At 43.3% G+C, this 121,896-nt stretch overlaps 4 protein-coding genes across 4 annotated transcripts; 2 read left to right on the top strand and 2 right to left on the bottom strand.

Moving 5' to 3' along the window:
* The first annotated feature begins 11,943 nt into the window (after nucleotides 1-11,943).
* On the top strand, nucleotides 11,944-56,892 carry mapkapk2a (MAPK activated protein kinase 2a). Its single transcript, XM_036531226.1, has 10 exons — nucleotides 11,944-12,657; nucleotides 45,468-45,607; nucleotides 53,157-53,221; nucleotides 53,385-53,464; nucleotides 53,674-53,800; nucleotides 53,908-53,983; nucleotides 54,422-54,546; nucleotides 55,436-55,521; nucleotides 56,053-56,133; nucleotides 56,667-56,892. Exons 1-10 carry the CDS (start codon nucleotides 12,424-12,426, stop codon nucleotides 56,814-56,816), a joined length of 1,164 nt encoding a protein of 387 aa, XP_036387119.1. The 5' UTR covers nucleotides 11,944-12,423; the 3' UTR covers nucleotides 56,817-56,892.
* Nucleotides 56,893-73,333: 16,441 nt separating this feature from the next.
* il10 (interleukin 10) lies at nucleotides 73,334-76,429 on the bottom strand. Its single transcript, XM_036531417.1, has 5 exons — nucleotides 76,203-76,429; nucleotides 75,974-76,033; nucleotides 75,477-75,635; nucleotides 74,081-74,143; nucleotides 73,334-73,959 (listed from the first exon to the last, which is right to left on the bottom strand). The coding sequence occupies exons 1-5, from the start codon at nucleotides 76,368-76,370 to the stop codon at nucleotides 73,864-73,866; spliced, it is 546 nt and encodes a 181-aa protein (XP_036387310.1). The 5' UTR covers nucleotides 76,371-76,429; the 3' UTR covers nucleotides 73,334-73,863.
* A 25,242-nt stretch (nucleotides 76,430-101,671) lies between these two features.
* On the top strand, nucleotides 101,672-106,713 carry LOC118778969 (interleukin-10-like). The gene is made up of 4 exons (XM_036530771.1): nucleotides 101,672-101,839; nucleotides 102,009-102,068; nucleotides 102,407-102,506; nucleotides 106,652-106,713. The coding sequence occupies exons 1-4, from the start codon at nucleotides 101,672-101,674 to the stop codon at nucleotides 106,711-106,713; spliced, it is 390 nt and encodes a 129-aa protein (XP_036386664.1).
* Nucleotides 106,714-112,733: 6,020 nt separating this feature from the next.
* il19l (interleukin 19 like) lies at nucleotides 112,734-115,290 on the bottom strand. Its single transcript, XM_036530770.1, has 5 exons — nucleotides 115,126-115,290; nucleotides 113,779-113,841; nucleotides 113,310-113,462; nucleotides 112,964-113,029; nucleotides 112,734-112,844 (listed from the first exon to the last, which is right to left on the bottom strand). Exons 1-5 carry the CDS (start codon nucleotides 115,288-115,290, stop codon nucleotides 112,734-112,736), a joined length of 558 nt encoding a protein of 185 aa, XP_036386663.1.
* Between the last annotated feature and the right edge of the window lie 6,606 nt (nucleotides 115,291-121,896).

Genomic DNA, 121,896 nt, shown 5'->3' with positions numbered 1-121,896 from the left:
ATATAAAGATACATATTAGAATCATATTGCATTCATATTAAATAAAGAAAATGAGTCCACTGTATGCAAGTTCATTTTCAGCAGTTTGTTGATGCTGTTTGTTTAAAAAGATGTAACTTGCCCATAAATAGATGACAGTAACCTTGTGTTATGTGTCACTGTACATAAAACTGAGCTGATCATATGTGCCTAAACCTATGTGCCATGTAACCTAGCAACAGACAACGTTTGTACAATAACCGCAAATTTAGATCTGTAAACTGGAAAAAATAAAACAAGAATTGCACCTATTTTTCCAGCTGACAGGCAATCTTTTGCTGACAAACGTAAATAGTATAAAATTAATCTTTTAGGCATCTGAATTTGTTTCTATTGAGACAGCTAACGCTACTTTGCAAAGCAACCAGCACCTTGTTACTGTTGTTCTTGCTATTAATCTATTATTGATGTTACAATGTTGAAAAATGCAAATTGTTTATATTTTGTATGTAGAAAAATTAGGTTTTGTTGTTACAGGTTTTGTTCTTGCTGTGCTCTAGTCTTTCTGTAAGTAACCAGATAATTATTTCATCACTTTGCTTGCCAATAATATTAGTTTACTTAATCTTTGCTTACTTACTTAACCAGAACTAAGCTCTGGTTTACAGCTAGATACCAAAAGCAAGCTGAGTACATAGCGGTATAAATATTTAAGCTAGCTGTTCTTGTCCCATTGATGAATTGACTCAACATCATGGCTCACTTGCTGGATGATGCCAGCTACAGGCCACCAGTGTTTAGCTAAGAAGAAATGCATTCTACATTCTAAAATGGAAAAGCAATGTAACAGAGGAAGCGGTATCATAAGATCCACCCACAGTTATGAACACACATGTGTAGCATGAGAGCACACATTCTGGCATTGGAACAGCTGGTCAGTGGGGTCGGCTCCAGAAATAGCTTCCATCTAACAGCTGGTTGACTAATGTGGCTGGTTGAATATTTATCATGCCTTATTTGCTTTATTGTGCAAAATTACTCCAGAATACCCTGGTCCCTCACATGTATAAACACAGCTTTATCTGCTTTCTTATCCTCTTGACCCTTCTGACAGGTGTACAAGCTGTTACAATAGCACCAAATGCAAATATTCTTATCAGTTCACTGTCTTATGTTCATCAGCGCACTCTTTTCCATGCTAATATCACCTTAACCCTGGTCATTTCCCTTTTGGGTAAGTGAAGTGATTTTTAAATTAGTTTTTAGTAAACTGTACACCTACTGTATCCTGACAGCTACTGTAAATGACCTGATATGTCCAGATAATTAATTCCATTTCAGTATAAATGGATTTCTCTAAGTGTCATTGATAATATTATGCTTTAACAGAAACAGCATGTTATAAATTATGTATTATGTAAATGATTACCAAAACCTTTCGGATACTGGAAACACTGCAACACCATTCGCTATAAAGGGCAGTCTGTGGAAATGTTTCAATCTTTCAGCTTCAGCCTTACAGAAAAGACATTGAGTGCGTGTCATTTGGGAATGTAGAAATACTTTCAGCAGTGAACTCTTCTGACATTGACAACAATAGTGAAACCCTAGGTTAAAACTGGCCGCGTTTGAATGTTTTGGCTTCTTGTTCCAGGTCAGAAAGAAGCTGTTCTTCTACTCTTCTGCTCTTTTCCTCTTCTCCTTATGAGTTGGGGCCCTTGACCCTTTGCTGCCTGTTACTCAGAGACCAGATTATACCTCAATAAAGAGAGTGAAAATATAATTATTAAGATGTTTTCTTCACTATGACGTGACATGCATTCTCTGAGACTGTCCACCCATGCCAAGACGAACTTGCAGGCAGCAGACAGGACGTTCACGTTTCAGGGCCACGCCTCCTGTTTGGGGAGGGGTCCAGGACTGGGGCATTTTCCCCTTGAGCTGCACACGAGTTCTACCATCTGTGCCTTTGAGCTTTCAATGCCTTGTGCATCACTGCGAAGAGGTGCAGCTGCTGCCACGTGTCATACAAGAGAGATAAAGGAAATGAGTCTTTGCTGACTGCTGGAGTCATATGTTTTAAGACTGAGGTTGGTGACAGAAGGCCATAGCCCTTAGGAAACTCCAAAGACATCTGTGGGTGGTATATGAATTTGATTGTAATTGGCCCAGAGAGAGGACTAATTCGGTTAATCCTATTAGACGGTGAAATGTACACTGGAAACGTGAGGCAGGCATCTGTGCTGTTATTATAAGGTGATGCCATGCCGGTGTCATTGGCACTGGTTTATTTATATGTTTCTCTGTGGAAAGACATAAAAGGCTTTATCACTCTGAGATCCATAGACATTGTTTCACAGGGTGTGAAGGTGGGGGACGAGGGACATTCGGCCATGGAGGACGTCGTAATGCAAAGTGCAACGGCAGCCAAGGGATAGTAAAAATCGTGCTGTGCATTAATTGCAATGCAAGTTATTAGCGGAGGTTAGTGTGGGTTCACTGTAAAACACCCCAGCGGATAACTTATATCCCCAGCGGATAACCAGCTGATCATAGCTAGAAGGGCCACTATTTTGATTTTGATCAAAGCAGGCTGATGTCGCGCCTTTCATATTAGGATGATGCATGATCAACCCATAAAAAAAATGCCTTGGGATGGATCGGTTTCTTTCTCTGGTTTCATTACATTAAAGGGCCAGGACAGTAGAAGTCAGGCTCTTGTATTATCTGGGGCAGCAGGCTGCATTACGGCAGGCCGGGGGGGGATAGTGTATGAAGCACTGAAATGCGACCGGGGTCAGCAGGGCAGGGGATTAGCAGGCCAACAGTCTGAGGGAGCATCTCCAGTGTAAAGAATGGCAGAGGGGAAGAAAAGACCAGGCAGCCACCCTCTCGCACCTGGCTTTACTAGCAGGCCCTACCCAGCACCGGATGAGGGTGACTTATGTTTGGCTGGTAATCTCCTGTACAAAGTGGCTCTTTCACCTCGCATGATCAGAATATAGGCTCAAGGGGATTAGGTGGATTTGGCGTCTGTGCCCAGAAGGCTAGGGACCAGGTGGTGGGGACTGGAAACATGGAGGAACACATTTCTGTCCACTTGCCTGGTCTTGCACTTTCTGCGCTTTCTGTCCACTTGCCTGGTCAGGCAGTGGTTGGGAGGGGCGGGGCCAGGGGCTTTGACAGCAGGTGAGTGGGCCACAGGGGTATCTCCATTGTGATATAAGCAAGGTGACAGGCTGGCGAAACTGAAAACAAAGCTCAGAACAGCGTAAGACATTGGGCCCGTGTGTCACTGTGTCCGGGGAATTTCCAACGCTGTCATTGTGTGTTTGGGCCTCTTGTTTGTGGTCATAATCTTCTTATCACAGGTCATTTCATTTTTAGGCTTTCTAGCGGGATCAAAAGCCTGAAAGAGATGCTATTGCTGCACATGCATTCTCTAACCCACATTCAACATTCATCTGTTAGTTTTGACTGGTCACCTTTGCATTTCAAATATCTGCTTGTTTTTTTGCAACACAGTGCTTTAATTACTGTTCCACTTTGAGTTGCAAATGAAGCTCTCTAACTCGTCTCTATTTTATTTGCCTTGTAAAGTTGCTACAGAATGGGATGGCTTTACCACACCAACCACATCATCAACAAACAGCTTTGCAGATTATATACGAATGATAGAGGTGCATCTTAAAATGTCTGATTCTTGATTGATGAGTGCCATCTCTAAGTATCTGCTGATTGGACATAGGTTTGGTCTTGTTTGTTCTATCAGGCAGATGCATCCCTGGGTTTATGGGTAACTTGTCAAAAGTATTGGGTTATGGGGTCTTGAGAGATGCAGGAAAAGAGTGGTCCTTCTGTTCGGCATTGCACCTTACATCATTTGCAAATAAACCATTCAAAGTGTCTCTGTGTTTGACAACTGGAGCATCTTGGCTATACCGGCAAGGGCTCCTGGGGGCCGGGGAAAAACCAGGGCAGTTTTTCCACCTGACTGGGTGACAAGGGGAGCTGGCAGCCCAGAAATTTGCTAGAGAGATGCCTCTGAATCCACCTCTTGTTCTTGGGAAGCCAGGAATCTCTGTGTGAAGCCAAACGTGTAGACTCTGCCTCCATGGCCCAAATAGGACTGTACACTGCTAACCAGCAGCTGACATTCTACTGAGACTTTTTAGGGCAGATTGTTAGGGTGAATGTAGAAGTAGAAGGTGGTGAAAATCGGCCAGGATCCAGAATTTGCTTTTTGGCCAAAATAACATCGACAAAACTCCTTGAGTTTTGTCTTCATAAAACCAAATTCACACACACATCCAATTTCGCGGCACACCCAGTCTCTACGAATTGAGTGTCATCGCACAGGTGGAGTGCAGCCACATACCCAAGGCCCATTCAGCACAGAGACTGACATTTCCATCAAACCTGAATCTGTGCTGATGTCACATGCAAAGTGCTTAAAGTGCGTGCTAGGCCTTTCATTCTTTCTCAAGTTATCATATGTATGATGCATATGATGTATATTGAACAATAAAATTTATTTATTAAGTTTTATGAAAAAGAAACATCTTAAACACATATTTTAAAATTAACCTCAGGATTTCTGCTGGGAGTGAGACGTACTAAGTCGATGGCCTCTCATTTAGCAGAATTCTGAATTCTTGCTTAGTCCAACTGAACGTTTTCACTGCCATGTGTATTTTCACAGAGTCAGCCTAGGTGCCTTGCAATCATCTTAATCAGCAAACAGTCAATGTAAGTCATTGCAGGATGGCATTCCGGATGGCATGTATCAAAGATTGTTGCGTGTCCAAGAGTAAGTGGGTCAGACCATTGTTGCACTCTTCCGTGCCTTTTGGTCTCTGGGTGAGCATAACTCTTCGGACGAGTGACAGGGGAATGGGCCTTGGAAAATATCCCACTCTGATGGCCATGTTGCCCGGAAACGAAGTGCAGGTTCAGGATGAGGCAGGTGTGGGAGTAGAAAGAAGGAAGCTTGTCTTCAGCAACAGATGGACAAACCTAGGTTTGTTGAGTCTTCTTCGTCCAAAGTTCTAAACAACACGACAGCCAAAGCAGTGGAAACTGTAATATCCCATACTAAAAGCAGTTCTTTCTGGATTACTTATAAGACAAGGCTCTGAGATGGCAGTATACTGAAGTGGTAAAAGAACTGGACGGTAAAAGACGGGACTCTGCTGTCGTATCATTAAAAGTAAGGTTCTGAACCGTAATTACTTCAACAACTTAATGTTTAAAACCCAGCTGTAGAAATGGATAAGACGTCCAATAAAAAAAATCCATGACATGCAAAGAAGATAAATAACACTAGGCAAGTCGATGATGTAATCTAACAAAACCCAGATCTTGGAAACATTGCCTTCACCAACTAGAAACAAACAGTTCCTGTCACAGAGCATGATGCAATGCTGCCACATTGACATCGGAGTGTCACAACACTGGGCCCGTTGGCTCTTGTGAAACCTGCGCCTCCGTGAAGCCTGTCTCTAAAGCCTTCAGTCCTAGTGGACTGAGAGATTCATGCGTGCTGGGAAGCTGTGGAGATGGAACGCTTTCCTTGCTCTTCCTGCAATCACAGTTCCCGGGACTCTCGCCAGCGCACCATGTGAAAATATAGTGTCTGTGTACGCATTTCATGGATGTGCAACCATGTCCAGCTGCTCCGTGGAGAAACGGGTGAGTAACGTGAGAGGCGGTTTGGGTCCTTGGTATGCAAAATACTTAGTAATATGCCTATTTATATTGCACATGTACAGACCCGTTTTCCAGGCAAGCGGTCGTGCGCTTTCATGCCCCGAAAACAAAAATAATCTGGCTGTGGGCTTAGAATTTCAACACAAAGTGAGGCTTTTCCTTCTCTGGTTTCCCCACACATACACACCCCCTCCACCGCTCCGTGTTGTGTTGTCTGGCTGGGAGAGGGCCAAGGGGATGATGTCACATGAGGCCTGACGGGACACAGTGGCTCCAGGTCCGTATGGGATGCACTGTTGCTATGTGAAGATGAATCTGAACTCTGACCGTGAACTCCGCCTGCACCCCCCCAACACCACCAACACCGCCACTATGATTTATAAGATGTGAGGGATATATCATCCCAAGTTGGAATGCCAAAAAAAAGACTTGTTTTGCAGGGTGGCCTACGCTGGTTCTGGGAAAGTGGAGCTCAGCCCCTGTCCCTCTCCTCCCCACCTCTCCCTTTGGCTTGTGGCCACTCTGCAGCTACCGCACGCCTGCCTGCTTGTGGCTCTGTTATTTCACACGGCTGCAGCGCTGCCCCTCTTTTCTGTTTGCGAGGACAGGCTCAAAGGGGGAGAATTCCCTACAGCGCTCACATGACGGGGCTAATGGAACCCTCCGGTTTTATGGCTGATGTGCTTCTTGCACGTTGCCCTCTCCTGACGCACACACGTGTGTGTGTGTGTGTTTACAGGAGTGCTACAGGATGTGTGCTGTGTGCCATGTACCATGCGCCGCTCTGAATGCGCGCGTGTGCGGGGGGTGCGCGTGCGCTAATGCACTTGCATTGTCCATGCGCCGGCTTGTAACTGTCTTGCCAAAGTAAGCCTCTTGAGGTTTATGTGCTTTTAAAGGATCAGGCAGATAGACGTGGCTCAAGATAGACTCAAATAAAACCCACCTCAGAATACATGCAGCCCTCTCTAAACTGCATTCTATAAAAAAAAAAAATACATTGAGGAATAAATTAAGAACAGAGGTCTGAAGGTCAGCAAAATGCTCATAATTTCTGAGGTAGTGGGGGTTAATTGTTTCCCTGAAGATGAGTGAAGGTACACAGCATTTGTTAAGTGCTTTATGTAACACATGCCAACATTGATTAACCATCATAATCTCCCTTGAATTTAGCCATATCAGGCATTTTTCTAAAGCACTACTCAACTCTCACCCCTGTTAGCATGGTGGCTAGCAACAAAAGGTACACTAGATTATCAGTTCACTTATCTTTTGCTCAATCAGGTATGATTCCTGTACCAGTTCAACAATATTTCTTTTAACTGGTATAAATTCTCATATTTAGATAGAAAAAGGTAGTAAGGCCATTTGAATGAACTACACTTCTGCACATCATTTATCATTTTTGGATCTTTTTGCATAAACATTTTTAGTCTAATTGTGTGACATTTGTGGTATGTGTAAGACTTGTGCTTAGTGTTGAACACTTGAGGTGTCTGAAAAAATGACCTCAGCACCAAACAACTGAACTGCTCAATCTCACACATGCGTTGTTTCCTCGGGTCAGGAAATCATGAGGACAGCAACATTCAACTTTCAGCTCAATTTTATATTTTAGTGTCCTTTGCAGAAAATCAAGCAGTTTCCACTATGGGGTAGATCACACATATTGCGCTTGCCCCTTGGAATTTGCTTTAACGGCAGGTTAATGGCATTAAGCTTTATGATCCTGCCTCTGAAATGGTCAAACCTGCCTACAAAGCACTGGATTCACTTTCACTGGACGCAAACAGCTTTTTCTGTTTGCTCTCTGAGCTGTTATTATAGAACTTCCTCCCTTCTGCCAAGCAACAAATTCCTGTGTCTCCAGACAAACTGGAACGGGAGAACCCCTCCACTGACCTTGCACAGCTCGGGTCCAGAAGGGCCACAGGCCAGAGTCCCTACATGCCTAATTCGTAACTGATAGATGTGGATGAGCTAACATCTTGTCTCAGCTCTTGAGAAGCAGGAGTTATTGTGAGACTTGAAAAAAAATAGAAGGAGGCAGGAAGCGTGACAAGCCACAAATGAATGGGCTGTCCTAAGTGAAAAAAGGGAGTCCGGCCTCAGGTCTGGGTCACATGTTTTGTGGGCACCAAAGCAAACAGGGTGGGGTGGATGGACGAAGTGGGTAGCTGGGTGCAGCGGGTTCACTCGGGCCACGAGACGGTGCTACGGATGTGCCAGGTCCACTATAGCCCGGGCCCGTTATAGACGCTTCCAGTAGCTGTGGCCGTTTTTAGAATGTGGGAAGTAGAGTGAGAACAGAGCGTGGTGGTACGGAAATAGAAACCGAGAGGACGGGGCAGCTCCTTAGAGGGGCAGGAGAAGCATTCGGCAGCGTGTCTGGAGAAGATCCGCGTGAGATATCCTCCTCCTTGGCCAGCATCTTCCTGCGAACGCGCAAAAAGGACGCTTTGATACGGGAGACGACGCGCGCGCATTCCAGGAAGTGACGGATCAGCGGAGAGGAAGGAGTGGAGTGCGATCCGCAGCAGCCTGTGGCTTGTTAATCGATGTGGGGATTTTTGATAGTGAACTTCGAAATAGCTAAGACGGGGGGTAGCGTAACACAAGCCCAAGTGGGCGGGTTTCCTACAGGCTCCTCACGCACACATAAATCCCGACTATATATATCCGGCAATCTGGCCGCCTTCAAAAATAACCCTTGACAGTTATGATTTGAGCTGAAGAGAAAACTACCTGCTTCCATCAGGAGAGAGGGATCCCTCCTCATTGGCTCTATGTGCGTTTCCGTGGAAACAACTGTATGAGATACACTTTTTTCTGTTAGAAAGAGTATTAAAAACATGGCCTGGAGGTTTTCCCATGGTAGAGCATCCTGGTATGCTTAGGCAATGCAATGCAATGCTACCTTGTGATTAAAATCTGTTGCACAAACTTGCTGATCAAAGTTGCATTGCGGTGGTTATGCAAATGAACTGGAATTGCACCCAGAACGTTGCAGGTTTTGATCTGCTTGGGTGGAACACTGCTGTTGTACCTGTGATCAAGGTACTCAGCCTGAATCGCTCCAGCAAACATCCATCAGATTTCATGGATTATGTATGAAAATGAAGCTATGTGAATCGTCCTGGATGAGGGCATCTGATAAGCAATTAAATCATGCCATATAAGGCATACAACAAAAGTGTGCACTGTTAAGGTAACATATGCTTTCAGCCTTTCCTTTTGCACATTGCTGCCTATGCAACCCCAACATGTTCTTCGGTACTCCCTACAAAGAGCAAGGTAGTAAAAATACGTTATCGTGCTCATCAATAAAACAGAATTTGTGGATGAGCTAAGTGATGCTGCAGAGCCGAGGCTGGAAATGTGCTTTCTCTGGCCTCTCGAACTACGCGTGTACACAAAGCGATGAAAGCAGAAGGAAGAAGGATGGTTCCCCTCAGACCCCCACCTCCTTTCTTATCCTGCTGGAGCTCTCGCTTTGTGAAGAGGCCTTGGACACTCCTCTTCTGTTCTGTACACCGTGTACTCGGTGCTTAGTGGCCACGCCTGTCGAGGAAAAGGGGGCTGAAAAACTGTGAAATTCTGCAGACTCGTCTGAGCGTGCTGCCAGGTCTTCGATTACATCTGCAGGCCTCGTGCACTGAGGTGTGGGTGTGCGTGCATGTGCGTGTGTTTGTGTGTGTGTGCGTGTGTGTGTGTGTGTAGGTGGGGGGATACCCATTGGGGACACTATGTGTGTGTATATGTGTATGTGTCTGAGTGTGCGTGTGGGTGTGTGTAGGTGGGGGGGTGCCCACCAGGGACGCTGTGTGTCTGTGTGTCTGTGTGTGTGTGTAAAGCACTCTTACATAACCGCAGCTCAACACGGGCCAATAGGAGATGGCTGGTGGCTGCAGAGTGGAAAGCCCTTCATCTGTGGTATTTCTCCACATTCAGTGCAAGCCCCAGGTGGTAGCCAATACAGTGTGTGGCCATCGCTTTCCCTACAGTTTGCCTGCTATTATGTTGCTCTGCATAGACAAAAGCCTGCCGACTATTAAATACTATTAAATAAATGAAATCCTCAGATCCGATGTCCTACCACAGGTTGAATTTGAGTACTTTTTTTATCTGACCAAATTTGAGCTTTGCAATGTGGCACACCATTTTCAGTGTGAAGACCAGTAAATACTGAAAACAGTGAGAGCAAGGTACTGGCCCTTTTTATATAACAAGCAAAACAGGTTGGGTAATTCATCAAAACCTTGCCCCTTCTCCATGTGTTTCAGCTTGATTGCTTTCCTGTAATTTTAATTTTCTACCTTTGCCTGCTGGAAGAAAACAATGCCCTGTACCAATAAACAAACAACTGAACTCAGCGAGCTCCCCAAGGAAATGCCAGGAATTGGTGATTAGGAAAAACAAAAAACAATCATCATAAATTAATCCAGCTCATTCAATTATTCTGGGCAGACTCCATGAGCTCGGTTTGACACTTTTTATCACATGTCCATGAGCAAGCAAGTATTTGTTTGAAAATAATATGCTGTTCAAAAAAACTTAATTTGAGTGTTTTGTGGCACAATTATTAGGACACACAGGGCATTGTTTTTCATCAGTGACGGTGAAAATAAAGCAAAGACACCCTCTACTGTCTGTCAGGGGAAACACTGAATTATTTATTGTTAAAAGGAAAATAGCCATAATGTCAGATTGAGTGAATACAAGCACTGAGTTGTCCCAGCACCTCCCAAATCAAATAATTTCTTCCTTCTTTCAAAAGCCAAACTTCCACATTTATTTAAGTTTGTTTAAAATTTCACCAAAAGTACCCTCTTCCAAGACACACACACACAGACACACACACACACACACACACACATAAACTGACAAACTCATAGACAGAAAAATGCAGTCACACACCCTGATAACACCTTGTGGTGCTAGGGGTAATTACATTATTATTATGTATTAGCTATTTACATACTGGTTGTTTTTAAACCTACAGTGGCTCATTAAGGCCATGGTATCCGCATTTTGACTGGTTGCTGCGTGGAGAACGTCAGATACGATCTCAACACCACCAAAATGATTATAAGATCACAAGACTCATAGCTAATTCAGAACTTTGAACAACCCCCCCCCCCCCCCCCCCCCCCCCCCCAAGTGTTTGGTAATATTCAAATCCTGAGTTAGTCGGTGAATTTAGTATAACTGTTCACAGAATTTCACTGTAAATGACTTCAAACAAAACAAACAGTGGTGTAAAGTTAAATCACCGTAGACCTACGACAGAAATTATTTCCAGTTGTTACTACAACAACAATAATACAATAATCATAATAATAAGCACCACCTTCATTCCAAAAACAGCTTTTAATTACTGTTTTTACCCAAATCAAAATACATTATAAAAAATTACCTTATTTTGTCCTATCGCGACTATGCACGGGGTAACAACAGAAAAAACACATTTGCATACAAATACACTGAAGGGACAACAAAATTGACCAACATCCCTTCCAACACTATTTCATCAGTCTTACTTAATTATCTGGTGTCGCTTGCCATCTATTGGACACTTTAGGTACTGTAGATAATTCAAATAAAGAATATTCTGTGACACTTGTTGAACTCAGACCAACAGCCAATTGCATTACAGATGAAATTAAAGGCATTGAGTTCGAATATTAAGAGGGAAAACTCAAAAGGCAATAAGTAAATTATCAGGAAAATCGGGCCTGAATGTCTTTTCCATTTTATCGATAACGAATACAAAAACACACTAAATACATAACATTCAATCTCACTCTCATAACTAATAACCTCGTTATTAATAATAAATAATTGCCTCGTTACCACCATCTGTATTTATGTTTTTAATCCAACACAACTGCCCTTGATGAAAGTAATCATTCAGACTTCTGAGCCATTGATCGCCTTTTGAAATGCTATTGCCACATGACGGGCAAGTAACAATTTTTAGTATCCTTTTTGAACCACTATTAATTTGCTGTTTTAAATGTTCTTCCATTTGACGTAAGTGACATTTGATACACCAAAGAACAACCAGCTACGTTTAAAGTGTGGATCACACAATAACAGTAGAAGAATCATTTTCGGTCGGCCAATATGTTTGCTTATTTCCACATTATCCTAACTGACGTGCAGATGGCTAATTTTCTTCACAGACTTCTCCTTTAAGAGAAAGCCCAGGCATCCCGCAATGCGTGACGTAATGAGAAAAACTGCTCAGGGACTGGCCTGAAAGTAAGCGACGGTGCGTGTGTCCGACTGTGTTCCGAGTTATGTCCGTCTTCTTTCTTTCCTCTTTTCAAAACCGCGGCTTCTCTTTTTAACGCGTACACTAAGTTGTCGAATGACCAAAAGCACCGAGGGTCCATTCATTTAACCGGAACGACAGGAATTGTTTTATTTTTTTTTCCACGGGCGGGAAGAGGTGACTCGACCCTCGGAATGGATATGAGCTGATAGCTAACGTTAGCTAAAGATAGGTAGCTAGCTAGCTAACTTACCTAAGCTAACAGAAAAAAAGAAAGAATCACAGATTCGTTGCTCTGTCCCCAGCATTGTGCTGACGAGCTAGCTAGCGCTAGTTACCTTAAGGATAACAAACTTAATAGCAGGCTAACCGAGCCCTCTGTATAGCTAGTTTACTGAAAGGATTTAACTTTGACGGAAGACGGCGAAAGCTTTCGGACGGGTGGAAGAGGCGTCACAATGCTGTCGAACGCACAGAATCAGCCGGCGTTCCCGAACCAGCAGCAGCAGCAGACTCTCCAGCAGCAGAACCCGGCGCAGTTCGCCCCGTTCCACGGCAAGCCCACGCTGCAGATCAAGAAGAACGCCATAACGGACGATTATAAGGTCACAAGTCAAGTGCTTGGTCTGGGCATTAATGGCAAGGTTTTGGAAATCTTTCAGAAGAGAGACGGGGAGAAGTACGCTTTGAAGGTAAGACTAACCGGACCCAGCTACTGATTCTGCCTTGTGGGGAGGCTTCCCTGTGTTGGAGGCTTGGCAGTTAACGGTTGTTAAGGTGGCTGTATGGTGATACTGTTTCACGTACACGGTTTATTTGTGAGTTAACTTAGTTATATAGATAACTAGCTTGGTTGCCAGCCATCAGCATTTATAGAAAGAAACTTGCCGTTTAATCCACGTACATCCCTCCCCTCCACTGGACGTTCGCTACAAACGATACAATGTGAAGTTACTGACACAGGCGACGTCCTCCAATTTACGGTTAAATCAGTTGCTTTGCATTTTTATTCTGCGTGAGAGCTAACTTAAACTCATCTGCCTAAGGTTATCTTGTTAACTAGGACATTGAAAGACATGTTTATTCCTTGTCCAGTTATTTTAAACGTATACAGTTAACGTGGTGTTTTATTGTTGGCTAACGTTACTGTTTTTTTTTTTGTCTTAAAAACATGATACATTTACTCTTACCTTGTCTAGCTAATTACTTTAATGTGAATGGATGCGATATCCCTCTATCTACAAAAATATACCTGACACAGTGAAATTTGACAACGGACACCTGTTGTGGATCATTCTACGGCTGGCACAAGATCAGGTCGAAGAGTTTTTAATGCACGACCTGGCTTACTAAAATTTTATCAGACATCTTTCTGTGTGTAAAGTTCCCATAATCACAACATAACACACTACCAATGCAGACGAGCAGCAACATCACATGACGTGGACAGCTAGACTGTACATGCAATACTGTATTCTGGACTTTGAATTGCACCTTGCGTTGTAACGGCACAGCTTCCAATGCCTTGGAAGAAGATACTATTGCAAAACCGTGTGATGTCAGAGCACTCTTACACATTTCCCCGTTACTTTCCTAATACCCTGGAATTGTTTTAAACGTCTTTGTAAATCAACAATCGACAGCCCTGCTATGGCCGTGTAATCACATAGTCATGACACACAAGCAGACTAATGTTATTCGATCCTCAATACAACAGTATAGTACGTACTGAGTCGTACTGAGCGAATGGTTCCGCTAGGCATCGTTCATTAGAAAGTGGCATGGTGTGAGCTATGCGTGGTAATTTTAGATAATTTGTTCGTGTAAATGTTGCACTCAAGTATGGGAGAGAACTTCCACAAGTTCCAGCATGTTTCAGTTTAGTTTTTCGTGGAATTCATCTGTGCACCTTCTTATCCGGCTATAATCTAGGTGCATCGCACAACGAAAAAGGTTATTATGAGATTCCACCCTCAGGGCAACTTTAGGGCATATTTATACTGTCAGAAACAGCTAATTACTTTCTACTTATTTGATTTTCAAATGTGGTTGGCAAGCAGTTTGATAGGGTGGAATAAATTACAAATCTCTATTTCAAAAAGGTAGTTTTGAATTAATATTTTAACATTGATATTTGCTTTTAGATTTAGTGTTGTCACTTCCTGACCCAAGTGGCATACCAGTAACAGAAATGGCAGTATTGCTTTGTGCTTATAGTTATGTTGAACTGCTTACAAATCATACTAAAATAATGAGAAACATGTTTATTTTAAATGTTTCCAGCGCAAATAGTCCCTGAAGATAAAGCATGACTTTGTTTTTTAACAATAATCATCATCATAAAGGACTGATTGTAACAACCACAAATTCTTGACTTTAGACCATCACAGCACTATGCACAGTGCTGTCTATCAGAACTCGGATGGCCATTTCTAAACTCACAAGGAGTCATCTAACCAACTGAGAGTACGGGTCCCTAGTGGATTGAACTCCAGATTGTACACTTGCAAGAGTTTTTGCTGTGGGCCCAAAATCTTACATTTGGTTTTTTTTGTGAGTGTATACAGTGGATTTGTAAGAATCGGCCACATGTAGTGATAAGAAACACCTGGAAATAACCCTCCCTATACTAATGCTGTTTAAATTTAATTATCCACTTAAAAATCAGGCAGCCTGCTTGTAAGGGCAGTTTAGGGCTCACCCACATGTAATATACACTACATGGCCAAAAGTATGTGGATACCGCTCCTAATTATTGAGTTCAGGTGTTTCAGCCACACCGATTATTAACGGGTGCATAAAATCAAGCACATAGCCATGCAATCTCCATAGACAAACCTTGGAAGTAGAATGGGTTGTACTGGAGAGCTTGGTGACTTTAAACATGGAACTGTCATAGGATGCCATCTTTGCCACAAGTCAGTTCGCAAAATTTCTGCCCTGCTAGATCTGGCCCCGGTCAACTGTAAGTGCTATTATTGTCAAGTGAAAGTGTCTAGGAGCAACAACAGCTCAGCCACGAAGCGGTAGACCATGTGGGGCTGCCGAGTGCTGAAGCGCATAGCATGTAAAAACTGCCTATCCTCTGTTGAATCACTCACGACGGAGTTCCAAACTGTCTCTGGCTGCAACATCAGCACAACAACTGTGCGTTGGGAGCTTCATGAAATGGGCTTCCATGGCCAAGCAGCTGCACACAAGCCCAACATCACTGTGCACAATACCAAGCGACGGTTGGAGCGGTGCAAAGGATGCCGCCACTGGACTCCGGAGCAGTGGAAATGCGTTCTCTGGAGTGATGAATCATGCTTCACTATCTGGCAGTCTGATGGACGAATCTGGGTTTGGCGGATGCCAGGAGAGTGCTGCCTACCGGAATGCACAGTGCCTACTGTAAAGTTTGGTGGAGGAGGGATAATGGTCTGGGGCTGTTTTTCAGGGTTTGGGCTAGGCCCCTTAGTTCCAGTGATGGGTAACATTAATGCTACAGCATTCAAAGACATTTTAGACAATTGTATGCTTCCAACTTTGTGGCAACAGTTTGGGGAAGGCCCTTTCCTGTTCCAGCATGACTGTGCCCCTGTGAACAAAGCAACGTCAAGAGGACGTGGGTTGATGAGTTTGGTGTGGAGGAACTCCAGTGGCCTGCACAGAGCCCTGACCTCAGCCCCATTGAACACCTTTGGGATGAATTAGAATGCCGATTGCGAGCCAGGCCTTCTCGTCCAACATCAGTGCCTGACCTCACAAATGCTCTTTTGGCTGAATGGGCAGAAATTCCCACAGACACACTCCAAAATCTTGTGGAAAGCCTTCCCTATAGCTGCAGATGGGGGGGAACTCCATATTAATTCCCATGGTTTTGGAATGGGATGTCCAATAAGCTCATATGGGTGTGATGGTCAGATGTCCACATACTTTTGGCCATTTAATATATATTCAGTCAAGTTCAGTGGCTGTAAGTCAGAAAAGCCCCTTAGAAATGCAAATGCAGTCCCATTATAATTCAAGTTCATATTTTGCCATTACTGCAGCACCTGGCATGCTAAATATTTTGAGAAAAAAGTGTGCTGCCAAGTGCCTGGATGTGTTTATCTAAGTGCCCGCTGTGTTTAGCTGAGTACCTGGATGCCAGTCAACATGGAGGAAAAAAGAAGACTCTCTCTACAGATCAACAACACTTCCTTCTTTAGCCCCCTTGAAAGAGATGAGTCTTACCAAAGGGATGCAGCTGTGAAACTGGGCGTTCTGTCGTCTGCACACTCCAACATTCTGAAAGACCATTGACCATTATTACGACCAGCATCTTGAAGAACGAGGGGAGACAGAAAGCAAACCAGAAAGACCCCTTTGTAGCCTGCGCATTGGCAGTTATCATAGAGACACTCAAAAATGAAAGCGTCTATCTCTTAGCTTGGATTTCTTTGAGGTTGCCAGGTTTGAGGTTGAGGTTTTTCTTTAGCTGACGACAATATGTCTGTAGCAATGCTGTAGACCACAAAGAGCTACCCATCCACACGCTGACTTTCACACAACAATAGATGTGAATCACACTGTTGTTTTTATTATATATTAAATGCTTATATGAAAACGCTACTTTCGGATATGTTTTGTTCCATGCGTGAATCTTTTAGCAAAGGATATTTCTCAGTTATAAATGCGAGAAAAGCGTGAACATCAGTTTAATCCATTAATTTAGAGCTGGGGTCTTGAAGAATCAACCGCTGTTAGACTCATGGTGCCCTGTGCAGATGTAATTCTTATCAGTGAGGTGCACTGTAGTAGAAAAACACCTGTCATTGTTCTGCAGCTTTGAAAGTGAAGTCTAAGTATAATTCTGTCATGGGCTGTCACTTTGAGTCGCTAAATGATAGTGTAAGCAGTATACTGACTGCTCTTATGTGTGGTATTTGAGAGCATAATTATTATTCCTGGTGTCCTTGACCTTGACACCTTTATCTTGTTCAAAGGAAAATGCCAGAAAATACTCAGGTCGTTATTAAGAATGGTTGTCAGTCCACTTTCTGTGGGTTAGGGTTAGAGATGAACTCCTAAATGCACATAAATGTGCATCATTTTCCTTTCCCATTACTCCTCTCTGCGCTATTATTGCTCTCATCATTATTTTTCAGGGAAAAAAAAAACATTTGTTCTCTCTCCATCAAAAGCTTTCAGTTATTACCACTAGAATCCTTGCAACCGCTGAATAAGAGTTTGAAAATGAACCGGAGAGAAGGACCGGCAGGATGTACACTGGCATTTAGCAGATCTGTGAATTCGTAGTATGTCCAAACACTCTTTCCCGGGGTTTAAATTTTTTCCACTGAACATCCTTGGGTGTGTTTGAAGAGGCGTAATCTCAACAGTGTTTGAATCACGTGTGAGACATGGTGTTCTGTATGCAGCCATGCTGTTGTACGATGTTGCACACACACACACACACACACACACACACCTGCAACGTTATTTGCATCCCCTCATGAGACCATCCATAGAGTTCATGGATTGCAAATTTGTTTTTTTTGTCTTCAGCCTCATGCACAAGCCTCCAGCCAGTGGCTGCTCTGTTAATTCTTCATTCACAGGCTTTTGCCCAAGAGGGGAGTCTGAAATCCGGCGTGTTTGTTTGAGTTCATTCATAGAGTGCTGGAGCTCCCTGAGGAGGCTGAGCCGGCGCGTGTGCTGGGTTTGAGGAGCGAGCGCTTCCTAATGCTGCCTGCCCCTGGCAGTCCTCCCTGCAGCCGAGGGTGTTATGTTCATGAGACTGCAGCTGGTACCCCGCTTCCTCAAATAGCACCAGCCTCCGCACTGTATCTGACACTGAGCAAGCGAAAGAGGTCACGGTGGTTTGAGTTAGCTTAATGACAGCCAGCACTTTTTTTACTTAGTGTCTTCTAAAGAAAATGTGATACATTTTCAGGGGCGTGGAGGGGGTGTTAATTTACTCAGTGTGTATTTTCAGTTTGATTTCCTCTGGTGTCCTCACATCCTCTCAGCTAATATGAGCCTGGACTTGAATAAAAAAATTCCCACTATCTGTTAACGGTAAACAATTGCATGATTCATTAAACATAAGTTATGCAAAATTGCCTCATATGATACACGCATACTTGGCGTGTCAGGATGGTGGTGACGGAAAACATCAGCAAATTTAAAACTATCGAAATTCAGAATGTCACAGTGAAATACAATGTTCAATTGTAGACTTTTTGTTCTTCCTGGAAAGTCTGTTACATTTCACGCTCATTGTTTAAGGCCTGTCCTTTTGAACACCGGCCTCCCTTCAGGCCACGTGAAAGCCCTCATGGATCAGGAACTATGCAAAAAAGGGTCCTGCGATTAAAGTCTTCATGTAGGCTGAGCATCACGCCTGACTCCAGTAACGATCAATGAAGGAAGGCTTTGTGAGAGCAGCTCAGAATCGCCCAGTGTGTCATTGTTAAGATGGCTTACTCTCCTTGTCACTGTCGTTAAACGACAGCTTTTTCAGTGCCGGCTTCCTCCAGCTGTCCGCTTCCTGTAGTGAAGCAAAAGCTCTCACTCTCATACCAGTGGTCTGCACAAGCTTAAGAAATCAGTGTTATGGATAAGAGTTTGAGGTGTGAAGAAGCATGCTGGCTTTCTGCACTGAGAGAAAGTTTTCAGGTGTGAATCCACACACGGCTTCTTTTTTCTCTCGAATTTCACCAGATATCGCATGGCCTCAGAAACCATGCTCTCTCTCTGAAAACCTCCGCAGTTCAGCTGGCTCTGTGACAGCCGTGCTGTCTGGAGTTTCCCCAGGTCTGTCTCTTCTTGTACTCAAAAGCAAAAATATTTAATAACATAGCTACATTTCTAGTTATACAAAATGACTGACAGATTACCCTGTTATTACCAAGATTAGCATTGCAGTTATTGATCTGTGTTGTTAACACTTGAGAAGTACTGTTTTTAATACGTTTTAAGCCTGTCTGTCTTTTTACTCCTCTAGATCGGTATATGGCTGAAGTCAGGCTTGAACTAACTGTCGGATTGGCTGGGAGAGGTCATAGTTTGCAGCACATGACTGTTTTTTATTCGCTTTGCAGTAGTATGAAAGGTGTCGCCACCCAAACCCCTGTTGATTCATGTTTGGTGGGTTCCGGAGAACCGGTTCGGCCAGATGGCAGCGCACACTCACACCTCCCAAACTCAGGTGAATTTAAAGTCTGAAGCGTGAGGAGAGGGTGCAGCCGGTCTCTTTGTGTCAGGCTTCGGAGCCAGGCACGGGCCGACGACATCGGGAGGCCGGTGTTGCTGTAACCGTGACAGCGGTGATGTCACCGCTCTTCCCGTCTCTCTGTCATCATCGTCAGGCCTGGCACTGCTGTGTCAACCTTCACTCTGTGCCACATTCATCACTGCACCCCGGCTGTTTATAGCAGCAGAGCCATGAGTGAGTGGGGAGAGAGAGGGAGAGAGGGAGGGCTGGATTCAGAGCTGCTGTATTGTAAAGGTTTGTTTTGGAAACTGTATACGAGACTTCAGTTTAATTGGAGTGAAAATGAGTGTATTAGAGAGAGTGAAAGTATGTGTGTGTGCAAGCACAGGTGTGTGTGTTTTTGTGACAGAGAGAGATCTGGGTGGGAGTGAAAGTGAGTGTGGTGGAGAGAATGAAAGAGACAGTAGGTGTGTTTGTAGGAGTTAGTGAGAAAGAAGTAGGTGGGAGTTTGCAAAAAAAAAAAAAAAAAGTATCATCTGTTTGTTTGTTTGAGTGTGACTTTTCATATGAGGGTGTTCTCACTTCTCTTTGGCTGTCCTCGGAGACCTAATGATTTTGTTCCTGGCGCAGATCAGGAAAAGTGCAGGGTATTGATTTTTGTAATGAATTTTTCTTAAGGGACAAAGGCGCCTACTCGCCCTTTTCCCCATTGATTTGTGTCTTGATTGAATTTAGATGCTGAATAGTCAGCCCGAGTCACCCGGTTGAGCTGTGTGCGCTAGTAGAAGTTGAACCAGGGAAACTACTGCATGTTTTAGTGATGAAGTTCGGGGGAATGAACAGCATGTAGAGTCTCCCTCACCTGACCCTCAGACCTTACAGAACTGCCACTCAGGAGTCTCCTGTGGAAATGGCGGCACAGTATACCCAGAGCTCAGCTGTAGTCCCAGATGCCATAATGCAGCGGTGTTTTCAGCTCCCTGTAAAACATCACCAGTCCCAGGCACTGGAGTGGTGGCTAAACTGGGCTGGTGAGAGCAGTGTTTCCCAGCACGGGTCCCAGGATGCACCTGTGCCACCTGTTTTGTGTTCCATGTGAGCCCTGTTAATGAGGTTTGATTATTAGCCTCCCCCCTCCCAAATTATATACATTAACAGTTTGATCAGAGCCAGTTAATTAAGCGCTCAGCTGTCAAGGAGAAGAAGCAGCAGTGGAGACAGACACGTCGGGTGTCCCCATTACAAGCAGAGCTACTTGCAGCTTCTTGTCTGGCTCTGCTGTGATTAGTAGGCTGAGGGGGGAAGAGAAAACAAAGAAGAAAAACCTGATCTGAAGTGGAGCCTCCCCCCCCCGTGGACGCAAGTGGCTTCCTCCCCTGCCGCGCTCTCCTGGGACAGTGCCCGTTATTCAGCCCTGCCGCGGGCGGCTCTGACTCAGCCAGGAAAATTGATCTCATTACCTTGAGAATTGCAGATTGCCCCACAGTATTTCCTGGATGTTTTATTCAGCCTTCAGGCAGATGTCGCCCCTGCCCCCCGCCCCCCCCACCACCACGCTCCTTCTGTGACACCTGTTCTTAGAATCACGCCCCTCTTTGTACTCAGCGCGGCGGAAGGGGAGGTCACATGTGAATGGCGTATTGATCCGGCAGGGACACGTTGCTCTGAGTCAGCACATGTTCAGACACCTACTAAGAGTGACAGCTGTTCCCTTCGCTGCGGGTTACCAAGACGACACAAGGTGCTGCAGTGTCAGGAGGCCTTCAGCTCAGAGAGCATTCACCTCCCACCTGCCTGGGCTGTGTAATTTTCACATGGTATATTCCTTTCGTAGACTGACGTCAGGACAGTGCCCTGCTATTAAAATGCACATCCTTTGACTGTTTGACCCTGCTCTAAATGGTTAACGGATGAGCTTCAACAGCTGGGAGAATTGAACGGAGAGTGTAGTGCAGGGTGCTGTTTTAGAGTGACTGGTTTTCCATGTGTGGCACAGAGAACTGTAAAAGAGCCAGATGTTGATCTTTGGAGTGATACCCAGCCAGCTTGGTTTGGAAGGCTAAAACCGAAGCAGCTGCCTACAGAAGAGAACCCTTGTAAAGCAAATTGTTCCAAACTGTTACCCTGGAGCAAAAAGAGCAGAACAGAGAAAATTAGTGTTGGTTTGGAGAGTTGTGTACCTGAGTGAAAGGCAGGGGTATAATTGTTCTTGATGATAAAACAGGATCCAGACCTTTTGGACAAAGAGCTTGCGCAGTTCTCCTTGACCTTGATGATGTAGATCATGTTAGCAGATGTAAGTGGTGGTATGTGTGTGTTGATGTATTAATTTTTAGGCAAAAAATAATATGCAACGCACAGCACTCTGTGGTGGAACACTATTAGTATGGTCGTTAGTATTGTTGTCAGTATTAGGCTGTTGTAAAAGGCTGATTCATTCATTAAAGCTTGCTATTCATGGCCGTCCTTTTCCGCCCTGCTCCCTGGAGTGTACCTTTTGGGTCTTGCTCTTTATTCGTAACCTGCAGCCAGATGGCCCTAATGACAAGTAATGCCTGTTTTTCCAGGAGATGAGAACCCAGTCTTTTTGATGAGGCTACATAGTTTATTTAGGGATGTTACACATGTATGAAGTACAAAATCATCGGTTGACTCTTGGTGCCCGCAGGGTATGATATTGGGTCTGATGAGGCCTCATGGCCCCTCTGTGCTGCATGTAACGGAAGTGAAATTAAAGCAGGCTTTGTGGTTGACAGCAAATGGGGTTTAGAGTACTGCTGCTCAAGGCTTCCCTTTTCCCCCAGTGTGTAGATTTGGACAGATATCGGTGTTTCCATTCTGCCAAAGTAACGCACAGTGTCAATATGAGTGGTTGATTGCCTGTACCTTTGGTTTGCAGTGGGAGGTGGCCTTTAGAGTAGCTGTTGGAGGAAGATCTCAGCTGGACTCCTGCGCCTTCCTGTCACCGAGAGCCATACTGTTTGGTAGTTGCAGATCGTAATATGAAAACTGAGGGGGGTGGGGGAGAGAAATGAATTGCGGAGTAATCTCCAGCATTACATAAAATCATTGGTTCTTGTGATAAATTATGTCATCATGAGCTGACCTTAGTTTGACGAACCAAACCATTGAACGTGGGGGTATTTTAGGGAGTGTTGGCAAATGATGTCTGCCTAATTGGCTGATTACTCACCGAAAAAAACTCCCTTCAGTGCATGGCAAACAGTCCTCTTACGAAGGGACGTGTGCCGGAAGAGTTGCCTGATATAACTGTCAGATTCGAGCCAGAATTAGCAGAGAGCCACAGTGCGAATGCCAAACGCACATTCTTTTGCGTAGATATTTTTTTGTTTAGTATCCGGCGGTATGTGTGGGTTTTTTTTGGACTTCTTGAAGGATTGTTCTGATTGGTGATCTTTGTTGCTATCCTCTCAGATCAAAGTCTGGATGCTGTAGCCTCCCAGACAGAAACAAAAGTCTGTTTTCGGGGGGGAGGGCGGCAGGAAGCCCCCGCTGAGGGGCGCACCTATGTCCCCGCCCTCCAACATAACCGCTGGGACACGTTCAGGCCGAGCGCCGAACTCTCGCACGTGGGACACGCACACCCATCCTCTAAAATCAGCGCGGGGGCTAGCAGAGGCGTGCTCTTCAGTTCATCTCCTTCCATGCCTTATGTCCTGGGAAGGATGAAGCGGAAACCACACCATTTTACATTCTACTCGGCAGCCATTACTGTCCCCCGGACGCGGCTTTAAATTTGTCGCCTTTCGGTAAGGACATCACGAAGAGGCCTGATGTCCACTCGGGAGGAATTATTGACCTTCAGCCTGTGGCCAGAAGAAGGGCCGGCCGCTAATGTGCAGTAACACACCGTAGCTTTCTGTTCATCAGTCATTCTCATCACACTTTGATTCACTCTCCCTGGAGCACAGGGATCAAGAGTGGCCGATTTTCTTCAGTCAGAGGCTGGGCTGCATCATGCGTGATCGTCTCAGGGTTGAGGTCCTTTGCACATAAACAAGGAGAGAGATTCCGCCCCCTCCCTGTTCGGGATCAGTGTCATCCTTAAGCTTGTTTTTGCTCTTTAGGTCAGGGGTGAGCGGGTTAGGCAGCAGTGAAACAACAGAGCGATTTACAGCGCAGGTGCTTAGAGACCACGCGTGCATCTGTACATGTGTGCACACGGATGTGTGTGCGTGTACGTGAGTATGTGTACGCGTGTTCCTGTTTTGGGAATGGTAAAATGGAGAGGCAGCCCGCTGGTGGGTCATCCGCAGTGAGCGTGCTTGGGGGGGGATCTCCTTTGACCTGCTTATGCTGTGCATAAGTGTCTCAGTGCCTGTTCTGTTACTGCCTTTTGATTCAGTAAATTGGCACCATTCGCTCCCCTCCCACAGGTTCCAGTACCAGGGTAGTAAGAGCCGTGCCCTTGAGAAAGAGGCAGCTGGTGCCATGCTGGTGGTCAGACCCCACCGGCCTGGGCTGTGTTTAGCACTGTTAGCGCAGTGAAGGAGAGACACGCTCCTGTCTAAAAGTAGCCTGCGTGAAAGGCAAGAAGCGAGCAGGTGATGACGGCCAGCTTTAAAGTGCTGCTCGGCCACGTGGCGATATTTTGAGGTTTTACTGAGTGCGGCGGATGTCACATGAGACCTAACCTTGCGTCCCACAAAACAAGCAGCGGCCTTTAGAGATCGTACGCTGCCAGTTTAGGTATTAACTGCGTTCTGCCTTTACATGCGAGCGACGGATCACCTTTTAAAAGCTTTGTGTCTGGCACCCTTTTTTTTTCCCCAGGGCTTTCCGGCATACTCCAGTACAGACTCCACTACTACCTCACCGATTGTTTTTTTTTTTTTTTTTTTTTTCGTTGTGATGAACGTCAGAGTAACATCTGGGGAGCAGAGGTAGACGTCAGAAGGATCATAGGCTTTCTCCATTTATCACGCTTGTAAAATTGTGGCTGGTGAGGTCAGGTTGAATCAGATAAGTCATTATCCTTACTTGGTACTTTGTCAACGTTATGTTCTTCTCGGCATTTGTTTTTTTTTCTAAGTCGGTTTTCCACTAGATCTCTGTATTTGACACACTTACCAATTGCTGGCTAAAGATTGCTGTTTCTCAGGTTAAATTTCCTGTTTTTTTCCCTAGCAGTGCAGTTAGTGGTCATGATTGTGCAAGACAGAAAAAAAAAATCTCTTGAAGCCGGTTGGCGTAAGTCTGAATTCCCCCTCTACAGTTTTTTTCCACTTTTTGTTTCCAGTGAAACGCTTTACCGCAAAATTGCTCAGTCAATTGGGTCAGTCCACAAGCAGCCCTCCAGGCCTGCTTGGTGTATTCCAGAACTGCTTGTGCCCCCCACCATGTACAAAGGAGAAGGCCTTTCTCTCAGAAGCTCAGTGTTACCTTCACATTGCCCCCCCCCCCCACATGTTTACAGTCTGAGTAAACCTCTAGCCTATCGCAAGGCCACCAGTCTCGCAACAGTATGACCAGCAGCGGGCACATCTGATTCCTATGGAGTGAAATTGGTTGTTTTGCGACACTTGTTAGGAGAGGTGTGTTGTCAGAACACGGTGGCCTCCTGGCTGGCATTTGGTTGCTGTGTGTGTGTGTGTGTGTGTCTCTGTGTGTGTGTGTGTGTGTGTGTGTGTGTGTGTGTGTGTGTGTGTGTGTGTGTCTCTGTGTGTCTATGGTGTCTTGGTTAAAAATTCAGGCTTGTAACTGAAAGATGACTCTTTGGATTCTCAGGTTCGGCACCTGTTTTGTAATACTGCTCCAAATTGTGTCAGTAAATATGTAGGTGTACTAGTTACACACACATGCAGGACACATTATCTGAGTAAGGCACTCTTAGCAGGAGAGATGGCAAGCAATAAATATGACTCTCTTGTGGCTACTTTCTCTGTGCGAAGTTATTGTCTGTGTGTGTGTGTGTGTGTGTGTGTCTGTGTCTGTGTCTGTGTCTATGTGTGCGCAGTGGGGGGAGAATAATAGAATAGCTGTAATTTGTATGGGGGATGGCTGGCCATCCATGTGAATTATGACATCATGGCCAAACTCCAATTTCCAACACGGTACCCCCCAGTGGGGCCATTTGAGGATGTGAGCGATTGTGCTCAGCTTAGTCACAGATGTGTGTGTTTGCTTTTTAATGAAGAGATTACTCAATTGACGCATGACAAAAAAGGCTGCATTGCTTATGTGAATGTCTGCTGGTTTCATTAGTGTTTGACTGTAGCTGGCCCTTGTTTGCATAACTGCCTTTATATAATTGAAGCAGCAGTTTCCGCCTCCATAAAATCAGAAACGTTTGGCAACTGCGTGTTTGGTTTTCGGGGTTACTGCTGAATTATTTGGCTTCCATGTTTTAGGCTATTATTAGTCTTACTGGCTTTATATATTGTAATCACCTTGAACTCTGTTCTCTGTAGATTTGAGACCATGGGGAGATGCATTTGAAAAAAATGGTTCCTGAAGACTGCATGAATAGATGGTAAATATGAGATAACAACGTGGATTAAACATCACAAGCGCACGTGTAGTCAGCGACTCCTTTAGGCGTACGTATCAGTGGTTTGTGTGTGCAACCAAGCACTTCCTCACGTTCATTTTCTCATGCAGCCTCTCTAGATGCTTTCTAAGTCGTAGCACGGTTACCGGGGGATGGGTAAACAAACAACCGCACAAAGTGAAGTGTGTGCCACGCTTTGGAATGCACTTCCCTGGTCGGTGGACACGTGCCGTGTCTCTTCCCCTTTGTGTCGGGTTACACGGAGAGATTAGCGCCTCATTCTCTCTGGCCGCATTCAGGCACGCCCGTCCTTCACGTGTTGGCACGGTGGTGTTCAGAATGGCTTTGGTTCGAATTGCGCACGTAATTCAGATCCGTTGCATTTGCGGCGGATGTCAGCTGTGGCTCACTACAGTCCTGCATGCCAGTGCTACAGCACTACAGAGCAGTGCTGGAGAGTTTCATAGCCATTGAATTCCTTCTCGATGCAGCCGTCAGTGTGGAAGGTAGATTTAAGACTAAGGGATCATGGAAACTGACGTAGACCCTGATTGCGCTCCTCTGGTATTCATTGTTTTGCATGCAATTCTGACAGGTTTTTTTTGTCTGTAATTGCTGCCTCCATACTAAAATTCAAACGAATTCAGCCAACCATTTGATTGTATGTTGACAGTACCTTCCTTTGAAAATGGTAAATCTGATCATTTGAGTATGTCAGGGTTCTCACATGAATGAGGTTTCCCTCAGCGTGTGAGAATGTGAATCATGGCTGTATAGTATTTAACCGCACCGCATGCATCTAGCTCAGTTCCTCATTGTATTTCCCAGCAGGAAATGGTTTCATGTTTCTCTGTACCTTTGCCTCCATTTTGAATACTTTTTGTTTCTTTGGAACTTGTCAGAGGTGTGTGCTATGGCACACAGACAAAAACATCCGACTCTGCGGTCCACAACGTCACTATTAGCTCTCCTGCTTCCTCTCCACCTGCTGTTGGCCATAGCAGTTACCATATCAGGGTGCTTGGGCTAAAGCTTGCTTTGAGGTAATGTAAATGCCGAAATCTGTAAATCATGAACATTACACACAGTAAAACATGCTCCTGTCTCTTTAACTCACCTAACTGAAGCTCTCTGTTAATGAAGAATGTAGTTGTAACTGAAGTTAATGACAGTTGAGTGGAGAGGGCCTTCAGGTGCCATTGAGTGGTGTATTGTTATGTGCTGGCTTCAGTGATTGTGTTCCCTGGAGCTGGACTTTGAACAGGCCTGTAGGGAAAGCCCTCCCCTTAATGAAGTGTAGACTGCAGGACAGTAAAAGCTTCTGTTTCCCAAGCAACAGCAGCCAAAAGAGGGGCAGGGCCACAGTTTAACCACATTATTTGTCACCAGGTCATGAAAGTCCTAAAGCAACAGCCACTATTTCTCAGCTTTTAAGAAGGGGAAGTTCTGTTTTTCAACATGACCGGTTCCATTTTTTTAAAAATCTTTGCACAGCATTTTCTCTCCCCGTCCACTCCCCCACCCCCTCTCTTGGTCTTTCCCTGCTGCTTTCCCCATATTCTCAACAGTTCAAACCTTCCGTGAAGACAGCCTATGAGGAATAAGCGCAACAGCTGAACAAGCATCCACAGTTAAACAGTGAATGATATAATGGCTGCCTTCTGGGCAAAGTTACCTTTGCACGGTACCATCTCTCTTGTCAGCCTAGTGTGGCTTGTCACCGTGGTGAAGCTGTCAGCTGTTTGGAAAATGAAAGTCTTTTCAAAGTTAGTCATGGGGGGGGGGGACGTGGTGGCTGAGAGGAAAGATGGCATGTGAGCCGTGTCCTGGTGTTATTCGCACTCGATACTTCCCCATTTCTGAAAACCGTTTGCTGGATACTCTGAGGGAGGGGCTGTGTGGTCCGCACGAAGTGTGACCGTTGGCGTAGGTGCAGATGGTCATCTCCACCAGTCTGCTGTCCTTCGGGGGTCTGGCCTGTGGGATCACGACAGAAGGTGCCACGTGGCTCCGACAGTTACCTCGCATCATGTGATGTGGGTTGTGGTAACAGCGGAATGTCACTGCAAAGCGATTAATCAGCCACAAGACATCAAACCGTAGCGCTGACTTTCATCGGTCTGAAAATGTAATTGTCTGTAACAGGTTGGTGAGGACGGCCTGCTGTCAGATGCGGAGGTTTTCGTGAAAGCCGCCAGTGCCGTTGTCATTGATGAAATTTCCGCTTTGCATCGCCTCTGGAGGGGAAATAGGACTGCCCGCCTGTCTTGCTCAGCCTGTTGCCAGGTGCTGTTTTGTACTCTGCTGTGGGCTGTGTGTGTGTGTGTGTTAATACTTAACTGTAGCTCTTACCCAAGCAGAGGAAGGAAACAGCTCTTGCTGACTGACACTGTCTGACCTCAGCTGCCCACAGCCCTCAGACATAGGCGTTAGTCATCCCGCTTCATATGCAGCTCTGAATCTACACTGTATGACTGGAAGGGGCATCACGGTGATATTTACTTGCCTGGGTTCCCAGGAATGCCCATTAGCCTGTTATGATTTTTCTCAGGGGAAACCAGGCTTTTGTTTAACAGGGTCACGTGACCTGTGGACAACTGAGATGGGAGTTCCCCCCTCTAGAAAATGAGACCTGTGCATTCTCTCTTAGATGAATACCAATCCCAGAATGCCCCTGCTGTCTGAAGAATAATCTCTGGGACAGAGGGGCTGGCATTAAACTGTGATCATGAACCTGTCTCCATTCCATTCTTCAAGGCCACACGCCAGGGCGTGCTCTCCCACCGGTTCAGTCCCTCGGATGTGGATGGCCGGGTCTTTTAGAAAAGCGTTTGCTTCGGTTCTACAGAAAGCTGTCTTCAGTGTTTGTCTTCATTGTCGCCTGGGGCGGTGCTTAAATAAAATCAGATTATCCTCAGAGATGAGATTAAAGGAGTATTGGCTTTGAGATGTGACAGCTAGGCTATATGTCAAAAGTGTGAGTCGTGACAAAGCGAAGATTAGCGTGAGCCGCTGTCCGTCTGGTAATGTCCAGATTAGTCATCGGGCACAAAGCTACTGTTTCCTACCAGTCACTGGCTCTCATTATCCTGAATTAATGAGTGTGGTCATGGAGTGAGTTGGTATAATCCCTCAGAAACATGTTTTCTATTACCGTCTCCTGTGGGGAGTACACCGTGTGCGTCAGGGGAGAGGCCGTGGGGCAGCCCTCGGGGCTGGGTTCTGTGTACCGGTACAGACACGCCAGCTGGGTTAGCCCAGTGTGGGCTGCCACTCTGACCTGTGGGCAGCGCACATCTTACCCTTTCACTGAGCTGTGCCATCCTCTGTAGTCGTAGCCTCTCCTGGCTGTCCCTGTGGGTTAGACCGATGAAAGCGTGTGGTAAAACCTGTGCACTGCTGCTGTGTCCGTACCTAATACTCCTCACAGTCACACCAGCATTCACTTTAACTGAGCTGAAATGGAAAGATTTTTAAGCATACATGGTGATGACGTACAAATTACCATCCGACGTGTTTGTGTGCGTTTGTGTGTGTTTGTGTGTGTGTGTGTGTGTGTGTGTGTGTCTAAGTAAAATTATTTGTAGAATGGAGGGTTCAGTATCAATATTTCTGTTTTACAATTAAAGTACTGGGTCTGGCCATATTTTTTAGGGACAGTTGGTAATCATTTTGGCCTCTTGTAGCCTCAGAGACTTTTTTTTGACCTTATCAATGAAATGTTTTGCCAGGTGAGAGCTGTTTAACTAGAACATTACGTTGGTTTAAGCTACTTACAGCTGTATGTATGGTGACACTGTCATAAATTCTATTTTCTATAGACAAGATCTTTGAGATTAAGTCCATGGAAGGCATTTTGGAAAGTGAGTCATGTGGCTGTCAGTACTCGGTGGCGAACACCTATCTAGGACATCTGCCAGCCTTGCACATGGCAAGTACTAATGGTAGCATTGAAGTGTGATGCCAGTGTCCTTGGTGAGAAGTAGGTGTGCGGCGGTCACCTGGCAGCCGAAGTGCTAGGATTTCGGTCAGCGTACAGCACACTGCCAGACTGAGCAGGCTCTGAGCCATGACGTTCACAGGCTAAGAAGGAGCTGTGTTTCTGAATGGACCAATCCAAACTTTGCTGTGTATTTATTTACTCACTTGCATCTAGCCTGCGGGTTGCTGAGCTTGTGGAGGAAAAGGAGGAACCGCGCTTTTCTCGTTTCTGCGCTCAGAGCAAACATCCCGGAGCGCTTCCTCTTTCGCCCACCGAAATAGCAGGTCAGAAGCCCCCGGGGAGGCGGTTTCTGCGGCGATGAAACGCCCCGGCGTACTTTGTGAATGGGGGCGCGTGAGCCGCCCTCAGGAAGCGGCTGACATTAATAGCAGCCGGGGAGGATGTGGCCAGCTGGGGCAGGGGCACCGTGCGGGAGCGCCGACTTTCAGACCGCCCCAACGCCGTGTCCCCAGCACATCTCTGCGGCTGTTTCATACCGAAACCTGTGCCAGTCCCCCTTACTGTGCTTTTCAGTGCTTACGAGCTTGTTTGCCCGTGTGCGCTGTGATACAGAGAGGGGAGGAAATGAATAGCCCCCTGGAGACTAACCTCTTTATTCAAAGTGAAAACCGAGTTACAGCAAGACATTACAGTACTGGCAACAGCAGGTGGCAGCTTCACTTTCGAAATCAGGCTCAGTGATGTTTTGGCGGTGTGGCGCAACATATGGTTGGTTGGACTTTTAGTGGGACAAGGAAAACAGGGTAGTTCCTTGTCTTGGTGTTCATTGCACGGTGTCTGTTCCAGCAATCTCCACTATCCACTCAGCAGCTACATGCCACAGAGTTCAGTAAATGGTGCACTGAACTGCCCCCCCCCCCCCCCCCCCCCCCCGCCATGATGTCAGATAAACTTATAATCTGATTCAAAAAGCAATGTTGCTGTAAACATTCTGCTTTGCAGACATAATGAGCATTAGGATAAAACAGGATGATGAGGGTTTGTGTTTTGAGCAAATGCTCTCGCTCGGAGGAAGACATTCAAGCTTCAAGCTGAAGCAAGCTTAGGCTAGAGGAAAAAAAAAATAATCAACAACAAAAAAACAAAAAGGCGTTTTCTAAGAATCGGTGTTCCAGTTCAGTGTGGAGCCCCGTTCGCTTCTGGCTCCCTTCCAGGCTGATGCGATTCCAGTGAAAGAGTAATTAGGTATGGTCTGCTTCCAGCCTTTCATGATGCGGCTCCCCGTGCTGAAGTCACGGCCGGTGCTGAGGGTGCTGAGAATAGCATGAATGACAATTGAACATCAAGGTTGCCCCAGTCTAATGGAGCAAGCTTGTGCATGCGGTCCACTGCATACACACTTAAGCCAGTGTGACTGCTTGTCACACTACAAGTCCCACAGTGCACCATGAAATGAGAATAGGCACATGTTAATGCGGAGTGACTTGCAGGCCCCCAAGAATACCCCAAGGCGACGGGTGTGATGGGGAGACCCTTGCTGACCTACCCACCCCTATCCCCAGAGGAACAAGGATATTTTGTTCTGCTGCTGTAGACTCTCGGACATTGGTTTTGTACCACTCGTGCCAGAATATGCGTATTTTCTGCCTGAGCCACTCAGGAGCCCTCATTGTTTTAAGTGCTTTGGAAGGAAAAAACCTCAAACGTAACTGTCAACTGTCAATCTGTCAACATGGCCAGATTGCTGTAAAAGTCTGTGTCTGGCAGCGGCCGCAGTGATCCCTCCTGCAGACAAGGGGCCATGTGCGCCGTTGCGGACCCACCCACCCTGGAGTTTCCAGGCGATGCTTACTAACCACAGAGCCACAGGCGACGGGTGGAAAAACCCCGGGCTCAGTGCTGTAGGGAAGGCAAGTCAGCGTTCGCACCCGAGCCCCCGCCGACACACCGGCCCGTTGTGGCACAGCACGCCAGACCGGCCGTGCGGGGGTGGGGGCGGGCGGGGAGGGGGCGCAAGGTCTGCAGACTGCTGATGGGACAGTCGAGGAAACGTGTTCTAGGAAACCACTCTGTGGCGTTGCGCCTCCCACTCACTCCCACTCACTCCCCCTCACGCCCTTTTACCTGTGCTGTCTCCAGTGGTTCCCCCCACCCACCCTGTGGAGATCAGCCCTCCTCTCTCTCAGCTGGCCGTGGAGTACAGCGTGGGGAAGCGAAACCCTGTTCGCCGCGACTCACGCCCCTTAGTCACTCGCGCGGCGACTAACGCTCTCTTTGCGGGACTTTTACTTTGCGCTCAGAGACACCTGGCGGACGGGCGTTAAAACTGACAGCTCACAGGCATGCCGGAGGAGTCAGCCGTTATTGTGTGACTCTTCTCTTTTTCTTCATGGAATAGAGAAGTGAGGGAGCAGTGGTTCCTCCTTCAATCTGCTGTACACTATGGAAAAAAACCATCCACTGAAAGGGTTGCCTGTCTGTAATGAGCACGATGCAGTTCCTGTTCCCTGAGGCCAACCAGACAGAACGAGACTGGGCCGGATAGGGACGAGGGCAGAGACCATGAGATCACGGATACACTCATTAAATTAGTGTTTGAGCGTCCCTTTACTAGCAAATGCATTTTTCCTACTTGACAGTGTGAAACTCAAGTCTGTTTGGGGTTGGATTATAACTTGGGGTTGGAAAAGAGCTGCAGTTTAATGTGGTGCTTGGGGAGAAAAAGCATAACTTGATTCGTTGAATATTCTGTTTTAGGAGCCGTAGAATATCCGAACATGAAATTATTTGAAACGCGGATTTCTGGTAGGGATACTGTGATGAGAAGGATGAAAGTAAGTGAGTACCTCACAGCCTCTCCCACTGCGGGAGGCTGTATTTGCATTTTTCAGCTGTGAGAGCATTTGCCATGGCTTTGCCGTAATTGAAGAGGCATGTGTGAAAGCTGCTAGTGCGGTGTCTACGCTGGAGTGAAACTGGTGTGGACCAGCGGAGGGGGCTTGGGCAGGGCTGTCGTGTAATTCTTGAGGGAGCACCTCACAGGTTTCGCCGCATTTTTAACATGCTCTCTGGAATGCACTCTGGGCTCTGTGTCTTTTTGAACCTTCCTGTAGACAAATATGGCGCAATTCCACACTCAGGAATGAGCCCCCCCCCACGTAATTGCTGGAAGTATGCTGACAAAGCCACAAGGCATGTGTCTGACACCCAATATCCTGAATAACACTTTCTCCTGCGTGTTTTGAAAGGGCAGTAATGACACAGAGTGTTCTGTGACACACAAACACACACACACACACCCTGAGCAACATTTTCCCGAGCAAAGTTTTCCTGCTCTTAACAGTAACAAGGGCCGTGCGCCTCCCTTGGTTATCTGATGGCTGGGCCAAGCTCTGCCCCACAGAGTCTGAGGTCAGATGTCACCTACAGCAGAACCCCACCCCTCAAAGTGTTGCGGAAATGGAAATGAATAGGCCGGCATGAGCGGAAGCTGTTCAGTCAGCTGTAGCAAAAAGCTTGTTTGTGCTGTTTAAACCAAAAGAAAGGGGGCGGCTGTTTTTAGTTTTCATCCCAAGACTACCTGTCAGAGTTTTTCCCTTCCATTTGTTACTGCAAGTAATCGTTGTGCTTCAAGAAACCACTATTACATGGCCTCTAAAATTTAATTTGTTCTGGTCGTTTTTCCTTTAAGTTTTGTGCTTAATGCTGTGAAGTTTTGATGGGCTGTCAGTAACAGTGTGGTTATATTAACGAGGTTTTCACCGCGTTAGAATTCTGAAATGAGAACATGCTGCAAATATCCATCTGCGTAAAGCCATGCTTTTGATCTTAAATAAAGCTGTTGAAAATTGGAAAACATGATGAAAGCACAAACCCTTTCTCAGTTAATTTTTTAAAGCCCAATAAAAGAGCTGAATATTTCTGCCCTTATTTAGGTATGTGTGTGTGTGTGTGTGTGTGTGTGTGTATGTATGTGTGTGTGTGTGTGTGTGTGTGTGTGTATGTATGTGTGTATGTATGTGTGTGTGTCTGTGTGTGTGTGTGTGTGTGTGTGTGGGGCAATGTGTGTGTGTGTGTGTGTGTGACAGAGAAGAGGGCTGTTTAAGCATTAGTATGGATGCACCCTCAGGTCTAACAGAAGCTTGGCAGACAGGCTGGAGACGGGAAGTAGTTGCTACAGTAAGCAGCCAGTGCAGTCAGCACCTCAGGGCGGTGCGCTGGGCTTTCTGGCTGCTCTGGACCGGCTCACGGCTACAGCCAGGAGGTGGTGTGAGGACAGAGCGAGCCGGGCCCGTAGGCCCCACCCAGCCTCGTGCCTCTGCGGGGGGAGCGGAGAGACCGCGATGCCTGCTCCCCACCCCCAAATATTCACGCGCCGCTCTCGGCTTGTAGTGTAATTAAAGTCCACTTGGCCTCTCCGCTGTGACCTCTCCCTGTTCGAGTCTTGGCAGAGAGGGGCCATAGGGAGGTGGCCGCCAGAGCGTCTCGGCCTGTGACCTCATGCTCGCGCTGCAGATCAGAACCACCTGGGTTCGGGCGCTCTCCGCACACACCGGCCCAGTGCGGCCAGACACAGTCAGCAGCAGCACGTCTGAGCCCACGGGGGCCGAAACGGGCCCGATGCGGAGTGTTGCGGTGCGCTGCTGATGACCCGAGCTCTGTTCATCGGCAGGATGTAATCTCAGAGATCAATTGCGCAGCTGAACACAAGGTTGACCTTTGGAGGAAACGCATCGAGAAAGAGCCATGTCTTCACCTGAGAGGACACCTGTCCATAAACGACTGACTGCTGTAAAGGTTAGGTGCTTGTGTCTCCATGCATAAGACTGGTCCCTTTGTCTGGCACATAATAACCTGTGTGGGCACCCTCACCCCACCTCTGAGTCAGCTGTGGGGGAGAGGGGCGGACAGATGTCTTTAATCAGATCAGGCGCCGCAAACACAAACATGTTTGCCGTGGCTCCACAAATGATGCCCAAAACAACCTCTTTAATCAACAATCGCAACAGCAGCCACAGCAGCAGCAGCAAACGACACGGCGGCCCTGCAAACAGCAGCCCGCGTAGGGTCACCTCCCCCCCACCCTGAGCGACAGCCGCCAGAGGATTTTAACACCCAGCGATGGCGATAAGAGGCTTTCCTCACCCTCCCCGGTCAGGCTGTCCCCAAAGGGAGGCAGGTGGAGGACGCTGCCACGCGCCCCCCTCCCCCCTCGCTCCTGCTGCTTTTGTGCTGGGGTGAAGGGGCTCCTTTGTGTGGGGCTGCTGGAAGGTGAATGGGCCAAACATCTGCCATTTTCCTGCCGAGCTGCTGAGGTCCCGGCCTGAAAGGGCCGTCAGCAGATGGTCCCCACCGCGAGCAGCTCCGCCGGCATCCGGAGAGGGCTCTTCTGAGGGGGTGTGGGTGGGGGTTGGACAGGGGTAAAGGGGGTGGGGTGGGGTGAGGTGGGGTGGGGTTGGGAGGGGTTATTGATGCATGTTCATTGTCAGAGGGTTTGATGGACAAATAGAAGCTCTTCATGGCTAGCGTCATGACTTCTGCGTTATACAAGTACGCTCTCAGATTGGTGTTGATGTAATAGAAAGGCTTTACACTGATTATTTTTAAATAATGAAACTGGCTTTCCTCTTTTTGAGTTTAAATATTCATTTTTCTTTGAATGAATAAACTTTTTTTCCAAAGACTTCGGGAGTTATTCCTTGTAGCATGAGTCATTTTGACAGACTGCACTGCTGTAATTATGACTGTCATTTTTGATTTTGAGTTTAGCGTTGCCGCGGTGACAAAAAAAGGAACGGAACAAAGAGCACGACTGACTCAGAGATTAGAGCGAAAAAGGATTTGATTCAGAGGGAATTAGTTTAGCGATTTGCTCTCGCGCATCCTTGCGTCGTGACCAGCTCTCATATCGGTGCGTTTTCCTCAAGTGTGTTTATCTAAATATCTTCTGAGAGGCAAGGTAGTGTTTTTATTATCACGGTGTGGGTTTCCTACACCCTGCGCTCCTCGCTCCAGGACCTGCGTCAGCAGGAATGGTCCCGTTCCCCCTCAGAGGTGTGTTGTACAGGCAGAGGGCTCCCTTCCAGAAAGCTCCAGCACCCTGGGTATCTGGCCCTCCTCTCTCACTCGCTCTGACCCCCACCCAGGATGTGTTACCCACACAGCGTATGGAGAGGCCGGACGCTGCTTCTGCTTATGCCTCCTGCCCAGCCCCTCACAGGGTGTTCAATGTGTTAAAAGACACACCGCCAAAAAAAATCAACCAGACCATTTTCTTCCAGGGCAAAGAGCTTTTGATCAGTTGCGTGACTTGTGTCGTGTTTATTTAACGAGTGACGCTGCCATTTCGTGATTTATTTCTTTGCTTTGGAATTGCCCGCGGTCGGAATTGCCGCTGCGCCGTTTCCGGAGTTTGGCAAGTGGGAAGGACTGTTTGGGGAACATAAAACACTGACACTCCGCAGATGACATCACGTCAGTGGGAGCGTGTGTGTTTGTAAGGCCGTGATGACGCAGGTTCAGAAAGCCAGTGTTTGTTTGCGTGGTGCTGACGAACGTTTGAACTTCTGTCTCCTGTGTCACTGCTGAGAGGCACGGCGGCGTTTCTTAACCTTTGTCCTGAGGTGACCCGCTGTGTCTGCTGGCTTCTGTCTCAGTTAAACTGTTTACTAGTTGATTCCTTGTGAGTATTCTTTAAGATGAAATAGTTAAACAATAAAAAACGAGTTGAGCAAGCATAAGCCTTACACTTTCATTTGAAAAACACACCGACAGGCACATTTCTTTTACAAGAGACTGGTAGCAGATTGCCTAGCTGTCAAGTCTCAGATCCTGGCTGGTATCCAGTAAACAGCTCAAATAAAGGCCCAGTTAATTCAAAGGGGGTTAAATCCAGCGCTATATCTCTGGTACTGGTATACTCAGGCCTGCGTAGCTAACAGTCCCCGGAACGTGGCGGGGTTTGGTGTTCCTCAGGTGTGGGGCTGAGGTGGGCCCCAACGTGGGCCGAGCTGCGAGTCTGAGTGGAAGGTCTCGGCTCTCGGGACCTTTTCAGAGTGCGGGCGTTTTTAAAGGGGGAGGAGGGGCGGCTCTGACATTTACAACTCGTCAGATTGATTTGCTTTAGCATTGTTCTGTCCCCGGGCTCCTTCCTCCAGATGACTCAGCGGTGACAGCAGCACCCCTCCCATGAGTGTAGAGTCTGAGACGCACAGTGCAGTCGGTGCCCACTCAGTTTAGCAGGGACTATACCTGATAAAGAGAGAGGTAGGAGGGGCAATTACAGTGTTGCTCAAGTTCCTGTGAATACTGTTTTTACACGCATGTTCACACACACGCACATACACACTCACAAATACACACACACACGTATGCGCAGACACACGCACACACGCACCCTATGTATATGTTTGTATTCCTCCAAGGTTAACACATACAGTGCTGATTTTCTGAAGCGTATGAGCTGATTTCCCTGTTATTATTCCCAGAAGTGTCTCATTTTCAGTCCCAAAACACCCCCGTCTAAATTCCTTGGACAGATGATGCAGGCCTACGTTAAAAACAGAAATGTGCACCAGATCCAATCAAGTAAAAGGCGAACTAAAACAAACGATAAACCTACTGATTAAAGAAACGTAAATATTTACACAGATGCTAGATCACGTGGAATTGTGTTGCTGCAACACTTTGCGATGTGATATGAGTAATAGCTGATCATGTGCCTAAGTCATGGAAAACAAGCTTCAGGGAAAGGCTAGTTCTGCTCTCCTTACTCCACCGTACTGTAAGCATGACGGTGCACTTTGGTGCAAGCCTGCTCTTATCAGCTGCTTATTAAAAACAAAGATTTGTTTCTCCTGATGCACTTATGAATAGTAGTAGGTGAGTCAGGCGGTGTCCTGTCAGACTTTCTCCTATTCAGGTGAGAGCTCCACTCCCAGTTCAGGAAGACTGAGGGTAGAATCAGCCTTTGCAGACAGGCCACTGCCATTGTACCACTTGAGCTACTTGAAACACTTCAATGAATATCCAGCTGTTTGGACTGTGTGACAGTTGTTAACTGTGAAAGCTGCCTCGGGTAAGGGTGTTTGCTTAGCGGCGTATGTTATCCAGTGTCGCTGCGGGCGCGGCTGAACACCACCCCCGCTGTGAACCTGGGAGCCCAGAGAGGCGGCGACAGGAAGACGGGGGGGGGGTTGTTGCCCGTTTTGGCCAGCGGCCTCGGAATGGGAGACCGATAACTCGGGGCTCAGGACGAGAGGGACGGAGACGGAAAGACCGGTGGAGTAGGTGACGAGGACGGCCGCGCTAATGAGTGCCGAAGCTTTATCAGCGGGCACTGAAGGAAATGCCATTCCAGTCGCCACCGTGTGAAACCATCTCCGGAATGACAGCAAAAAAAAATAGGCTCAGCACAGTGATGAGGTACATTACGCAGAGGCTGTTGTGCAGTGTAGCAGCTGTCCGACGGCTCATTCGCCCATCAGCTCACCTCTCCTGTATTTGTGTGTTCTGGGGACTATTGCTGCACTGTGTGGGCCCCTTTTGCTCTGCACTGGTTGTTTATGGGGACACTCAGTTGCTTTATTGGTGGATCCCATACAGCTTATCTGTGCTATTGGCGTGTTTCCAATTTTAGGCCCAAGTGTGTCTCAGGAGCTTTAAACAGGCCTGCACATCAGGTTATCCAGTCTTTTCTGGACGTCTGGCAGCCGTCTTAGTGTGACATCAAGACAGATAGCATGGAATTTTCCAGGAGGGTCCAGCCCTTCCTTTGTGCCGCGGTGGTAACGAACTGCCTGCAGAAGGCCAAGATACTGCAAGAAGATATTAACTATTTATAAGAGCTCACCGTGTCCTTAATCTTGTTAAGCGTTTGTCCAAGGTGAATTGTTATATACCACCGAATGCACTTTGGTAAGAGGACATGGCTGCAGCACTCAAGGCTTTCCCGAGGTGGCCCCTGTGGTATCTGTGTCATATTCTCAGTAGCAAGGGCAGCACTTTTTTAAAATTAATTTATTTACAATATTAACGGACCCGATAGTGAATCGTATCTGTCGTTCTGCCGTTGTTGAAGCTACAAACTGATCTGATGAAGATGCAGGCAGCGTAGGAACGCAGACAGCACGTGAACCTCCTGTTGCCAACCGAAACCTCCTAGACTGCGGATGGAAGGAACACTGGAGTCATAATGGAATATCTGTGATGTGATGTTTCTGCCGCCAGGCAGAGTATCGTAGTGAGAGCAGCTGGCGTAGTGGACATCCATTCAGCAGTTAATGCAGCCAGTTGAACATGGACATTTGATTTTTTTTTTTTTTTATTACGCATGGATAAACGATCATAGGAACTCGTAGTGGCTGTACTGTGTCATCCATTATGAGGAAACTGCCACGAGAGTTTTACATCTGAAGCGCTCGATAAATTCCTAGCCACATATTTGCAAAATGGGTTAGCAATTCAAATGATTCATGCAAAAAGGAGAGCGTGGTCTGTAATTGTGTTTACTTAACTATCGCAGGGCTGCCTGTGCCAAACCTCCACTGCGGCCCTCGCCAATCCCACTATCCTGTGTGTGTGTGTGTGTATGTATGTGTGTATGTGTATGTGTGTGCGCGTGTGTGTGCGCGTGTGTGTGCGCGTGTGTGTGCGCGTGTGTGTGTGCGTGCGTGCGTGCGTGTGTGCGCGCGTGTGTGCCTGTTTATATAGGCCAGGGAAGAGAGGCGGCCATTATTTACGGATGCTGAGATAGTGTGTGACTGCCTATGCGTCACTAACCAATGAGTGATTGCAGGACTGGTGGACAGTGTTTCCCATCATCCCTCACTATAAATTCCCCCCATGGAGCAGCCTCGTTGCTGAGGTGGAGTGGGTGTCGGGCCTGATATAGAGCCCCCACGGCAGGCGTCAGGAGGGGTGTTAGTCTCCTCATGTTTATCTCTTGGGCGTCAGTCTCTCTCTCACTGCATCTGTAAATGATGCAGACAGTTAACCTCTGCTGTTTTTTCGATTTTTTTGGTTGTGTTCAATATGCAGAATGCAACAACATTCTTCCAAAGGGGCCTGTGGGGTTTGACGCCCAAAGCTCAGATTCTGGAATTCGCCCTCTCTGAACCCATTCTGTGAAATAACTTGTTGGCTGCATATTGAACATTGTGCTGAAATTGAAACGGGAGTTATTTTATGTCATATTGGCCTCTGGCACCATAGCTTCAATGCGCAGATTTTCTCGCTTCCATGGGCCATCTCATTGGACCTCTATTGCATTCGGTAGAGCACCAGCGTCCCAGTTTTTCCCAAATGTCAAACTGCCGGATCGCACTGTGGGCAGAAGCCTCAGCTGTTGAATGCTTTAGAGCATTTTTACCAAAAGGACACTGAGGTCTGTTCTAGGTAGTTTACATTACAATTATCATTCAGTATGTTAAATGTGTATAAATAAAGCTTGACATTGGATTTTTTTTCATTTATTTATCCATTCAGTCATATTCATCTCATTCTCTTGACAGCCTTTAAAATCCTTGTCAGCCTCAAACATATTATATCTCACTACAGAAATAGCTGAAGAATAACACTACAGTCAGTGAACTCTTGCTTTCTGTGAGTGTATGGACGCTTAATATTCTCTGTCCTCAGCGTACACTCATTTAACACCCACTAAAGCATATTCCCTGGAATAACAACTTGTGTGACCTGAAAAGAACTGTTCCCCCTGTGTCAGTGAGAGCTACGGGTACATCATGTGAAAATCTATCACCTCGCGTCCTATCTTCTCTTCTGTGATGTGTCTTAAAAGAAAACACTGACCCCCTATGGTGAACAGGAGTAATTTTTTTAAAGATCTGTAATGGTTCTCTGGATCAACCATCAGCGGTTAACCGAATAGCTGAATATTTGTGAGTTATTGTGAGATTTATGAGATATTTGTCACTTCTTCCTGTAGACAGAAATAATTTGAAAGTCAGCACTGAATGAGGGAAGTGTGGAAGTGTGGAAGGTTCATTTGCTTGTCCTTTCTCTGGCTGTTTGCTCACTGAGTGACCTTAGTGACTTTAGTGACTTTTTATAGCATTCTGTTCCACCTGACCAGAAACTAGGCTGCCAAAGCCCTGTAGTTCACTGCAGTGATGGCCCTGTGGTGAAGGAGCGCTCAGCTCACGTGTGCTGAAGAATGCATCCAGAATGTATCGAGTGTTCTTTGGAAAGTGCCAGCCCCATCCAATTTGACTGTGAAATTCGTCCGTTTCTTTTCAAATTTCGGAAAACTGTCCAGCCAACAAGAGGCTGTGAGGTTGTGAGAATGTTAGTGGCAGCTGACAGCCCAGGGTATCAGGGCATTGGTCAACTTCTTGCCGTAGGATTTAGGATGCTGGCCAGCAACTTCCTACTGTGAGAGCATTGAGCTCTGTTGCCTGTTCACTTAATGTCCGTGGAAGGTTGTTTTGATTTTAAACAAGTTTTGTTTTCCTTGGCGTATGTCTGAGGAACATTAAACAAACTGTTCTGGATATGTTTCCATCACAAGCAGCCTTAAATGGAGCCTCCAGACTTGCGGTTTTGGGATGGAAACTTTACCTAAAGTTGTTCTTTCCTGCTCCTCCTCTTGCTCATGTGACTGGACGAAACTCTCACAGTTGAGGTGGCTGCTTAAATCATAGGAAAAATACAGTATCATTTATGTATATCTCTGTTAAAGTACTGTATGAAATATTAGTTATTAGCATTTAATTATTAGCATGCAATTAGGGGAAAAGACCTTTTCACCCAGAGGGACTTTGCATAGCTTCCATTTTTTCCACTTTCTTTTACACATTCATCCATGCTGCTGAATATTCTGGAAAGTGATGCAGGTAAATTACCTCTCAAGGACACTGCAGCAGCGCCTCTTTTTTGGACTCAAACCAGCAACCTCTGGGTTCCAAGCCCAGGTACTCGGCCCCCGCAGCACACAGCCGAGCCGCACCCGTTCACTGCAGCAGCCAGCCGTTCTCCGGGGGGGGGGGGCAGTAAAACTGCAGAACTTTCTGCAGCCACCAGGCTGAGAGGGATCCTCAGGTGCTGCTCAGCTCAGCGTTGCTGTCCTCTGTCTTTAGTGTGCACAAGGCAAAAGTTGGGCTAAGCGGCTTGTTGGCTGTCATGCCGTGTCACTCCCGTCCGGGGATTTCTTTAAGCCGCTTGGAGTCAGGGTAATAAAAACAGGCACTGGGGTCAGGGGGCAGGTCAGGGTCACGGAACGGCTTCAGTAACTGCCCGGCCGATCTGACTGCGCCCCCGCTGCGCTGCACCGGCCTGCACTGCACCGGCCCGCGCTGCACCGGCCCGCACTGCACCGGCCCACACTGCCGTAGATGTGAAACAGACTCGTTCCATTTAGGCCAATATTCATCACGGGATGAAATGCACTTTATGACATGTCCAAGAGCATGTCCTATTAAGTTAGCTTAAGGAGGTAGGCCTTTTCTTTGTCAGCTTGTGTTAGTGTAACGGCACTGGGGTAGGTCCGTCCCGCGGAAACGTGAGGAAAAGGGAGTAATAACTCTGTCCTCCAGCACTGTGGGGTCCTTTCATGTTTTCTGTAGTGCCGCCTTTTAGCGCTACCTGAACCACCCCGAAGAAACGCATCACAGATATGTGTCCATAGCAACTGCGCCGGAGCGCTCCGTTTGCCTGCGTCACAGGCAACCTGAAATAGTTTCCTTCACCGGCCGCCAGCGTCGCTCCACAGGCTGCCATTTCTTCAGCTCTGCTGGGATCATTCCTGCACATTGTAATCCTTTGATGCAGAGAAACGGAGCACTGATGGAAGCCATGCAGACAGACACCCCCAGTTACCCAGGCTCTGCGGCAGTGCGGGACCCACGGTCAGCTTGGGGAGAGCTGGGCTGCTAGTGCTGGATTTGGAGCATGGCCACACCGGTGCTCATGTTAATGCGGGGCTTCAGCGGAGCGTGCCACACTGAGCTGCGGGATTCTTTTCAAGGGTGTGTGTGTGTGTGCGTGTGTGTGTGTGTGTGCGTGCGTGTGTGCGTGCGTGTGTGCGTGCGTGTGTGCGTGCGCGTGTGCGTGCGCGTGTGCGTGCGTGTGTGCGTGCGCGTGTGTGTGTGCGCGTGTGTGTGCGCGTGTGTGAGAGCATCCTGTTAGAGCAGAGGAGGCGGTCTGGGGTGACATTAAAGGACCAGGCCCAGCTCTGAGGAGGGGAAGGGTGCTGCTTCGTGGATACGAAAGGGGCCGGTCCCCAGCTAGAATTGCTCTCTGCAAGGCCAGCATAGAGCATTCTTTCCACTGTCTGTCACACATAACTTTGTGGCTCGGTGGTGTGTGTGTGTGTGTGTGTGTGTGTGTGTGTGTGTGTGTGTGTGTGTGGGGTGGGGGGGGGGGGCACTGGGACATCTCCACACTGAGGAAGCTCCCCGCTGACAGTGCGTGCATTTACTTGTGTGTCTGTGGGAGAGAGTGTGTGTGTGTGTGTGTGTGTGTGTGTGTGTGTGTGTGTGTGTGTGTGTGAGAGGTGCTGTGCCCCCCTCTGGTCTCCATTGTAGTTGCTTCATTTGGTCCTTCCTTACTCCATCTGTGCTTGGGAAATGGCTATGTCTATGGCACAGGCTGTGTCTGGTGGAAATGTAACACATTGTTTCAGTGAGTCTGAGGGGGGAAGTTTGAAAGAAAGAAGAGGAAGAAGTTTCCATTTCCTACCTTTGGCAGGAGCGGTTGGGAGAGCACAGCTGAGATGCAGCTGAAGGGACAGCACTAACTGGCCATACTGCACTATTCACATCTCATCTTTTCTGACAATTCCTGTAGTCGGCACACTACAGCATTGTCATACCTGATAATGGAACTCACGAGACCCAACAAAAAAGCACCTTACAGCCTTACAGCTGTCATGGAACATGTACATTTAATTTACACCTAACTTAGAAGCCAGTCAGACACATTGCCTAGGTTTTATTCTGTCCCAGAAGCTTTGAGCCATTGCGCAATGCTGCCACCCTGTGGCTGTGAGTGCAGCGGTGTGCGGTGGCAGGGGTGCTACCCAGCCCTGTCCTGGACGCTCGATAGCTGCCGCAGGGTGCTGACGATTATTGAGGCTCCCCAGCCGGGTTGCTGAGAGGTTGCTTCACCTGAGGATCAGGCTTGTTGAGGACAGGAACAGCCGGTGTCTGGGAGGGGGGATTCTTGCCGAGTCATCGCCTGCGGTAGGACATGTGAGTGGGAGACCACAGCGCTGCATTAGCCTACAGTTAATACATGTTATCCATTTATGCAGCTTGGTATTTACTGAGGAAATTCAGTTGAAGCAGCACGGCAGTACTCCACCTGGGAACCGAACCAGCGACCATGGGGTCACAAGCCCTGCTCCTTATGGCTACACTGTGCACATATGAAATGAGACGCCTACACAGTAATGTACGCTAAAGCTGTCTGTTGGAACTGTGGCAGCAACAGAACACCAGGGTGATGTGAGAGCCTCTCTCCTCACAGACGCTCTCATTATAGAAGCAGTGAAAACGTACAGCCTGTGGTATTCTCTCCTGTTACTGTCCTTCTTTTTAAATAAACATCTCAGCGGAGGCAGGCCTTAAGTTTGTATCTAGCCTCATACTACGGGAACCACATTGTCAGAGAAGTAAATGTGCAGTTCTCACTTGGTCAAAAAGTGCACCTTGCTGCCTGTACGTGGCTCTGGTTCAGGGTTCTAAAGTGCAGGAGCTTCAGGGTACAGGGTCTTTTCTGTGGGTGGAACTCCATGTGAGACCCTGTGTGGTAATGGGTAGCAGTTGCACTGCCATGCATCATCTGGCATGTCACATGTGTGCATCTGTTCATTATAATGTCTGTATGCTCTTAATTCAAAGATATCTTCTTCCTGGCTTCTCCAGGACTCTTGCCTACTATCTAGCCACTAGCGTAGGAAAACTGTTGCAGCGTTGCATGTTGTGTAATGCAGAACAGTTTGCGTGCCGGACCACAGTGGCATTTACAATAGGGTACAGTGTGCAGGAGCACTGTTTGGGCAGGTGCTCACTGCAATATGGTATGGTGCACTAATGTTGATTGCATAATGCGAGGGGACACGTGTGATTCAGGAGCAATGAAGTATGTTCCGGGTGGATCGGTGTGTGTGTGTGTGTGCGTGCGTGTGTGTGTGTGTGTGTGTGTGTGCGTGTACACTGGGGGTGGGACTTTACTCTGGGAAGCTGTCTTGTGCCTCGAGATGTAGAGAGTGCCCAGAGTGGATGGTGCTGTAAATCCCAGGGTAATCATGGTGTCGCAGCAGTGCTGAGAGTGGACTATAAACAAGCCCCAAGCAGCTGCCTGGCAGCGCTGCCCTGTTTGGTGAGTGTCCACAGCAGCCCCACCGTAAAGCATCCTGCCAGGCGGTGTTAAGAGGCTGCTCTGTTGTCTTGCACATTGCACATTATTTATTTATTCATCCAACGGGTTATTAAACCAAGTGCAGTGGCAGGTCACTGTCACCAGGGGGCACTGCTGAATGAGAAATAGTTGGATGGCGAGCGATTGCAGTGCACTGTGTTCTCCACAGAGAGGCACTGTCTGCCAGCCTGACTAATGTTTAACATCCCAACCAGCAGATGTCAATGCATTCCCTGACAAAAAGACAATTCAACTACTGCCAAGTGAAATGAGGAAAATCTAATAGATATGTAATAGTAGATATGTAGCTATAGTAATAGATAGTAGATGTGTAATAGCATGTCAACTCTCATCTCAGCCTAGTATGTTTAAATTGGGTAACTGGGGAGTGGGTAGGCTGTTGGCTCGGTGGGCCAGAGTCTGTAGTGGCTGTGTTGATGGTGGTTTGAATGTGTCCCTTGACCATCCCTTTCCTTTTTGCCCCCAGATGCTGCAGGACTGTCCCAAGGCGCGGCGGGAGGTGGAGCTCCACTGGCGGGCCTCGCCCTGCGCCCACATCGTGCGCATCGTGGACGTCTACGAGAACCTCTACCAGGGCAGGAAGTGCCTGCTCATCGTGATGGAGTGGTGGGTACCCGTCACACACAGGAACACGCGTGGAAACGCATGCCGACACGTACACGCGTGCAGACAATCAGGTGTGCAGGGAGGGCATGCAGAGGCACAGACACTCACACTCTCACACGCATGCACACGCATGCACACACACACACTCACATTCACACGCATGCACACACACACACTCTCACACACACATGCACACACACTCACACACGCGCATGCACACACACTCACACACACGCATGCACACTCACTCACACTCACACACGCATGCACACGCATGCACACACACACACTCTCACACACACATGCACACACTCTCACACACACATGCACACACTCTCACACACACATGCACACACACTCACACACGCGCATGCACACACACTCACACACACGCATGCACACTCACTCACACTCACACACGCATGCACACTCACTCACACTCACACACGCATGCACACACACACACACACGCATGCACACACACGCATGCACACACACTCACGCACACACACTCACTCTAGCGCCCCCTGTAGCACAGATGCTTAAAAGCAAGAAGGGCCTCTGGTCTGGCTGTTGCAGCGAGCTCTGCATTGCGTGTGTTTGAGCTTGTGGGAGCTGTTCTGGCTCCTCAGTGCTGTAGGAGTCCCCAGTCTAATGAAGAGCTGCGGGTGCTGGCTATCTGCCAGGCCCCCGGCTTCGGTGTGATTAATGGTGACGTATCAGCCTGGCTACTGGGGGGGGAAAACCGTCCCCACCACCTTGTCGCAAGAAGTGCTGATCCGTTTCTGAACTGCGTTCCCTCACACATCAGCTGAGTACGTCAATAATTCACATTTGCATGCCAGCGATAAAGCTTCAGCGCACGCTTGGAAACTGTTGCCCAGTGAAATTGCAATCAGTGACGCTGATGGAACAAACCAGTCAGAAATTTTAATTTCATTAAAAAAATCGTAAGTCATGCATGGAATTTAGGCTGTGCACAGCATCTTTCAGACACTGTGATGGATAGACATGTGCAATAATGTACTCATCGCTGTGGGAGCTTGCCTAGACACGGAGGCGTTTGTTCCGTTGAGATAAAAGAGAGTGACGGACATGCTAATACTCATCCGCTCTCTTCCGTTATTATAAATACAGCAGGCAGGTCTCCAGATCTCACCCCCTTCTCACCAAACTGGGTTGATGGTTCTTTCAAGTGGCAATTCTTGCTTTTGTTCTTTGAGTAGGAAAACCGCAGCACGTTTGTTTTTTTTTTCCCCTTTGTCTTCTGCGAGCAGTGCCATCCTTATCGTGATTGACCAATATATCTGATTTAGAAGCCTGACAGTCACATTGTGATTTTTATGAAAAATGGCTTACTGACAGAATGCAGCAAGATGTATGTGTATAGATATTTCTATAAAAATGGGAATTTTACTTAATGCTTAAATAATTTCATTTAATGCTTTAATGTTTTTTTCCCTTTGACATAACCCCCTTTCAGATTTATTGGGCTAATTAGACTGTGAAATATAAATATCACAGTATATATAAGTATATAAATAAATAAATATAAAATATCACTGTGAAATTAGCTAGGCAGAGATGTATGTAATCCTCTCATACACTTGCCCAAAGCCATCAGCTATTTCTCACACTACAAGTCAAACAGTGCTAATACCGCAGTGGCCATTCATTGGAGGATAGGCTCCACTCCACTGATGTCATCTGAGCAAATCGCCGATGCTTGATTTACTGAAGGGTGCATGAGAGCAGTGAGAGGAGGAAACCCCGGTTGACCTGCCTGCCCCTGTCCCCAGCGGAACCAAGCCGGTTTGCTCTGCCAGTCAAATCACACGGCCGGTTTCAAACCCGGGCTTTAGGTTTCAGCCCTCCCAACTGAGCCACTCGGGACCTTAACCGTTAATATGAAGCAGTTAATGGGTTATTTTCACTTCGCTTTTTAATCATGCGGGATGTGGAAATGTGGGTTGGTTTGAAATGAGAAAATATGGCTGTGAAGGCTTCATTACCATTATTAGTCCTACGACTCCCTCAGACTGCAGTAACAACTCCTTGCGCTTGTAGTAACTAGTACTACCACTATCGGAATTAGTGTTTTCTTATGAAGAAGGGGAGATTAAATCTCTTGGTCTTCTCTGAATGGAGGAAAACCGCAGTTGCTGAGGAAACTGTGGCCCTGGTAGAGGCGTGGGCAGGTTCCTTGTTCCCCAGAATTTCACACAACTCAATGTTTTCATTTGGCTGGAAATGGGGGGCCCCTTGCATGGGAAACACCGCTCTTGTTTCGACATCCTGATACCTCATTCCTACTTGTTTTTTGCTTTAACCTGGTGATTTCTCCATCTCCTGCTCTCTGTCTCCTCCACCTGAACATGAAAGCCTCATACTCCGTCTTTTTCTGCGTGTTGCCAGACAGAGAGGCAGCCCTCAAACTCCAGGCAGGACATTTCTGTTTGTTTTTTAACCTGGACCTTATTATAACCCACATTGTTTTACTAAATCTCATATATCAGCCCTTTAAGTGTGTAATATGTGACCTAATTCTAATAAAGAGGGATATTTGTTGACATGCAGTTGGTCTCTATCTCAGTAGCTCAAAGGACTGACTTCCATCAGAGGCCTTAAACTTGTTTATTCACTGCGTTGTGAGTATGGCATCACACCCTTCAGTACAGTGCGTGGTGGAATCTGTGGGTGATACTTTTAGTTGATGTACCAAGGAAACTGTCTCATCTGTTTTGAAGTTTTGAAACTGTTAGTATCAGATGGTTCGGTGTGAGACCGATGCTGACGTCATCGCGCATTGCAGCACTGAGCCAAGCCGCGTTCCGTTTTCAGGTGTTGTTGTGCAGACAGAGTTTCCTCTGCCCGCTTTGGCGGTGGATGTACACACCCTTGCTTGGCAGACGCTGCAAAGTGGCGAGGATCTGCGATCGCACGTGGTACAGTGAACGGTGGAATCTGCGGGTGATGACAAGCCGAAATACCAGGGCGCTCAAACCGACATCCAACTGCTGCTGCTGTTGTTTTGAAACCGATTTGGTATCTGCTAGTTGTTGCGCGAGATGGATGCCAAACTAGCGTGATTTGTGTGTTTTTTTTTTTCCTATACGGGTTGCGGGTCCTCCTCCTCTCCCTCCAACTGGTCCCCCTTGCTTAATTTCACAGGCACACAAAGCCAGCTGTGATTTTGTGTATGACTAGGCAGTGATGGCTGTGGCAGTGGCTGGCTTTGAGCCCTGTGCTTTCCACATTTCCCACGGCTCTTTGGTCATCTTCTTTGCCTAAATTAAAAAAAAAGGACTGCACTGCTATACTGGGCAAAACTTGAGCATTAGTCATTGTGAATACCAGCCACGCAAATCAATTCTGAAATGATGGCTATTTAAGCAGAGGTCATCTCTCTCTTTTTTTTTATTTTGGTCTCTCATTTCCTCTGTATCCTCACCATCCCTGCTGAGAGGGATCATCATCTGCCCTGTCGTCCCTTGTGCATTCTGTCATCGATGCAAGAATTTGTACCATTGCTCACCCAGTTCATGAGGTGCAGCCTCGGGATGCCACAGTGGCCTAGGGTGGTTGCCAGCTTTAGCTTATTTTAGGAAACGCAGGAGCTGACATTCTGGGTAGGCAGGTCACGGAGAACTGATTCCCTGAGATGTGATGTGAGCAAGCCATGCAAATTCTGTGGTCAGAGCAGGGTGGCGTGAAGCACATCGGCCACTCTGGTTATGAGTAGCTATCTCTTTTGTGAATACCAGCCACGCAAATCAATTCTGAAATGATGGCGATTTAAGCAGAGGTCATCTCTCTCTTTTTTTTTGTCTCACATTTCCTCTGTGTCACCACCATCCCTGCTGAGAGGGATCATCATCTGCCCTGTCGTCCCTTGTGCATTCTGTCATCGATGCAAGAATTTGTACCATTGCTCACCCAGTTCCTCCTCCCAGAATGTGCTCAGTCAGAAATCTTAGAAACGGCAATGGGGCCGTGAGACCTTTGAACCTCCCTGCCTTTTAGTTTGGTCTGCGCTTTCCATTTCAGAATGCATAATTAACATTAACCATTTGGGGGGAGCGATGTGCGAAACTGCTTCGGAAATAATACACTCAGCAAACCGAAAGGCTTTTTATCTCGGCTCGATGTGAAAAAAAAAAAAATATATATTCATCTTCTGCACATCAATTACTTCTCCAAAAAGGTGTGAACCACTATGAGAGTGCTGGTTGCTTAACCTTTTGGTCTATTGCTTAGTTTAAGCTTTCCTAGTACAGAGAGTTTCTATAGCTATATATTTTTTTTTGATTCAGTTGCTGTCCTCTTGGTCACTTATAGTAGGTGCATTTTGATCACATTCCTGACCCATACTGTACATTACAGTAAATGAAGTACTAAACCAGGTGCCAGGTATCAGTGCAAGGAGTGCAGTGATGAGGATTTTGTAAAAATCCCCAAGGGTTGTTGTATGAAAATAAAATCCAGGAAAAGTGACTGGGAGGCCACAGCAGTCATGTATAAATCAGTTTGTGTAAGGGCTGTTGACATGAGATGCTGTATCAGGATATGACATGATGGTGACAGGTAGTACATTCCAAATGAAGCTGTTCTGGTGTGCCATGCACACTCCCGTATTTGGTGCATGCTTAGTATATTTGGAAGCAGGTGCTACCGGGTGCACGAGTCGGTGGTGTGGAAGTATGTGATTTGGAACATGTGTGATATTGAATGTGCGAAGCAGTAACAAACCAAGTACTTTTCTCATTGGTTTTCAAAGACTGTCTTTTCAGAAGACTTCAGATTTCAGAGTTTGAGTATTATTCGAGATGCCACTTTATCTTCTGTAGCATCATGCAAATGTCCCCTTGTAAGCCCTTGGTGTCAGTCAGGTGATGGTAATGGTGAAAAAGTGCTCACTGGTGGCCAGGACTCTTAACGGTGAATGTGAGAACAGCAGTCTCACACAGGCATCACAAACCACAGCATTAACATTCAGATAATTACCAGTAATCACTCTGAAATCAGAACACTTCATTGCATTTGACGGGAAATGGCAGATTCAAATGCTGAATACCTTTAGGCAGCAGGCCCTGAAAATGCATGCAGATGCAAATAGAGAAAAAGATGCTTCCGCAGAGAAGGTGAGCAGGGTGGATATCTAGGGTCATAATTGATACTATCGCGAACACAGAATGCTAGATTAGATAAGCCCACCCTTGGCTGGCCTTGTGCCAGGTGGGGGAACCCGGAAACCCACACCACTGTGGAGGGCTTTCCACAATGGTGGTCTACTGTTTTAAGGCGTCAGATGGAGGGTGTTGATATTTTTAGAGAGGGTGGTCTTTGCAGTGAAGCCATGAGCAGGAAGCGGCTGCTGTAGCATGCATCTTCTGTTGCACGCTGGTTTTGCACAGTGCTTATTCGCAGGCCCGGTGCATCTCATGCTTGTTTTCGAGCACGCTCTGTTGAGCACTGTTTGCTCTGAGCCTCCAGGCTTTGCAATTATAGGGGATTTTTTTTTTTGCGCTTTTTGTGATATAATATGATAATATTATGTTGTAGTGAGCAGTTGGACCCAGCGTGCTTGTATGATCCTCATGCTGACTGATATCGAAAGTTTTGAAACGTGCAGTGGTTTCTTGCTTGGGCCATCCCCCAGGAACTGGGCCTCAACCCCCCCCCCACCCCCCACCCCTTCTGTCTTTGTCTCTCTCAGCCTCGTCTGAGGCACATGCAAGGGTCACAAACCTCGACCTACATTAAACAGAGTGAGAGTCGAATTTAAAGGCATCAGGGATGGTGAACATGGGCAAACGTGGGCCGCGTTGAAGGTGTTTGGTTTGCTAGCCAGAGCTAGGTGGAGCTTGAGCGGAGATGCACTGCCCTAAGCCCTCTCTCCATGGTTGAGAGTTAATGCTTTAACGTCCCGCTGTTAAACAGGTCTTAACTACTCAGATTCTGGTAAGGAAGAATGCCGTAAACCTCACATCCATAAAGCAAAATCCTCCCTGCCTGTGTGTGTGTGTGTGTGTGTGTGTGTGTGGGCGGAGATAAAATGGCCATTTAAATAAAGCAGAAGTAGCCACTCAACCAACCCTTTTCCTCGTGACTCACACGCCGAAATTGCTGACATTTCCACAGATACGGCGGGTGATTCATGCGTCGCAGGTAGATTGGCATCGCATGCCTGCTCTCTCTGTTCCGTTATGAATGAGGGGCCCCGGCGCGCCTCAGGATGGGGCCCCTAGTCACAGACCATTCGCTGTGGCAGGCAGGTTTTCAAGAAAAACATCTAACCAGATTTCAGAACCGCACAGTTTGAGGATAAGGGTTTCGTGTTCACAGGAAATGATTACTGCATGCAGCACTTTAAAAAAATAACTCTTGTATGTGGTAAGTATGTAAAACAGTCAAAGGGTAAAATGTCTCATGACCTTGGACGTGCCTAGGTCTTCTCTGAATTGGGGACTTTAAGAGAATTCGTAGAGAGACAGAAATTGAAACTCATCCATCTGTCAGTGTTACACGCCCTGAAATTGAGAGTTGACTTTTGATTTCCAGTCCTGGATACTTAGTTTAATATAGTTTTTCCTCTTGTCTCGGCACGACCTGGTTTTAACTCCCCTTGTGACTGTTGTGGTTAACTCAGTGTAGTAATAGTCACTTGTTGTAATGGTGAATGTCAATCTTTGCTCTGTAGTTGTACTATTAAATAAGTTTGTGCACTCTATCCATGGCAGTGCAGTAGGGCCCTATAACTGTTTCACTCTTGTAACAACAGTGGGTTTTAGGCTTCACCAAATATACAGATAATAACAGTGATCTGCTCCTTGGTACAGGTGCTCACATTGAGTACAGGCTGAGCTCTATGGTGTGGGTTTGATCCCGGCCATGCCATCTATCGACCATGACTGGCAGCCCGCAGCAGCAGATGAAATTGGACTCGTTCTGCCCGGGATGGGGCTGGATAGGTCAGACAGAATTTCTTCATGTCACCGCTGTCAGGCACCCTGTTAATTGTCAGCCTCTTGCGGGTCACACGGATGACGGCAGCTGTTAGGCAATGGAAAAAATTACCTTTGGCTACATTGTGTTGGGGGTTGGAAGATCACTGCTACATGAGTGCATGAGGTTGTCATGGTGAGATGAGCTTGGTATACAACTTATGATTCCAGAATACAGTTGCATAAAGGGGAAAACCATTAATGGATGAATGGTGATAACAAGCGTTTCGTTTCACACTGAACGCATTAACTCTTGCAGTAGGGAGGAAATGACAGCATATTAATACACCATTGCACAGTAGAATTTTGGTAAAATGATGATGTTCTTTGGCTTACAGGGTAAACCCCTCAATGTAGCCCTGTTAAAAATTATTCAGATAATATGGCTGTGGGGTTGGAATGAGTAATTACATTACATTTTTAAGATTGCAATCTTAAAAAGGCCTTCTTGTTAGGAATAATGTACCCAGACATTGGGGTGATGTCCCAGCACCAGAAACTGTGATCAACTGTTCCAGCTGTGACCTGATGCTTTGTCTTCTCAGCATGGACGGGGGAGAACTATTCAGCCGCATCCAGGACCGGGGGGACCAGGCCTTCACTGAAAGAGGTACCTCAGCGCTTTGTGTCTGGGACCATGCACCACGTCTTAATGATTCAGTTTTTGTAAAAAGCCTTTCCTCTCTGGTGCGCCATTCAATTATGTTAAAGCTCTGTGTTGCTGGTTTATGAGTCTGTGTTTATGGGTTTATGTCTTTTTTTTCCACCCACAGAGGCCTCAGATATCATGAAGAGTATAGGGGAGGCCATACAGTACTTACATGCCATCAACATCGCACACAGGGATGTCAAGGTAAGCCCCTCTGGTAGCTATTAGAGAATAGTTGGGTGGGGGTTCAGCAAAACCGGATGAAAAATTAAGGGTGTTGTCCAATAACTGGGTCTTGGTCGGATCTGTGACGTTTTAACGTTGAGAGTGCAAGGTGTATGCTGTGATCTTCTCTGTGTATTTATTATTAATCGGGTGGCTCGTAGTTCATTTATACCTCTCTTGCCTTTCAGCCAGAAAACCTGCTATATACCTCCAAAAGGCCCAATGCAATCCTCAAACTGACAGACTTTGGGTTTGCCAAAGAAACCACAACACACAACTCCCTTGCCACACCCTGCTATACTCCATACTACGTGGGTAAGGGAGACTTCCAGTCTGTTAGCTGTGTTTTTTAAAATCCATCCCTTGGTACTACTAGGTAGGTCTGTGTTAGTTATAAATTCTTATTCTGATCTGCATCACAGCTCCAGAGGTTCTTGGTCCGGAGAAGTATGACAAGTCCTGCGACATGTGGTCCTTGGGAGTCATCATGTATATCCTGTAAGCGATTGGCATTTTTTTACATTACATTACGTTATTTAGCAGACACTCTCATCCAGAGCGACTAACATTTCCCATTCATACAGCTACTTTGACTGAGGCAATTTTTGGTTAAGTACCTTGCCCAAGGGCACAATGACAATGCCCCAACAGGGAATTGAACCGGCAACCTTTCAGCTACGAGCCCTATTCATTATCCCTATACCACACTGCCACCACAGTGTGGTGTAGTGGTTTTTACTCACATAGCCTTCACAAATGCACACATGGTGTCTGCTGTTAAGTCCTGTCCCAATTAATTTTGTTGGTTGCTATTTTTTATATATAATAATGAAACCATTCTCAGTTTAGCAACTGGAGACAGGTGATTCATTACAGAAGGTTTGTCTAATCATGTATGGCTGTTCCCCCCCCCCCCCCTTTCACCTCCCCATAAAGGCTCTGCGGATACCCACCGTTCTATTCCAACCACGGTCTGGCCATTTCTCCTGGGATGAAGAAGCGGATCCGCATGGGGCAGTACGAGTTTCCCAACCCAGAGTGGTCAGACGTCTCGGAGGAAGGTAAAGGGCGCACTGTGTGATTTTCTTGCTTTTATTGCTTGATGTGGAATGATAGGACGGAAGGTAATAGACCGAACTGTGTGGAATGCCACAGGAGGAACACCCTGGTAGCATCAGTGCCAGCTTTCTGCATTTAATTTTTGTTTTGCTGTTCAAAACTCTCTGTAATGTTAAATGTATAAATAACATGCTGATTGTGGGTACATTTTGCAGGACTTTTCTTGTATGAATCAGGTGAAACACCTTTTCCTTTCACAGAAATTGGCTCTATTGAGGATAGCTAGTGTGGGTGTGGAGGTAAAGCGAAGAAAAATCGCAGAAGTGAGAGTTAGAAGTGACCAGTGTGTGGTATGAGCATGCAGAAAAGCGTGGCATGGCTGAAACTAGTGTGGTTTACTCTAAATTCTACAAAATGCTCTTCACACTGGCTTCCCATTAAGACTGAAAAGAAAGAAAAGAAAAACTAAAAACCATATTGTTGTCTATAATATTTTTATCCCTTACATAAGAAATGATGATAGTAAGCAATTTACCTGATATTTCAGTTTCATTTCATTTTAAAATTAGCTCAAAAAAATAGACAAACTTTGGTAATCTATTCGGTTATGGGTATAACCGAATGAACTTGAAAAAACAGCACATATCCCATTAATTTGCTGAACTGGATAATGTTGGTAACTACTTGAAAATAATCTCCTGGGAACAAACCAGGCACAGCTCAGCAGACCTCACCAGGCTGATGTGTAATTACTCGGCAGGTCCAACAAAACAATTGAATTTTCCCTTCCAAACATTGTATGTGCCTGTGAGGTGTTTTGATGCTCCCTGGGCTCGAGCCCTAGCGTACTGTCAGGTGACAGCCCTAACCGTGTGCTTCCTGTGTCCCCAGCTAAGCAGCTGATCCGCACCCTCCTGAAGACAGAGCCCACGCAGCGGATGACCATAACGGAGTTCATGAATCACCCCTGGATCAATGTGAGTCCCGCTGTGCCACGTCGCTAAGTCCGCCATCATGTACAGCACACACGCATGCGTGCATAAAGCAGCAGGCATCACGCCTGTAGGGGCAGTGCTGCTGTAGGGTGGTGTACCGCTGCCGCATGGCTAAAAGGCGCAGGCTGTTCAGGGCCAGTGGCTGCAGCTACATCGGCCATCTTTCTGAAATCAAGTGTCAATCAAGTGTCTTTCTGCAGTCAGTGTCACTGCAAGAGCTGTGACAGTGACTCAGTCGGTCAGCAAGGCATGTGACTGGTTTTCACTGGCTTCAGTGGCTGCCAGAAACAGCAAGGCCCTGTAAAAGGGGGTTGTAGAATGCCCAAAGTGTCGCACTCAGAGCTTTAAAAGTGGGCTGTCTAATCTTCTGCTGTGTATGAAAGATGTTTGCATGTTGGAAAATGCTGGAAAACAAATTAAACTGATACACAGCGCCAGGTCATGGGTTGTACATGGAAAGGCATTTTAAAGGAATGTGTGCTGCTCGGCCCTCACCCATCTGTCTATCTGCAGCAGTCAATGGAAGTTCCCCAGACCCCCCTCCACACCAGCCGCGTTCTGAAGGAGGAGCAGGACACCTGGGAGGATGTCAAGGTGAGACTGGGCTCTCTGAATGTTGCTCAGACCCACTGCGTAGTTCTTTTATGTGTGGTATAAGCAGCGGGCAGGTTGACGCTCTTTAAAGCTTTTATGCTTTTGGATGCAAATGTTCATTCAGATCAAATTGGTTGCTTTAGGAAATGGAGGGAGGTTGAAGTTGCACTCAGTAAACGTCATTGCCATGATTAGCTGTCCTCCAGCATGAAATAAAAGGAGTTTGAATTTGAAGTCCTCCAGGAGGTCAAGTATTTTGAAATTGTAGATATAATATGTTTGATGTATTGATTAATAAATGATTAATAAAATGTAATCAAGGTGCAACCAAGCACTTTCCCTGGGTTTAAATTTTTTTACGAGTTTTATGTTTGTTTGTTTGTTGTTTTTTTGTCATTATTATACATCATGAATGTCTCTGTAGCTTGTTTAGTTTGCTTTGACCATGAAGGAATGAGCTTTAAGCAGGTTGCCATGGGAATCCATCCTCTCCTTGGCGCTGACATGGTCCCTATTTGTGGATGTGTTTTTAGGAGGAAATGACCAGTGCCCTTGCCACCATGAGGGTGGACTATGAGCAAATCAAAATCAAGACCATCGAGGATTCCTCCAATCCGCTGTTGATGAAGAGGAGGAAGAAGGCGAACAACACAGCGGCAGACACACAGACGCCGGCCACCTGAGAGACGCACCTGCCCATGCTGCACACTCTCGGACGCACACACACAAAAGCGCGGTGCAAAGGAAGCAATAACCTTCAGTATAATGAAATTTTCAGAATCAGTAAAATAGCATGGATTTTCATAAAACCTGTAGGTGATCATAAATTCATTTTTCATTACTGATTTTTAATTTTTTTTTTTTTTTTAGTGACATTTCTTTTTATTACAAAGTCTTTTTAACAAATCGACCACTCTTCTAGAAGAGAAAAAGGGTATAAAAGCATGTTTTAAGGAAATGGAGATTATGATAAGGAAGCAGATGTGAGAGGATGAAAGTAAATCGTTTTTATAAATCTCACTCTGTTAATATTCTCATACTGTGTTGAGTCTTCAGCCCAGTAACGGACAGGTTGATTTTCTGTCCTTTCTCAGTTCTGCCTTTTTTTTTTTTTTTTTTTTTTTAACAAAACAAGCCATCAATGCTAGTTGCTGTGCTAATGCAGTATACTCGTACTTATCACTCTGATACTTCAGGGTAGACTCAAGAAAGGAAGATTGTTTTATCAAAGGGAAAGTGAGATGCAGTCTCAGGAGGAACTGGAATGTTGGAACTCCACTTTTGAAGCCTGGATTAACCCTGTTCCTGGAGGGCTGCGGTGTACACAGCCTCTCATTCCAACCAGACACTTAACCACACTATTCAGCCGATCCCTGTCCTGATCCAAAGCAGTTTAGCTTCCTTCCCCAGTTATGACAGCATTATTGGTCTGAAGAGAGCTGGAAAACCCACTGGTGACCATAGCCCTTGAAGACAGGAATTGAGTAGCCATAGCCTTGTACCTAGAAGTGCAGTTCAACCATTCAGTTCAATTATGAAAAATTGCATCAAATCTGTTTGCCATGAAGTTGATCAATCCTCACTGAAACTGCCCTTTAATTTTAGTTTGCATTTCCTTTGTTGAAAGCCTTGATCCAAAAATGAAAAAATATCACTGTTACTGACAAAACCTAAGTCACACAAATGTATTTTTTTTTAAATTGAGTTGTCGAATGTAGAAGCTTTCAGTTTATTACTGTGAAGCTTTTTTTTTATTTTGGCTTTTGCTTTTTACAAGTAAATCTCTGGGGTTGTATCCTACAACAGCGTTCTGAAAAACTTCAAAATCCGCACAGTGATGGTAACCTCTCCCGTTTGCACACTGTGGTAATGCAAACCAAGGGAAAGTTGCAGCTTAGCTTGGGTTGAGAGGCCGTGATGCAGTTGCAGGCTGATTTCTGTTCCCGTCAGTACCACAGGTGTAAACTTGTAAGTGTAGACATTCTCTTGGCTGCTACTGTGATACTATCTTCAATTTTCATCTGGAGTCAAAGATCAGATTTTTTTACATATATAAATATGCACCAAATTTGTCTGCTTTAGTAGTCCAGAGGGGTGTCATTTCACCACATTGCGCCTTGTGTCAATGTTACATGTTTGTCTTTTTGAGATAAGAGTTTAGGTTCTGTTATGTTTTGTAGCCATTTTTGTCAAAAACCTGTGTACAAATTAGTGTTAAATGCATTGATGCGGTGTGATGTGAACTGTAAATTTGAGATTATTTTCAACCTAGAACACCTAGAACAACACCCCCACAGCGTGTTAAATGCCCTTGGAGCGGCAGGATATTCTAAAGCTCCTCACACACTCTTAACTTTCAGTTTCAGTACTGTGTTTACCGACTGCACTCGACTTTGCTCTGTTGGTAGATGCATACATTTGCAGTATTGAATACGGTACCCATCTAAATTAATGCTTCATTTGCTCCAGTAAATAAGGGATCACAAGAGCTGTGTCATTGAAAGACTCTCAGAACCTAAACTGGACCAGAAGGAAAAAAAAAGCTCAGTTTTGCTGCTTTCTTTTGAGCCTCCGATGAATGTCTACTTTTAGCTCACAGACTAAGATTTCTCACCTCACTGTCAGTGCAGACTGGATGCCAGTACTAATGATATGCTTGTAATGGGGCATAACGGAGCACGTGCCTCCCCCTTTGTTTTTCGTGTATTTACTGGAAGGTCCCAAGGCATGATAGACATCATTTCACTGATGTCACATCCTTGTGCTGTTTGGTACATCGCATCTTCAGTCATATTTGGGCTCTTCTTTGGTATACACCCTCTCAGCTGACACAGATTTAAAATCAAATGTATTATCAAGGATGTTCGGTCCTTGCTCTGTGCAGAAGTAATTGAAGCAGGGTCTAATGTAGAGGTGAGCAGGGCCATAAGAAGGCGCAAACCAGTGTGAAAAAAATGTCAAGTTTTACCTGTTTTAAGTGTGTACTAAGCCAAAGAAAACCAGACCGTCGGTCTCCTACGCTGTGTATTAAAGATGGTGGTAGTACATCAGCCTAGTCTTTGTCTGGAAGAAAACCTGCTGATTCCATGGGTTATTTTATGAAAATCCAGCAGATTGGCACTTGTTAGCTCCTTGTGTCCTGCACAAGCTTGTGGAGTGAAAACGGAATGGGCTTCTCTTGGGAACAGGATTCGAGGCCATTCTGGCTAAACGTGGCCGTGATGAACGGGCAGATGGCATGGAGGTCACGCCAGGTACAATGTAAATGTCTTGCCTCTGCCCCCAACATCCACCCCTCCTCCTGCGCCCACACCTACCCACCAGAGCATGCAAGAATGTAGGCATCATGGGACGATTTTTATCCACCTGCTTTCAAGCCTTGCAGCAGTCCCGCTTGGATTAAATTCTGTGCTGCGGTGCATGTGGCTCTGAACGTTTTCTGCTGGTCAGGATAACCAGCAATCAGAGCAGGGGAAGAGTCACTCCCTCATCTAGCTGCAAACGAACGAGCCGCCTGCCCCTGCCTCCTCACTGGATAACCCGGGGTGGATCACGGGGTGCCCTTTACCTTTCTCTGCATTCAACAGTTTACTTTCATCGGGGGAGGTGCATTCAAATGGACGACTTTCACTTTCCAGTACACTGCAGGAGCAGACTGACTGGATCTGAGCTCCCAAGGTGAAATTGTTTCTGTCTTTGCCCTTTGTAAAATGGAACTACATCCGATGTAAAATGTGGAAATGGCTGACATGGACATAGATGGCTGGGTTTTCTTTTTTATCTTTAAGCCCCCCCACCCAAAGTTGCTTTCTGTTTAAATTGAACATGATTTTTATTTTTGATTGTTTTGAGCACTGTGGTCACATGGTCTCCACATCTTTGTTTCCTGTCAGTATTGTCCTTACTTGCATTTTCTATTTTAGTTGACATTTTGTACGGCCTTGACAGCACTGCTTTCGATTGACTGCACACATTTCTCCCACAGATGTATGGAAAGCACATATGCATCATTTTTTAATGTCCAACTGCTGTACTAATGTCCAGGTCTGCTTTTACTTTGGATTAAACACTTAAAAAAAGTTTTTCCCTGTGTTCTCCTTTAATACCTGTGTGTGTAGACCTGTTTTTGAATACTATTCTTTTACATGCAACCATTTTTTCCCAGTGTAGTCCTTGATACAATATAGACCGCGTTTTACAGCTTGTGAAGTGGTTTCTCTCTTTCAACTGCCATTAATGTGAGGTTCACACCACCAACATTGAGTGGTTTGTTTGGAGAATTTTTAAGGTGTCAGACTTTCTTGGAAAGAAAAAGTCTCGGGTTACTCCCTAGGGTTTAAATTAGCCTCCTGTGCCAATTCTCACAGTACACAGGTAAGCTGGTTTTGAATAAATGGTATCTGTCCCTTCAGTAACTGGACCTGTTTAGAAATGGACTGCAGAATGGGAACCAGTAGGATTTTGTTAGGGAGCTGGGTAGGGACAGCTTATTGCATACTGACGTTGAAGGCTGCAGGGGGCCAGCTGATTGAGAGGTGTGGCTAGTGACTTTTACATTGACACGAAGTTACCTGGATGGGGAGGGGGAAAAAAAGATGGTGCTCACATTGGTAGACGCCGTGAAGCCCTCAGGTAAGCTGGTTCTCTTGTGGCCTTCGGTGGGTGCATCCAACATCCAGGACATACTGACATAGGCTCAAGTTCACTTTCCTTGCACACCACAGGGTAAGTTATGGATGGCCCTAGGTAGTGTGGTTGCAGATTGGATCCCCTAGACATTTTCTGTAGTTCAGCCTAGCTAGGTATTCCCTGTCTTTGTTTTGGGTAGACATCAGTTGGTGGCAGGGTAGCCTGTTCGGTGACTGTAAATGAATGGGCCTGACTGGGCAGAGAGCTCTCTGACTTCAACCATGTTGATAGATGCTTGAAATGGACTGCATCTCTGGCCTGAATCAAATTGCTCCAATAAAAAGTCACATTAAGGAGGGTTGTCTCTTCATATTGGGATAACATGAGCACAGGCTGAATGCCTTTGAGAGCAAGGCAAACCCAATCATGGGTGACTGTGACTTGTAAGGTTTACATACCTTTCAATTTGCAGTTACACCTGGAACGTCAGATGTGGTGACCATCTGTTTAAGCAAGCAATAAAGGCCTGGGGAAAAGGGAAATCCTGAGACAGTCAAACCCTACAGCATAGGAGTTTTTCCCTCCCTGTGTCACATATGGGGGCTATAGTTTCAGCTGACCGATCAGTAGGTGGCGCTAATGGGTTGACGGAGAAGCACCTCTACCAGCCCATACATTCTGTCTGACACAAAACAAGAAATTGAGTGTACATCACCTTCCTCTGGGTCTTAATTGTTTTAGCAGTGCCCTACCCTCAAGATCTGTATTATCATTCAGAGATTTTCGACATCGGGACCTAGAATTGGGTCATGAGGTATCAATCTGAGACATGATAGGGCAGTTTTGTACCTTGTCATAAATACTGTCATATTTTCTTTAGTCAGCAAATTACAAAATTGTCGCTACATATATTTACCTACATACAGCTTTTACTTCTACATTTATACCAAGGATACAGAAATGTCCTTTTGAATATTTGGACCCATAATACTGACTTTTAGTCTGGTCTCCATCTTTTACTTTGAAAAACACACAATGTTGACAGCTGAGTCAGATGGCAACGCATGTTGTATGACTTGTACTGCATTTTGTTATGTGTTACTGATTTGAGGTGTGAAATCATGTGTAATATTTAGCTATTACCTGGTTTTGAAATTCTGTCTGAGGGGGGGGGGGGAGGATGTATGTAGGCTATCCTGTTTTTCTCTCCGTTGTTGTACCCCACTTTCGCACCTCACCATTTCAGCGAAGAGCGTCTCGACAGAAGTTTTGATCTGACGTCGTGAGATCCCAAAACACCTCATCCTCCATCTTGCTGGTGCTGTGGTAATTCCCGCTTGGTGAGGTGGGTGACGTTCAGAATGATACATCAAGCTTTGCAATATCACCCCAGGGGTTGCTTTCTGGAGCAAATTTGGGTGAGCAGTACTGATCACGAAAGTAACAGGCCCCTTGCCCTCCCGTTACAAAAACATGTTTCAAAGACAGGTCCGGTAAGCACAGGTAAACGGGGCTCTCCGCAGATCAGTCATTGGAAATGTTTTGAGCCCAAACTGCATGTGCTGACACATGGCAAGATATTTGTGAACAAAGGACTTTTTGCTTGGGTAAGACACTGCAAATGAAGAAAATGGTGGCAATGACATCATGCGGTCTGAACACAAGCAACGGAATTTGATGGTTACATTTCTAACAAAATGTATTAAAAACAAAAAACAAGTTTCCATACAAACACTTCTCCATGTAATCAGTTAGGAGAATGAAAAATTTGAAAGACAAAATTGAGCCTGCGTGTCCTTACAGATTAGATGCTGTGTGCTCGCTTGCTCCCACCACCTGGCTTATTCAGCTCTCAGTGAACAAAGCAGGGGAATATCTCTGAGTGGCACATGAATCATCAGAGAGAAACCTCAGAGGTTCGGGTGTCATGCGGGCTTCACATCCGTGTCGGCACGTGACGGGCCTGTGGCGGAAGGCGAGCCTCAAGCCGATCATGCCGCTGTTGCTTCACCTGGGAGAGTACTGACCCATCACGAGTCCCCCGAGGAGACAAGTGTCACGCCTCACTTTATCATCCATCAATGGCAGAGGAGTTTCCCACTTAATGAAAGGGCTGGACCAGAAGTCGTCCTCGAGAAAATCCCAACAGCTTCTTGTGTGAGGTTGTCGGGCGCCTCTGTGGCCTGCAATATAACACTATGTATATTGAACGGTACAGGAAATAGGGTGATTTATGCATGTGTGTAAAGTGGATCTTGGATGAGCCGATAAAATCCTTTTGGCTTGACTGACTTAAATGACTGATTACATCATGTAGCATATTTAAAACCTTTTGGTTGACTATCTCACTGCTACCTTGATCCAGGTTTTACAGCCCATTTGAATTATTGATATTTTGATAGCTGCTCTTCCCCACATATCATTCAACCATCATTCATTGTTTCAGCCCGCCATTTATGAATAATTTGTCACAGGATGCATTGCACATGTACTATCTGTGAGTCATTGTCATGTCATATCACATGTCTGTGATGTGTGTACCAGTGCTGACCCAAATGCCATTTCCCATTTACTTTCTTGCATCTTCTGAACTTATGCTTGCTGGTATTATCTGAATACACAAATGACATCTGATTGACAAAGCTCGCTGTGATGACCTTCTGTCCGAGTGGAAGGTGAGACATAACATCTCTGCAAGAAGAGAAACAAAAGTCATATGGTTTCTTTAGTTGGCATGTCTACATGTGTGCGTGTGCAAGCATGCGTGCTCATGTTTCTGTGTGTGTGTGAGAGAGAGAGACTTCTGACAAGACTTTTGACTTGCAAATGTGACAGCAGGCTGTGATTGGTTTCTTTCTCCTCCTTTTAACCACAGCAGGAAGTGCTCAGCTGCTGATTGTAAGGAAGTCATTCTTCCGATAACAGCTTTTCCACATCACCAAACTGCTGCATCTATTCAGGGCATCTAAGACGGTCTTGTCAGCTGGTGACCATTTTGGGCTGAGCTGGCCGCCCTGACAAAGTGGTGAAAATCCATCCTAGACCCTAAAAACCTGACAACTGAGTATTCGTTCATACTGATGCCACTGTTCACAAAACTGCCTGACTGTTTGCGATGTACCTCGGCTGTACAATTCTGTTTGGACACACGTTGAGCTGCAGTCACACAGCAAGACAACACAGGTTCAGAGCTGGCTCTGATGCGGCAGCTCAAGCCATGTGGGGAATAATGTCCATATTCAGAAGGACATTCATAGTGTATTTGACGCAGCACAGAACCAACATCTATGTCAGTGGGTAACCCGTCAGGCCGAGATGACTGTTCATTAGTCTCAAACCTGCTTAGGTGCTTGCACTCCTATACGGGTTCTTCTGTGTAAATGAACATTTTTCCCATAGTCCATCTGGTGTCAATACCAGAAGTAAAATGTGCAACCAGCTATACAAATTACTGAGACACTTTCAAACACCCACTTACAAATGCAGACATACACACACTGCACGCTTGTATGTGTCTTTCATTATTACTCCTTCACACTTTTTTTCTGCATCTTTTTCATTACTGAAATGGTGCAGTACTCACATAGGGGACTCTTACGGGCAGGCCTGTGGCTTTCATGCTTTATGTATAACACAGGCAACAAGTCATATGTTTGAAGGAAGGACATGTTTGTGGAGTTCACACACAATTTACATGCAAGTTAACACATTGAATATGGGAAACATAACTGTATTCTTTGAAAGCAAAAATTAATGAATGAATCAAAAACTTGGAAAAAGGAATCAGTTTTCATGTAAAATGTATTTCACAGACAGGGAAGATTTTAGCTTTTAGCAGCAAAATTATAGCTCATTCCTGCTCATCAGCAAGCAGATCTGCTCTGCTTGGGTGTCAGAACTGGTGTCAGCAAGAAACTGATATGTGACTTTAGCGGCATTAATTTGGCAATGTCGTTTTTGGCTTCTGTGTCATATCTACAGAAAGCATCGACAGCCAACTGTAAGAGGAAGGAAATAGCTTGAGGTGAAGGGTTTTTTTGAAAAAAGTTATTTTGAAGGACGCCTTTGGGAATTTGTCTGACAAAATGAACAAATGCAACGGCAATTACATTTGAATAGGGTCACATCCATGAATATGATGGATGCTGCAAATGTAGCATCACACAGGACTTGTGATGCCTGGCTACCTGGAATCAAGGAGCTCACATCAGAGTTCACAAGGGGAGTCCCACATTCAGCACTGAACAACTTACTAACAGAAGACTAGCCAGGGAAGTGACTTACACATGCTTTACAAATCTCAAATACTGTACAGATTGGTGAGATGTTTTGGTGCATTAAGGCATATTCATTTAATTGAATTCAATTCTGTTAATTCAAGTGTTTAAATAGTTTAAATACTCCCCCCCTTTATGCAAGTCTGTTTTGGAATGGCCAGCTGAATACTAGGCCTGTTTCACTGTGCCGGCCTCTGCAGCCTTCGCAGAACAAAGCCGGTTTAGGGTGTGATCTTGCTTACTGTCAGTAAATGACACAGCCCGTTCTGAGTCCGCCCTCAAAGCAAAAAACCATTCCGGCTGAGCCACTGGGACACCCAATTCAAGTTTTATTTAAACAAGGTAAACGAAGAAATTGTTTCTACTTTAGGCTAAAGAGCTATGACAGACAGATTGGAAATGCCACCAGGGAACCCCCTTCCCTTTACAGTGAATGCCATGTGGGTTTATAACAACCTCAGTGTTAATGTATGATAAGGACCCTACATCTGAGTAGCTCTTTTATCCACTCCATTACTAAGGCCAGTCAATGGCTAACAAGCCATGAGTGTGATAAATACAAGTGTGTGGCTGCATGTCAAGAGGCCTGAGCAGTTACTGTGCTGCGGCTATGGCAAGGGCTACTTATTGGTGTTTTTAGCTTCTTGTGTGGCTGATTTTAAAGTATTCTCAAATGACTTTTTCCTCCTTCTTGCAGTTTTCATGTGCAGTGCATACGCCGGTACTGTTCCAGGCTCCTTGGCTTATACCTGGTTCAGAGGGAGGAGGGTGTCCCCAGCGTTTCTTCGACACCACTGTGGCTATGCTTTGCGTCAGCGTCAATGAAGGCAGCACACAGGTTTTTTTCAGGGCATGCTAATGCGTACAGTGAATACTGATGACGTTCTAATGTTGCTGTCCCCTTTCCATGAGGTCACAGTGGAGATGAAGATGAAAGTGCGTTCCCCACTCTCTGTTAGGATGTTGTCAAAACTCTTGAAAGTATGTGGCAACACCCCAGGGTCAGTCACTGCAGTATCATTTCCAAGGAAAAGAAAAGGAAGTATTGGGTCGTCAACACAGTCTTATGATGTACAGATACAGTGGTGGAAACGAAACCAGTACTGAAGGACCCACAGTTATGTATTGCAATTATTTTTGTCTTCTGACTTGCAATCCATGAACAATGAGTATTCCAATTTTCGGCAAGTATTTAATGTTGAACTACCTCCTCGGACTCTTTGTAGCATTCAACATGCTGAGACAGATTTAATTATGCTAACACACACGTACCCCATTATTATAATTTAATGATTTTTATTCAGTTGTTTGGCAGACAGTCTATTTGGAATCCAAGGGGCCTTTTGTTGATAAAAAATTGGCAGAATTATTACAAGAATTTCTCTCCCCTGGGTCTACTGGCAAGGCTGATTCATGTCACTCAGGGCAAGCGAGTACCATGTATGTGGGCAACACCCCCCTTTCTTATAAACGCAGCCACACGCTGAAGGGGAAACCCCACATACCCCCACCACCTCTGCCTAATGCTGTCTCTCTCTCTCTCTCTCTCTCCCTCTCTCTCTCTCTCAATAAATGACTTTGCCTAGCCACTCATTTTTACGAGGCTCTCAAGAAATAACAAACTATATAAAATTGCAGCCGTCTGAGATCAGTGTGTTTCTTGATGTAAGCACTGCAAAATGAGTAGCCTTGCTTTGTACACAAAACCCCATAAAAGTGACACTTTTTTAAATCCACGTTATGTACAGAAGGGTACATTTCACTCATCTCCAAGTACATTGCTTGTACCCCTGCACCACAACATATATACATGTACCATTGTACTGTCATAAAGTCACACTTAATCTGAGTTCCACAGAAGTGCATTGTACATAATGATGTGTAATACTTTTCATGAGAATTCATCTTAAATCAAGAGCAACAGCAGACTGAACAGGATACCTGTGGCTCAACAGTCTGCGCCTCATAATGAGAATGGTTAGCACAGCTCAGCCGTGCTGATTCACCTGTTGCGCTCGAGATGAGCATGCCTTTGCATTGCTGGCGATTGACTGTCAAAACATGGACATCAAGAGTCAGCATCACACCATTTCGCATGCCGAGCGTGCTGTGTCATACGTGACACTGGGGTTTACTGAAACTTTGCCACGTTGTGCGGCTGAATGACTGGAGCCTTCGCCGTGACTCAGCATCCGGGTGACGTAGCTCAGACATCTGCCGCTGCGTCGTTTCCCAACATCGAAGAAGCTTGGCAGTCTGATTCTCCAGCTGTTGAGTTGTACCTTCCTTTGCTTTGGCTAAGGTGATTTTCTTATCAGGTGTGCATGCTTATGTATACTTCTAGCTGACTGCCTTCTGACATATTTCCCACACAGTTTAAAATTTGCAAGCGCTGTGCTTGGACCACACAAGGGACACTGGATAAAGCTGGAACAATTAATGGGTGTGTAAATGACTGCTGTCATGCCCATTATAAGGTTCTTGACTGCAACTTCTCCTGTGAAAAACACAGGTGGAGAAATGGATCACTGAATGTGTATGATGCAACCTTGCATGTTGGATAGAGTTGGGGGCATCTGCAAAGCAAGCACATGGAGAGGTCTAATTTGTTTGGCCTTGATTATTTTGTTCTTCGAATTGTCTGCCTTCTTTGCTTTGCCACAGAGCCTCAGAGAAATTATTTTTTTCTGTGTGTCTGTGATGCCATAAGTAGAGAATAACTCCTTTGGTCACATTGAGCAACTCTTTGGGTGAACCCAGGGACAAAGGGAATTCCAATCTGAAAGAAGGAAGCTGTCAACTAATTACTTCAGCAAGCCCCCAATAGTTTTGCGTCATGAATTCAATGATATGACTGCAGTGAGTTATGTTACTGGCACAGAACACAGACCGTTCATCGAAAGCACATCCGCTCAACACTTGTTAGTCAACAAGCCAGATTTCCATGAACTGGCCGCTTTTTTTGGTGCACACTGAAATAAACATTTGGCTGTGAACACAAGCTGGCTGGCTGTGAGATTGCTACCCTGTTGGCTATCTGTGCACGCACTTGCAGATTGACTCACGCTGATAGTATCTTGCTAAGTGACATACAAATATAGGATTATGCACATTTGTGTGATATTCTCACAGCTATACTGCATACATACTTGAAAGATGACATGCATTTTTAGGAAATCCTTGGTACTGAAGGTCAGCGATAGGTCACAAAATTGAGTCCTGGATAATTACATTGATAGTGCACTGTGAAAAAAAGAGGAAGAATTATACCCAATAATCATAATAGCTGTCTGAGAGCTAATCAGGTTGGTGTTTGGAGGAAATTTTTCCTCAAATTTTAATTTGTTTTAATTGTTTTTTGTGATTAACAATTCTGCAATTTTACTAAAGGTCATCCATCAGTGGCTGATTCATTTTTACATTGTGTTACACATGTTATTGTGGCATTTCCTGCAAAGGTAATGCTGCCTCATATGAAATCAGGTTAAAAGGGCATCAGCTGGAGAGGGCTGATGCTTATGTAAACTGACATACCTGTTGAGCATGTGCAATGCTCAAAAACAGCCTCAGGGCAATTATCAGTTTAATGGTAAGTTTTTAGCTTCCTCTGCTTCAAGTTTATGAGCCTCCCCTGGCTCTGAGACGTCTTCTTGGAATGATCACAGATCAGCTCAGAGACGTGTTGTTACCCAGAAAGCTGACTGAATGCTCGGCTTCTGCTTTTGAAGACACATTTCAGCCCTGCCCGGACATTTCTCTGAACCTCAGTTGTGAAAAACAGGGCCAGAAAGGAACAGCCTGTACTTTAAGGCCTGCAGGGCAGCATGGCTGTCATGTAAGAGGTAAACTGTCTCCCAGACTATGGTATGCTTAATATTGTAGAAATTCCACATACTTACTCCATACCCTAGCAGTTTGAAACGTGGACTCCTGCAACTCCTTGCTGGAAAGCCTCCCTGCCAGAACAAATTTCCCTGAAGGCCACTGCCCTGCTCACCCTTCCTCCTCGATGCCACCACATTCCTCATCCCTATCCTGCTGTTAAGCCTTCTTCTGCTTCTGAACACTAGTGCTTGTAGTTCAGAGGTCCCTGGGGCAATGCAGAATTCAAAAGATACACAGATGAATATGGGATATATCATAAATGTGTTGTAATGTAAAACGCACTTGGATTTGAAGTCATCTTGAATGGCCAAGTCTAAAAATGGAGTTTAAATTTGAAGGGTTCCTCTTATTCCTCCCTTGATTGGGAGGCTGGCCAACTGTATTCCAACCTGTCAAGCCCAAGCTGAAAATTCCCTGACCAGGATAGAAATACAGGGCCCTGCAGAAACTCAGGCTCACAGTATTGTAGTTAGTGATCTGCTATGCTGATATGTGATAAAATCACATTGTGTGAAGCTTGTTCTCAGTCAGTGGCCTTACACAGCCTTAGCTTCCTTTGGTGGAAGGTTCATACCATAAGGGTGAGGCTTTCTTTACTGTAAACCCAACACTGCAAGGCTGCTGGTAAATGCTCTATTTAGGTCACTCTTGAGGTTAATGCATTTCTGCTACTTTATTGCACTTTTGGTTAGGCCACACCCAATCATCCACATGTAATAGAAATATGTATTATGTATCCTGACATCCTGAAACTTCAATTTGTAAAGTAGACACAATGTACTACACACTCCATGTATATAGACATTTGGGCTATTTAAACTAAGAGATTTTCCTCTCCGTGCATATATCCACAATACTGTACATGGTAAAGTAAAAATATGTAGGTTAAAGCTATTACTGTAGCTATTATATAAGACATGGAACTCAGCTTTTGAAATGTAATGTGGTGATGATCATGCATCAAGTTAACTTACTGTTGCATTGGATATATTGGAGATAGCAGAGCTTTTAATTTGGTGCTTGATCACCACACACTTTGCATAGTTTTAGATGATTTTACCAAATCAAACAAATCATTATTTATGAGTTATATGCTGTATGCTGTATATCATGTAACAGTGCACAATCGGTACATTTTGTTGCTGATTGTGGTCATTTTACCTAGGGCTTGATGTACAGCGGATGCACAGGGTTGCTGGTTATTGTTATCAGCTTCTCATGTGAAAGATTGGAGGGCTATTCCACTGCACATGCACGGAGTGTCGCACTGCACAAGGCTGTCCTCTGAGTCTCTGTTCTACATTAACATTTAGTCATTTAGCAGATCCGAAGCAGCTTACAAAAGTTCACACAAGAAAGCTAGGCTAAGAGCAGAGATGATGTTAAATCAAGTGTCACAACCCAATAGTAGGAATCATTACATAACACATCATACTCTGTTAAATGCCATAGTAGGTGCAAGAATGTTTAGAGCTGAGTGTTAGTTGAACCAAGATGCCGTTTGAACAGATGAGTCTGAGGCAGAAGATGATCATTGGCTTGGCAGTTCTGGCTGTCATGTGGAGCTCAGTCTGCCACTGGGGGGGCAGAGACGGCAACACAGCAGACATGAAGGAGAAGATGGATCCCTTCATAGAGAGGGATTTCAAGGCCACCAGTGGTTGCAGAGTGGAATAGTCGGCAGGAGTATATGGTTTGATAATGGATTGAAGGTAAGAGGGTGAAGTTCCTGTTATGGCCCCAGACGCTGTGACCAGAGATTTATATTCTATTCTGGCCACAACTGGTAACCAGTGGAGGGAGGTGTGGAGATGCATGACATGAGTAGTTTGGCTGGTTACAGACAACTTGAGCAGCAGCATTCTGTATGAACTGGAGGGGCCCGATTGCACATACAGGGAGGCCAGCAAGGAGACAGCTGCAGTAGTCCCTTTGGGACAGCACAAGTGCCTGGACAATGAGCTATCATATGTAGTAAGAAATGAATGGATTTTGCAGATATTGTGAAGAAAGAATCACCAGATTCAGGTAATTGATGCTATGCTTTCAGTAAAGGACAGAGTGTTACGCACAACTACATGGAAAGTCATGGCAGTCTTGGATGCAGACACCATTGTATTATTAAGGATAATGAAGAGTTCCATGAGAGGGGAGGATGATGCTAGAAGACTAATGGACTATAAGAGTAATTCTGTTTTGGTGAGACTGTGTTTAAGGTACTGACCAATCAACCAAATTGAAATGTCACTGCGGCAAGCTTTGATGCACTAGGTGATACTTACATCAGTGCGTGGGAAGGAGAAAAAGATTTGTCTATCATCAGTGTAGCAGTGGTAGGGGAATCCATGGGAGCCAAGGGGTGCTGTATATAAGGAGTACAGGAGGGGAACAAGACAGATCCCTGGGGAGCTTTTCTGGTACAGCCGTGGGACTTCACACAGGTGATGGAGTCACACCAGCTTACTTGGTAGGAGCACATAAGGAGAACCACTTATGGGAATTGCCTGAGATGCCCAATTCTGCCACAGCCTGCAGAAAAATGAAGTAGGATTCAGACCAAGGACAAGGAAGCTACTTTGCAGCCAAAGTCATTAGCTGTTAGTATAGAGGGAGGTGAGGGAGCAGGAGGATTGAATAGAGCGGAAGAGGTAGCGTGGGTTGTCTGCAGTGGTTTCCACTTTGGTTTGACAATAAGTAGCTTTAGCAGATGCCATAGCGGAGGAAAACAATGAAAGAGGACACTGGTAAGATGCCAGTGATCTGTGACTGACTGACTCTTATAACGTGTTATTTTATGTCAACGTTTAGTATTTCCAATGGTTGATATTAGCAAGTGTGTGTGCTGCTCATGACTCGCATACCCTCTGCCCTGACTTCCTCTGCCAGCCAGGAGCTTTCCCCAACCTGGAGAAGGCAGAGGTCCAGCTCGGCAGCAATGTGGTGGGGCTGAAGCAAGACAGAGAAAGAAATCATCTCATCAAGCCCATATCCAGCAAAAGGAAGGAGCCCAGGCAGGCTTTTAGTGGTGTGGTAAAGTCATCTCACTGTAGAGTGGGAGATAAGGGATTGGTTGCCAGCTCCAGCCATGTGGCTTGTCATCTCCCCCATAAAACCCAGCATGGACAGTGATTGAGAGTGTTACCATTTGAAAGGTTAAGGTAGGTGGACACTTAAGTAAAGTAACATTTCTAATATCAATGCAGTTAACTCGTTTATTAAATCCAAACTTTCTCTATCAGAAAAATTAGTTGTCAATCAAAGCCAAATTGGTGAAACTGTGTTATAAGCAGCTTTATCCTGGCAACACTGATACACACGCATACACAGAAGCACAGAAACGCACTAGCAATTGTTCCTATGATTGACAAGGCAACTGCCATGACTGCCAAGGATGTGTGTCTGTGCTGCCTGATGCAACTTCATTCATGCATGTGCTGGCACCCCTGGAGAAACATCCGAGTGACATCACAAGCTTCATCGGAGACACTGGGGCTTCCTATCCAGATCAGTCCAGTCGCACACAGGTCAAAGAGGAATCTCATGTGAGCACATTCAGTTTTACTTTGCACAGTGTCTGTTGTTGAAAACAGTCTGAAATATTTACAGGAGAAATGCCTAGCTAATAAGCTAAGGCTGAGCAGGGCTGGGTGATAGACTGTATATTCAGGAACTCACACTGTCACTGTTATAGCAATGACTCCTGTGCATATAGTGTGATGACTAAGAACAAACCATGCAAAGCTGCACTGTTAATTTGGAGCCCTATGCCATGCTTCTGAATGGTTCCCACAAAAAAAATGAAACAAAGAATTCTGCCAGTTATGTTCATTTTATTACTTTGTTAATAAAAAACACATGACACATTCAAATAAATACTAGACATGTTCAAAACCTGTACAAATACTTGTAGTATTTGTTTTCTCTTCCACAAATCAAAGGCAAATGACCTGAGAGCAATGTTTGTTTTTAAAGCTGCCAGCACTAAAAAAATCCTAATGAAAATACTTTTTTTGTCAACACAACAGAAACAATAACAAGTTAAATAAATACATAATCTAGAAATATATGAACATTTATATGCAAAAACACATAGGCGCTTTGTCAATATAACTTAACAAGTACGCTAAATTTAAACACAATACCCTGAATTTCTTAACCCCATAGAAATCTATGATATTACTTTCAGATTGGCTAGCACAGCTAGCTAATTCAGTGATGTCTTACAGAACACAGGAGAAGTTAAATGTCACCTAAAATGACTCTATGAGATTTAAAAAAATCCAGGGAAAGTGTTGGATGTACCATGATTGGATGTACCAAGCATGCGTAAATCAGCTTTGTTACTTGGTGTGTACAACCAAGCACTTTCCTTGGATCTCATTTTAAACGTTTTATAGAACTGTTCCAGTAATCTTGTAAGTGTATACAATATCCATTTCTACATATTGCTTGCTCAATTTTTTCAGCAGCTCTAGGTGCCATTTAACATGTCCATACAACACAGCAATGTATTCAACGATTACTTAGTGTCACGGTTTTGGAAAGGCGAGTCCACTGCTGGTCCTGCTAGGCATGAGGCATATGTATGCCATCTGGCGGTCGCAGATGAGTCCCAGCACCAAAACTATGCACTCTTAATTTTTTCCCAAATAAAATCTTACAATCACTATGGCAAATAACAGGAGAAATGTGCACGTGTTAAAGGTGTAAATACTAAATACTGTTTTCACAAGGTGTTTTGCATGTTCAGTGAATCCTCTACTTTGGTACGGACATGTGCGTTTTCTTCTTGTGAAGTGGGCGGAAGGAAGGTTCATGAAATGAATGGTCCAGTTTAACTCCAGAGCGCAGTAGTTCCTTTTTTGATGGATGTAGTTGAATAGTCTGTCACATGTCGGGGGGGGGAGGGGGTCTGTTCAGTTCAGAGGTCTTAACCAGTTCAGTTTCTTCGTCTCTTTGACACCATATACTCTTCTATGTAGTTGAACAGCATGCCCAGTTCCCCCATCGCTTTGTACAGCCCTTGACCCTGCATCTAAAAAGTACAATTCAGTGTCAAGGTTGGATTTTAAAGCAAGAGTAGCAATGACATGTTCCCATATATGGTTTGAGGTTAATGTGCATTTAAACAAAGAACAGTTTTGGAATGTGCTTACCTCTTTGTAGGTACTCATGATGCTGTCGAGTTCAAATGGCTTCTTGCACAAGAAGTAATTCCTCTGAAAAATTAAACAAGAAGCATTTTAGGATGATTCAAAACGGAAACAATTTCTTCTCTGTAAACTGAGTTATTCTGTATGTACTGGAGTAATATATACACAGAGTTATGTTGATGACTTGGGGTGAAATCCTAGGTGTTTGGGATCAGGAAAACTGATCTTAAGGACTGATTTGAACTGTAAGACTGGTTGAAACAGCTGGGGGACTACATTTTGTGCCCAACAGATTCTGGACATCCACTGGTGTGTCTATGCTTTGGGAAGGAAGTCACTCTAACACGTTTGTATATATGGAATTGAGTACAAAGGAATAAGTTCTTGTCTAATTTGAACTAGCCTACAGCCTTTGAAACAGGTTTATTTTTGTTTGGAAGCTCAGTTTATAACCAATGAATGGTGACCAGTCCCAGACACACACACACACACACACACACCCACACAGTGACTCAGAGGTTTGCGGTGACAACGATGTACACATATTTTGGAAAGATTGTGCAAATCTAAAAAAATATTTTGAAAGGAGCATTAGTCACGTCATCAAATGATTACTCGCGAGCACTTCTTCCCCGTGCTAACTCCATCTAACGGCAATTTTCAATTTAAAGGCAAAAGGAAACACACTCATTTTTGTTATATTGTTGAACTGACATTTTTAATATTGTGTAATGACACATAACACATATCATTCTGTAGGTTTCAAGCGAAACCTCTCGCACTGCTCCAGCTGTTGCGTTTACCGTTTTTATTCTTTCTTCGTTTGTATGTTTGTAGATCGATTCAGCTCGATCTCTTGACAACCATTCTACAGTTAATGATGATGACAGATGTTTGTTATAAACTGGCTTAAGAAAGAACTTCACTCCATAAAATAAGACATCACGCAGAAGTGCCTACTTGCGAGTTCCTCAGAAGTGCCATTGAAACGGGGCCATTCATATCAGCTCGCGCCAGAATTTGAAAAGTCTCGTTATGTTTAAAATATTTATGAGTATGAGCAGTGCACGCGACCCCTGCACAGCAAAGCGAAAAAAAAAAACAGCCACAAACTGCAGCAACCGAGGACTGAAATGAATCATGCGCCCGTCACTCAGCACAACGGCGCCAGCACAAACGGTCATAAAATTAAAATAGCGAAAATGTTAATATTGCCCATGTTGTTTTTAATCTCGTTTCCTACCTTCTTTCGCCTAGCGTGATGCCAGGACCAAACTAAGGTAGGCTGTGTGTATCTTTTTCAAACTAGAATGCTCACATACATACATACATACATACATACTGCAGTTGTATGGATCTGATAGCAGTTAAATACTCAAAACAAAGGTGAAAGACTTACGCAGTGAACTATGTCCCTTTTCAGCTCATAAAATATGTTGCCAATATTGGAGATAGGACCTCTGTATTCTTCGCTGACGTCTTCATTCTTAGCAGTTGGTAGAACTGTGTCCAAATAAAATCGTAGAACTTCGTTCATTGCGTGGCATCCGAAAGGAGTCTGCGGAGAAAATACAGATGAAATGAGCGAAATCAAATCCTAATGAACTTTTCTGTGCTTCTAGGCTGTCAGTCTAATAAAGTTACACGGCATGGTTTTACCCCGTTGGAAAGACAATGTCACATTGAGGGAGTAAGCGTTGCATTGTTAGTATGGGAACCGAACTGTGTACAAACTAAATGGGGCCCCCTTCAGTTTACAGCGGATGTTACATTTATTCCCATGTTTTTATTTTTTATTGAACCGCGATCGTGATTGCACTAATGTTAGTGAAGACATCGATTTGAACACGTCTTTCAAGTTAAAGAAGAAAATTACGAAAGAAGTAGGCTACTCACTTGAAAATCATTTAGAACAGCTTCATCAAGCAGTGCAGTCTCAATGTCATCTTTGGATTCCTGGAGCAAAACAAAAAGCGTTTTAAAATGTATGATAAAGACCTTATACCTGTACATGCAAGTCGTGCATGTCCAGGACTATGAATGTCTGTGCTCTTTTTAAGGTCCAAGAGGCAATGCATCAAACAGCAGACTGTTTCGTGTCTTGCAATAGAGGTGTCATACTCACATAGTAGTTCCTTATCTTGCTAAAGGATTCCCTGAGCAGCCTGAGCCTGGCAGGAAAATTCTCCACAATAGAGCAGCATTGGCTGCAGTGCTGTTTCTTGCAAGTAGCAGTTTCAAGTAGTAGAGCAGTCAGCAGAAGAGACAGCAGGATCAACCTTGAAAGAGCCATTCTTGTCTTAAATTGTAAGAGATCTTGTCCTTTTATTGCAGAGTATCTCTTGAAATATATTCAAGCAGATAAGAGAGTCTATGTACAAAGTAGTTTGGACTCCTCATCAATTTATACTCCAGAATCTGAATTTCCTGCTGGTTTCCTGTTGAGTTGGGGGTTGCAGTTACGGCAAATTTGGGGCCTGTGTCATCAAAATGAGTGCGGTGATGCAACTTTTTTCTGAATGCAAATCTGTAAGGGGAAAGTTTTGAAACGCAAAAACACTCCACCCCCTTTTGATCATGTATCTCTATTACATGTTTTAAAGTAATTTAAAGGGTTACTGGTAGGGTTATCAAATAGCTCCCCCACAATACCCAGATTTAAGAATACATGTGCTTTTTCTCATTTTGAATTGGCACAAATAATCCTTGAATTCATGAAATCTTTCCCCTCCACTCCATATTTACTGTCTTATATTACATACAGGGAAAATAATTATTGAATAATGCACAGGTTTTATGCTGAATGAAATGTTTGATAATAAAGTGTACTCTATTTATAAGAAATGGTTAAGAATTTAAGAAAATTCATTTAATAAAGAATAAGAATTTAATAAAGTAATCAAAAATGCTGAAACAGATTAATTCCTGTTCAAATGCTGTTTAAATGCTCTCCCCATAAGAGTCAAGCAATCTGCTTATAAGAATTATTTTAGGCTCATTCATATCATAATATCATATTGAATTCATTTCAGTGACACACTATTTAAAAAAAAAAATATCATTTAGAATTCCGATACATATGTATGTGGAATCCCTAATTAGCCCACTTTACCGGAAGTGGACATTAACTGAAGCAACTCACACATGAATGTTTTCTGAAAGTTGTGCTGCTGAGTGCTTGTTGTGTTTAGTTTACTGCCTGAATTGGGATGGCAGGAAAGATGAGGATGCTTATAGCAAACATAATAAAAGAACACCATGAGAAAGAAGGAAAGAAACCAATGGGAACTGGAACAACACCTTTGTAGCCTACATAGCTCCAGTTATTAAAGAGACACTCAAAAATGAACATGAGTCAAATCATTCTGTTTTTGAATTTAGTTAAGGACAATGACTGCACCACAGCAGTGTAGACTGCACAAAACTGTGATTGTGACACAGTGACATTCATATAATTACTGTGACTTCAACTGTTACTTTCATTTTATTTAGCCTAATAAAAGATTGCATAAGAACATTGTGCATTCAGATGTGTTTTGTTCCTTGTTTAAAGCTTTTGTCTTAGGGCATTTCTCAATGACATATTAGCAAAAAGTTGTCCATTCATCTCAGACTGATTTTGAGAATTAACAACTTAGAAAATCAAATTCTCCTTGATGTGATTCTTATGAGACAAATGCACTGTATTATTGGTGGATTACCTCATATTTACTTTTTGCTATACAGCACATATGATATTGTTGAGCACACTTTGGCATGTGGTCTATTTTGAGAATTAGGAGGTCACAAGATTCTGTATGTTCAGGCCAGCATGAATCAAAAACATTCCTATGGAAAAGTGGAATCATTATTAATACCAATCTGAACCATACCATAATTGTACATTTACATAGCACTGACGTCATTAAGATTATCAAACCATTAGCAATGAACCCACAACCCACAGTCAGAGGAGGTACTTGCAAGCTTTCTGGCAATCATCATCTTCCGCTTCTTTACATCTTTCTCTTGTATGGTAATGGAAACTTAAAATATAAGCGGTGCACTGTCAGAACTTGTAAAGGCAGAGGGCAGCAGTATTTACTCTGTGGGTTTCCTTTTTACACATGAGCAGGCACCCCTTTTTGGGGTTGAGGCGCACGCTCCCCAGGTAGGCCGGCGGTAAGCATGAAGCGTGTGGTTTTGGAAAGTGCTGGGAACGGTGTTGAGCGGTGCTCTGCCTTGAAATTAGTTTCTGAAAATAAATATGACACAGCAAAGTGTAAATTCAGTTTTCACACTCATTTACCACTTTCAGTTAATGATAAGCATAAAACATTCCACAATGGTTGCCTTTCATCATTCTAGCACAATATGATTAATATTACAACAATGAAGTCTGCTCTAACTAAAGCTATACATACATTATGCACATCTTTATCTATCTGTCTGTCTATCTAGGTAATATGTATATATCAGAGGAGGCTCATACATTGAGGAAAGGGAGGACCATCCTCTCTAAAATTTCAGAGAAAAATAAACTTCCAGGAGAAAAATAAATACATGTAAATTTAACAGATTACTCTGTTACTCTGTTAAAATACTGATAATAATACTACACGCCACGATAAATGTAAAGACCACGTTGGTGCTGCAGTTAGATTGAAATTGCTGAGCAGGATGCCAACCAATCAAGTTGTGGATGAGGGTGTACAAGCGGCGCAGCACAATGCAAAAGTGCGTTACAATAGAGATAATCAAGCACCTGGCTGATGCCACGGGTCCGTTCTTCTCTTGACAGACTGAAGAAACCACAGACATAAGCTGTCATTCACAGCTCTCAGTCATCGTCAGATATGTAGACCATCAGAGAACTACTGAGGAACGTTTTTTGATGTGTCGAGTGGGCGAGACGCGCAGTCGTTGTTCAAGTTTTTGCTGGCCGAGATGTCAGGGTACAATTTTAAAACAACAGAATGCATCAATTTACCACTTTTTTGGTATGTTTTTATTGGCAACTAGTTTTGGTGTCATCTTCAAATTCATTTTTATAGTATATGGTCATGTGAAGGACAGAACACAACTGTCATTCCCACTAGCCCCCCAGGCTATGCACTATGTAGTTCTGTGGTCAGACCACCCCTTGAAAATGTAAGAACTGCTTTCACAGCACAACATTGCCAACTATATCCCAAAAAGACACCAATCAGAATGCTAGCAAGCTTTTATCAGTGCTTACTGTGCTGTTGTTGTATTTTGCATGTCTTTTAGGTAGTTAGTTCACTAGTTGTAACTAACACTAACACAACCATCTCACTAACACCCCCCCACCACCACCACCAAACTTCACCAAGTGCACCTTCCTTCCTCCCCTACTTTTACAGCCACCAGCCACCACTGGTATGTAGTATAAGTGTACATATACACACACACATACATACGTGTATGTCTATGTATGCATCTATCTATTAGGGATGGAATCACAGAGTAACTCACGATATGATACTATCACAATATGTTGCCCATGATAACGATGATATCACGATACAACGATTCTGCCATACTCGATACATTGCAAGACAATCATCTATGATACATCACTGTAACTGAAGAAGAAAAAATACCCCTAAAAAGGCAAAAAGCAGGAATTAAGTATTTATTCACTGCATTGTGGTGTCAGTTTCACAGAATTTGACAATTAATTATCTAAACTTCGCAAATGAATCTCCGGAAGGTATCAGAAAACGCAGTCGTTGTGCTACATATTTTGCAGCAACTACAGTCATTCAATTCAAGTTATGAGTTCATTCTATATTTTACATTAGATGTTTTCTGTATGGCCTCCATGTGTAGCCTACTGAAATACAGTTGTAAGGCTAGGTGACAAGCTAGATCATGTACACAATATGGACAAAAGTATTTGGACGCCTGACCAATACATTGTAATGACATTGTATTAAAATACATGTACTTTAATATGGAGTTGGTCCCCCTTTTGCAGCTATAACAGCTTCCACTCCTCTTAGAAGGCTTTCCACAAGATTTTGGAGAGTTTCTGTGGGAATTTGTGCCCATTCATTCTGTAGCGCATTTATGAGGTCAGGCACTGATGTTGGACGAGAAGGTCTGGCTCGCAATCTCCGTTCCAGTTCATCCCAAAGGTACTCAATGCGGTTGAGGTCAGGGCTCTGTGCGGGCCAGTCAAGTTCTTCCACACCGAACTCATCAAACCATGTCTTTATAGTCCTTGCTTTGTGCACTGGGGCACAGTCATGTTGGAATAGAAAAGGGCCTTCCCCAAACTGTTGCCACAAAGTTGGAAGCATAGCATTGTCCAAAATATTTTGGTATGCTGAAGCATTAAGATTGCCCTTCACTGGAGATAAGGGGCCTAGCCCAAACCCTGAAAAACAGGTGTGGCCAAATACTTTTGTCCATATAGTGTATTTCCCATTATCAGCTGGCTCCGTTATTTCTTGTAGGGACACGTTGATAACAAGCTCCTATGTGTGATGAACTACCTGGATTGGCTTGTAATAGTTACATTGTTCAGTCTAGTTTCCATTTTAGAGCGCTATACAACCCCACACCATCAGTACGAAACTGTTTTTACTGAATACACCCTTTCTCCGGTCTCCACTGATGTGGTGATGGTGTGTGTGGACGGTCGTGAGCGTGAAGAGGTGTTTCCGAGGCCAAGCCGCAGTTCAAATTAGTGTAACGAGTTGGGAGATTGGCTAACCGTAAGGGAAGACACAAACCACGGAAAGCCCTAAGCATTGCTGCTCACCCTTATATAGTGAAAAGTTAACAGCAAAATTCAACCTGACAACCACCGTACACAACAACCGATGTGTGGATACACTTTCAACTTCATTCTGGGAAACAGTACCAAGACATTGTATTACATCGTAAGAGGGAGTTAACGTTAGGTAGCACGCTATCTGATTTTTTTTTTTTAAACCAACTTTAATAGACAAAATGTGTGATGAGGGACCGGTTGGCCGTCTTGACAGCCGTAAGTGAAGATACATTTTTGTCTTTACATTGCATAACGTTACTACTTTGCCAGCTAAGAAACGTTGGCTAACTTATCTTAGTTAAGTCAATGCCCTGTTTTCATCAACCCATGACATTATAGCTAGCTTTCAGCTATCTTTATGACAGTCAGTTGTCCGATATTAACCTAAGTAGGTCATCAAATTAACCATAAAGCAAATTATTAAAATGAACGTCTGAAAGTTGAAGGATTATGCAATGTAATGGTGTCAATTTGCGAGTACCACCGGGTGTAGTTCTGAAGCTACGTTCGGGGTGGTTTAACTACATGCTTTAACCACTTTCTATAATGTCTGGCAGATTAGCCTTTGTTTAAATGCCTAATCATGCAGAAGACTAGTGATATAATTGTAAAGTACTGTTCAATGTAGACAATTTTGTAAGTAGGAGCTACCTAGCTAAGATGGCTAACTACTCAACTGAAGCTAGATACTTGTATAAAACAAAAGTCTCTGCCATCCAAACTGTTTAGTCAGCATTACTTACTGAAATTTAGTTGGCCAGGTCTCATTTCCAGGGAGGACTGAGAAAGAAGTTGTGCGCATTTCTTCACCACAAGTTTATCCTCATTCATTTGATAAGCACCACCACGAGGAGTCATGAAGTAGTGACTCTGGTAAGTCCAATTGGCGGGGGAATCTGTTAGAGCGCCTGCATGTTTTAATAAAAATATCGAAATTTGGTGCCAGTGTATCGATAACGTATCGCAAGAGGAAGTAATACGATATATTCCCGTATCGATATTTTGTCCCACCTGTACACTATATATATATATGTACGTGTGTGTATGTAATAGAACATTTTAACATTTTTTCACACTCCAGTCTCTGACTTACTGATATAATTATTATAAACAGATTTAGCCCTGTAAATTGAAATTCTTTTGAAAGTCGCCACGTGTCGCCATGCAGTGTAATCCATAGTTTTGATGAATCTGCAGATTGCACTGTAGGCTACTGCACCATGCTATTCTATTTTTGAAAACTTCAGCTGCATCCAGCAGAAATCAGACTTTTCATGGATTTCACTGAAGAAATACCACACCCCCCTCATCCCCCCGCCCTTGTAACCTATCCTGCCCCCACCAAAACAGAGATGATTGTGTTTCACCACTATGGGCTCAAATGCGGAATGAGACTGTGGGGCTCTGGGTTGGCTCAGGGTATGTTCCTTAACTATTTGTGGTGATGAGCATGTGTAAAAGCAATTTTCTTTAAAAAAAAGGTTATAACTAGAGATGAACACAGCGTATTAGCATCAAATAAGAGAGCTGTAGCATTACAAGGAGATACAGAATTGCATCCTGATTGATTGGTTTTCAGATTTTGTTTCTTCTAGTTAATGAGAAACAGGGAAATTCTCTTACAGTAATTGCAAACCAAAAACTCACTTTTACTGTAACTTGAACAGACTTTTCTCTGAATGTGAAGATAAAGCACAGACAAAGCCAGCAGGGCCAGATTTTTAAACACTTAGCATCTGTGACTGCTACTACTCACTTTCTCAGAATTTTCTGATTGTCACAGACAATCAGCCAGTACTTGATTTTTAACAATAATTGTTGACAGTTTAAATGACATTTTAAAACAACTATTTTGCTAAAATTGAGATATAACCCAATAATTGTCTGAAAACGTACACAAAAATTGAATCCCTTCATCACGGACTGACAGAAAATCCAACGTACCCTTTAAAGGGGGGCACTGTGGAAAAGGAGCAAGCTTTGCAGTATGCTCATCAGTGCTGTTTCTTGTTATATATTATTATATCACTAAAATTAAATCTCGGTTTTGATTCCTGCCCACTCTCTAGCGCCACCCTCCAGTCAAAACAAAAAAAAAAATTGATTGAGCTGCTGATCGAGTTTTGGCCTTGAAGAAAAAGATGCACTGAAGATGCATATTATACCAATGGGTTTTTCTGAAACATATTTTGTTAATGTGTGTTTTGTTCATATGTGGCCTCATAAACACATTAAGGGTATTAGTATTGACCATAATCGCAATTAATTGTTAAATGGATTGGGGTACAACCTACAACAGGTAATGAATTGAACAATCTATAAATGTTAGTTGAACTAATAAATAAGTTGAACAAATATGTTGAACTGTATTTTTATGAACAACACACTTCCATCACATATCTATCTGCAAGAAAAACAGAACTCTTAAGTAATATCAAACGCCACCTTTTAGCTAAGAGCTCAGGCTGGAAACAAACCCCGAATGCAGGTGATTTGGAAACACAGCTCAGGACAGCTCGCACATGCTGCCACGCACATGACAGCATTTTCCCCCGCTTGTTCAAACGGTCGTTGCTGTTTATCCTGCGCATTGAAAGGAAACGAAAGCTGTTTAATATAAAGACGTTTGTGAGTTTCGCATATTCACAACGCCCTGTGCATTTCTTTTTCTATAAGTGTTATTGGAAAGATATCTGCCATCTCCAGTCAGATCGATGAGGTTTCACAGTGTTTTCTTTGTTGTTTGTAATGACTACAACAGTCTCTATTGCAATATCATAATATAATGTACTGAGTGGATTATGCTTATGGCACTGTCCTGTCCACCAGGGGCTCTCAAAAGCAGGAAGCGTGGGGGCATTCATGAAGGGACAGCTTAGTCATTGGGAATCAGACTAATTGCTGTTACCCAGTATTATGTCTTTTGGTTGGTAATTTTCAATGGGCAGACTGCAAAACTGAGAAATCTATGTGTAGTGCATGTTCTGGTCAGTGCATGTTGAACACGCTTATGTAGTCTTTCCATATTCAGTGTTTAAATTCACCAGTTTGTCACATTCATCAGGAACATTATCAGATAGTAAAACCTGCAGTGCTCCAGAAAATGCTTTGATGTGATTTTGCGGTGTGCTAAACATCAGGTCAAACCCAGTGAACCAGACAGTGTTCTTTTTTTGTGCGAAGACAGCTTTGCATTTCCTACTCTGTCAAAAAATCTGCCCTAAATTACAGGCAATTTCCTCTACAGGCCACCACTGACAGGGCTTCGGGGAAACTCGGTCCATCAAGGTAAGTGACTCTCAGGTGAGTGAGTCAGGATCCTTCACCACAATGCCACTATCTGCTCACGATCAAGACCTACCGCCTTGCGGTTCTTAGACCTCTAGCGCATTCTGTGCGCTTTGAGATGGGACCAGCAAAACCCGTGATGTAAAACCACTGCTTTATTGCTCTCCTCTTTGAAAGGGAGGCAGAGGTAAGACTGAGTTGTGCTATTTACAAGCTCTATGGTTTATTTTAGAACGGGCTCTGATTACTGGAAATAATTTCATGAACTCTGTAGACAGGAACATCAATCAGACGTGAAACAGAAATAAACTATGAATGGGATGTGTTGTGTCATAGTGTTGTATCATGTGCATGATGCAGTAGTCTAACTGGCATAGTGCTGTAAGTCAGCTGTTCTGTGGGAAGCGCTTAGTTCACTTTCTCTATGACATCTGCGCCAATGACGTTGCCATTGAAATGGGGCGGGAGATAAGAAAGCCATCAGTATTTCCATTTCGTGCCAGACGGTATCGGTATTGTCTGAAACGATCCCAGCTAAGAAGCAGTACATTTACATTTATTCATTTAGCAGACGCTTTTATCCAAAGCGACTTACATAGGTTACAGTACTTTACAATGTTATCCATTTATACAGCTGGATATTTACTGAGGCAATTGTGGGTTAAGTACCTTGCCCAAGGGTACAGCAGCAGTGTCCCAGCGGGGATCGAACCTGCAACCATTCCGTTACGAGTCCTGCTCCTTAACCACTATGCTACACTGCCGCCCGCAGTGCCAAGCCAAGTAGCCAGTAGCCAAGATTCCATGATTACTGTGCAACCAGCATGTCTCCACATTTTGGAAACGCAGGTAGAGGCTGATGTGTGAAATTAGACATGGAAGAGTATTAGTCTCATTTTTTATGTATTCCACATGCTCAGAGATATTTTGTGAAAAACAAGGGTATGTGGAAACCTGGCCAAACAACTGAAAGAGTAATCCTGTTGTTGCAGGCACTGGTGTTTCCAGTCCTGGTGGGGTCCAATGTCTGCTGGTTTTCATCCTGCCTCTGTTCTTAATTACTTACATGATGTCACTGTTTGAACAGACAGTCAACTCAGTTGATCCTACAGGAGGTATTGTAATCTGCTTGCTAATTGAGGTGTAACTTTAAAACCTGTTGGTATCTTACCAAGATTAAAACTGGCCATCTCTGATCTACAACGAAGCACATCTTGTTTAATGTCATCCTTAATTTAACATTCCAGTCAGTAAAGAAAACTGGGATACATTAAGTGCTGTTCTTTGGGCATTTCAAAAACAACATCTTAGTCTGCTGAAGTATCTTAGACTGAACAAGATGAAATATGCTCAAGAACATAGCACACACACACACACACACGCGCACACACACACACACACACACACACACACACACAGAGGAAACCTCCATGCTGTCAATGCTGTTACTATAACTCCCAACAAAAATGCTTTATTGAGTCAAAAAGACTAAGAATAGTAAATCATGTTTTCGAGGAAATCATGTTTTAAGGAACTTTGATCTAATGTTCCCTAACATTTGTAGTCTGTGTCTCAAAATCCCATAATCTTGCAGACGTCCACTATTTCATAACACATTTTCAATGTATTCGTGATAAAATGAGTCAGTTTTCTTGAGCGTGGTGTACGTGGAAGTACACCGAAACTGAACAGTCAATGGAGCTCTGCCAAGAAATATAGCTGGGACAATGACAATGTGTACAGCCCTCCCTCAAAGTCCTGACGTAACAGTTATCTGTTGGTCACAGCAAAACCATTAAAGTTAAATAACCTTCAGAAGGGGTTTTCTACTGAAGGCATCAACATTTACTTGATAGCAGGAATGGTGAGCCAGATCCCGCTTTCTGCCCTTGTATTCCTAATTACAAACTACAACTATTCAGTTATTTTTCTCTTTACAATTGGTCTGCTATATTCACTTCTGGTTATGACGTATAATTGATAAGTAGCAAGACACTGAGCTCTTAACAGTTCTTATATTTTATTCACTCTGATGTAGAAACCGTTTTGCCAAATACATTTTTGAGACTGTAAGTGCACTTAACTCAAATGAGTAATGCCTCCGAAAGTTAAAAGCAAGGCGAAAAAGACGGAGATGACCGATGATGACTCTGAAGCTAACATTTTAGCGACACAGGATGGCGACATTGAAGAAGAGGCTAGCCATGCTAACACCGATCAGGGGGAAGTACTCACGGCTATCCAGACTATGAGATCGGACTTTTCCATCCAATTTTGTGAGGTGATTACGTCCATTCAGGCGATAAAGGAAGATATTAATACATTTGACGACTGCTGAATGTCGCATTAGTGAAGGAGAGGATAACATTACAGCACTGAAAAGCAAGGTAACCGAGTCCTACAGCAAAATGCTTGCATTTATGGCAAACGTGGATGACCTGGAGAATCACCATCGACGATCGAACCTGAGGCTAGTCGGGCCCCCCAAGAACTCAGAAAATGGAGATGCCATAGCCTTTCTGCAAAATGGCTACCTGAAATTATGGGCACCGAAAATTTCCAGAATCCAATAATCATACGATTGCCTGGCCGCCAGACACCGAACGCTCCCCCCTGAACCCTCATCATGAAGTTCCATAATTTCCAGGATAAAGTCAGGGTAATGAGAACAGCACATTCTACAATCAAGGTGATGTATCCGGATCGCCACATTATGTTCTTTCAAGACCTGTCCGTGGAAGTCCAGAAGCAACGCAAATTATGTGATGGTGTGAAGCAACATCTACGAGAGCTTAATATTGATTTCGGACCGATTTTCCCCTCTAAGATGAGAATTGTTCACAAGGGTTGGAAACATCTGTTCTAGTCCCCAGCCGAGGTCGAGGCATTTGTCCGGGGAGGGCGACGGGACACTTGGCAAGACGAAGAATCCTAAATGCAATCCTGAACCGAACTGAATGCACTGTGGAATCTCCGGTCATGGTTTGGCCCTAGCGATGTTCACGGGAGTCCAGTAGGACTTGTGTGGACACGGTTGGTGTTGTGTTAGCAATGGATGTTTTGCTGTTTGTTTTGCAGTTGTTGTGGAACTTTTGTTTTAAAGGTAATGTAGCAGTAATAAGTTTTCTTTCAAAGCCAGCTGGACGTTGATAGCCCAGTATAATTAGCCTATCACACATTGTTATCAATCTCTCTTATTTACAAAATTCTCCATTTTGTTTTTTATATATATATTTTTTTCAAATCAACTGGAAGTGTGGTCTTACATGGGCAAATGTTTATTCAAGGGCTGACAGAACTACAACATGCGTGACTCCATTTTATTTGAAATCCCTCCAGCCATAGCAACAAATTGAAAGTCAGCTGGCACATATAATGCCCTGCTTTTTTGTCATCCCCTAGTCTTTATGAGCGTTTCTATGTGTTCAATATTCATTAAGTCGGACGAGGGTCTGATAGGTGGTTTTGCTTTCTTTCTAATTTTCTGCTCCTTGTTGTGCAAGAAGAGCAATTTGATAGGGCCTTTTCTCAATGGGTGGGCTTGCTGGGCAAGTTTATGCCGCAGCACACGGGGTAATTTTCACTGTCTCATTTGGGGAGACAACTTGAATGTTGTATATGTGTTCTACTTGTTGACTTCTAAAGGTACATATTATCACAGATGTCGTTATTCTTTAGTTTATGTTAAAGGGACTATTCCATGCTCCTACAATATTTTGCATGACTGGGGATGCCAGATTTAGCATAGCTTCTTGGAATGTCAGAGGCCTAGGAAGGTTTGTAAAATTAAAACAGGTTATGACTAGAATCAAGCATTCTCAATCTAAAGTAGTGTTCTTACAGGAAATACATTTACTTTCTAGTGAGATCATACGCTTAAGGAGGGGATGGACAGGTCAAGCTGCCTCATGCACCTCACACTCAAGAGGTGTTGCAATTCTTGTACACAAATCCATTCCCTTTCAAATACATACAACTAGTCTAGATCCTGCAGGTAGATTTCTTATCATTCAGGGTACGTTATTCAATGAAGAATTGATTCTAGTAAATGTCTATGGCCCCAACAATGATGACCCCATTTTCTTTAGCAATCTATTCCTTACTCTTTCCACTTTACATGGTAGCTTAATAATGGGATGTGATTTCAATTGTACACTTAATCCAGATTTAGACTGCTCCACTGGTATTGATGTATCTCACTCCCAGAGCAGGAAAATAATACAGCAGTTCATGACAGATCTGAATCTGTGTGATATCTGGAGGATTGAAAACCCCACAAAGAAGGAATATTCATGTCATTCTATTACCCAGCACACACACTTACACATTGATTATTTTTTGATCTCCATATCATTAACATTTAACTGTATATATAAGGGTATAGTTATCTCTGATCACGCATTGCTATCAATTGATTATAAAGCCAGCACAGTTATTAGAAGGTCATCTACTTGGCGTTTAAATGCAAGATGGCTACACAATCCAGATTTCCTGAGATTTGTGGGTGAAAATACTGATATTTATTTTCAATTTAATACAACACAGACTTCAGCATCCACCAGATGGGAGGCACTTGAGGCCTTTATCAGGGGGCAAATGATTAGTTATACCAGTAATACTGTGAATAAGCCCTATTTACGAATGACAGAGCTGGAGGGGAACATCAAGCAACTTGAAAGGGAGCTAATTCAGAATGATAGGCCTACTACAGAAACCAGACAGAAACTTAAAATTCAAGAGTTTTGGTGAGGTATGGTGAGGCTTCTGGCATCTGCTACCAATGAGGAAATACCATTATGGCCTGAACTATGTATATTAGGTCTTTTCCCAACAGACTGTAATTTAGGTGATAGTAATAAGAAAATGATTGTTTTTTGCTTACTTCATGCAAAACATCTGATAGCACAGTTTTGGAAGAATACTAATAGACCAGGTGTAAGTCAGTGGTTAAAAGATATGGGGTTTATTTATGGAATTTTTAGAAAGTGAACACGTTGCTGTAGCCTTGAACTAACATATAAACATAGTTTACTGGCATCGAAGGAAATGTAATTTGAAATATTTATGTTACTTTGTACATCCACTACTGGACAAAAGTATTCGGACGCCTGACCATTACACCAACAGGGACTGTAATGACATTGTATTCAAATACATATACTTTAATATGGAGTTGGTCCCCCTTTTGCAGCTATAACAGCTTCCACTCCTCTTGGAAGACTTTCCACAAGATTTTGGAGTGTTTCTGTGGGAATTTGTGCCCATTCATTCTGTAGAGCATTTATGAGGTCAGGCACTGATGTTGGACGAGAAGTCAAGTCCACACCGAACTCATCAAACCATGTCTTTATAGTCCTTGCTTTGTGCACTGGGGCACAGTCATGCTGGAATAGAAAAGGGCCTTCCCCAAACTGTTGCCACAAAGTTGGAAGCATAGCATTGTCCAAAATGTCTTGGTATGCTGAAGCACTAAGATTGCCCTTCACTGGAGATAAGGGGCCTAGCCCAAACCCTGAAAAACAGGTGTGGCCAAATACTTTTGTCCATATAGTGTATATGTACCTTTATGTTCTGTGTTTGTATGTTTGTTACTATGCTTAAGAAAACCAATAAATATATTTGTTAAAAAAAGTCTGCTATTTTGGCTTGTTAGGTCTTAGCTTGCAGAACTGTCAGTCATGGAACATTTTGATGACATGATTCATCCCATTGAGTTAAAAGTCCAGTGACACTATTAGTGTGTTGCTTGCTAAAATTGATCAAGGTTTACAGGTAAAATGTGCGCTATGCTCTAAAAGTTTTGGCAAGCTAGTGTGAGCTTAGAGTGATTGCTTTCTAGCTGTAATTATTTGATGGTTTGAAGGGCACCATGGAAAACCATTATTGCTATTGATTATTGGTATGATTGGTGAGAAAGTCACAATTGCAATGGTACCAGATTTCTGGCTTTGGGGACAGAAGGGTTCTCAAGTACAATTTAATACAATAAAATCACAACCTCAGTTGACTTATGAATGAAATTCTGTGCACTAATACTAACATTAAATGCACTCAGAGGAAATGGAGTCTTATTACAACAGCTTACAATTTCTGCAGTTGCAGCGCAAATGTCTGTAGGTCACATGAAAGTGAAATCCAGGATTTCAGTCTCATAACAGAACACCCTGACCATATCCTGTTTCGATTAAGCAATCGCAGTTGACCTAATTAGATACGGTCAATATCGTTAACTGCAGTGTTTGTACTGGCCATTGGCCTTTCAACCTTTCAGTGCTGACACTTCATAATTCTGGGTCACTTGCACTTTCAGCGTGAATGGTCTCTCAGCCACTGAGGAAGTAGTAAATAAGGACGGCTATATACTATATTCAAGATATGTAACTAGTGTACATTCCCATTAATGAAGCAATAAAATGGTTGTATTCATTTGTAGATAATTATGTTGGTTAAGGAGCTTGTTCTGGGTGCTGGCTGAGCCCTACAGGCCAGATCTGGGTTTGAGCCTGGGCTGTGCCATTAGGACTCCATCTTAATTGGTCAGCTGATGTGCTGTGTGTCATGCTAATGTGCCTCTCACTTCACTCATCTACACCCTTCAGCTTAATTTAATGTATGCTAACCTCACTACAGGTGAATGTTCAGTCTGTCTTGCTTAGGCAGCCTTGCTGTACACGTGGTTAAACCTGTGCTCATTACTGAGGTAATTATGTTATTGGCATTTTTAGCAGACGCTCTTATCCAGAGCGACTTACAAAGTTATCTATTTAATAGCTGGATATTTTACTGAGGCAATTCAGGGTTAAGTACCTTGCCCAAGTGTACAGCAGCGGTGCCCCTGTGGGGGATCGAACCAGTAACCTTTCGGTCACAAGCTCCTTAACCACTATGCTACACTGCTGCCCCCTGGGTATCTGGGTTGGCCCTCATTTACTAATTACCTAACTATTTAGCTTAATGAATCGCTGGATGGTGTTAGGGTAGACTTCAGCTGAAGGTGGTGTTTCATGCCAGAAGGTCATGGCGATGTTCCATGTTGATACTGGCAATTCCCTACGTATAAACTGCAGTACAATCAAAGCATGAGGTTTGTGTGGTTATAGCAGTGCTTGTCTTTGGCTTGGAGTCCGATGAAGGGATTGCACCTGGCTGTGGTCTGAGGTTGCTGACTCCCTGTGTGGGCATCATAGTCAGGGAAAAGAAAGGGGACGGAGATAGGGTGGAGGACGGATGCTGTGGACAACTGATGCGGGGGGGGGGGGGGGGTGTGTGGGGTGTTTATAGTTGTGGATGGGACCAGTTTTTCTAGGTTTGGATAATTGCATTGGTATTGTTTGAAAATTCTTCTCCTGAATCTGCGTTTGGAATTTAAATGAATGATTTCCAGTGTACTAACTTACCAAAACTGCGTTCAGAATTGTTTTACTTTGTGTGTTTGTAAAATAGTAACACATTGTAGCAACATGTAAAATATGTAAAAAAAAAAACATGTAAAATAAGTAAAAAAAAACATGTAAAATATGAACGTTTTGCAACGAAGGAAATAAGCTGCTCATAATCACCATTCAATAAGCCACTGTGTACGCCATCTGTCTCCATCCCTACCAAATGCTGACAAACAACATGATATTACAATTTTCTTCTCCATTTGTGATTTGCCACAAAGTTTCGGTACTTTCACAAAGAGCATTTGCTCTGATTTTATCTGGCATATGCATAACAAATTCCCATTTTCACACCTGTCACTTGACACTTGTTACTTCATTACGGATATGAATGGGCTCACATCTAAAATGATCATACTTTCAGGGAATGATGTTTCGTGCATCATTTGCCAGTAATGAACAGACTGTCAGTCACTCATGATGCACAGTTCAGTCCTGGAAAATGTGCCTCACATCACTAACCACAAAATGTTTCGACTGCCTCTCCATATCCTCTGAGAATGTCAAAATTTGTGTCACAACTGTTGTATTACAGATAAATAATTAAGAGAAAGTTACTGACATATTTAAAGGGCAGTTTGGGGGCTGTGATCTCATGTGGATTTCATGAATATGTATTTTTATCGTAATTAAAAATGTTTGTTTTGGAGACAGGCCCCACAGTGCTATGAGTGTGCTAAGAGAATGTTAATCTCTAAGATTGACACTTTTTAAATTTGAGCGTTCAACCTCGTTATGACACTGTTAGGAACAGACGTGGCATCAGACACACACGGCTGGTAAGCCAGACCACTTGCATACTAATAATGGAATTAGTTTGCTCGGTGATTTCCATGAGGGGGTCTTGAGGGATTTTGCATTACCCCTCACCTAGCAATCTGGCACCTAGAACAACTGCTGATTCATGTTGTCATCCAGTGACTAGGTCCAATGAAGGAATTCAGACCCAGAGTTTTTGGGAAAGACCCCCTGGACCTCCAGTGGAAATCAGTGAAATAGATCTTTATAAGTTCAATAAAGGTATTTTCTGCCACTTTCAGGTCAAAATTATATTAAATTTAGAAAAGGATGGCAATTGCATCCACAACTGCTGATGATAAAGAGTGGACATTGCAAATGGGAACGTTCCTCATTGAGATTCACAATCAATGTGTGACAAAAATGTGATGAAAACAAATAAGATTTTGAAATAAAAGTCAGAAAATGTAACATTTTTCATGCACACAAAAAAAAAACTCTGAAAAAGCAGTGTCCCCAGCACTGCACCGTTTTGTCCCAGGGCAGCAGATGGCATACCCAAACAGTGCCCTGGCTCTGAGCACCGCTCTACCGATGCTTACAGTGTTCTCACCTCTATACTTTTAGCTCCTGTTTCTCATGTTTGTGTTTCAAGGATCAAGGATATCTTTATTATCCCCGAGGGGCGACTTGTTGTGCAACGAGCAGTATCCACACAACATCAGACAAACAATAATAAATAAATAAATAAACAATAAACACAAAATAAAAACAACACTAAAAAAAAAAAGCATAAAAAATCCCACTGGGTAAGAACGGTGACTACAACATGAAAAAATCACAAGGTATTTATAAGGCCAATGGTGGCTGGGACAAATGAATTCTTAAATCTGTTTGTCCTGCAAATTGGCAATTTATATCTGCGGCCAGATGGAAGCAAGCAGAACTCCTTGAGCAAGGGGTGGCTAGTGTCAGCAAGAATTGACTGGGCCTTCTTCAAAGTCCTGACCTTGTACAGATCAGTTAACTCATTCAGGGTCGTACTTGCAATTTTGCTGCACACTTTGACGATACCCTGAAATCTGTTTCTATTTTTTAGATTAAGTGACCCGCACCAGCTGACAAAGGAGAATGTAAAAACAGATTCAATAAAACATTTTCATAAAAGTATTGTCAACATTAAAACTTCGAAGCTTGCGATAAAAATACATATGCTGATGGGCTTTCCTACACACAGCATCTACCTGAAGCTCAAAGGTCAGTTTGTCATCAATTACAGTACCAAGATATTTGTAATGGTGCACAAACTCAACAGCCTGGTCATTAATCACTACCGGGGAGGTGACTGTAGGATATTTCCTAAAATCTACTGTCATCTCCTTAGTTTTAGACACATTAATGTCTAAGAAGGATGACTTGCACCTGTGAAATCTGCCACTACAGGGCCGTGATCAGGGTCGTTACTGCTGAGAAGAGACACAATCACTGAATCATCGGCGAATTTAATGATATGGCACCTCACATATTGGCTTTGGTACTCATTTGTGCACAGCACAAATAAAAGAGGTGAGAGGACGCACCCCTGGGGCGATCCAGTGGAGGAGAGAAGAACCCTCTAAGTGTGCCAAAATCATATTTAATAGGGTGCCTGTCGCATCGACCACACCCCTGTCTGACCTATATGCAAATTGGAACGGGTCCAAATTTGCCTGCACTGTGTTCAGAAGCGCATCCTTCACAATCTTCTCGAGTGATTTCATTACAAGAGAGGTAGGCGCTACAGGCCTGTAGTCTTTGGGTGACTTTGGAGCATTGTATTTTGGCACAGGTACAATGATGGAATCCTTCCAAACACAAGGAACCCTATGGAGGTGGAGTGACAACTTAAAGATAAAACAGAATATGTCTGCTAACTGTTCGGCACAATTTTTAAGAATGCAACCTCCAATACCATCAGGGCCAGGACTTTTCCTTACCTTTACACCCCGGAATAATTCCAGGACCTTTATCAACTTGTACACTGTTCTGCCCTGGGGCAGCATTTTTGAAGACTGACCACTCCTCACTAAAATCATGGACATTAAAATGATTATAAAAAGTGTTCAGTTCATTCAAAAGGTCAAGATCAGGTTTGCCATTAAGGGAAATTGGACATTTCTTGGACTGCATCCCCATCATAGATTTCACACCCTCCCATGCAGGGCGTGAATTACCAGTACTGAGCATGCTCTCAACTTTGTCCTTGTAGTTACACTTAACAAGCTTTAGTTCTTTTTTTACTTGTTTCTGTAGTTCCCTGTACCGAGTCACATCCCCTTGATAAAAACTGATATGCACAACCAAATACACAACACTGTGGTCAGACATACAGAGTGGAGCTCTACGAAGGGATTTATAAGCTCCCTTGACGGAGCCATAACAAAGGTCCAGACATTTTGTTAGTCGTGTCGGAAAAATGGCATAAAAACATCATAAGAAGGAAAAAGCCCATCAAAGTCATTGTTGCTTCTGACACCGGCAGATTAATTACAGAAAAAGTATAAATAAAAGTAAAAATAAAGAAAAAATATGATGATAAAACAAATCAAAACAAATTAGAAAACCACTACGCACTACGCACTGCGCACTGCACACTGCACAACACTACGCACTGCACAACTGCTGCTGCGTGTCGCCATTACCAGCTTGCAGCTTGAAATGAAAGCAGCCCAGATGGGCCTGGAGGTGATCTCTCTGGAGCAGAAACAAGGGCACCTGGCCTGGCTAGCACCATGCAATGCAATCTTCACAGCCACCCAATCACTGCTTTATATAGGAGGCAGGGCAGTGCATCGAGTGGTAAGGGAGCATTCCCAGGGACCGAGGAGAGGGTTATCTCAGTGTTTCACAGCGGCCCCCTTGCCTACTGCATTTTTACTTTGTGCAGGATTCAGTGGTGCTGTTTGTTAGAGGAAATCCTCTTCACGAACAGTAAGGCTTACCACACTATCCTCCACAGGGGTTTCGGTTTCACATGCTTTTTTATTTCGCTCTTTACTTTGTTCACATGTTACGTGCCAAAGCCACTTCTCACATGTGTTCGCTGCGGCTGACGTCAATGGCAGCAAGCGCGGAGCGGGCCGATGCGAGAGACTCGCCTGGCGACTGGAGCCTGAGGCCGCCTGGCGCAGCAGGCGCGGCTTGCACGGACGGGAGGGGGGGGGGCAGGGCGCTCTCACTTCTCGCCGGCTTCCTGTCTGTTGGAACACACCGACCCCATATTGCCCAAAAACTGCTGTGCAAAACGAAACGTCGAGTGCAGCATGGACCAGCACATGCTGACTTTGACAGGACTCCAGCATGTCGACGTTGCTGTAATGTCTTGTGAATGTTATAATAATGTCATGTGTGACAGCTATCCTGTAGAGGAAGCTCAGGCAGGGATCATCAACTATTCAGATCTTGGATGAAAATATTTTTCGTGTTGTCTGGCCTCTTTTGGGTTCTATTAGAAAAAGGGCTCAACTTCGTGTAAAAAAAAAACAGACGGGCAAGGGAAATATTCCTCTGCTGTTATGGAAAACGAATGCTACATTGTGAAAAACGGGCCGTTGGTTTCGATGCCCCAAAAAAGCTGTAGCACATCAAAGCAGGTATGAGAGCGGAAAGTTTCACACACTGATGTGGTAATAGGTGAGAGGTCTCATGGCCTTGGTTTCCACTAAGTCACCCTCGGCGTGCTTGTGCAACAGATGGGGACACGCTTGACCTACATCGGGAGGTCTGCGACTTGGCTTCCCTTCGCCTTGCCGAGAGCCACCGTTGGCTGTGCGGCGCCGCACTGAAAGCGGGGAGAAGGAGGAGGCGGATTGAAAGTTTTTGACAAACCAGAGGTTTGTGGGAGGAGCCGCTTGGCGGTTGACTGTACCCAGGGAAGGTTATTAGCTTGTGTGGCTTGATATTCACTCAATCGTTGCAGGGTTACGTTCGTTGGTTAGTTAGTTGTGTAACCGCAGGGCCTTGATCAGAGGCTGAGCTTGCAGATTTCAGGTCATAAATTTGACAATGCAAAGGTAATGGTAACCACAGCTGCCAAAAACCTAGGGGTAACCCTGGACAGCAATCTGTCTTTCAAGGAGCATATTGCAGCCACAACCACAAGCTGCAAATTCCTTTTGTTCCTTTAATATGAGGAAGATTAGACCATACCTCTCCAAATACACAGCCCAAGTCGTGATCCAGGCTCTCATCCTGTCACGTCTGGACTACTGCAACTCGCTGCTTGCTGGCCTCCCAGCATATGCCGTCCGAACACTGCAGTTTATCCAGAAAGCAGCTGCCTGACTGACGTTCAGCCTCCCCAAGCAGGCCCATGTGACACCTCATTTTAAGTCCCTCCACTGGCTCAAGACCTAACCTAACCCTTAAGTAACATAATGCATCAGGCCCCCTGAAACATACAGGACATGATCAAGCCCTATAAGCCAGTAAAAGCACTGCATTCTGTTACCTTGGGTTGCTTCTGTGTCCCAAAATACAAGGGCAGCATCTCTCGGACTCACCCCTTCTTAGCACTTGCTCCTCACTGGTGGAATGAGATTCTCGCTGAGATTCGTACAACAGACTTCCTGGGTGCCTTCAAGAGAAAGCTGAAAACTCATTTCTTCAAGGTTTATCTCTAGTCTACTTTCCTCACTGTCTATCCTATCTAGCCCTATTTTGTATTAAAAAAAGTTTAGTTTAGCACTTAACTCAGTACCTTACTGACCTACTCAGCATTGTGATGCACTTATTTGGAAGTCGCTCTGGGTAAGAGTGTCTGCTAAATGACATAACGTAATATAATGTATAAATCCAGTTTCCTAACCCAGCATAGACAGCTTCCATATTTTGGTTTTCAAACAGAAGCTGAACTGCTGTGGTTGTCTGCTGTAGTCTGTCTCCATGGAGATGATAAAACTGTTTGTGATTCACTTTGTCATATCGATGGAATGCTACATGTGTTACTACGCATGTATACATTTGTTGTGTCATATCCATGTAATACCATACGTGTTATGACACATCATTTACGTTTTGTAACGCTGTCATTGTGTCGCGAGTGGAAATTCCTGGTGGATTTCTTGCTTGTGTTTCTGGAGGAAGTTCACTCCCTGTCGGCTGGCGCCATCCTGCTCCTTTTTTTATGCAAGAGGGGAAGCGTGTCTGAAACTCCACTAAAGGTGTCTATATGTGGCTATTTGAAGTTATTGAAATAATATTTAACAAATGAAGCCAAAACAACCATTTTATTTCCCTCAGGGGGTGTGTGTATTAGTCAAACACAAATATGTACAACCCCCCCCCCCAATAGTCAAACAAAAATATGTACAATACCTCACTAGACAAGGGAAGCCAAGTGTACTACCATACATCACAGTCACTAGATCACAGAACCCGAAACACATTGCGATAGTACACATAAAATAAACAGCAGGTGATACAAGTAGCAGGTGAAAGGGGTGGGGATTGAGGTGTAACCCAGGTAACAGTCTGAAGATGTGGGGCTTCAGTCCATGTTGGAAGATGGCCAGTGATTCCACTGTCCTACCCACATGGGGAGTTCATTCTACCACTGAGGGAGCAGTACAGATATCAGCAACAAGTGCTTCTGCATCCCTGTTTTTAATAGCATTTAACTTGCTTCAATGAAAAGGATGCCTGGACCATTACTGTATTACACATGAAGTCCTACCCTGGGTGCTGTTGGATGGAAGGTCCCACTCATAGCCCCCACAGCCCATCATCCCATCCCTCTGGCCACATAACAGTCTCTACACTTATATTGATGCAATGAAATGATATTTAATGGCATTTCACTGTTAATATTCTGCTGTTTTCCAGACGTCACCTTGTCCTTGAGTCAGGGAATAATTTTCTAGTTGTGTTCAATTACCTTTTTTCCCACTTCCCTTTGGAAAATGCACAGTTTTATTGACTGATTGATTGATTGAAACTGATCAGTTCATTCAGGAGTAGCTGATGGAAAACACGACACAGAACCTAAACAAAAAATATACAGAAACATACTACGTCCATCCTAGTGTTTACCCAGTAAAAATGGGTGATGACTTCTGCAACACATCACAAGGTCGCTCCAGGTAATACCGTAAGCCATCAGTTTGCAGGACACAGGTGTAACTGCTCTGTATGAAGGTCATATTCCTAGACAGCACGACCCTCTGAAAAGTGTATGTTTAGTTAATATTGGTGAAGTGCCACTGAGTATTGTTAAAGGTAACTAAAACCATGGTTATACATTGTATCTTAATAATTGCACAATAAATGCACATAATCTTGGTTAAAAAGGGAACAGTTGACTCCTACTGAAATTTGTTGAAGATATCACAAGATAACTATGATTCACTGAATGAAAAGAGAAGAAAAATAATAAAGGTTGAGGTTGTTGTACTCTCCAAAAACGTGCACTCTGGTATTTCCCCCGGGCGCGGACGTGTCACCCATGCACATTCACTAAACCATGCTGACCAGTCGAGAGTTTATGACATTAAGCAATGTCATGAGGAAGGTGACTATCCTCAAAAGGAAAGAAAAAAGTGTACTGTACGTACCTCAGGAACTTCTGTTCTATACATCCGGCTGTCTCAGGTATGGCTAGGCAGTAATTTCCTCGGTTAAATGTATGTTATTTTAAAGGAGAATTTCCCACACTGCATTATTGTATGTGTCAGATGTCCGGTTCATAATATGTAAGCAGCTAAGTCACAGAATCCAGTTTTTTTTTCTTGCTTCACATTTCATAATAAGGGTGGCTCAGTTTCGCCTTGTTTCTTTCCTGTTTCACTTTACAGCAAATGCAGAAGTAAAAACTTTTTAGTATTCCTACTGGTGGATTGCCATTTTGTTATCATTTACACAGTTGCTGCCATTGAATTTTCCTTACACATGTGCATCCAAAGAAGTGGTGGGGGACCATTGACAGGGAGTGAATTTCCAGTTTTCTTTCCCATGCTTTGGCCTTTAACGAGCATCTTTCATGTGTTTATGCTAGTTATTATGGTGATGTTACTCTAAGCTAATCGTTTCAAAGTCTGCCCCAGTGCACACACAATTAATTGTAACTTTGGGAATCTTTGAAATGAAATCCTTCAAAATGCAAGTTTTAAACTCCAGGATATACCAGCACATTTGGTCATATGGTCAAAAATTTCACTCAAAATTGCCAGGACCACATAAAACGCTATAAGATGTGTCTTGTCAGTGTATTCCATCTCAGGCAAGGATTTACTAATGTCAATTACAGGGATGCGATTGAAGAATAATGTTTAAATGGGTTAAGAATATCAAATATCTATTTTCTTCTTTATCATGTATGTATACCATGCTTCTGTTCCTCTTTAGTCAGAGTTAGGAATAGATATGGAGGGCCCTGTAGCTATATCAGGCACCCAAATGTTTTCACTGTTTCGATGTTTTCACTTTAAGTTTACCGAAGATACCAGTAAAAGAGAAGATTCACACAATATTGTTTTTTGTGATTTGACTGAAATATCAATCACTTTGACTCAAATATTTCAAAATATTACGTTTTCAGTTTTCCCAAGCTGACATTTCTAATGTGTGAATAAACTTTTCTTAGGTGTTATTTTGTCGTATATTTTATGGTGAATAGTGGCAAAAGTTATGAATCACAGGAAATACGTCTCTAGATAGAAAGGCATTTCTATCACTATTCCATATTAGTGTGCCCTTTTCCAAGTGACTCACAAGTGTTTTCACCTCATGTTTTTCAAAATTATTTTTTTAAATTTTAGTATAACCAGATTGAGAAATTTAATCCCACAAGGTCTTTTTTCCAACAATGATGATACATAAGAAAGAGAAGGTGTTACTGTTGAGAATTTTAGTAGTAATGCAGGACTGCTTTTTGAATCAAGGAATTAGTGTTATTGATCCTTTATGTACCACTAGGGGACAGCCTCATGCACTGAGACAGGTGCACTGACTGCAAGAACACTAAAGTGTTGCAGACAAACACTTTACCTGTATGTTAATTTTCAAACCCTTACAGAGCTGAAGGCTAAAAATGTCAGTTTACAATTTAATATATGTTTCGTTAAAGTTGTGAGGTAAAGGTTCAGTTGCCTATGAGACAGCTAGAAGTTAGCTTTGTGTGTGTCTCCACAGCTGGCTACAAGACGTCATTAAAAAAGTCAGAAAGGGTAGCCAACCTGGGCCAAACAGAATTAAATCCCTTCACGTTACATTTTTATAGTGTGTGTCCCACATTGGCCTAGGTATTATTCAGGGTCTGATCCATTTGCTCAAAATACAACCAAGTTTGATCGCAGCAAGTGTCCATGACATACTGTAACTTTCTTATATGTAATTTATTTATTAATTTACATGAGACAATGTATCATGCAACCTAACATGATGCATGTTGATGCACGCATGTGTTCAGTTGAATGTTCCAATCACAAGTCAAGTAAATGGCTCTTTGTATGTCAAACCCTTTCCCTGTAATTATGTTATTCAGAGAAATACTCTAAGTGCTGGTTGTCACATCATGGTTACTATACCATAGTATGGTTGTATAGAAGCTGAACTGATGCTGCCCTCTACTGGTGAAACTGTCATTGTTGGAGCTCTTTGCTTCCAAGAGGGGGCGGACAGTGTTGTTTCCTGTGGGATCTGACATGCTCAGTCAAACACACATGGTCACAAGTAAAAGCGAGTTAGGATTAAAAGAAAAAAATAATTGCAGAATTCAGTGTTGCACACAAATGATAACTCTTTTCAGAAAAGGATTTTGAGGAAGTATACAGCTCAATAGTGTTCCCTCACTTTTAAATATTGCTATCCGCTGCTTTCATATGTCATAACAGTGCTCTTTTGAAGACACAACAACTATGTTTTACCTTGCTGGAGATAGATGCACTGAGGAAGAATGAGATTGATCACCAGAATTTGGATGTTACAGGCCCCATATCTGCTGGTAAATGCAACCCCCTAACAGGAAATTCCAGATTCTGAGGTATAAATTGTAGAGATATTTTGTAATTTAAGGAAAGAAAAGATCTTTTATAACTTAGGCCAAGAATGGCTCCTGATTTCTTTTCTATTTCTTTTTTCCTTTTCAGAAAATAAGTTGCATCACAGGACTCATTTTGATGACACAGGCCCCAAATTTGCCGTAACTGCAACCCCCAACTCAACAGGAAACCAGCAGGAAATTCAGATTCTGGAGTATAAATTGATGAGGAGTCCAAGCTACTTTGTACATAGACTCTCTTATCTGCTTGAATATATTTCAAGAGATACTCTGCAATAAAAGGACAAGATCTCTTACAATTTAAGACAAGAATGGCTATTTCAAGGTTGATCCTGCTGTCTCTTCTGCTGACTGCTCTACTACTTGAAACTGCTACTTGCAAGAAACAGCACTGCAGCCAATGCTGCTCTATTGTGGAGAATTTTCCTGCCAGGCTCAGGCTGCTCAGGGAATCCTTTAGCAAGATAAGGAACTACTATGTGAGTATGACACCTCTCTTGCAAGACACGAAACAGTCTGCTGTTTGATGCATTGCCTCTTGGACCTTAAAAAGAGCACAGACATTCATAGTCCTGGACATGCACGACTTGCATGTACAGGTCTAAGGTATTTATCATACATTTTAAAACGCTTTTTGTTTTGCTCCAGGAATCCAAAGATGACATTGAGACTGCACTGCTTGATGAAGCTGTTCTAAATGATTTTCAAGTGAGTAGCCTACTTCTTTCGTAATTTTCTTCTGTAACTTGAAAGACGTGTTCAAATCGATGTCTTCACTAACATTAGTGCAATCACGATCGCGGTTCAATAAAAAATAAAAACATGGGAATAAATGTAACATCCGCTGTAAACTGAAGGGGGCCCCATTTAGTTTGTACACAGTTCGGTTCCCATACTAACAATGCAACGCTTACTCCCTCAATGTGACATTGTCTTTCCAACGGGGTAAAACCACGCCGTGTAACTTTATTAGACTGACAGCCTAGAAGCACAGAAAAGTTCATTAGGATTTGATTTCGCTCATTTCATCTGTATTTTCTCCGCAGACTCCTTTCGGATGCCACGCAATGAACGAAGTTCTACGATTTTATTTGGACACAGTTCTACCAACTGCTAAGAATGAAGACGTCAGCGAAGAATACAGAGGTCCTATCTCCAATATTGACAACATATTTTATGAGCTGAAAAAGGACATAATTCACTGCGTAAATCTTTTATCTTTGTTTTATGTATTTATCTACTATCAAGTCCTTAGAATTCAGCTGTATGTACATATGTATTTTTGCAGCCTATTTCGTGCCTTTTTTTGCATGCGTAATAAGACTGTTCAAATGTTAGGGCTAGCTGTAGTGAATGTCCTTGTTTTTTGGAACTTACAAGTCTGTATGTGATTTCTTCTGATAGAATAAAGATAATTTTTTTTTTTTTTACCAGTGGATACCAAGAATCTTAACTGTACCATAGTAGCCATGGATTGAAGCGACATTTACTTTCCTGAAAAATAATCTACAAAAAATAGATAAACAAATGTGAAAGTAGCTGCTTGATCATTGTGATGGATTTTGCAAAACCTACAAGAAGAGAATGATATGTTTTATGTATTATTCCTCAATATTATTTTATCTATCTTTTGATAAATCTTACATAAAATTATTACAATTTTTAATTTTGTATAGTTTTAAAAATTTAAGTGAATAAGTAGCATCAGGTCCTGTCATGAGTCCTATCAAATCCATTGAAACATTTCTCCACTAATGATTGTTAAAAATACAACTGTATATTCATGTTCATAAAGTAAATGTTATGCAAATGTGTATTATGTACATATGCATGTGAGTTATTATGTCAGTTTTACATTTAAATGAGTGTGAACCTTTCCAGGCCATTTTTGAAACTGTGATCTTTTGTGACATTACAATATAAAGCACTTCACAAGAAAGAAATCACAAATCTTGTTGAAATGCATTCAAGACTTTTATTAATTAATACCTTAGAATATTATCAGCGTGAGAATTAAAACTGACTTTTAACAGCCATTACTCATATAGTTATTGTCACTGCATTGTAGTGCAGTGTACACCAACCATCCAAGACACACTGTGCCTACTTAAGAAGAATGGTTAAAATGCAAAATAAATAAATGCTTTATATAATTACTATCATCAACTTTACTTTCATTTCTCAAAATGTAAACGTATAAATTAATATGCTAATAAATATTTGAAATGCATAAATAAATAGAACAATAAATATATAAATCAGCGGCGACTGCCCTGGTGTCCGTGTGGAAAATGAGGAAAAGCAAACATATTCTCAAATCTGGGTATTGTAGGGGAGCTTTTTGATCACCCTACATAAATGACCCAACATCAGGATGGCGCTGGAGAGGAGCTACAGCTGGTCCTCAGTCCAAGACAGAACAATGCCCAGGTCACAGATAGCCTTCTGTAGTGCTGCATCTCTCTCCATCTGCCAAGAGAAAAGGCATCGTACAAACCTATCACGTCTATTCCACACTGGACTGAAAACACCCGCTGAAGTCATCATTCAGCAAAAAGCCCAGATATACACAGTAACGGCTTGTAGGAAGTGTTGTGACTGAATAACATCTATAATTTAATAATATCTGACATACCGTTTCGAACGTTTTCTTGACGCTTTGTATTTTTGCAAGAGCGTCTCCTCCGCATTCACAACGCTGCTCGGGTGTCCAGAGAAGAAGAAAGGAACAGGGTTACATGTAAGTCGTGTACATTTACCATACCCCTTCATGACTTGGTCAGATCGGTGTTCTGTGTGCGTGCGGTTGTGCCTGTTACTTACACACTGCTGCAGGTCCCCGTTGACCACAAAAAGGCTGTTGGCCAGAGGGCTGGCGTGCTGCCTGGCTAGCGGAGGAATGATGCCACGCCAGTTTGAGCACACACTGTGCAGGTAGAAGCCGGTCAGCTCTCTCAGGAAACAACACCTGTCTCCAGGCTGTTGGAGGCAAACAGTCCGAATCAGTGTAAATCACAGTAAATTCTGAAACTTAGTCTCACCAGTAGAGGGCAGCAGCAATTCAACTTCTGCATAACCACACTACGCTACAGTAACTAAGGTGGAGAATAACGAGAGGTGTTGAACGGCACTGAGAGTAGACGTAAATATTAGTCTGGGGGAAAAAAAACCCATTTTCTTGACTTGTGCTCGGAACATTCAACAGAATACTTTCTTTGGGTTTTCAAATGCTTGTTGATTTCAAATGCGTGTTGATTTTTTAGCAAGAGTGTAACATGAATTGGTTGCCCTTTACATTGCATCTCAGGAATACTGTCTGATAATTTGGTAAAAATTAAGGTAACAAATAATAAGCACAGATACAGAATAGAGTGACAATTCTGTTGAAATTTAGTGGCAACTGTGACTTAAAGTCAAATGCGGCTGAATAATCATAAGTTCCAGTTAAATACGGTCAAGTAAGTCCTCCTTTTGTATTAATTTTGTAGCTCTACTTGTAAAGGCCCTGAATATGTGTATCATATGTTATTTTTGAACAGAAATGCATTTCGGACAGCAAAGTTGATGTTGGGATTATCAAGGATACTTACCTCGATGGTGGTCAGAACACTGTTTTTAATGATTGCAATGGTTGGTTCCCCTTCTGACTGAAAGAGAGAAAAAGATCAGATTAATCATGAGAAACTCAAAGGGGAAAATATAGTGCACAACAACGATCATCCGTATCACTACAGATACCTGAGACCCTGCTATGCATTGTAATAACATTTCTGCAACATTCTAGGAACAATTATAACACTTACAAATGAATACATTGTGAGGGTGTGCAACATTTGGTCACATATGCGTATACATGTGTTCGTATGCATGTTTGCTAGCCTTTGAACATATCTTTGAACAAGAATCTGGTTTTCTTCAAAGAGGCCTCTCTCTCTCATCTAAGCAAAGCATTGAGATCCTAAGGTCTTGTGATGAGATTTGCATGTGTTTGTGTTGTACTGAGAAGAGGTAGTTTCACTGGTGCCCTTATGCTGGAATTTTTCCTACACTCAAGACATACTCTCAAGCAATAAAGAATGGACACATGGTCAGAGGTGACTATCTCTGGATTCCCATCTGGGATTTAAGCATATATTGCAGAATTGCACACTCCAAATAAATGACATAATTGATGGGTGAGGAAGATACAGTACCTCATGGATGCTGGCTAAAATCAAAATGAACTTTGGCTGTGTTTTGTCAAAAGTAAGAATCATTCAAAAGTAAAAACTACACCAAAAATAGCTACCTCTAATTTTGAATGCAATGTGGAATACAACTTCAAACTTAGTCAGTAAACCACAAAACTGAAGTGAAGTCACTTTTTCTTAAATTAATTAATGTCTTTCACTTCTTTACTGACCTCTCATGGCCATCTGTAGAGTCACATACAAGCCAACTTCAGACTGCCTAATGGGCACCTACAGTACCAGTCAAAAGTTTGGACACACTTGCTCATAGAAAGGTTTTTGTTTATTATTATTATTATTATTATTATTATTATTCACTATTTTCCACATTTTAGAATAATAGTAAAGAAATAACACAAATGGAATTCTGTAGTGACCAAAAAAGTGTTAAACTATGCTATACTTTAGATTCTTCAAAGCTGCCAAATAAATATTTTTTTTAATTAATTTTTTTGGAAAGAAATTCATGCATAGTCATCAACTTCACTATTTATATTTATCTAAGAAATATATTCCAAGCATTTAAGCATAAATCTTTAGATGAAAATGTTTTTGAAATTGTATCAAACATTTACAAATAGTACTCAACATGTTTATTAAATTGGAAATTGAATTTTTTAAGGTTTAACATTTCTAACATAGCTTTGTATGTATTGAAAATGATCCACCAGGTAAAGTGTTTAGCTGGACCAACAAAGCACACAACATATCAGTGGCTGTGACAAGGCTGATGTATAAATCCTTAGTACTTGCTATTAAAAACTTAAAATAAAACTTCTGGTTTTATTCTTTTTCCCAGAACAGCCCTTGGTGCATTTTAACTGAAAATGAGCCTCAGGCCTCTGAATCTGAATCAGTTTAATTTAGAGCCCCTGGGTGTCATCCTAATATGCTCTGCCCCCAAGACAATGTGAATCAACCCCACAAATCGGAAAAAAAAAATCAATTAAATCAAAATGAGGCACACAGACCAATTAAGGATCAACACTTGCACTCACAACGTGATGCCGTATCGCATTGAAATGATGTCTCATCTCATGAATGGGAATTCTGACTGCGCAGCCCTGCAGCCGAGTCTGATGGACTGGTTTAGCCTCGGCGGAGAGGACGGCAAACACACATAGGACGAGAAGGGAGACCACACTCATCTTCATGATTCTGATGGACAGAGAGGCATTCAGGTCAGACATGATTCCATACACACAGAGAGGAAAGAGTGCACTGGCCTGCATCTACAGTTTTGTTCTTTAACAGGTTGCTAACTGGTTGAGTACAGGTGGGGCAGAAATAAAATATGCCAAAACATTCTGACAATTCAAGTAATAGTCTTTACAGTGGTCATACAAAAACTTTGGTAACTAGGGCGGACAAACCTACAGTGTGATAAACGCATAGGTGTAACTCACCAGCCTTGTGGGTTGTTGTTGAAGAGAGTAGTGTTGAAGGTGTACTGTATCTTCCAGTGCTGTCTGACTTGCTCCCTACACCTGCTCTTGTCCATTTTATACGATGCTCACAGGTATGGTGGAATATTTCAGATGTCACAACTCATTTGCATCTTAACTGTGTGCCCTTTTTTTTGGGGGGGGGGGGGGGGTATTTGTCAATTATTACATTAACATCATTTACATCAATTCATGTAAACACAACAGGGAAGTCTGCATTCTTGGAGTCTGTGCTCACTTAAAAAAAAACTGCTAAGCACAATGGCATTCACAACTTCCCTCTGTTCCAAAAATGTTGGTAATTTTTAGAGAAATTTTAAAAAGAGGAAACAAAATACACCCCCGCCCTCATGGTGCCACTCTCAACCTGATAGTGAAACAGGTGGGGTCATATGCAGGTATGTGATGTCATCAGATTTTTTTTTCATATTTTCACTCCATTCTTTTTTATTATTGGAAAGGGCAAGACTAATTATTTATTTCCAACAATTTTTATTTTACAAACCAAAAATATGGTAATGAAAAATAATTTTGACAAATGAATTCCTCACAATTATAATTTGGGAATGTAACCAGTGTAAAATAAAGATGGAAGTGTATTTCTTCACAGAGATACATTTTCTGAAAGAATGTGACTCATAAGTTACTACCCCAAAGTAAAATATTCCACAAAAAATGTTAAAAACCACATTAGCAAAGTGCTATATGGAGAAAACCGAATCTCCGATATTTGGGTCAAGTGTGAGGGTTTGTTTCAGTCAATTGAGGAAAAAAACTAAATTTTTTCTGTTTTACTGTAACTTGTTTTGGTGAATTAATTTACATAGGGAGAACAGTGGATCAATAAGGATACAGATTCCATATCAATAATTGCTGGTTACAGTTTTAGCTTGCTGTAAAATTAAGCAGATTAGAAAACAGAATAGGAATTTGCAATTTTTTTTGTCTGTGACAAGCAGTATATGGATGAAATATCAATACAAAACTCAATACTCTTTCAGGTGAACACAATGTTATCTCTGTGGTTTTATGAAATGTACTTTATATATAATACAGTAAAACGTATGGGTGTATCCAACATTGTAACTATTCTGTCAATATCTTCACAATATTCCTCATTATTGTACATTGTTGTTCTATGAAATGTACGCTGGGTTATATTCTGAGATAGTTTTACTATGGATACCCTCACATCATAACAACCAGCATAAAAATGAAACAAATACTGTATGCATGATAGGGGCCTGTTAAAGATGAAAAGATGAGAAGGAAAATACGAATTAATTTCCTGCCAACAGTCCAAATTGTTTCGTTGAATTCAAGGACTGTTTCTGCAAAACACCTCTTTAGATGTGCATTGTGTAATGTACATGGGAGGAGAGTGAAAGGAAAACACAACAGCAATCCATAAGCAGAAAAACTGACATGTTTTTACTTCTCCATTTGCTGCGGAGTGAAACCGAGAAAGAACAAGGTACAACAAGCCCAGCATGTATGTTATGAAATGAGAGGCAAGAAAAAACTGGACACTGTTTCATTACTGCACATATTTTATGAACAATTAAGTGATGCAAAGACATTTGTTCAAGAAAAGAATTTCCGATCGCCACCTGTAACAGCCGGATGTATTGTACAAAGGTTCCTGGGATGTATAAAATGCACAACTTAAAAGTTTATTTTCCATAATAATTATAAATACTACTCCTCATTTTAGATTCTCATCTCTTTTTCTTTTGGATGAATTACCAACAAAATTACCAAATGTAAGTCAAAAAGGAAAACTAGTAAATAAGAAATATTGGTGGTTAATGGTAGCAATGTGGCATAGGGGCAGCAGTGTGGCATAGCGGTAAGTAGCACAGGTTTGTAACCCAAAGGTTGGTGGTTTGATTCACAGGTAAGCTGTTGCTGTTGTACCTTTCAGGGAGGTATTCAACCTGAACTGCCTCAGTAAACATCCGGTTGTATAAATGGACAACATGTTCAGAGCTGTGTTAATTGTTCTAGGTAAGAGCAACAACAAAACAAATGTAACATTACTCAAGAGGTTGCAGTTACAGTAAAACAAGCTTGTGCTTTGTCCGGCATGTTTTCCAGGCACTGATTCACTTCACTAGCCCTCTTGGCAGTTCTGCTTACAGTACCTAACGATACTTTGTTGAGAATTAAGGAGGTAGTCAGCCTACAAGTTTCTTCATGAAAGTAGCTGCCTTCCTTGTGCTTAAGTCTGGTCAGCATTGTTAAATGAATGTGTATGGGTGACATCTCTACACCAAGGGGAAATACCAGGAATCAGGTTATGGAGACTGTAAAAACCTTATTGACTTTTTAAAAATAATTTTTCCTTCAATAAATCACAGCGATCTTGAGGTTAGTTACCAGGTTAGTCAGTTGTTTACTTTTAAAACTGGATTATGACATTTATCATGTTCTTACTAGATACTGTGTGACTATATATTTACCTTTACTTTATTTACTACACTCAGTTGCACTTGGTTAGATCAACTAAAAATACACTTTTCAGAGGGTCATGCTGTATCTGAATTTGACCTTTACATGGAGCAGTTTGTGTCTTGCAAATTGAGGGCTCACTTGGAATTACCAATACGATATGTTACCAGAGCCATCGACAATCACCTTTATTTACTGGGTAGATATTGAGATTGGACTATGGTAATTCTGAGGTGTATAATAGCATGTTTCTATATATTCTTTGTTTAAGCTCATCCAACCAAGACCCACCCAGGTCAGTCTCAGGTTTGCTCAGGTTTCATTCAACGTATTCTGAATGAATTTAGTAATAGTTTAACATGACAACTTCTATGGTGACTAACAGTGGGTGATTTTTACATCTGATTTATATAATAAAGAATATAGTGAAAACAATACAGGTCTCTTGAAAAAAATTATATAATCCCTTGTTGAGAGAAAAAGTAAAGGGATTCTGGAATTCCAATACGGCAACATAAAATTTCGGCTTCTTTTGATGGAATATAGAATATATCTCTAACAACATCATTATAATGGCTAAATATTTCACTCATAAATGTAGATTTTTAAAGACTACCTCCATATATACTGCTTTCAAGAATGAAATATTGTCATATTTTCAGTTCTTGGAGAAAGTTACAACTTGTTACAAAAGTTGTTGTATTGCCTGTTTGTTTTGAAGAATTAATAGAGGAGAAAAAAGTTTGTATAATCCCCCCCACACCAAACAGAGTCACGTCAATAACGAAGTGCTATAGGTGGCAGCAGTAATTATTGTTGCTGTTAAGAGCAAATAGACAAACGTCTCAATAGAAGTTTCGTTGTATAATTGCTACAACTAAAATTACATTTTAAGATGATGCCTTCATATGTTATCGCTAAAAATGACAGTAAGTTTATATCAACTTTATGCTTTATAGCCATGTTGAAACCATATTTGAAAGCCATATTTGAAAGAAATAGATTATGATACGTCACTCAACAACGGTAATGCTCCAAACGGGGTTTCCAGGTGATTCTTTCGCTTTCAAACACGTAGGTGTATACGTAACCCAAGTACCCAAGATTTAGAAATTTGTACACTCAGCAAGAACCCTGGGTAAAGCAGTCTCAGTTCAAGCCAGTTGGCAACACACTAGGGCGGATCAGCACCATGTAGGTATTAGTTTCCCTTGTAGTTTTCGCATGCCAACTGGTAAACAAAGTCTTTGTATTTCAAAGCAACCTTAAAATTACATTAAATTAAATCGTCTGTGCTGGTCTCGTCTTACATCACCATAAACATATGACACAGAATCTGACATGTGGGCATGGATTGATAAATAGAAGGAACGACTTACTCAAAAGTGGGTATGGATTGGATTAGACGTGCTTGGGACCAAGTGAAGGCGCCCGTGGTTCGTTTTTGTAAGAACAAGGGCGGTACAGATCATACAAAATTTACCCGCAAATGTTGATGCAGTATTAGTTCTGATGTTTGGTTAAAAAACTGGGAATTTGGTCCTAGGTCAGCATTTTTAATTACTTAATCATAGGTACGGATTGATAAATTGAGGGCACGAACTTTGGGTATGAATGTCTCAGCGCGGACAATTGGCAAACTGGGGACACGGATTGTTACCTTGTTTTAGGGCTCCGTAGTCGGTAAATGCTCAAACCTCATACCCCTAAACCATCTTGTGCTCTATAAATCAATCCTGAGGTTTAGTCTCCTCTAGAGGGCAGCAAGACTATAAAGCAACTGGGCCGTAAGGAAATCACTCAATAACATTGTTTTCACGGGATTCCAAAATAATTAATATAAATATAAAAATATAAAATTCGTTGTGATAATCTCTGATACTAAAAAGAGCTGCTGTGAGATCCCTTGAAAGCACAAATCATCAACAAAATGATAGTTGCAGTCGAGCCCCACATTTTGTATGATGATTTATTGTGAATATGCATATTTTACCAAACGACAGAGTAAATATTGACAAGATAAATCTAATTTGTATAAGACTCCTGTAATGATCGCTTTCCACAACCACTTTAAAATATTTATTTTGATGTTATTCTTACAGCTATGACTTATTAGATTAATTTCTTAACGTCAGCCCCTGCTATAGCTGATTTAAGGATGAAATAAAAACTGGGGAGGTGGTGGAGCTGGGGTGGGGGTTATGAATAGTTATGAATAGTTGCTTAATTTCGGCATCACAATTTTGACGAAAACGCATGTCGATACTGCATTCCCAGCTGTAGGTCTACCTCTAGTCTTGAAATACAACATAGTGGGCAATATACGGTGCCATAATCGACGGACATTCGATTTATGGTGGGGATCTTTGGTCGATGAAGATGTTGTGACAACATCTCACGAAGTATTAATTAAAATAGTCTATATAATTCAGTCGCTGGCCTTCCGCTTACCAGTCTAATCATCAATAAATTAACAGTAAATGAAAAGGTTTTGTAGACAATACCTGTTTGGATTCATGTCAAAACCAAAATGGGACTAGTTATTCCGATTATTTGAACCAAATTCAATTTAATGTAAATAATGAAAGATGAATTAAATGATTAGCATATTGAAAGCAGCAGTACCTAATGAAGACATTGACAGTTAACTCAGACTGTCCTAGAGAATTAGGTTATAGTAAGCGCCTTCATTTCTGTTCTTTCATGTAATTCGTGGCAAATGTGCTGAATGGGTTAAGGAATATACCCATTACATCAAGTGTTGTGTGCCCTGAACAACAGAAATAAATCACACACAGGAAGGAGTGATTAAAAGAAATAATGTATTTGTTCTTTCTCATTCAATCATAATGCATCACACTCAATATAAAATTATTCCCATAACTTGGGTTTCTCTTTGAATGTCAAATTACAGTTTAATCACAGATGATTCACATCTATGGCATTAAAATACCTGTAGTAGAAACTCTAACATCTAAGCTCTCCTTCACTAAGGATTCAAATAAACACTTCATAGTTTTGCTGAGACAAACAATAAGATAAAACAATTACTTAATATTACCTTCAAATAAATAACTTCATGAATAAGGCATTGTCGTGCCATGACATACTGTATGAAATTATAAAAAAACTATAGTTAAAATTGTTTGGACATTACAGAAGTTATGCAATACATCCACACCATCCTGGAGTATTTATGAAAGGGTTGGCTGTGATATGCTGGGGCGTGACTCGCTTAGTGGCACTTCTCACTCCTCTCCATCCAGACCGTGGTGCCTGTCTACATTGAACCCATCCAGCCAGTCCAGGAGAGAGTCCAGTTCCCCCATGGCTTTCACCGCTGCTGCTCTCTGGTCCAGCTGGAGGGAGACAGGGGGACTCGTGTTACAGCCAACCGCATCTGTGCATCTGTTTTCCCAAGCATTGCTAAGTTGTGGCTTTCTGGAAGCCCCTCCTTTTTACTAGTTATCTGACTTACCTTCTCAAAGTTAGCCAGAATGGCTGCGAATTTAATGTTGGTCTCTTCTTGGCAGCGGCAGTGCATCTGAGCATGCTGGTTACAGGGAAAGGACAGAAGCATGCTGTCAGTTAAGCTCCTGTCTGATGCTGCTTTAAAACTGAACAGGCTTACATATGTCCATTAAGCTTTAAACCTGTCCCCCATGTTGCTTTTTGAAGTGTGCCACTTTATAATGTTCTATACTGTGAGTGCATGTATAGTTGCAACATAGCAGCAGTGTATTCTGTGAGTGTCCATAGGGTGGCAGTGCGGCATAGACCTGTGTGTGCGTAAATACAGTGTCTCTATTTTCTGTGGTACTCACACAGTGGCGAAGATCTTTCTTGATGCTGAGAAAGGAGTTAGCTAGGTTGCTGGTGCTCCTCCTTAGTTGAGACTGGCCTGTGGCATAGCTGCCAAATACCCTTTCCACGTAGAAACGCAGCAACATCCTTAGGAAGCAGCAGCTCTCTGCCGGCTGGTGGGGGAGAGGGAGGAAGAGAGAGCTCAGACTTCTGCTTTCACATTCCTGGGGCAGTGAGTCATACCTCCATCAGAACGGTGATCAGCTACCCTGGCTCATTATTGTCATGTTTGGTACTGCGGCTATCTCACCGATAAGGTGTTCTTTTTTTTAATACTATAAGTATCATCCTGTGCAAGGAAGGCTGGGAAAGAAACACAGAACTGCAATGCCTTGAGAAGAGGCAGCTAGAGACCATTATCTTTTGTTCTTCACTAAAGAACAGAGGAAAACTCCACATTGATATGAACATTTCGAAATGGGTACCAACCTGCACGTCTTTCATGGTGTGCGCCTTCAAAAGCTTCAAGCCCAAGTGGTCATCTTCGGTTGACTGTAGAGACACAAGTTGTAGTGGAAATTAGGGCTGTGTCAAAGAGACAGTCTGGCAGAGAGAAGATTCTGGAACACAGGAGATTTCTCTTTTGCGCCTTTCCTATGTTGCATCATAGCCAGTTTCCGGCTCATGCTGGCACAGTGAAAACATATTTGTAAGATGGCAATCAGGATCTGAACCTGTTTCAGAAAACTGCACCTCATACACGTACATTGATTCCAGCGTGATCAGTGTGGCCATGTTGCAAGCAGAGCCCTGAGGTGATGTATTTTTGCGGTATGCAGTAGGCCTGGAAGTTACTGCTAAAATCAGACCGTATCCTGGTGACGTCAAATAAACATTTGTCAGCATTACGGGAGGTTTATTTTTCCCCTAATTTTTCGCAGAAGGCAGGTCACAATCATCTCCTCAAAAGGTGTGGCATTCAGGGCAGGGCACCGCCTTCCTCGCAGAGCTCAAAGAAGAGGTGAAAGTTAGGTGAGGACTTCCCATCTCAACTTCCCCTCCTAAACTATGTAGCTGCGTGCTGACAGGTGGGGCTCTGCTGTGAGCTATTTGTAAGTTTGTGAACCTGGGGATGCCTGGCACACTATATTAGACGTATCTCATTGACCCATGCCTCGTTTAACCAATTCCATGGGTTTTACTGGGGAAAATTAGGCCAGAATGAAATAGGGGCAGGAAGTTGAGAACCCTCATTGATGCTGCTTGTCTGCTGAGCACACTGCCATATGCTAAATGAATAAATGTAAATGTAATGTAAATGCACATCAAGCTTTTAACCTCTTCTACATTTCACTTGTGAGGGTGAGAGCTTCCTGTCATTTGAAAGCTAAAGGACTTGATTCTGTATGGAGAAACACTTTTCAAATGGCATCAATTGTTGAAGTAAACTCAGCATCATGTCTGTCATCCTTGCACAAGCTTCAGGCAATAATAGGCCTTGTGCGGTAGACTCACAGTGTTGGCACTTGGGCATCATTAATGTACAGAGCTTTGGATTGTCAGTCCATGTTTTCAATTAAGTTGTTCTCCACCTTGCTACAATTAAGGAAATGTGCTTTCTTTCATTGACAGATATTGGCCTGCAAGAGTGTAGTGTCATACTTATAGTAAAGTATAGAGAGTATCGGAATGGAATGGAACCTCACAGCACCGATCAGTCATCCGAAAAAGAAGAGGCTGGAAAGCCTCGGAGGCAGAGAGAGAGAGAGAAAGCAGAGGATTTCTGTGAACGCCTCTCTCGCGCTCTGTAACTTGCGTCTCGCCGCGGCTGCTCACCACGCTTTTTCGGATCTCGCTGAAGTACTGCTTGAGTTCGTGTGTGTGGACGCTGACAGCGCAGCTGCCCAGGTGCAGCCGGCGACCCGCAGCGGCCAGCAGGAAGGAGGCCAGCAGCGCGAACAGCAGCTGGCGGGAAGCTGCCCCGGGAACCCTGGCGGCCATAGTGTGCTCCGACCTGGAAGCACAGGGGAGGCTCATCTCAGACTGCATTCCATGGAGCATCGTATTGCACTGTTAGCCCTCTCTGTTGTAGTTATTTTGCGCACATTTGTCCAGTTTTTGGAGCTCCTGCCATGTAGCATTTGCCTGAGCTGTGTATTATAATTTGACTTTCAGGCTATACTACGACATAAGTGCATCAAAAATATGTATCAATATATGCATGTGTCTTTGTTCTGTATGTTCTCTTTGTTGATCTACATAATCTCATATACATATAACATTATGTCATATTTCAATAGTAGTTTCAAATATAACCAATCAAATTATTGTAGTGAGTGTTCTGTCTTACCTTTAAGCAGCTGGTGTGTCTTCAGGATGAAGAGTGTGTGCTCTTTGCTGTTGTCCATAGTGGCTTTCTTCTCTCTTATATACACAGCAAGTGGGAATTTTGGAAGTATCCCGTCAGAGCAGTGTTGGGTATTTACCTGCCTGAATTTACTGGAGGAGGAAGTAGCTTCCACTTCTGGTGGAATTAACTCTCTGCCAATTTGACTTGTCACGGAATGTAAAGGGAGGACATTTTTATCATTGCTGCTTTTTTGATGAGGATGCTGGCACATGCAGTTTTGCATTTAATTAAGTAGAGCTATTAAAGGACACAGCTAATAATCAAAAGCTTTCAGCATCTATATCAGGGATAGGACTGCTATCAGTGACTAGAACCGTGCAACAGTGTGGTCTAGTGGTAAATATCCAGCTGTGTAAATGGTTGATAGGTAACAATTGTAATCTATTTATGTAACTCTCGATAAGAGCATCAAGCAACTAAATGTAATGGAGATGTAGAAATGCTACATTTACATTACTGAGTAAATATCCTGCTGTGTAGATGGGGTACATCTGAAATGCAAACCGTGTTGGTCACCCTGGGTAAAGGACATGTTTACCCAGCAATTCATTACCCTGTAAATCACACAGCAATCTTTATTCAGGTGAAAACTGTGATGGACAACAGTGGTGTTAAACACAAACATATATGAACATACACATATTCAAACAGATACAGTACAGTACAGTACATGCAGTATGAATGTGTGATGATAGCAACACATCGTGGAATGTGCTTTTAGCATTGGGCTGTGGGCCCAATAGTTTACACTTGAGTTGGGGCATCTCCACACTCCAGGAACTACTGTTCAGGTACTGGCACTGTCCCTTCCTTTCCTTTGTAGAAATAAGCTAAGGAATGTGTAAGGTGAAAATGCGGGAAATAACCTTCCCTGGGTCAATTGTCTGTATGTGATCACGAATAAGGTGTTCTGCTGGGGGTAACACATACTTGAAGGTCCTGGGGTCTTAAAGAATTTGGTCATGCTTGTCGCCATAAACAACCTATGGCATAAGAGACAAGGGACCACTACGCTTTTGTCCCAGCTATATTTCTTTCATCATGTTCGATACAAAGCAAAAACGCTCACGTTTGCTTACATTTGTTACAGATGCTGTGTAGCATGTATCTTAAACCTGTGACAACTGCAAGATACGAAGAACTTTTTTTTTTCATTTTTTTTCCCCAGTTATGATAATGATAATATTGATGTGTATTAATACAAAGCCTTTTATCCATCTCATAGGTATTTTTTTCTGAAGACAATTTCATGTGCCTGTCAGAAATGCAGTACTTATTAAATATTATGTGAAAGATGAATCACTTGCACTTGAAGCACTCTAATAAGATTTAGAAAACCCAGATTTCACAATCTTGCAGATGGAACCAATGTCCTCAATGTCCTTTCAAGGTCACTTTCCACTGTTGCTCAACAAATATATCTGTACTTTTTTTGCTTGGAGAATACCTGTTTCATGGAATGTCAGCGTGTGTCAGTGCGCATGTTGACTTGTTGAGGATTCCTTACTAGTGTAACCGGCAGCTAACGTGCTAGCTGCTAGCTGTGCCTCCGTTAGCCTTTGTGCGATGCGTTGAGTTCGTGTCTGCTTCGCTCTGAGGAATAATGACCACACCGATGGTTCCGGTTGCTCTTCCTTTCTTTATTCAGGGGTAGTGAAACGAAACTGCCTGTACAAATTGACATAAAATGAAAAAGTCTGGCACACAGCACGCTTCCACACAGTCTGAGCATCGGTAGCCTATCCTCTTTTTTTTTTTTACTTTATTTACCAACCAGTACATTCACAGTCAGAATACATGGACATGAATCATGTTACAAAGATGCTAGGAGAGTTAACATATACAGTGACATTGATACAGTAAACAGCAGATATTCAAACAGATAATGTAAAAAAAAAAAAAATCTACACAGAGACAGAGAGAAGGTCATTCACAGAGGTGAAAAGAGTTCAGAAGGAGGACAGTTTTTGCAGCTTTAGGGTTTGTTGAGGTTTGAATTGTGTTGTTATATATTTTTATATCATTGAGAAATATAGAGAGGAGTGGCTTGCTATTATTACACTTGCATTTGTGTATAATGTATTTTGCTAATAAAAAGATTAAATTGATAATATAAAATATATCTTTTTCCTAAGGACTGAAGTCATGGAAGCCAAGTAAAACATGTTTAAAGGAAAATTCAAAATTATACTTCAAGCTGGTGCATAAACATGTTAGTAGATCTGACCAGAATTTTTCAGTATGACAGCAGAATCCAAATAAGTGTACTGATGTTTCAGGAGGCCCTTCACAGAAAGAGCATTTATTATCTAGATCATTTTTCATTCTAAGAATAAAATGTTTAGCAGGGTAATATCTATGTATAAGTTTATAAGAAACCTCTCTCACTTTATTTATTAAAAGATATTTTAAAGGCAGGGTCCAACACTCTTCCAAGGGATGTCACCGATGAAACCAGCCCAAAAGGAAATCACATAAGGAACTGTCACAATGTCGCCCTAGAACAAGGTCCTAATGGCTCTATTGTTCCTACTAATCCTGGGTGAGAAGCAAATCTGTCCTATAGCTGAGGCACACGGGTCCAAGTCTGGTATATGTGGCTCTTCAACAACATCACAACCCCTTGAGGTATAGGTAGCCTATCCTCATTTCAGCAACTGCAGACTGTGAGTGACACAGTGATTACGACAACACACCGCAGCCTCTTAAAGAAAGTACAGGATTTAACCCCTCAGTGTTAATATTAATTGTGTTAAACATAAAACAAAACAATGGCAACCAGATTGATCAGGATTTGGTGAAGTTTCATACAGTAAAAAAATAACGGTCCATTTTTTAACCTGGTTACACTAGGAAGATAGTTTTTTAAATATATAAATAGAAAAATGTCTACATGTCCATTTCTGCTAAAATTAACTTCCTGAATGTTCAATTCCCTATATTGAATTAAAATTTTGCCCTACATTTCTTTGATACCACATCTCATGAAAAGCTATAACAATAACAACAATACTACTACTAATACATTATTATTATCATTATTATTTTTATTATTTAATTATTGTTATTATTATCCTCATGATCATCATCTAGGCTTTCTTTGCTCAGTTTATGAGTGATTAAAATGCCCCCTAGGCGTGTACACCAGCTGTATTTTTTTTCCTACTCGGATTTAAACGGTTCTGTGCAACTCCCAGCCACACCCTCATTTATTTCTCATCCGCGTTACACTCCAGCACTTCCTTGTCATTCATTCACATTTTTTGGCTTTGGTAAAGTTCTGGGAAGCCTTCACTCTTTGGGACACTCTTATTGCCAAGATCAGCAGTGTGTAATAGGGATTCACGTTAGAGATCACGTCATGGCAAAGCGAAGAAATCAGGGCGAACAGGAAAATCCGGCCGCGTGGGCTGCTCCATCGGTTAGGTGATTTATGAGAAGTGAGGCTTCTTTTTCCTCCTGGCAGGCAGAAGTGCAGATGCTGATAGGTTGATGTCAACCCTCTTGAGTATTTCCTCCTGTCCTGTGCTCACTCAAATGTCCCCCCCCCTTTGCTTCGTTAACAGTGATGCAGCAATCTTTAATAATTTTTGTTATAATTACTGTCTCTCTTCACTATTACGTTTTGTTAGTGTAGGATATCTTTGATGGGAGTTTTCTTTGTTTTTGTCCTCTGTTCCATTGCCACTTTATAGAAATCACTAAGAGAGATGCACAGGAAAAAATGATACAAACTATCACACTTTAGATTTCTGTTCTGTCTATTAATCATAGATGTTCTTTACGGTCATAGTTACCTTTATAAGTTTGGAAAGGCTAGAGCAAAGTAGCAGATAGTGAAATGAACAATGAATTAATACATTTGCATACACAGACTGGAATAATTTTTTTTTGTTCTCACCAGGAGTCACAGAAATGCAATAGCTATTTGTTCAGCTAATATCACTGTGTTACATTTATGATTATTTGACAGGCCATATTTCATCATCATAATCTGCTGCAAACTGGCCACTATTTAAAACAATTCTCAGACAAATAAAATATTTTCACATTTTTAGTGCACCCAGTGACCACTAGGGGGCAAGGTTTCCAAAATTTTAGGTAGGCTGTCTGCTCTTCATCAACTGATTTGGAAAGACAGTGGATGCTAAAATATATAAATAAATATTATATATTATGTTGTGAGAACCCTTTTAAAAATACACATTTTGATAGGATGACTTCAAATTCATGACCTGTGTATTTTACATATCAACAAATGTTAGTGGCATTTTCATGCTATGCATCAAATACAACACATCTGAAATCTATTCAGCGTGTACATTATGACTCTCTTCCAGCTCAGATCTGTTCCCCCTATTTTCTTTTGCTATTCTATCACCCCCTGCTGGCCAAAAAAGGAGAGGAACGTGTATCCCACGCAGTCTGCAGGAGTCGGTGGTCTTTCTGAGTTTGGGCTGCCATACCTGCCTTTCCTGCCGGGTCAGGAACAGCAGACTGCAACAACAGTCTCACTGTGAGGTCACTGCAAGGACCATGTGACAGTGTGTGAGACAAAGTTCCCCCTGCACAGGAAGTGCTGGAGCCTGTGCATGGTCAACAGAGCTTCAAATGCACCTTATTAGAGGCTGCTAATACTGAGTTTAACCACTTGATTCCTCTACAGTCTTTGCAGAATTCAATCTGTGGCTCTTGCAGTAATTCTATATTTCAAATCACAGCATATACTGACAGAATATGGAAAAAGGCATACAAAGTAAAAGTAAAAATTCTTTAACTTCATAAAAACAAGGCATTACAGTTGTTTTAAAACACATGCAAGGTCCATTTAAATTAAAAATAGATAGGGGTTCATTATTAATTCTTAAAGCTTGTAAGTCAGCTACGTGTTCACCTGACTCGTCCACTTTTCCTGCTGACTCCTTTAGAATGCATTTGTATTTAGCGAGTGCACATACATGCTTGGCTAAGATATCTACCACTTTCATGCTTAACTTGATGTACAATGCAGATGATTATCTCGGCATTGTCCACTCCCACACATTGACATACAATCCTCTATATATTGTATAAAACATGTCCCCTAGCCACACAAAGAAAATATTATGGATTTCATATAGTAAAAGGAATCCATGCCGACCTTGGGTGTCTAGACATAAGTAAATGCACCTAAGGCCTGCAAATGTGTCTAATAATGGAGAACTGCATTATGGCAGAACCCAGGAAGCATTCATTTTCAATTCAGTGAGTATTTGAAGGACCTAAATATTTTATCAAAAAGGTCAAGTACCATTACTATTAGGCTAACGGGCATGCACATTGGGATGCTCTTTGATTACACACCCTTCTGGCTGCTTGTAAATTGCATGAACACTAGGCATGACCAGTCATCATGTCAGTCCTCTTTAGTCATCATTAGTCATCAGTCATCATTAGTCTCTGCGGTGGTGTCTGGACTCTACTGAGCCTAAAACCTATTGAATTTGGAACTGCTCTGCTCTGCACATGCCCTGGTAACTCCGGTCCCTGCGCCACCATATCAGGAGAATGTCAGTCCTTTTGCCTGCTTGATCATCTGCCCTTACTGCCAGGCTCTGCTGATGCTGCGTCTGTTTCAACAGCAATGGATCTCTTTCTTTTTTGTGAAAAATACTATGCTGCCGGGGGAGATTCTAGACAGAATAAGAAAAAAAAAAACAGTTTTTTCATCCTTGCTGCCTCATTTGATCAATGATGATTGATGATTGATCATTACTTGTAGCAACTTCACCTTCTTTAACCTCTCTAATCTTGTGATCCATTCTGACTTCCCCTTCCTTTCCCTCTTGTAGATTTACTGGTCACAAGAGGTCACAAAGTTCAGATTTGGGTGCAGTGCTGCGGGCTTTCCCCTTTTCCCCCTAGGCGCTTGACTTCCCAGGCGGGTCACCTCCCTTTCTCTCCACAACCTCACAGACTGTGTTTTCCCAGAGGGGCCACAATTTCCCCAGTCTTTTACTCAACTGGTCGACATGCCACCTGCTATTTAATGAACACACTTAAATTCTTGGCTAATACTTTAAGTCCTTTCATGCCTAACCTGCTGCACAATACAGAATGTAATATTTTAAGTCATAAATAACAGAATAGAATTTTTTAGAATAACACAATTTCATTATGACGTCATAGGCAGACACAGAACAATCATAGCAAGTACT

The sequence above is a fragment of the Megalops cyprinoides genome, chromosome 6 (genome assembly GCF_013368585.1).
Source record: "Megalops cyprinoides isolate fMegCyp1 chromosome 6, fMegCyp1.pri, whole genome shotgun sequence".
In the NCBI taxonomy this organism is placed as follows: domain Eukaryota; kingdom Metazoa; phylum Chordata; class Actinopteri; order Elopiformes; family Megalopidae; genus Megalops; species Megalops cyprinoides.
This window is presented reverse-complemented; position numbering and strand designations above follow the sequence as displayed.

Excerpts from the sequence above, each read along its gene's own strand:
- mapkapk2a (XM_036531226.1), top strand. The coding sequence starts at position 12,424 with ATGCTGTCGAACGCACAGAATCAGCCGGCGTTCCCGAACCAGCAGCAG. Across the intron at positions 12,658-45,467 it reads GGGAGAAGTACGCTTTGAAG|ATGCTGCAGGACTGTCCCAA; the intron begins GTAAGACTAACC and ends TTTTGCCCCCAG. Across the intron at positions 55,522-56,052 it reads TGAATCACCCCTGGATCAAT|CAGTCAATGGAAGTTCCCCA; the intron begins GTGAGTCCCGCT and ends GTCTATCTGCAG.
- il10 (XM_036531417.1), bottom strand. The coding sequence starts at position 76,370 with ATGGCTCTTTCAAGGTTGATCCTGCTGTCTCTTCTGCTGACTGCTCTA. Across the intron at positions 76,034-76,202 it reads GCAAGATAAGGAACTACTAT|GAATCCAAAGATGACATTGA; the intron begins GTGAGTATGACA and ends GTTTTGCTCCAG. Across the intron at positions 75,636-75,973 it reads CTGTTCTAAATGATTTTCAA|ACTCCTTTCGGATGCCACGC; the intron begins GTGAGTAGCCTA and ends TTTTCTCCGCAG.
- LOC118778969 (XM_036530771.1), top strand. The coding sequence starts at position 101,672 with ATGGCTATTTCAAGGTTGATCCTGCTGTCTCTTCTGCTGACTGCTCTA. Across the intron at positions 101,840-102,008 it reads GCAAGATAAGGAACTACTAT|GAATCCAAAGATGACATTGA; the intron begins GTGAGTATGACA and ends GTTTTGCTCCAG. Across the intron at positions 102,069-102,406 it reads CTGTTCTAAATGATTTTCAA|ACTCCTTTCGGATGCCACGC; the intron begins GTGAGTAGCCTA and ends TTTTCTCCGCAG.
- il19l (XM_036530770.1), bottom strand. The coding sequence starts at position 115,290 with ATGGCCGCCAGGGTTCCCGGGGCAGCTTCCCGCCAGCTGCTGTTCGCG. Across the intron at positions 113,842-115,125 it reads GCGAGATCCGAAAAAGCGTG|TCAACCGAAGATGACCACTT; the intron begins GTGAGCAGCCGC and ends GTGTCTCTACAG. Across the intron at positions 112,845-112,963 it reads TTCTGGCTAACTTTGAGAAG|CTGGACCAGAGAGCAGCAGC; the intron begins GTAAGTCAGATA and ends GTCTCCCTCCAG.